Genomic DNA, 144,179 nt, shown 5'->3' with positions numbered 1-144,179 from the left:
TTTCTAAACATGCTGTAAAATAGGGCAAAAGAATGCAACTTTGAGCTTTCTAAACATGCTGTAAAGTAGGGCAAAATAAACTAACTCTGAACTATTATAACAAGGTTATTCTTGCCCTTAAAACAGTAACAAATAATCTATCCAAACTTACTAGTATACTAAGTTGTGCATGCTCATTAAGTGGCAAGGAAAACTAAACCGTACAGGGCTGTTCATATTCATGGAGGTAGCAAACAAAACAGAACTGCATACTAATAATTAAGGGCTGTTTATGCCCATTTGCACGGCCAAAATAGAAAGTAAACTTGCTGGAATTTATGGCAGCAGGTAGACCTACCCGGATTCAACATTTAAGAGCTAAAGGCGTCCTTAAAACACAACCACAGGCTGGAATTAGGGCTGTTCGGCTTAACAATGAATTCGAAACAGAAATTCTAGGCAAGAAATGCTCTAATCTACATGGTATAAAGAGCTAATAACAAAGGCAAAACTTGCTCCTACTTACCGGCATAAGGATATTAATAGCATAAGCAAGAAATGCTACAATCTACCCGCTTATAAGGGAACTAACAGCACAAGACAGCTACATATCAAACTCGATACAGCCAATCTTAACAGAAGTGAGCATATGATTCAATACAATAGCAAAATCGAGAATGACATCTCAACCAAGCAAGGAAGAAACCCTAGCATATTCTTCTACTCGGCACAACAAGATCCGGAAGCAAGGAAACGAAACCCGAAAATTCGGAGCAACTCCTACTGCAGGTGAGAAGCAACTCACCTTCGGTTCTTGGACTTACAACCGGAGAAGAGGAAGACTCTAGGGTTCCGGAGCGATGGAGATCTCGGCTTCTCCCTCGTGCTCACGGCACTCCTCCACGAATCTGTGAACAACTCCCGAAAAGAAATCCTCGCCGGCCGCCGGAAATGGAGCCCTAGGAGGTGCTGCGTTTTCGCCCGAGCAGGAGTCGGCGCCGTCGCGTGAGAAGAGAAGAGAAGAAAGTTAGGTCACGGGAGAAAATAAAACTCCCTTTATAACTAGGTTTTTCTATTACTAACTATACCTTAAATATAATCCGTTCTTTCCTTAATTAACAACAGCCGCTAGCACAGCTGGTTATCTGCGTTTCCGCCGAAACCCCAGGTCACCGGGTCGAGCTTCGGCTCAGCCATTTCTCTGCAACCTCTTTTTTAAATTAAGGTATTTCGGTATCAATTACAACTTAAATATATCTCGTTGTAGGTTTTATTAAGAAATTCGGTTGGTCTGTGAACTTCGCTAATCTCGAGGGTTTCGTTCAAAACTTGACTACATATTATCACAAAACTTTTCTCGCTTTGAAAATATCAAACAACTCCAAAATTGCGTATAAAACAAAAATAAACTAATTTATTTCTAAAAATCTATGTAAACATTAGCTAATATTTTGAATTATTCTTAGACTCATGATTGATATGTCATGTTACATCAATCAATGAGAAATAGGGAATATAAAGTAAGGTGCCTTAATTGCTTCAGGAAGCACATCAGTGGCATCAATGGTAGATGCCTCCAAGGATTTGTTTTCCTTAAAATTAGATGAATTGTTTAGTGAATTGAACTTATGAATAAACTAACGCACAAATGTAATTTGAACCAAGTATTGGTGGTTCTAGCGAACACGGAACCGAAGTGCTGAGATGCTGCGAAAAAATCAATCAAAAATAAAATCTGAACTCAACCCGACTCGTCGGACTTTAGAAAGATGGGCCCGGGCGTGAAATTAACTAGTGAACCTCGTGGAAGAAGCTCTTCAAGAAGAAGAAGGGCCAGGCAGAGAAATCGAGGAGGCCCAACCGAGCAGGTAAAGTTCTCACACATGCAGAAGAAGCACATCAAAGCCAATGAATCCGAAAGGGGAAGCCAGCAGCAAAGCAAAGAGAAGTAAGGGCCCAGAGGCCTTCTTCCTCTTGACTGACTGAATCTCGGACGACGACGACGAACTCACGACGCATCAAACGCGATGGCTCGAGACGAGCCGGGACCGACGCGAGGTCGAGCCCGCGTCCAGACGTACGGCAACGAGAGACGCCGAGTCAATTATTCAGTTAATAATTTAGTCGATTATTTAAGTTCGTTTAGCAGTCGACAAACTTAGGATTAAATCACTTCTAAGAAGTAATGGCTAAAAGCTAACAATTCCTGAATTCTTCCTCTCATGATCGATGAGTGGGAAATCGAAATTCAACCCAGTTCAAACTTGAGGAAGAAAAATCTAGTTTGAAAAATCAATAAAGATTTAAAATTTTGTAGCGCAAATTTGGACCTGGGACGCACCGAGAGAGCCATAATAGCGGGCCAGACAGATATAAGTAAATATAGATCTTATTTATCCTTAATAACAAACAAAGTAGTAAATCAGAGCATGGGTCCCCAAGTCCAAATCGATCAAATATCAATCAACTCGGCCCCGATCTCATTGATCCAAATTAACTTATAAATTCAAATTTAAATTAATAAATTAAAATTAAAAATTGAAATTAAAATTCGAAATTATAAAATTAAAAATCAAATTAAATTAAATTAATGATCAAATTAAAAATTTGAAATTAACTTATAAATTAAAAATTCAAAATTAAAAAATTAACTTATAAATTCAAAATTAACTTATAAATTCAAAATAAAATTAAAAATATATAAAGGATTCAAAAAATTCAAATTATAAAAATTCGACTATTGAAATTAACTTCGAACTTTCAATAAATATTGGAAATAAATCAACTAAAATTCATTTTAACTTTGAAATTATACTTAATAAATTCAAATTATAACAATCAATCATACTCAACTAAATCATTCATTCATTCAAATTTGAATTCAAAATTGAATTATAAGTTATATAATATTCGAACATAAATTAACTTAAATTCAAAAATATAAATTCAGAAATTGAAAATTAACTTATAAAATCAACTTCATACTTATAAATTTGAAAACAAAATTATTATATTGAAAATTAATGATTGAAATTAAATCTCACTTAAAAATTAAATTGAAAAAAATTAACTTAACTATAATAAAAATCATTCAACTAACTCATAGAAATGGATCAAACCTCATGTCACTAAAATTCCGAACTTAATTACAGACAGTATAAAATTAAAATTAAAACTATATTCTTAAAATACTTATAAATGTTGACTCCAAATCAAATATAAATCAAATATAGAGAAAATTAAGAACTCGGGCTAACCGGTATGACAGGTAATCGAACCTAAAAAGGATCAAATGGGTAAAAAAGTGATTAGTAATGATTAATCATAGATGGAGGATCGAAAAACAGAGACTTGAGGATAATACGGGGATTCGAACTAGATAAGCAAGCAAGGCACACATGTGGTCGACCGTGGCCACCGTAACATTCATGACTAAAGCCCAACACCCATGCTGTGAGAGTACTGTTAAATGGATGAACTTATACGTCTAGTAGTAGACGTATCAGGAGTGGCTATGAGTGGGCGGTTTAACGTTACCTCCTCGTGATGGAGAAGTTTTGTATTAAAGTACGATGGGGCTATTTAGAACACCACTAAACCGACACGAAGCGTAGTACCTTAATGAGTAAACTAAACGTGACTTCACCGTAACTTGAAGTTTATCGAAGAATCTTCTTGGGTTGAACTAAATCTAAATCTAATCTGAAGAGTTAAAACCGGACTACAGATCGACTCATAATTCATCTCACAACAATTATAGGGTTCCCTGATTGAAAATTTAGATCAGGTAAGATGAATAAGAAATTAAAACTAAAATTGACTTAAACTTAAATCAAGTTAATTCAACTAAATTAAACTAATCAAAATTAATTAACTTAAAATTATTTTTAAAACTTAATTTCAAAATTATTTAAAAAATCTTTTCAAAATTATTTAAAAATCTTTTCAAAATTATTTTCAAAATTATTTAAAAATCCTTACAAAATTACTTTCAAAATTATTTAAAATTATTTAAAAAATCTAAAATTATTTAAATCTAAAATTATTTTAAAAACTTTTAAAAATTATTTTCAAAATTATTTTAAAAACCTTTCAAAATTACTTTCAAAATAAAAAAAAACTAAAATTATTTTAAAATCTTTTCAAAATTACTTTCAAAATTATTTAAAAAATCTAAAATTATTTAAAAAATCTAAAATTATTTGTGGGTATTTATTTGTATCACATCTTGTCATGTAATTCGGGATTGTCCATAGTTCGCTTAGCCGGGCGATCGCCAGACTCGTTGAGAGATCGCAACATATGTGACTCGTCGACGTGTCGCCGATGACTTGGCATCACTGGATTATCACTGTGGGCTCACCAGAAACACATCACTATTGTCGCAGTAGGCAAACGGTGGTTTGCAACATTCTAGAACTGATAATAAACCCCAGGCAAAACGGCCAAAACTCTATCACTGTTGGACGGAAAGTAACTTATTACGGGTCGCCGCCGAACAGTAGGGTCCGCCTGACGCCATTTCGGTTGGTTTAATGCATTCGATTTAGACTCAATGCTCGGCATAATGGGTATGCCAGTAATTTTGACACATGTATTTTACAATAAGAATAAAGATTTAAATGAGAATAATGATTAAAGATTTCAAAGATGTGGGTGGAAAGTTGAGCAATCTGAGGTGAGGTGTTACTGACCACCGAGGCAATCCAGGGAGTCACTGCACTCATTGACTCTAGGGCCGACTCGTCTCTGGGTAACGAGGTTGACGGCGAACTTGTCAAGGTTCGAGACTTGGTTAGTTGACGTTGATTGAGTTATGCAAGTGCATCGATGTTGCGAGCAGTCGACAGGATCAATGTATCAGAGTTGAATACAAGCTGAGGTGCAACCTCGCATCGGGCGATGTACAATTGAGGCTTCTGAGGTGAAAGCAGTGACACCCGAGCAAGACTGAAAAGTCCCAAGTGGACCATGCATGAGAAAGTCGTGGGAGAAAGTCAAGTCCAGAGCAAGTATGCTTGGCAAGCTTGGCGTCCAAGCATGAAGTCCAGGCCGGGCAAGCTGGAAGACACATACCAGAGGGCGTGATCTCGAGGAAGCTTTACACTGCTCGGTGCCTGCTAGCCGTCCGACCGATGGGGCAGTGGAGAGAGCGAGAAGCGAGCTAGGAAAATCCTGAGAAATCTAAAGTGAGCAGGGGCCTGTGAGAGGAGTTCCCAGAGTAAGCATGAAAGCATTGAAGGATTGAGAGTCAGACAGTAAATGACGAGTCCCGGCCGTGATTGGGCCCTCGATTATGTTGAAGTGTGAAGCTGTAAGCGTAAAAACACGGATGGCCGTAGCTAGGTTTGGAGCTGAGGATCAATGAGACGTTGGATCCGACAAGACGACATCCGTGGAAGACCAAGGATCTATCAGAAGTGAAGATGGACATACTGCAGCTGAGGAGCGGGGCGAGGACCACCTCAATCAGCATGCAGAGATGACCGAGAATCAGTCAAAGAGTCAGTCAAGGTGACGGATGCGTTAGATGAGGAAAACAACAAGTGGGTCAAGTTGACGGGACGACGGGTGACGGATGCTGTTGGCAGAGCCGTCGGTCTCCGGATACGATCGGTGACCAGGATACCATGGTTGGATCGGTCACGGACGACGTCAAGTCATTATCGATAGCCTCTTGTTATATATCTGGATGCATCCCGACAACCCATCGAGTTATCTGCACCGTAAACCTCGAGGACAACTGATCGTGGCTCAAGAAGAGTGACCGTCTGGAGACCCGATCTACGGATCGGTCGCGGACCACTGCGCGCGGTGTGGTTATGGTTACTCGAGACGGGTGAAGCGAGCGACGCTGAGAATTCGACTAACGATTGCCGGTGATTCATCAGACAGTTCACTCAGTACCAGTACCATGTAGGCTAATCCGAACGAACCCTTCGTAGATTTCGACGGTCATGTTTCTCGGTGTGGTTTTCGTCAAGTAAATTAACAAACGACAGGAGGAGGGCTCTTTGCCATCACAGCAACCTAGATATATGTTTTCCGTCCTTCTCCCTTGCGGGTTATAAAGGCTCGCTGCTTCGTGCGGATCGAAAGGTTCCAGCTGTGCTCACGAGGTTACGAGCTCGCGCGCGTGTAGCCGATCAACGCCTGTCGCCGCGGTCGGTGTGAAGTGTGGTTTCTTCCCGCTCCACTACTACGCAGAGACGCTCGTCTCGAACCAACATCCTGCAAATCACATAATGAATAGATTTAACTAATCATATCTACAACAATTAACCCAACTTCAAGACCTAAACTAATAGGGAAAAACCCTAATCCCAATGACCATTAATTAACTCTAATTAATGATAATCCGAAAATCCTCAATCAACTGATTGTTTCATCTTCCAATAAAAATTCGTATATAGTAACACATTTATAACCCAACCTAGCATCAGGAATCACTTAATTCATTTCCAACCTTCTTAATTACAAATCCACTTCATATCAAAATCAAACTACAATAACCTACTTTGCTAACTCCATTTACCATTCTAAAATCCATTAGCTCATCATTCACTCCATTGTATCAACTACAAGCATAATGAACCACTAATATGATAACCCAAACACAATCTCAACTAATATAATCCATTTTTATCATCTCTACTAAACATCCAAAACCAATCTTACATAATTCATCTGCCTCACTTAATCCATAAATTCCAAACCTATACAATCTGATATCAGAATCTATAAGGAATCGTGTAATCCAATTTAAAACTTAGACTCAACAACCTTACCTCCAAATCCGGATGCCCCAACTGATGATTCGCTACTGAAGAATGTCGCTGCTGGAAAATGACAACCGATGCTAAGTAGAGCTGCTGTCACCCAATTCAAACTGAATTCAACACCTAGGTCTACAGATCTAACATCTGGAGTGGTAGAGTCTTACCTAATGCTTCCCGGATGAAGAATAACTGCTGGGAGTTGTAGCCGAGCTCCTCACAGTGAGCCACTGCCAAGAAACAACCCTCAGTTAACCTAATTTTTCCTCTTCTGACCTCAAATCTCAGATCTTCAAAGCTATCAACCAAAGAAAAACAATTAACATACCTAACCTAATAAGATAAACCCCCAAAATGGTATGCCACTCAGACCTCGCGGGGAGAGATGCCAGGATCTACCCAAGACGCCCAACCACCGAGGAAGTCCTGCCGATCACCACCGATCATCGCTGGATACCCAAATCCCAAGCCCCAAGCTGAAGTACTCAGCGGATGGGATTCGACCAGAAGTGGCTAGCGAAGCAACGGGTGCAGCAACGCCTCGAGGCGAAGTAATGCGTGTAAGGCGATCCCGGCGCCGTAGGCGGACGAAGAGTCGAGGAATAGCTGCGCGCCGACCGCGATCACGGACGTGCCTGTGAGGAGGAAAGGCGCATGCATAGGAAGCGGTCTGAAAAGGAAAAGCTATGCGCCATTGTGGTCATCGCGACAAGACTGCAATGAAGGCTGCAGCTCGTGGGAGAAGAAGGCCGGCGGGTGTGAGACGCGACTTATGCGAGAAGCCGCAAAGAATGAATAGGACCCTGAGACTTTGAGAGAAGGACTGGCGCTCATCACATGATTTATTCCTCATATAATTTAATTAGGTTCAGATCCTTCCACCCTCATCTCCCATCAATTAAATCAAATACGCTATCCCTTAAAATACCAATACCCCTTAAAATACGCTAAATTCCAAATAGGCTCGTTATTATACGCTAATAAAAATTACGAGTCCGAAATTCCTAAAATTCTAAAATTGTAAAAAACCTAAGATTTTTTAGTCACAAGTAAGAACACACTAACAAGCTAGCTATTTAGTACAGAACAGGTCGACGTCGCCCATGAGGGCCGCCAATGGGTCGACATAAGGCGATCAATATGACGGCGCCAAACGCCAAATGCTCTCCGGGCCCTCTGCTCATTTACGTTTGTTTTGGCAGCCGTACCTCGAGGGCCATCACGTCTGCGCCTTGAAACCACTGCCTTTGTCTGCGCACGTCGCTCCGTGCCTGGTGCGTCGAGAATTTTGCCGCGGCCCATTTCACCCAGCACTAAACTCCTAGATTCAAAAAATCCACCGCCAGACCAGTAGTGTTACTGCAGGAAAGCAAGCCGGTCAGTAGCGAATCAGGTCTTGACCTGAGGTTTTAAAATGAGACGAACCAAGTAGGAGCGAGTATAGGTTCATGGTGGTCTGCACCATGGGGATCGGCAGAGAGCTCCCGCCGAGGTCGTACGTAGGAGCCCGAGGTAGTACGTACCCCGGAGGTCTTATAAGGTTGACTGCGGAGATCCTCGTGCTAAAAATTAGCTTACTTACGCCCTTTGTTACTGGATTCGGTACGTACAGGAAGACAAAAAATCATAGAAGGAAACCATATTAAAGGGTCGCACGGTCGGTCGACGAGGTGGAAGGGAGTAACACGCCACTGGCGTTGCTATAGGCCCTAAGGGCCTCACGACTGTCCGTCCAAAGGTCCACACAGGCCGCATTCGTCGTTACATCTTCAAAATTATTTAACTTTCAAAATTACTTTCAAAATTATTTTAAAAATCTAAAATTATTTAAAAATCTTTTCAAAATCAATTTCAAAATTATTTAAAAATCTTTTCAAAATTACTTTCAAAATTATTTAAAATTATTTAAATCTAAAATTATTTAAAAATCTTTTCAAAATCAATTTCAAAATTATTTAAAATCTTTTCAAAATCAATTTCTAAAATTATTTTAAAACTCAATTTCAAAATTATTTTAAAACTCAACTTCAAAATTATTTTAAAACTAAACTTCAAAATTATTTTAAAACTCAACTTCAAAATTATTTTAAAACTCAATTTCAAAACTATTTTAAAACTCAACTTCAAAATTATTTTAAAACTCAATTTCAAAATTATTTTAAAACTCAACTTCAAAATTATTTTAAAACTCAATTTCAAAATTATTTTTCAAAATTATTTTAAAAACTTAAATTTCAAAATTAACTTTAAAACTATTTTTAAAATTATTCATCTTTAAAATTTATCTAATTATCTTTGTCAAAATTAACCTAAATCATATAAACTATGTGTTTATTTAAAACGAAAATAAATAAATAAAAAATAAAAATTTGGCTACTTTGCTCTCTCCCAACCGTAAAATTTAATAAGTATTGTTAAGTACCAATCTTTATTTCCAAAATTTTAACTCACTTTGAACTCTAACTTTGTAAATTCCTAAGTAAAGCACAGTCTTGCAAAATTCAACTTATTTAACTATTAAGTGCTTTCAAAATCTTGTTTATTCAAATATCTATTTTTGCTTATTTTTTTTTATATATGGAAAAGGGGAGAATAACAAATTACAAATTCAAAAAATTCAAAAAATTCAAAATACTTAAATTCAAATACTTCCTTAAACTTAAATAATATTAAAGGAGGAGCAACAGTTAAGGGGGAGCTATTACCTTAGCAAAATTGCTAAGCTCATGTTAAACATGTTGATTTATTGTCAGGATATTCGTTTATGATATCTGTTTATGCCATAATCAAAAGGGGAGATTGTTTATGGCATCCCACGATCGAACTCCTGGTTTTGATAATGGCAAAGGATTCAAAGTTAAGGTGCTCAGATCTAACAAGTCTGCTGAGCATTTCAGAAAATCCTAGTCAGCGGATAGGCAAAGGAAAACAGGGGTAACCCTAGGTCATGTGGTAACCATGAGAAAGTCTTGGCGATGGCTTGGGCAAAAAGTCCTAGGGGTGGTAACCTAGGTGGAAAGTCCCGTGTCGCGAATCAGTGTGAAAAGTCGGACTAGCCGGAAGCGGATGTCCAAAGAGAAAGCAGCGAGTGCGATGAAAGGTTGACAAGTCGATCTGGAAGGATCGTCGGCAACATGTAAATCTCGAAGTAGGGACGCCGCTCCCCCCGAAATGGAGAGCGTCGCCGACCTAGGTTTTCGGATAAATGAAGTCGAAACTGACGATCAGAGACCGCCGTATATTCTTATCATATTCATACTATGGTTTATGCCTTGTGTTGCAAGATATGTGTTTGGGACTAACACATCTCAGGTACAAAGAAATAAAGTTCTCCTGATGGTCCGAGGCGCCCATGGAGCTTGGAGGCGCCTAAAAGTCCCGCACCGGCTGCCAAACAGGTCAAGGCACCTCACCGGCTCGAGGCGCCGAAGGTGCCTCAAGACCCCTCAGGCGCCATGCAGATGACTCGTGGCCTCACCGGTGAAGTGCCACTCTTCATGAGGTCAGGCTTAAGTGGCGGATGCCTATAAGGGACTTTAGTAGCATTGAGAAATAACCACTTCCAAGCTTCCATTCTGCTCAAGTTACTATTACTAAGTCTGTGCAAACAATATTCCCATTCCCTTTTTCTTTTTCTTACTACCATCGGTGATTCATTTTAAATTGCAGCTACATTTGTAATTAGTTGTAATATTCATACGAGCTTATAGTTGTTACCCACGTAAATGATCAAGGATCGCGCCTTCGAGTAGGACCTAGGCTCCGAAGTAAACGAATGTGTTCTGTGTTTCTTTTCCTTTATTCTCATTCTCTACAACGCTACACCGACTGGATAATCGAACCTTATCTCTCTAGCTCTCGATCCAACACTCTCAAGCTTGAGGCGCCTTCAACCCTCGCCGCCCGCACCCGAATCAACGCTGAGCTTTTTGATAAAGTTTATCCACCCACCACGGAAGGACACTCGCTGAGGCACCTGGACCTCGAGATCAGATTTCAGAGGTTATTTAAAAGCCCTCGGAGCTAGGAATTCAATATCGATTATTCATTCAACTCAACAACTTCCTAACAATAGTTCTCGATGTTAGTGTGTAAAGGCTTCTCCGTTCAAAGAAAATTTTTCATTTTCTTATTGCCTGGATTGACAACCTCTCTTAACTGTAAATTCATTAAATTGCTCTCTTATTTCTTTATTGTTTTACCATTTTATTTACTATTGCACTAGTTGAGTTGAAAGCACGAGGAGGGTATAATTTTTGCATTGCACCCACTCTCCGCTCGCCTCCGCACCTTACTGGTAGAGTCACTATGACTAACCATCACAAGCAACGATCAAGACGATGGCGGAGCAAATATTCATCGTCCAAAGTTTGGCGAGATTCGCACATGGAAACGAAAATGGAGGTATTTTTAAAAATTGATATACTCTTAATAATGAAATATGGATACGAAAGACAAAGAAGAGCACTTGGAAAAAGAGGCAATGGCAATTTCCGCCAATGGAAAGGCCGAGTTCCACCCGCCGCTGGTCGCCAGAGGTAACCGATCGGAAACTACGACTAAAGATCTTTGGGAGGAATTCGAGCTCACGAAAGTACCTCCGGAAGCTGGAGCGCGATCCTCCGGACTCCTTGATGAACTCCACGAACCAAGGTGAGAAGGTAGCGCAACTCAAGCGAGGATTAAAGAGCCGATCACGAATTAAACAACCTTGAGAAGAAATAAAGAACCGGGACTCGATCCCAACGCCCTTCCCTAACTCAGTAGGGCCTCCTTAGTGGATACTACATCTCTAAGGACTCGAGGTAGTCTAGAATGTTGGAACCCCAAGGTTGTTTGTGTGATCAACAAGTTAAGTTAGGTCCTGGTTTCTAACCTTGTGTCTAATGTGCGGAGCTTAGGAACACGGTAGTCGAGTGGAAGACAGCGAGAAGGAGGGGGGACGAGGCACGAAGAGTCCGATGGCCAGAAGAGAAGTTAGCGACCGTGGAAGCCGTCGAGCGGAAGATTGCTCGGGAGCAGAAGAGACGGCCGGACACCAGTGTGGCACCGTGATGCGGCTAAGTCGTGGATGAGTACCGTTGCACAGAAGGGACAGGTCCGCAGGGACGAGAAGCCTGAGGGCATGGAAGAAGACTGAAGATGGGTTCGGGTGAGCCCTATTCGGATGTCGAGATCACCCAGCAAGCGAGCCGAGGGCGAAAGACCTTGACCAAAGGCAAGCTAAACGGAGAAGAGAGTGTACAAAAGTCAACTGGTTAACTTTGGCTTTCGAGCGTCTGGGGCTGCTGGCGGCGGCGAGTTACGGCGCCTGGTGACTTTTTCACAAGATCAAGCTTTGACTGATCCAACCGCTGGGGATAAATTTATCTTCTAGGCGCCTCGGAACCCAGCGCTGCCAAGGCTATAAATATAGCTGGTCCGTAAGCTTTCACCGCCTGTAAATTGTAACAACACTTGTGTGTTCCCACCGCTTGATTAGCTTCTTTCTTTTTTGCCTACATGCTGTAAACGAGGCTTCTGCTAAGGAGTTCTTAGTGCAACCATCTTCCTTGATTAACAACCTCCCCGAGTCAAATCCGGTGCCTCGCTTTTATGCTTTATTTTCCGCTTAATCTATTTTTCAAGTGTTAGTTTAATTGTTCGAGAAAGGGTTGTTTTATTCAGTATTCAACCCTTCTAGCCCGCCCAACGGTCCTACAAGTGGTATCGAGCCGAGGCGCTCAGAGGACTAACAGCAACTAACGAACGCGGACCATCAAGCATCCATCCGTCGAAATACAAAGGGGACTTCTCACGTGGAAAAACTGATGGGTATTTCTTACAACAGATATTGAACTATTTTAATAATGAAATTTGGCTTTGAAGCTCCAGAGGACAAGGAAATAGATAAATGGACAAAAGGAGCAGGTCGACGTGGCTGCAGCGAGTACCATCCGCTAAGCGCTTGCCTCAAGAAGTCAACAGATCGGTAAATACAACTCCGCAAAGAACTTTGGGAGAAGTTCTCGAGACAGGAGTACGATCAAGCCAAACTCGCTAGACGAGATCCGCTTGAATCGCTCACTAGCCCGCGACTTGGGAAGACGAACGCACATCTCATCACTCAGAATAAAAGAAATCATCAAACTCACGAATCTTGGAGAAAAGGTAAGTAATCACGCATTAAATTCATTTCCAAGAAATTCAAAATGGGCATCACTAGTAGATGCTTTTTACATTTCGAAGGACTTAGAAAAAATTTCATTAGAAGAATTTTTTTCAACATTTGAAGTGCATGAGACAAGATGTGCAGGAATGAAGGAGCCCAAGAACAACGTCGCCCTCAAAGCTTCGAGAGACGAACCTGAGTCGGAATCTTCTCTCGACGACGAGGAAATGGTAATGATGGTAAGAAGATTCAAGAAACTTTGTAAATCCAGATATACTAACCATCCACAGGGGAAGAAGAAAAGGACGATCCGCTGCTACCATTGCGATGAAGAAGGGCACGTCAAGGACAATTGCCCCAAGCTGAAGAGCAAGAACAAGGAAAAGGATAAGAAGCCTATCCAAAAGCGAAAAGCCCTAAAGGCGACGTGGGATGATATGTCGTCGAAGTCGGAAGTCGAGGCATTCTCCGAACTTGCTCTAATGGCAAGTCATCAAAACGACAACTACGAGTCAAGCTCTTCCGAAATGAGCATCGAGAGCATCGATGAAGGGGGAGCGTCGTCAGAAGAAAGCAGCAGTTCAGGGGGAGACACGGAAAACGAACTCAATAAGGTAAGTCAGGTACGTTCTCTTCCTCCCGATAAACTTTATAAATTTATTAAGTTATTAACTAAAGACTGCTGTAAATTAGAAAAAGAAATAAAAAATTTTAAAATAATTTTAGCTAAGTCTTGCCCTCTAGAAGAATTAGATAAATCAAAATTGGAAAATGAAAAATTGAAACTTGAAAATAATGACTTGAAAATTCAAGTAGATAATTTGAAAAACCATGCATGTTCATTTAAAACCAATGGTAGAAGATTTAATAATTTAAATTGGTACTTTAAATATCATCCTGGACAAATTAGGAACATTTCAAGAAAATATATTCCTAAAAATGTTTTAGTTAATCCAGTAGGTTGGAACCTATATTGGGTTCCTAAATCATGCTTAAACTGAATTTTAAAATTAAAATTAGCGCTTTAAGTGAGAAAATTAAACAAAGAATTTCTTTATGAGGCTTTGTCAAGGAAGTGGTTGTTGCTCCAATAACCAAGAAGGCCTCGTGCCTCGCCACGACCTGGAAGCCAAAATATTGAAATAAATGTTTAATTAACTTACTAATGAAGCATTAATACAAGAATTAATTAGTGCTTTAAAAAGGGTTATTCAAAACATTTTATTTCAATTTAGAAATTTACTTACTTAGAAATTTTTAATTGCCTAGTCATTTATGTGCTTAAACATTCTCAAAAATCATTCTTTCTTAAGTTAAAAGATTTTCTGAAATTAGAAATTTATGCTCAAATTACTTAGAAATTTTTTTAAGTTAGAAATATTTTTTTTTTAAAAAAAATATTAACTTAGATTGTTTCTCTTGGAACCCCATTTTTTTTTGTGATCAAAGGGGGAGAAGGGAAAGTATAAGTCTAGGGGGAGGTAGATAGATTTAATTTTTTGTCTATCTTTTTTACTGAGGTAGATAGAGTTATTTTTTTTCTATCTTTTTGTACTTAAATTGTAAATTAAGTTAAGTTACTTAATTTTATTTAAAGTCTATTTTACCCTATCTTAACTTGGGTTGATCACACCAAAAAGGGGGAGATTGTTGGAACCCTAAGGTTGTTTTGGTGTGATCAACAAGTTAAGTTAGGTCCTATGTGTTTCTAACCTTGTGTCTAAGTGTGCAGGAGCTTAGGAACACAGGTAGTCGAGCGGAAGACGCAGCTTAGAAAGGACGACAATCGAGGGACGAGGTGTCATGAAGAGTACACCGTGAGACGAGAAGGAAGTGCGGCCAGAGTTCCGAGGTACTGAAGCCGAGCGAAGATTGCTCCTGGGAGCAAGAGACGAAGCTAGCAAGGGAAGACACTGGTGCACACGAGGGACCAAGTCTCGGATGAGTACCCGGTGATAGAAGGGACACGCGAGGGAGGAGGTATGCTCGAGAACACCCAAGATGGGTTCGAGTGAGCCCTATTCGATGTGAGAGATCACCCAAGCAAGGGAGCCGAGTAAAGACTCGACCAAAGGCGATGAACCGGAGAAGAGAGCATGGACCAAAAGTCAACTGGTTGACTTTTGCCCGGCGCCGGAACTTGCCGGGGCGCCGAGCCCCCGGGGCGCTTGAGTGATTTTTCACAGGATCGAGCTTTGACTGATCCAACCGCTGGGGATAAATTTTATCCAGTTAACCCTTCCAGGCGCCCCGACCAAGGCTATAAATATAGCCTTGGTCTAGAAGCTTTTCATCAGTTCAGAAATTGTAACAACACTTGTGTGCTTCCACTGCTTTGATTAGCTTCTTTCTTTTTGTGCCTACACTGCTGTAAATGAGGCTTCTCCGCCTGAAGGAGTTCTTAGTGCAACCATCTTCCTTGGATTAACAACCTCCCCGGTTGTAACCAAGTCAAATCCGGTGCCTCGTTTTTATGCTTTATTTTCTGCTTAATCTATTTTTCAAGTGTTAGCTTAATTGTTCGAGAAAGGGTTGTGTTTTATTCAGGGCTATTCAACCTCCCCTTCTAGCCGGCCCAACGGTCCTACATAGAACAACTATTTTCTACTTTTGAACTTCACGAATCTCGAGTTGCATAGCCCAATGGAGTAGGAAAGACTAGTCAGAACATTGCCTTAAAGGCAAGAATAAACGGTTCTGACTCCGAAGCCTCGGTCGACGAATCCAAAGCGGCACTACTGGTAAGACGCTTCAATAAATTTTTTAAATCTAATAAATTTAGATCGCAGACAAAGAGACATTAGCAAAGAAAAAGGACGGTCTATTGCTACAACTGCAATAAAGAATGGCACATCAAAGATGACTGCCCAGACTTGAAGAAAAAGGGGAAAGAGAAGGAAAAGTCAAAGTACAAGAAACCAGAATCCTCCAAGCACAAGAATCTGAAGGTCACCTGGTCAGATTCGTCTTCTTCTGAATCAGACATCGAAGTCTTCTCCGGATTAGCGCTGGCAGCCAACCATCTTCCTGAAGATGACTCAAGTTCAGAGATGAGCATAGATGAAGGGAGAGGATCATCAGAAGAAGAAAGCGACGATGAAGGGGGAGAATCATCGAGTCAGGTAAGTAAGATACATAACCTAACCCCGACTCAGTCCTTTCAATTTATTAAATGTCTTTCTAGAGATTATTCAAATTAGAAAAAGAAAATGTTGAATTGAAATTAAACCTAGCAGCATGCCCACTAGAAATGTATGATAATCTAAAATTAGAAAATTAAAAATTAAAAGTTGAAATTAAGAAATTGAAAGATAATGATGCATGCCTAAATAGATTTCCAAAATCAAAAGTTAGAATATATGGAAAATTGAATTGGCACATTAGAAAACATCAGGGCCAACTTAGAAGAGTGCCCAAGAAGTATGTACCCTCTAAATTTTTGAATAACCCTGTAGGAAGGAACCTCTATTGGATTCCGAAATCTGTGCTAAATTAATTTATTTAATTAAAAGCTTACATTGAGAAAATTAAACTTTGAGTTTCTTTATGGAAGCTTTGTCTAAGGAAGTGGTTGTTGCTCCAATAACCAAGAAGACCTAGTGCCTCGCCACGACCTGAAAGCCGAAATATCGAAATAAAAATGTTTAATTAACTTTCTGATAAAAATATTAAAATTGGAATTTAATAATACCTTGAAAAGTTTTTAAACATTGCCTTAGAAATTATTTACAATTTGTTTTGGAAATTGTCTTCAAAATTATTTTTTGACTTAGAATTATTTTTAAAAATTCAAACAAATCATTTTAGTTAGAATTCTTTTATCACTTAGAAATTTTACTTAGATTTTTTTTAAATTTCATTTTACTTATAAATTTTTTACCCCGTTTTTTGCTGTGATCAAAGGGAGAGAGAGAAGTACAAGTTTAGGGGGAGAGAATTTTTTTTATTAAAAATATTTTTTAAAAAAATTCTGGTTAACTCTTAATTTAGTAGTTGCAATTTTATTTATTGCAAACTGATGCTTAACATGTTAATTTAGTGATTTTCTTCTAAAATTACTTTTCTGTCTATTTCTACCCTAACTTGAACTTGGGTTGATGCACATCAAAAAAGGGGAGATTGTTGGTCCCCGTGGGTGTTTTGATGTGATCAACCAAGTTGGTTAGATCCTGCTTTGTGTTTGATCCTTGTGTCTAAGTGTGCAGGAGCTTAGGAGTGCAGGAAGTCGAGCGGAAGACGCAGCTAGCGAGAAGGACAACACGGGAAGGGAACCGACGGGCTCGGTGCGTCCGAAGGACGAGACAGCTACGGAAGAGTACTCCGGTGGACGAGAAGAACGTACACGGCGTTCGAGGGACGAGAAGCCGGATGGAAGCCTGCTCGAGGAGAAGGCCAGAAATTGGGTTCAGATGAGCCCTATTTCGGTTGGCCGGAATCACCTAAGAGAACAAGACTTCGGAAGACGAAGCAAAGAAACAACCAAGCTGGAAAAGCTGCCAGCCATCTTGGAGGCACCTCCATCAGGCTTGGAGGCACCTACAGCTTGAGGGTGCCTTCAACCCCTGTTGAAGGCGTCTCGGACCCGGCAGAATTGAACGTTGAGCTTTTGGATAAAGTTTTATTCACCCACTCGATGGAGGCACCTTGGACCCCTGTTGGAGGCGCCCTGGACCCTCGAGATCAGATTTCCAGAGGCTATTTAAAGGCCCCTGGAGCTAGGAATTCAATATCGATTATTCATTCAACTCTGTAACAACTCCCTAACAATAGTTCTGAGCCGTTAGTGTGTAAAAGACTTCTCCGCTTTCAGCAAAGGAGATTTTTCTACTGCGCTCTTTTTACTGCCCTGGATTGACAACCCTCTTGGTTGTAACCAAGTTAAATTCCTGTCTTCTTATTTCTTTATTGCTTTATCATTTTATTTACTATTGTACTAGTTGAGTTGAAAGCACGAGGAGGGTATAATTTTTATTTGCAAGCAATTCACCCCCCCCCCCCTCTTGCCGGCCTTCGCTGCACCTACAGTAACCCTATGCGGAAAGTCTTTGTGGGTCGAGAGTTTTAGGCAAAAGTCCTAGGGGGTGGTAACCCTAGGTGGAAACTCCTGGTGTCGTGAACCAGGTGGAAGACTGGATGGGTCGGGGAGTGGGCATTCAGCAGAAAGTTTGGAAGTATCGAGCACTGAGCAAAAGTCCAGTCGATCTGGAGGATCGCACTGTCAACAGGTAACTCTCCTGAGAGGAGTAGGTAAGGACACATTCCCCGCAGAGGGAACAGTAGGCGTCGGGTCGACCTAGGGTTTCCGGTTAGAAATCCGAAATCAGACTCGGATAGTCCAGAGACTGTCAAACACCTTTTTCTATCATATTTATATGTGCTAACCTTGTCTTGCAGGGTATATGTATATTTTGTGGACTAACACATTATGCAGGGACAAAATAGCACACTTGGCCTCGGATGAACAGTGTCCGAGGCGCCTCCATGGAGCTTGGAGGCGCCTCAGGTGCAAGCCAGAAGAAGTCAACGCAGCAAGGCTTGAGGCGCCTTGGAATAGGCTGGAGGCACCTTGAACCAGGCCTTGGAGGCGCCTTGGACCAGGTGCGACCGGATCAGTGCTGATCCACGCGGCTGACTCGGCGGGTTTAAGGCGCCTTGGAGCTTAATGGAGGCGCCTTGAAGACCCTTTATAAGGATGTCTCGAGCAGCAGTCTAAGATATCTTCTTCCAAGCAATCTTTCTGCATCCAGCTGCTAACGAGACAGCCCGACAAAGCTACAACTCGACGCCGATAACCCAGAGCTTCAGATTCAGCATTTTAGTTGTCGGTATAAAATTTATTTACAACTTTTTCTGTACTTAGCTTGTAATAACTTTACGAAATATAGTTGTTGCCCACCGGAAATGATCAACGATCGCAGGCCTTAGAGTAGGAGTCGCCACAGGCTCCAAACCAAGTAACCAATTTGTATTAGCGTGTGGTTGTGTTTAATTTCCGCTGCATTTTACTCGATACGTTTTAAATCGAACAAAATAGCCACGAGCGCTATTCACCCCTGTGGGACCGTTGCGGTCGGCTAGAAGGGGGGGTTGAATAGCCCTGTAAAAATAAAACACAACCCTTCCCGACTTTTCAAACTATTACTTGCATATAAAATAGAAAAGCAATAAATCAAAACAGAAAAAGACGAGGCACCAGATGTTTACTTGGTTACAACTGGGGAGGTTGTTAATCCAAGAAAAATGATCGCACTACTATCTCCTTCAGGCGGAGAAGTCTCTTTTACAGCAATGTAGGCACAGAAAGAAAGAAGCTAATCTAAATAGTAGAAGCGCACAAGCGTTGTTACAATTTCTGAACTGATTGATTAGCTTCTGGACCAAGGCTATATTTATAGCCTTGGTCGGGGCGCCTGGAGGGTTCCAAGCACCCTGGGGGGATAAATTTTATCCCCCAACGTTCAGATCGAGTCAAAGCTCGATCTGGTCAAACTTCACGGTTCGAGCACCCAGAAGGGTTCCGGGCACCCCGGGCTGGTCTGGGCGCCCCGGACCCTAAAGTCAACAGTGTTGACTTTTCATCCAGGGACCACTGCTCCGGTTTAGTTCACCTCGGTCCGGGTCTTCTACTCCGGATCCGCTCGCTTGGGTGATCTCTGCCATCCGGAAAAGGGCTCACCCGAACCCAACTTCCGGTTTTCTCGAGCGGGCTTCCCTCCGGCTTCTCGTCCCTCAGAATCACCGCGTGTTTCCTTCTCATCCGCAGTCTTTGTCCCTTGGACGCACCGTGTGCCATCCTTTTCGCTCGCTGCGTGTCTTGCTCCTCGAGTAGTTTTCTGCTCCGGCTTTCGTCCCTCGGAACCCCCCGCACGCTTCCTTCTCGTCCGCCGGTGTACACTTCTGCAGCGCCTCGTCCCTCGGACGCACCTCATGTCGTCCTTCTCACTAGCAGCGTCTTCCACTCAACTACCTGTGCTCCTAAGCTCCTGCACACTTAAACACAAGGTTAGAAACACACAGGACCTAACTTAACTTGTTGATCACACCAAAATAACCTTGGGGTTCCAACAATCTCCCCCTTTTTTGTGAGATCTCGGAAAATTTAAATAGATAGGGTTATTTCAGAAATAGCCTTACAATATTTTTCCAGAATTTTTTGAAATTTTCTGGAAATTTATCGGAGCTCGTACGACGAGTTTTGAGGGGATTAATTCCGGGTACAGATAAGGCCTATTTGGGGTACCCATTTAAGTGAGGAAATGTTTTAATATATAAATCCATTTCCTTTATTTTCTTTCCCCAATCCCATCGCCGAACCCGAGCCCTCCTTCCCCGATCTCCCCTCTCTTCCCTACTCTCTGCTCTCTCGCGGACAAGCGACGCCGAAGGGAATGAAGCTTTGATCTCCGGCGATCTTCCTCTGCCGGCGTCAACACCCTAAGCTCAGGTCTGGCCCGTGTTTCTCCTCTCCAGGTCTTCTTCGGCTGAGGAGTTGTTATTCGGTGGATTTTGCACCGATTGTTGATGATCGGTGGCTAGGGCTTGGTGAGGAGCCGGATCTCGTATCGTCTCCGACTGGTAGGCTTACCCTCTCCTCCCCTCGTGTTGCTCACAGAGCAGTCCACACCTCCTTTCTTGCTGGAATTGGGCAACGACGCCATTGGGAGGTGATCCAGAGATTTAGGGCTTCGTCGGATCTGTCCAGTGACGGCGATGTGGTGAGGTAACACCCTTATCTTCACTGTGTTTGTTCAATCCCCTTCCCTGTTCTTGATCCTCGTTTTCTTGGCTACGGATTTAGGTCACGAGATTGAAGGGATTAAGGTAAGATGAATTAGATTGTTGTTGGATTAGGGATCTCCAATCTTGATCTCTGTTCTTGACTTGATCAATAATCTTCCAGATTGATTTCTTCTTGATCCGGAATGTAGAGTGGAATTCAACACATTGCTACTCTGTGGATTTTTTTTGGTGCGGCAGCAACCCATCCATCAGTGTTCCCTTGATCCAGAATCAAACAGCAGCTGGATTGAGGTATGGTGTAGCGAGGTTGATACATAATTAGTGTTATGTTGATGAATTAGGTATGTATTGAATTCGGAATGGATTGGATTGGTACATGATTAGTTAGGGTAATTGATCTTAGTTGTAGATCATGGTTCGAATTTGGATATTGTTAGATAATCACATGTTAGATGATTAGGTATGATCTGGATACCTATTGATAATTTATTATCATTAGGTTGTGTAGATTAATTAAGTTATATGGATTTAGGTTTAATTTGCTAATCTAATGGTTAATTAAGGATTAGGAAATTATTCCTAATTAACCGTTAGAAAGGTGGAGGGTTATAGGTTAGGGTTTGTCCCTAAATTTCTGTTTAGGATTTATTTAGCTATTTGTTTGTGTTTTAGCTAAATAAAGGTAAATGTATTTATTTACACAGGACTCTGATTCGAGACGAGCATCTCGACATTGGATTAGGACTGGATTGTACCTTCTATTTGAGGCGGGTACCCCTTTGACTTATCTTTTGATACTATCTTATGATATGTATAGTTTATATATAGTTACTAGTGATAGGTGGTAGATTTATTTCTTCCCTGGTCTTAGCTTAGTTGATACCTATCACATGCTTCTACTGTTAGATGCTTTACATTAGTCTGGTTTACTTTATCTCTTACCATGTGTATATGTGTTCGTGGTTATGATTACTTATAGTGCTTATCTACCCATGATTAGATGCTGGAGATATTTGTTATATATGGTTGGATTCATGTTATTTACATCTCTGTTATATATCTGCATTTACCTTTTTGGCACCTACGTATATGAAGGGGGATACGTTCAGGTATGACATTCTGTAGCCGCATGCACCATACCGCATGATTGCATGCTAGACGAGGGATTCGACTCCATTATTGTTGAGCCCGTCGGCCGGCTACATGAGGGCAGCAACAACGTGTCTGCATGGGTAGTGGCACAACACTCAGGGTGTATAAGGCAGGTTGCTCGGTGGTGCACCGTCGGGGTGCTCATGGGTAGCACGATACAGCGGGGTAGCACGTCGGGATCCCTCCCCGTCATCGCATACCGGGAGTTGAGAGCATCAAGCTCCCTCACTATGATTTGAGGTAGGAGGATAGGTGTACTCCGGTGCATCCCGTCCACTCGGTCACTCTTCAGGGGTAGTGACGGCAGAGTGCACGGTGTCACAACCCTACCCACGCGGTCTCACCATTGTGTGTGAGATACAGATGGCGTCAGGGGTGACAATGTCATATTGCATCGTATGCACATATTGCATTTATTGTGATTGTTGCATATTGATGATGCACTTGGGTGATCGCATATGGTTGACATGCATAGGATACATGCGTATTTGTTCCGACTATCTTTATCTCGGTATGTCCACGTATTCGCCAAGCCTCGCAGGAGTATGATTTTTTCATTATGCATTTCTTATTATTCTTGTAGAAACAGACATGCTTCAGTTACTCATTATGTTTTATTCAGCTATGCATACATGTTATATTGTTAGGAGACTGAATGTGGGTCCTATGGTTTAGGAGACGCTTTACCTAGGATATTACCGGTAGTTATATGTTGTATCTATTGGATTACATGTCGAGTTCTTTGAACTCACCCCGTTGTTACTATTTTTCGGTTGAGGTCGTCGGGAGATATTCCAGTCGTTAGCCCCATTATCGCGAGGATTTTCTTTGTCGGATTATATTTTGCTTTGCATCTTATATACTTGTATTGTGGGTTAGTATTGTGGACTTTACATTGAACATTCGGGTTTGCTACCTTTGTTTTCCGATATGGTATTTTTCCTTACTGTGGATTTGTTTTCTTAGTTGAGTGGAGTAGGTTGCTTACATATATCTTCGTGGTTCTATATCGCCTTCCTTATTAAACCAAGCGGATTGATCATATATTATATCTGTAGGAATGTTGATATAAACCGTGGGTTGCTTTACTATTTGTAGATTACTTAAGTCGCCGAGGTATAGAGATATATGTATCTGAGCTTCATATTGTCCCAGGAGATGTTCGAAATTTCTTCACTGGGACTACACGGGCGTGACATTTTTGTATCGAGTCGTTTATGATACCTACTTGTCTGTTTGATTTACGATACTTCGTGAGCATTCCTCGATATTTTCGGATTGTACGGATCTCCGTCGATTTTATCGTTTCGGAATTCGAGGTATTTTGACGAGGTTTTATTGGTTCTATTTGGGGCTAAGCAGCGATATCTCCAGACTGCCAATAGGTAATTTAGGTAATTTTCGCCTATACTTGTAGTGATATCGGGTAAAATTTTCTTTACGGATATGCCACCTACACGGGTACCGTGCAAGACCGAAGGCCAGAAGAGGTCGTAGATTCTCCCGAGAGTAGTCTTGAGAGAGGTCCATTAGGATTGAGCTCCGTCCGTGAGCACTCCTCGTCAGTGCAGGTACGGTGGCTGCCATCGGACCCGATAGTTCCGACTCGAGGTACCCTCGACTGCAACCAACCGATGGTACCCCTCTGCATATTCAAGACCTCCCCGCAGAGTCCGTAGTATACCCCTCTCTAGCCCTACCACTCGGCCTGCACCCGTGACTGCACCAAGCCTGATCACACTCGCGCACCTTCAAGCACCATGACCATTTATCGTCACTTCCATCCCATCCATCTAGCCTTACTTATGCCTACTCAGAGCCCCACCAAAGCATTCCATTCCAGTTATAACACCAAGCTGGTACCTCTTCCGCCTATCCTCAGTACCTCATAGGATCACCCGTGGCTCTCACCTAGTTCCGCCGATCCCTCGATAGTAGTCTGCAACGAGCAAGGATCCCAACTTTTAGCCGAGTCGATGAAGAGTCGATTCACATTATTCGCGGGGAGATCGATCCGAGCATAGCTGCCTTGGATTGAGACTATGGAGCGGACATTCTTTACATGGCTCGCCCGAGTGGGAGAAGGGCTGAGCTACTTACCACCGCGATGGGCGTAGATCCGTGGGACACACACCATCATAAAGTATCAGATATTACGGCGCGAGATTTAGGAGGCATTCGAGAGTCGATTTCCCGAGCATATCGATGACTCTTCGAGGCAGATTTTCTTAGTCTCGCGCGGAATAACCGCTCGATGGAGTATAATGAATTTAATCGGATTTTGTCCGAGTTAGTTGTCGATGCGATGATCTCGATGTCATTTATCCGAATGGACGGCATCTTCAAAGATTTCTAGCTTTAGTAATCCGCATCATACACCGAGACATGGATAGAGCTCTCATGATTGAGTCTACCATCGCCGAGAGTGAATGCAGATAAGAAAAGGAAGCGGTGATCGACGGACTTGGGGCCGAAAGCGAGCATTCGGACAAAGCCGTATCTCAGACGGGTACTTGGTCATCCGCCGATCCTGAATCGAGAAAGTCTTCTCAGACGCCCCTGCCTTCAAAGCAGAACCGAATCCCCACGGATGACTCACATCAACCCGCTAGGATCCCGAGATCACATCACCTCTGATGTATTACTGGACTCCTTGCTATTACTGCAACTGGCACATCACCGAGGGTGTTCAAGGCCCAGCATGTAGCGGAGTTTCGTGGCCGGAGGACCACTTGGTCACCGACTCACGAGGAGGGCCGAAGCCCAATCTTCGTGGTCATCAGCAGAGGACAAGACCCAGCAACCGCTATGGTAGTGGTCGGAGCGCTGGCATGGAGTCCTGTAGTTCTACCGGACCTCGATGTCGACGGAGCAAAGGACGCTTGCGCCTGCATTTCAAGCGTACATACGTACTGACCCGATTCGATTCAAATCATAAATTCGCATATAGTCCCATCTCCGACTCAAGATCCAATACCGATCGGTGTGGGAGCGTGCGTTATATATCACTTACCACCGTCCGAGTCTTTGGAGTACATGCTGATCACGAGAGGACGACAGCGACGGATCCGCTTTTCCATGATGCGATTTTACTTTATGCATTTTCTCGATATGCTAATTGATACAGGTAGTTCACATTCTTTTATATCTTGTGCATTTATGAGAGAGATTGGTAGACTACCTTCTTGTAGACCGTGACGACTGACCGTCTCCTTACCATCTGGTGATACCTTGGATGTCACTCAGGAGGTCAGAGGTTGCCCGTTAGATTTTGGTAGCATTATAGTCACGGTAGATTTGTTAGTATTGGAAATGGTCGAGTTCGATATTATCCTTGGCATGGATTGGTTGTCTGCATACCATGCCACAGTTGATTGCCAGAAGAGGGTGGTTACGTTTCAACCTCCGAACCAACCCTCTTGGGATTTCACTGGCATCAGAGACGATGGGATATCGACCATTTCTGCGATATAGGCGCAGAAACTGCTATCACATGGATGTCAGGGATTTCTATTATGGTCGGCCGAAAGCCCAATCTTAACATCGTCAGCAGAGTACAGCTCCCCCTGTAGAAGCTCCATATGGCATGCACGGACAGGAGCATTCTGGTGTCCTCATGGAGTCCCAAAGTTGATTCTAGGAACTGCTCCAACATCGAAAGCTCCGTATCGTATGACACCGAAAGAGTTGGACGAACTAAAGGTCCAACTCCGTGAGTTATTAGATAGGATTTATTCGCCTAGTGTATCTCCGTGGGGTCTCCAAGACTCTCGTCGAAGAAGGATGGTACTCGAGGTTGTGCATCGATTATAGACAGCAGTGACTATCATAAATAAGTACCCTTGCCACGGATTGAGGATTTATTTGATCACTCGAGATACATCGATGTATTCTAAGATTGATCATCGATCATCATCACCGAGAGTCGAGATTCGATATTCAGGAAGACATTCGATTCGCACTGGACACGGACATTACGAGTTTTTGGTAATGCCATTTGGGCTTACCAATGCTCCTGCCAGTATTTATGGATTTGATGAATCGATCTTTTTGGAGTATTTAGATCAGTTTGTGATTGTGTTTATCGATGACATATTGATCTATTCACGCCCGAGGAGGAACATGCGTGACCTTCGTGATAGTCCGAGACTCTTCGACGACATCATCTCAGCAAGTTCAAAGAAATGTGCATTTTGGCTATCCTCGCTGGTTTTCGGGACATGTGGTGTCTAGCCGAGGTATTTCAGAGATCCTCGTAAGATCGAGGCTATCACTAGCCGGGAGGACCAAGTCCAGAGATCCGTAGTTTCTGGGCTTTGGATATTACCGACGATCTGTTGAGGGTTTCTCCAGAGATTGGCCTATGTGACACGTCGACTAGGAAAGGCGTGAAGTTCACGTGGTCGAGGCTTACGAGACCAGCTTCGAGGAGTGAAGCGGAGATTAGTATCGGCCGGTCTTGGTTTTACCTTCGGTGATGACGGATTTATACTTTATGCAGACGCATCTCTTGAGGGCTTGGGCGCTGTCTTGATGCAGCATGGTAGGGTAGTCTCCTATGCTTCTCGTCGGTTGAAGGAGCATGAGAAGAATTACCCGAGACATGATTTAGAGCTAGCCGCTATTATCTTTGCTTTGAAGATTTGGCGACATCATCTTTATGGTATTACTTTTGAGATTCTTACTGATCATAAGAGTCTCAAATATATTTTCACCGAAGGAACTCAATCTCCGACGGAGGAGATGGATGGAGTTCTGAAGGATTATGATTGTACTATTAGCTACCATCCGGGTAAAGTCGATGTGGTTGCCGATGCACTTAGCAGGAAGTCCATAGGGACTTTAGCTTGTCACCGAGTTTTAGTCACGGACTTGATTCGTGGATTCTCCGAGAGTTGGGCCTTGAGGAGCGTGGACGGAGCGGTATTCTTGTTACCATGGTTGCTTAGTAGTCGCCGATCGTGATGAGGATTGAGAGGCCGTGCCGAGATCAGGATTCTGATTCTCATTAGCGACAGATAGCTTGAATTGACCGAGTTTACACGAGATGATGAGGGGATTGTTTATTTCCGAGGTAGATTATGTGTACCTCAGTCTCACCCGGTCAGGGAGGAGTTACTTCAGGAGGCTCATCGATCTAGATTTGCTATCCACCCAGGTGGGACCCGTATGTATCGGGATTTGAGGCGTTCCTATTGGTGGAACGGTATGAAGAAGGACATCGCGGAGTTTGTTACTAGATGTCTTATCTGTCAGCAGGTGAAGGCTGAACACCAGAGACCTGCTGGTTTACTTCAGAAGATCCCTATTCCAGAGTGGAAGTGGGAGCATATTACTATGGATTTCGTGGTTGGTTTGCCTAGGACTCGTCGAGGCCATGATGCGATTTGGGTAATCGTTGACCGATTAACCAAATCCGCACACTTTTTAGCGATCCGGAAGACTGATTCTCTGGATCGATTAGCTGAGTTATACTGTCGAGAGATTATCAGATTGCACGGAGTTCCGTTGAGTATTATATCAGATAGAGACCCACGATTCACGTCCCGATTCTGGCAGAGTCTGCAGCAGGCCTTGGGCACACAGCTTCGTTTCAATGCGATTCCATCCGCAGATAGATGGGCGGTCGAGTGGACTATTCAGACATTGGAGGACTTGCTGAGGTCTTGTGTCATGGACTTGGAGGCGCTGGGAGGACCACCGCCATTAGTGGAGTTCGCCTACAACAACCTATCATTCGGCTATCCAAATGGCACCGCTTGAGGCGTTGTATGGTAGGCCTTGTCTGACACCCATCCTCCGGGAAGAGGTTGGGGAGGCCTAGCCGATAGGACCTCGAGAGCTCGCAGGATGCAGAGTTAGTTCGCACTATCGACGGAGGATGTCGAGGCGAGGACCGTCGGGAAGAGTTATGTCGATCGAGAGACGAGACCTCGGAGTTCTCCATTGGTGATCACGTATTTCTTAGAGTTTCACCCACGAAAGGGGTGAAGAGATTTGGTCTCGAGGTAAGCTAGCTCCCCGATATATTGGATCATTCCAGATTTTGGAGAGGTTGGAGCGGTAGCTTACTGTCTAGCGCTACCACCCTCGCTAGCCGGCATTCACGATGTATTCCACGATCTATGTTGAGGAGATCCAATCCAGTACATGTTCTGTCAGATATATCTTTTCCTATTCACCGATGTTACTTACGAGGAGGTTCCTTGCAGATTCTCGACCGTAGAGAGCGTCATGGAACAAGACCGTCTGTCTGTTAAAGTCTGATGGCAAGATCATTCGACGAGGAGGCTACGTGGGAGCCGGAGGATACGATCCGAGCTCGATACCTCATCTTTTACTTGAGGTATGTGGGTTAGAGTTCCTTTCAACATTTATACTGTTTGGTTATATTTTAGTGTTTCTGTTAGTTATAGCGAAATTTGGGGACCAAATTTTTATTAGTAGGAGGATGTGTGATCTCGGAAGATTTAAGTAGCTAGGGTTATTTCAGAAATAGCCTTACAATATTTTTCCAGAATTTTTTGAAATTTTCTGGGAATTTATCGGAGCTCGTACGACGAGTTTTGAGGGGATTAATTCCGGGTACAGATAAGGCCTATTTGGGATACCCATTTAAGTGAGGAAATGTTTTAATATATAAATCCATTTCCTTTATTTTCTTTCCCCAATCCCATCGCCGAACCCGAGCCCTCCTTCCCCGATCTCCCCTCTCTTCCCTACTCTCTGCTCTCTCGCGGACAAGCGACGCCGAAGGGAATGAAGCTTTGATCTCCGGCGATCTTCCTCTGCCGGCGTCAACACCCTAAGCTCAGGTCTGGCCCGTGTTTCTCCTCTCCAGGTCTTCTTCGGCTGAGGAGTTGTTATTCGGTGGATTTTGCACCGATTGTTGACGATCGGTGGCTAGGGCTTGGTGAGGAGCCGGATCTCGTATCGTCTCCGACTGGTAGGCTTACCCTCTCCTCCCCTCGTGTTGCTCACAGAGCAGTCCACACCTCCTTTCTTGCTGGAATTGGGCAACGACGCCATTGGGAGGTGATCCAGAGATTTAGGGCTTCGTCGGATCTGTCCAGTGACGGCGGTGTGGTGAGGTAACACCCTTATCTTCACTGTGTTTGTTCAATCCCCTTCCCTGTTCTTGATCCTCATTTTCTTGGCTACGGATTTAGGTCACGAGATTGAAGGGATTAAGGTAAGATGAATTAGATTGTTGTTGGATTAGGGATCTCCAATCTTGATCTCTGTTCTTGACTTGATCAATAATCTTCCAGATTGATTTCTTCTTGATCCGGAATGTAGAGTGGAATTCAACACATTGCTACTCTGTGGATTTTTTTTGGTGCGGCAGCAACCCATCCATCAGTGTTCCCTTGATCCAGAATCAAACAGCAGCTGGATTGAGGTATGGTGTAGCGAGGTTGATACATAATTAGTGTTATGTTGATGAATTAGGTATGTATTGAATTCGGAATGGATTGGATTGGTACATGATTAGTTAGGGTAATTGATCTTAGTTGTAGATCATGGTTCGAATTTGGATATTGTTAGATAATCACATGTTAGATGATTAGGTATGATCTGGATACCTATTGATAATTTATTATCATTAGGTTGTGTAGATTAATTAGGTTATATGGATTTAGGTTTAATTTGCTAATCTAATGGTTAATTAAGGATTAGGAAATTATTCCTAATTAACCGTTAGAAAGGTGGAGGGTTATAGGTTAGGGTTTGTCCCTAAATTTCTGTTTAGGATTTATTTAGCTATTTGTTTGTGTTTTAGCTAAATAAAGGTAAATGTATTTATTTACACAGGACTCTGATTCGAGACGAGCATCTCGACATTGGATTAGGACTGGATTGTACCTTCTATTTGAGGCGGGTACCCTTTTGACTTATCTTTTGATACTGTCTTATGATATGTATAGTTTATATATAGTTACTAGTGATAGGTGGTAGATTTATTTCTTCCCTGGTCTTAGCTTAGTTGATACCTATCACATGCTTCTACTGTTAGATGCTTTACATTAGTCTGGTTTACTTTATCTCTTGCCATGTGTATATGTGTTCGTGGTTATGATTACTTATAGTGCTTATCTACCCATGATTAGATGCTGGAGATATTTGTTATATATGGTTGGATTCATGTTATTTACATCTCTGTTATATATCTGCATTTACCTTTTTGGCACCTACGTATATGAAGGGGGATACGTTCAGGTATGACATTCTGTAGCCGCATGCACCATACCGCATGATTGCATGCTAGACGATGGACGACTCCATTATTGTTGAGCTCGTCGGCCGGCTACATGAGGGCCTGCACACAACGTGTCTACTGCATGGGTAGTGGCACAGCACTCAGGGTGTGTATGGCAGGTTGCTCGGTGGTGCACCGCCGGGGTGCTCATGGGTAGCACGATACAGCGGGGTTGCAGCCGGGATCCCTCCCCGTCATCGCGTACCGGGAGTTGAGAGCATTGCGCTCCCTCACTATGTTTGAGGTAGGAGGATAGGTGTACTCCGACAGCATCCCGTCCACTCGGTCACTCTTCAGGGGTAGTGACGGCAGAGTGCACGGTGTCACAGCCCTACCCACGCGGTCTCACCATTGTGTGTGAGATGACTGGTCGGGGTGACCATGTCATATTGCATCATATGCATGATTGTATTTATTGTGATTGTTGCATATTAGATGATGCACTTGGTGATTGCATATGGTTGACATGCATACAGGATACATGCTATTTGTTCGACTATCTTTATCTGTGTATGTCCACAGTCATTTGCACAAGCCTCGCAGGTGAGTACTGTTTATTTCAGTTATGCATTTCTTATTATTCTTGCTGTAAACTGTATTACATGCTTCGTTACTCATTACAGTTTATTCAGCTATGCATACATGTTATATTGTTAGAGATATGATCAGAGAGGTCCTATGAGTTTACTCATTCCTTAGATATTCTTCGTAGTTATATATGTTGTATATATCTATTGATTACCTTGAGTTCTTTGAACTCACCCTGTTATTATCGTGTTGAGGTCGTCGAGATATTCCGATAGCCAGCCCCATTATCGCGAGTTTTTTTTGTCTTGATTATATTTTGCTTTTGCATCTTATATATATATCTTGTGGTAGTATTATTTTACATTGAACGGTTGCTACCTTTGTTTTCCTATTTTTACTGGATTTGTTTTCTTCTGATGTAGTGGAGTAGGTATATATCTTCGAGGTTCTATATCGTCTTTCCTTATTAAACTGCGTGGATTGATCATATATTATATCTGTGTAGGAATGTTGATATAAACTGCGTGGGTTGCTTTACTATTTGTCTGTATTATTCCGGCCGTGTGTGGCCGAGGTATAGAGATATATGTATACTGAGCTTCATATTGTCCGCCGTACAGGAGAGATGCAGTCGAAATTTCTTCGGACAGGGACTACCTGGTGCGTGACATTTTTGGTGTGAGCAACTCAAGTTAAGCTAGGGTAAAAATAGACATGAAATAAACTTAACTAAATTTACAATTAAGTACAAAAATAAAACAAGTTAAATTTTGGTCTACCTCCCCCTAGACTTATACTAATCCTTCTCCCCCTTTGATCACAAAAAAATGGGGTTTGAAAAAAATCTAAGGGTTAAAGATTTAGAAAATTTTGAGATTCTTACAAATTTGCAATAATTTTCACATAAACAGTCTTAAAAAAAATTAAGTAAAATTTTAAGAAAATTTTCTAAGTGAAATTACAAGAAAATTTAAAAAAGCTTAAGCAGAAATTTTCAATTTCAGAACCGCTTTTAACTTAAAAAAAATCTTCTGAAAATTTTTCTAAGTATGAATTTAAGTCTTTGCAAAAATTATTTTTAAAAAATCCTAACTTAAGATTTTTCTAAGTAAAAATTTTCACATAAAAGTATTTTTCTAAGTAAAATTTTCTAAGTAAAAATTTCACATAAAAGTATTTTTCTAAGCATAAAAATATTTTGAAAAAAAATGTTTGAAAAACTTTTAAAAGCATTAATTAATTCTAATTTTAATGCTTTGACAGAAAGTTAATTAAATATTTATTTCAATATTTTGGCTTCTAGGTCGTGGCGAGGCACTAGACCTTCTTGGTTATTGGAGTAACAACCACTTCCTTAGACAAAGCCTCATTGAGAAATTCATTGTTTAATTTTCTCACTGAAAGCGCTAATTTTTTATTAATATTTAGACTAAGCAAGATTTAAGAACCCAATAAAGGTTCCAGTCTACTGGATTGATTAAAAATTTCTTAGGGACATATTTTCTCGAGATATTCTTAATTTGTCCCTAGTGATATCTATAATACCAATTCAAATTTTTAAATTTTCTAAAATTAGATGAGCATGCATGGTTTTTCAAATTATCTATTTGAATTTTCATATCTTTATTTTCTAATTTCAATTTCTCATTTTCTAATTTTGATTTGTCTAATTCTTCTAAGGGACAGGACTTAGCTAAAATTACTTTTAAATTTTTATTTTCATTTTCTAATTTGCAGCAATCTTTTGTTAAAAGTTTAATGAACTTAAACATTTTGTTGGGAGGAAGAGATCGTACCTGACTTACTTTGTCAATCTCGTTGTCTGTTTCTCCTCCTGAACTGCTGCTTGCTTCCGACGTGGCTCCCCCTTCATCAATGCTCTCGATGCTCATTTCGGAAGAGCTTGACTCACAGTTGTTGTCTTGATGACTTACCATTAGAGCAAGTCCGGAGAATGTCTCGACTTCCGACTCCGACGACGTATTGTCCCACGTCGTCTTTAGGGCCTTTCGCTTTTGGATAGACTTCTTACCCTTCTCCTTGTCTTTGTTCTTCAGCTGGGGCAGTTGTCCTTGACATGCCCTTCTTCGTCGTAGTGGTAGTAGCGGATCGTCCTTTTCTTCTTCCCCTGCGGATGGTTAGTAGATCTAGATTTACAAAGTTTCTTGAATCTTCTTACCATCATTATCATTTCCTCGTCGTCGAGAGAAGATTCTGACTTTGGTTCGTCTCTCGAAGCTTTGAGGGCGACGTTGTTCTTAGGCTCCTTCATTCCTGCATATCTTAACTGTAACACCCCACCCTCCTCGCTACTGGACTGTGAGGGCGGAGCGCTACTGGACTACTAACTTTACTTAATTAGAGTTGTTCACATGTAAAGATCAATACATAAACTCTAAAAAAACTCAAAACATACAATTAACTAGCAGCGGAAGACTAAATGACTCATCTAATACATTCTTAATAAATGACAATCTTAATAAATTCTTATGCTAGGTCCCAAAGCTTCTATAGTCCAGGCATCACACATCCATCCGCACCTCCTTGTCGCCTTCCTTTGCTATAATTTTTCCTTTCCTTTATCTGCAGTAAGAGGAAAATGCATCTATAAGCAAAATTGCTAAGTAAGCGCTATCTAACTCACAAAACTCGAATATGCATGTGAATATACTAAAATCTAAAAGCTGAATGCTCAAAAGGAAAACTACTCATGATCATCTACAAGCAAAAGAAACATACTGAAATGTTAAACGTGTAAAACAAATCTATACAATCATGCTAGCATAATCTTGCTGAATTTTAAACACTTTTCTTTTATTTCATTTGTTTAAAACTTATACTTTAATACTTCAAAATAATAATCAACTTCTCTTGGGCCCAGGCGTAGTACCATCTTATGGAATTGGACACCTGGATTTGTTTAACGACAACCTCGGAAGTCGGGTACTAGCCTCTTAAATAAAGTAAAATACTTGTTATCTTTTATTACTTCTAATATATAATGCCTCGGCATTTTCTTTAAGCACCTTGTGTGCCAAAATCCCTAAAGTCTTGACTTTGGAATCTACTTAAGGTCTTGGCTTTTCTCTTTCTTTTCTTTATCTTTCTTACACTTGTTAATACTTCTAATAAAAGAATGCTTCTTTAAAAACTGAAATGTTTCTAACTTTGAAATGCATAAACAAAAATCTGCATACTATGCTAATCAAAATTCTGCATACTATACTAATCAAGATTCTGCATTCTATGCTACACTATTTCTGCATACTATGCAAACATAAATTCTGCACTATAATACTTAACCAAATTGCACTATAATCTTTTTCTTTAAAAACTGCACTATAAGTTCCACCAAAAATCTGCACTACAAGTTCCACAAAAAATCTGCACTATAAATTCCACAAAAAAAATCTGCACTACAAGTTCCATCAAAAATCTGCACTATAAACTTTAAAGAAGTCTATACCATAAGCTCTTAAGAAATATGCACTACAAGCTCTAAAGAAATCTGCATTTTAAGCTCTAAGAAATCTGCACTATGAGCCTACATAAAGATCTGCACTATAAGCTTAATTAAAAATCTGCACTATAGGTTTAATTAAAATCTGCACTATAAGCCTACATAAAAATCTGCACTATAAGCTTAATTAAAATCTGCACTATAGGCTTAATTAAAAATCTGCACTATAAGCTTAATTAAAACTTGCACTATAGGCATAATTAAAAATCTACACTATAAGCTTAATTAAAATCTGCACTATAAGCCTACATAAAAATCTGCACTATAAGCTTAATTAAAATATGTACTATAGGCTTAATTAAAAATATGCACTATAAGCGCTTCTTATGCTTCGAATTCAAGAAGAACAAAGGTCCGAAACTACTCCTACTGCAGGTGAGAAGCACTTACTTTGTTTCTTGGACTCACAACCGAACAAAAAGGGCTTCTAGGACCTTGGCCGGCCGCCGGAGATGATGCCCTAACTCCCTTTCATTTTCTGCCCGAGCTCCGCCATCGTACGCAGAAGAGAAGGAGAGAATGGTTTAAGTCACGGGAAAACAGAGCATCAACTTATCCCTTATTATAACTTAATATTTCTGTTAACTCCTTAAATAAATTCGCTATCTTTTCTAAACAAACAAATCCAACATCAACTTATCCCTTTTATAATCCAATATTTCGTTAATTATCTTAAATAAATTCGCTACTTTTTCTAAACAAACAAATCCAACATCAACTTATCCCTTTTATAATCCAATATTCTGTTAACTATCTTAAATATATTCGCTACCTTTTCTAAACAGAAAAATCTGTTTGCACACCTGGTCAGTCGGGTTTTGACCGAGTCAAAGGTTATGGGTTCAATTCTCGGCTTGGACATTTTTTTGTCGAAACTTCCTTCGTTTTGTAAAAATACCAAACGACCTCCAAAAATTACATAAAAATACTCTAAAAATTTCTAAAAATCCCTAGAATATTTCTATAGCATTTTTAAATATTTTTAAATTACTTTTAGGACTCTAATTGACGAAATTTGGGGCGTTACAATTCTCCCTACCTTATAAAAAGTTCGTCCTCGAACTTAGAATAATTCTGGATATCTCTGTCTCATACTGTCCTCACGCTCCTAAGTAACTTCCTCGTGCTTCTGGTTCTAAATGACTTTCACTAATGGTACTCTTTGTTCCTTAGTCTCTTAACTTCTCGGTCCTCTATTATTCATATCGCATCGTAACCATTAGGGGTCTTTGGAAGGCTTGATATCTTCTCTATCCTTTCTAAACATACTTATGTATATGAATATAAGAGAGACAAAACTTCTATCTTACTAAAGCGCATTTAAGCAATTACTCCATACTGTAAATAATAAAGAAAGCATAAAAGGAAAACTTAAATACTTTCTTACTTGAAGACGGCAAGGTTGGTGCTGATGTGTGATGCTGGAGAATAGGAACTGCTCTGATACCAACTGTAACACCCCACCCTCCTCGCTACTGGACTGTGAGGGCGGAGCGCTACTGGACTACTAACTTTACTTAATTAGAGTTGTTCACATGTAAAGATCAATACATAAACTCTAAAAAAACTCAAAACATACAATTAACTAACACCGGAAGACTAAATGACTCATCTAATACATTCTTAATAAATGGCAATCTTAATAAATTCTTATGCTAGGTCCCAAAGCTTCTATAGTCCAGGCATCACACATCCATCCGCACCTCCTTGTCGCCTTCCTTTGCTATAACTTTTCCTTTCCTTTATCTGCAATAAGAGGAAAATGCATCTATAAGTAAAATTGCTAAGTAAGCGCTATCTAACTCACAAAACTCGAATATGCATGTGAATATACTAAAATCTAAAAGTTGAATGCTAAAAAGGAAAACTACTCATGCTCATCTACAAGCAAAAGAAACATACTGAAATGTTAAACGTGTAAAACAAATCTATACAATCATGCTAGCATAATCTTGCTGAATTTTAAACACTTTCTAAATCTTATTTCACTTGTTTAAAAACTTATACTTTAATACTTCAAAATAATAATCAACTTCTCTTGGGCTCAGGCGTAGTACCATCTTATGCGCGTTCCCTAATAGGTTGGGGTAGCGAGCCACCAATCCTAAAAGAGCAGACCTCGGTCTACCAGGGCCAAGACCTCGGAATTGGACACCTGGATTTGTTTAAAGTAAAATACTTGTTATCTTTTATTATTTCTAATATATAATGCCTCGGCATTTTCTTTAAGCACCTTGTGTACCAAAATCCCTAAAGTCTTGACTTTGGGATCTACTTAAGGTCTTGGTCTTTCTCTTTCTTTTCTTTATCTTTCTTACACTTGTTAATACTTCTAATAAAAGAATGCTTCTTTAAAAACTGAAATGTTTCTAACTTTGAAATGCATAAACAAAAATCTGCATACTATGCTAATCAAAATTCTGCATACTATACTAATCAAGATTCTGCATTCTATGCTACACTATTTCTGCATACTATGCAAACATAAATTCTGCACTATAATACTTAACCAAATTGCACTATAATCTTTTTCTTTAAAAACTGCACTATAAGTTCCACCAAAAAACTGCACTACAACTTCCACCAAAAATCTGCACTATAAATTCCACACAAAAAATCTGCACTACAAGTTCCACCAAAAATCTACACTATAAACTTTAAAGAAGTCTGTACCATAAACTCTTAAGAAATCTGCTCTAAAGAAATCTGTATTTTAAGCTCTAAGAAATCTGCACTACAAGCTCTAAAGAAATCTACTCTAAAGAAATCTGCATTTTTAAGCTCTAAGAAATCTGCACTATGAGCCTACATAAAGATCTGCACTATAAGCTTAATTAAAAATCTGCACTATAGGTTTAATTAAAAATCTGCACTACAAGCTTAATTAAAATCTGCACTATAAGCCTACATAAAAATCTGCACTATAGGCTTAATTAAAAATCTGCACTATAAGCTTAATTAAAACCTGCACTATAGGCATAATTAAAAATCTGCACTATAAGCTTAATTAAAATCTGCACTATAAGCCTACATAAAAATCTGCACTATAAGCTTAATTAAAATCTGTACTATAGGCTTAATTAAAAATATGCACTATAAGCGCTTCTTATGCTTCGAATTCAAGAAGAACAAAGGTCCGAAACTACTCCTACTGCAGGTGAGAAGCACTTACTTTGCTTCTTGGACTCACAACCGAACAAAAAGGGTTTCTAGCAAATCCAACATCAACTTATCCCTTTTATAATATTCTGTTAACTATCTTAAATAAATTCGCTACATTTTCTAAACAAACAAATCCAAGATCAACTTATCCCTTTTATAATCCAATATTCTGTTAACTATCATAAATAAATTCACTACCTTTTCTAAACAGAAAAATTTGTTTGCACACCTGGTCAGCTGGGTTTTGACCGAGTCAAAGGTCATGGGTTCAATTCTCGACTTAGACATTTTTTTGTCGAAACTTCCTTCGTTTTGTAAAAATACCAAACGACCTCCAAAAATTACATAAAAATACTCTAAAAATTTCTAAAAATCCCTAGAATATTTCTATAGCATTTTTAAATATTTTTAAATTACTTTTTGGACTCTAATTTAGGAAATTTGGGGTGTTACATTAACTCATGCACTTCAAATGTTGAAAAGAATTCTTCTAACAAAATTTTTTCTAAATATTTAGAAATGTAAAAGGCATCTACTAATGATGCCCATTTGGTATTTCTAGGAAAGGAATTCAGTGCATACCTGAGCGAATCTCAGTTACTTATCTTTTCTCCGAGATTCGAAAGTACGGTAATGATTTCTTTTATTCTCGAATGCAGATGCGCGACTGTCTCGTCTTCCCCAAGTCGCAGGCTGGTGAGCTGATTGCGAAGCAGATCTTGAGGAACTTCTCCCAAAGTTCCTTTGCCGAGTCGTAGTTCCCAATTCTGTTGACTTCTTGAGGCGGAAGAACACTTAGCAGATGGTATTCTGCTTTGCCGTTCGCCACGAAGTTGACCTGCTCCTTTTTCGTCCAATTGTTTTTCTCCTTACCTTCCGGGGCTGTAAAACCAAATTCCATTGTAAGCATTAATTCAAAATCGGTGGCAAAGAATACCTACATCAGCTTTTTTCAAGTGGCGAAATCCCCTTCGAATTTCAGTGGGTGGATGCTTGGTCCGACCATTTCGTTGTTTCGTTTGGCGGTTAGTCCTCCTGAAGCGCCTCGGCTCTGATACCACTTGTGGGACCGTTACGGTCGGCTAGAAGGGGGGTTGAATAGCCCTGTAAAAATAAAACACAACCCTTCCCGACTTTTCAAACTAACACTTGCATATAAAATAGAAAAATAATAAATCAAAATAGAAAAAGATGAGGCACCAGATGTTTACTTGGTTACAACCGGGGAAGTTGTTAATCTAAGGAAAATGATCGCACAACTATCTCCTTAAGGCGGAGAAGCCTCTTTTATAGTAATGTAGGCACAGAAAGAAAGAAGCTAATCTAAATAGCGGAAGCGCACAAGCGTTGTTACAATTTCTGAACTGATTGATTAACTTCTGGACCAAGGCTATATTTATAGCCTTGGTCGGGGTGCTTAGAGGGTTCCGGGCGCCCTGGGGGGATAAATTTTATCCCTCAACGTTCAGATCGAGTCAAAGCTCGATCTGGTCAAACTTCACGATCCGGGCGCCTAGAAGGGTTCCGGGCGCCCCGGGCTGGTCCGGGCGCCCTGGACCCTAAAGTCAACCAGTGCTGACTTTTTCATCCGGGGACCACTGCTCCGGTTCAGTTCACCTCGGTCCGGGTCTTCTACTCCGGATCCGCTCGCTTGGGTGATCTCTTCCATCCGGAAAAGGGCTCATCCGAATCGCTGCGTGTTTCCTTCTCGTCCGCCGGCGTACTCATCCACAGTCTTCGTCCCTCGGACGCACCGCGTGTCGTCCTTCTCGCTCGCTGCGTCTCTTGCTCCTCGAGCAGTCTTCCACTCTGGCTTTCGTCCCTCGGAACCTCCCGCACGCTTCCTTCTCGTCCGCCGGTGTACTATTCAGCAACGCCTCATCCCTCGGACGCACCTCGTGTCGTCTTTCTCGCTAGCTGCGTCTTCCACTCGACTACCTGTGCTCCTAAGCTCCTGCACACTTAGACACAAGGTTAGAAACACACAGGACCTAACTTAACTTGTTGATGACACCCAAACAACCTTGGGGTTCCAACAACCCCCCCCCTCTAGCGCTTCTCGATCCAACAATTGGTATCAGAGCGAGGTTGCTCTGAATTAGTACAACTACCGTTCAAGCATTTTTTTCGTCGCTTTTTCATTCGTTTAGGATAAAAACTTTCATTTTTCCCTCCAAAATTAATTTCGAAAAACTCATTGTCATCTTTTCACCATTGGTCTATATTAGCGAAATATCGTGTTTTCAAAAATTTCTGGTAATATTTTTTTAATAATATATTATTATTATTATTATTTATTTATTTTGAAAATCTTGAATTGTTATTTTTATCCTTTTCTCACACTACTAATCTAGGATCAAGTCCTGGGATAAGTTTTTGTAGGATCGAAAAGAATTTATATATCTCCACAATGACATGATATTGTCTACTTTGGGCATAAGCCCTCATGGTTTTGCTCTTGGACTCTACCTAAAAGGCCTCATGCCAAATGGAGATATCTTTCTCTTATAAACCCATGATCTTTCCCATGTGTTTTCAATGTGGGACTATGTTTGCAACATTGCAACTCCAACAATCCCCCCCCCCCCTCAAACAAAGGACCACAGGCTTCCCACGTTCGATCCTCGACCCACCAGGTCTTCCAACCCCTCGGTCCACCCGACCTACTAAGACTTCCTTGCCTAGTCGCAACTAGGACTTCCTGCATGGTGTTTGGTCCTCTTGATCCGAACATAGGAGCCCCCCACTTTCTTTGTTTGAGGTCAATATTGTACCCACATGGCTCAATCAGATCATAGCTCTTGTGCACAGTCGGCGGTTAAACCTTCTGGCAGTCCAGGCTCTGATACCAATTGTAGGATCGAAAAGAATTTAGATATCTCCACAATGAAATGATATTGTCCACTTTGGGCCTAGACCCTCATGATTTTGCTCTTGGGCTCTACCCAAAAGACCTCATGCCAAATGGAGATATCTTTCTCTTATAAACCCATGATCTTTTCCATGTGTTTTCAATGTGGGACTATGTTTGCAACATTCCAACTCCAACATTTTTTTTTTGTGTGTTCCTTGTGCAAGTTTTTATGGCTCTTCAAGAATGATACAGTACAACCTGCCCCCCGCTCTTCTTCGGCGAAGACTTCGGCTATTGGAAAGGTCGAATGGAGTCATACCTGCAAACCGAGTTCGAAGTCTGGATGATCACCAAGACCGGGCTCGAACTACCAACTGACGGCGTCGGAAAATCGGTACCTTACAAGAACTGGGACGCGAACATAATTAAAAAGGTGGAGGCAAATGCCAAAGCAACGTATACAATTCAGTGCGGTCTGACCAATGAGGAGCTGAATCGTGTCGGATTCTTCTCAAGTGCAAAAGAGCTATGGGAGAATCTGATTGAGCTACATGAAGGTATTTCCGATACGAACGTAAGTAAGTGCAATTTAATAGACGACTCATTAGAATTAAATGAGCAGACTGATACTACTTCGGCCGAGGAAGGTGTTACGTTATTTGCAGGAACAAGCAAGACGAAGAAAGCACTGAAGGCAACATGGTCCGAGTCACCAAACAAGTCTGAGTCCGATGAAGAAGAACTGACGAGCTTCCTCGCTTTACCAATACTAGCAACTGTAACAGAAACTGAGCCCGAGTACGAGTCAGAAACCGAGAGCGAATCCAGGACCGAGTTCGAGTGAAGCCACGGATCCGTATCCGTTTCCGAAGGGCCCAAATTCACTGTAAGCTCTTTCATTTCTGAAGTAGATAATTCAAAAACTTTAGTTTCTTATTTACTAAAGAAATTGGCCAAATCTAATGTCCAGGTCAAGTCACTTCTAAAGGAGGGGTAACAACCCTTAAAGAAGTGACTAACTCGAGTCCCTTAACTGAGTCAGTTCAAATTGGAAGTTCAACTCAAGTCCAACAACTTGAGGAAGAAAATTCCAATTTGAAAACTCAAGTTAAAGAACTCAATGACACGTTGGAATGGTTCACCTTGGGTTCCAAGAATCTGGATCTGATTCTTGGAAAACAGCGAGCCGTTTACAACAAATCCAGACTTGGATTTAAAACTAAAAGAAAATACAAATCATATTTATCATTAGTAAATAGAAATAATAGAAAGGTAGCCCAAGCATGGGTACCTAAGTCCAACTTGGTCAATCAAGTTGGACTTGGTCAAATTGGGTCCCCAAGGATCAAGTCTATTACTTTGATAGACCTTATCGAGGTTATGATCCAAGGGGAGCAAATAGAAAAACTATTTTTAAAATTGTTTGATGCCTGTTTTACTTGTCTTTTATTATACATGCTTAGATTAGGATAGCTTAAGGACCTAGGCGTAATTTACACTTGCTAGTTAAATCTAGGAGTTTCAAAAAGAAAATTAAATATATAATTTCTTTGAGTGGTTTTGTCTAGGAAGGGGTGGATGATCTCATACCCAAGAAGGTCTAGTGCCTCGCCACGACCTGAGAACCAATCATTGAAATGTGTATTTAATTAACTAATTGGAAAACCTAAGTTTAACTCAAATGTAAATTAATCCTTAGAAATAATTTAAATTAAAGATAATCATCTAACAAAATTACTTAAGATTACCTGATTGATAACTCAGAATAGGGTGAGATGGATCTAGGCTGAACATAGTATCAAATAAATTTCAAATTAAGAAATTCAATTTAATCAAATAACCAAAATTAATTCAATTTAATCAGATAAATAAAGTTAATCATTTATTTAAAAAACATTTTAAAATCTTTTAAAACTTATTTTAAAACTCATTTTAAAACTCTTTTAAAAAACATTTAAAAAATATTTTAAAACTCAATTTAATACTAATTTTAAAAAATCATTTTAAAACTCATTTAAAAATCATTTTAAAAATATTTAAAAACTCATTTTAAAAATCTTTCAAAACTTATTTTAAAAATTATTTTTAAACTCTTTAAAAAAAACATTTTAAAAATCTTTTCAAACTCATTTTAAAACTTATTTGAAAAAATCAATTTAAAATTCTTTTAAAAATCATTTAAAAATCTTTTCAAACTCATTTTAAAACTTATTTTAAAAAATCATTTAAAAATCTTTTAAAACTCATTTTAAAATGCATTTAAAAACATTTTAAAATCTTGTAAAACTTATTTTAAAACTCATTTTAAAACTATTTTAAAAAACATTTTAAAATCTTTTAAAACTCATTTCAAAACTTATTTTAAAACTCATTTTAAAACTCTTTTAAAAAACATTTTAAAAATCTTTTAAAACTTATTTTAAAAAAAACATTTTAAAACTCTTTTAAAAAATCATTTTAAAAATCTTTTAAAACTCATTTAAAAAATCTTTTAAAACTCATTTCAAAAATCATTTTAAAACTCTTATAAAAAACATTTTAAAAATCTTTTAAAACTCATTTTAAAACTTATTTTAAAAATAATTTTAAAACCCTTTTAAAAAACAATTTAAAAATATTTTAAAACTCATTTTAAAACTTATTTTCAATATCATTTTAAAACTCTTTTAAAAAACATTTTAAAAATCTTTTAAAACTCATTTTAAAACTTATTTTAAATATCATTTTAAAACTCTTTAAAAAAACATTTTAAAAATCTTTTTAAACTCATTTTAAAACTTATTTTAAAAAATCATTTTAAAACTCTTTTAAAAAATCTTTTGAAACTCATTTTAAAACTTATTTTAAAAATCATTTCAAAACTCTTTTAAAAAATCATTTTAAAAAATCATTTTAAAAATATTTTAAAACTCATTTAAAAACTCTTTTAAAAAACATTTTAAAATCTTTCAAAACTCATTTATAACTATTTTAAAAAACATTTTAAAAATCTTTTAAAACTCATTTTTAAACTTATTTTAAAAATAATTTAAAAACTCTTTTAAAAAAACATTTGAAAAATCTTTTAAAACTCATTTTAAAACTTATTTTAAAAAATCATTTTAAAACTCTTTTAAAAATCATTTTAAAAATATTTTAAAAATCATTTTAAAAATATTTTAAAACTCATTTTAAAACTTATTTTAAAAATCATTTCAAAACTCTTTTAAAAAATCATTCTAAAAATATTTTAAAACTCATTTTAAAACTCTTTTAAAAAACATTTTAAAATCTTTTAAAATTCATTTATAAAACTTTTAAAAAACATTTTAAAAATCTTTTAAAACTCATTTTAAAACATATTTTAAAAATCATTTTAAAACTCTTTTAAAAAAACATTTTAAAAATCTTTAGAAACTCATTTTAAAACTTGTTTTAGAAATCATTTTAAAACTCTTTTAAAAAACATTTTAAAAATATTTTTAAACTTATTTTTAAAATCATTTTAAAACTCTTTTAAAAAATATTTTAAAACTTATTTTAAAAAATCAATTTAAAACTCTTTTAAAAAACATTTTAAAAATCTTTTAAAACTCATTTTAAAATTTATTTTAAAAAATCATCTTAAAACTCTTTTAAAAAATCATTTTAAAAAATCTTTTAAAACTCATTTTAAAATTTATTTTAAAAATCATTTAAAACTCTTTTTTAAAATCATTTTAAAAATCTCTTAAAACCCATTTTAAAAAACTTTTAAAACTCATTTTAAAACTTTTTAAAAAAACATTTTAAAATCTTTTAAAACTCATTTTAAAACTTATTTTAAAACTCATTTTAAAACTCTTTTAAAAATATTTTAAAACTCATTTTAAAACTTATTTTAAAAAAACATTTTAAAAGTCTTTTAAAAAATCATTTTGAAAATATTTTAAAACTCATTTTAAATATCTTTTAAAACTCATTTTAAAACTTATTTTAAAAATCATTTTAAAACTCTTTTAAAAAAAAATTAAAAAATGTTTTTATACTTATTTTAAAACTTATTTTAAAAATCATTCAAAAACTCTTTCAAAAAATATTTTAAAAATATTTTAAAACTCATTTTAAAAATTCATTTTAAAACTCTTTTAAAAAATATTTTAAAAATCTTTTAAAACTCATTTTAAAAATATTTTAAAACTTATTTTAAAAATCATTTTAAAACTCTTTTAAAAAACATTTTAAGAATCTTTTAAAATTCATTTTAAAACTTATTTTAAAAAATCATTTTAAAACTCTTTTAAAAATCATTTTAAAAATCTTTTAAAACTCATTTTGAAAATCTTTTAAAACTCATTTAAAAAATCTTTTAAAACTCATTTTAAAACTTATTTTAAAAATCTTTTTAAACTCTTTTAAAAATCATTTTAAAAATATTTTAAAACTCATTTTAAAAATCATTTTAAAAATATTTTAAAACTCATTTTAAACCTTATTTTAAAAAATCTTTTAAAAATTCATTTTAAAACTTATTTTAAAAATCAATTTAAAAATCATTTGGAAAAAATCATTTTAAACATTATTTGAAAAATTATTTAAAAAACATTTTAAAAATTATTTTAGAAAAAAATCATTTTAAAAATTAGCTGAAAAATATTTTTAAAATCCTTTAATATCCTTTTAAAAACCATACTTAATTATTTTTTTAATTAAATTTCAAAATCATACTTAATCATAATCAAGATTTAAAATTTTAATTTTTTGATTATTAAATTTTTAAAAATTCATTTGACCTTCAAAAATTCTTAATTAACTTTCAATATATCTATTTTTTGAGCTAAAATATAAAATTATAATTCAATATCTTTAAATATTAACTCCATAAACTTAATATGCTTGATAATCCAGATGAAAAATTAGAAAAATATAAAATGCCTTTTATGTTTTTATAAGTTACATGCTTGGACTCTAGGACCCTAGGACTTTTATTTTGCATTAATTAAGGGGGAGTGAGTAGAGTGAAGCTAAGTTTTTTTTTAAGTAAACAAAAAAAAAAGGTATATTTTTTAAAAGTTAAACCCTTTGAAAGAAGCAAATCCAATTGTTTCTATCTAGACAAATAAGTTTTTTTAAAAAAATTAAAAATTACTAAGTATTTTTACATTTCTAGTTCAACTAAGCTAAATTTAGCCAAGATTTTTTTAACTTACTTTCAAAACTTAACAAAAATTGTCTAATTTTTTGTTGAAAAACTAAGGGTGTGTTTGGTACGCGCGTTTTCCATTTTCATTTTCTGGAAAATACGCGTTTTCTAGAAAACATAAAATGACTTTTTGTCATTTTCTGTTTTTCTAGAAAACGCTAGCTATTTTTATAAAAAATAAGTACAAAAAAAGCAAAGCAAATATCATTTTTCAGAAAATATGCGTTTTCCAGAAAATGAAAATGGAAAACGCGCGTACCAAATGCACCCTAAGTATTTGCTAAGTGTTTTTTTTTAAACTTTGTTTTTCAAAACAAACAATATTGTCAAAAACTTTTTAAATTTAGCTAAGCCTTTTTCAAATTCTGCTAAATATTTTCAAAAGTCTGCTAAATATTTTAAAGCTTTTCAATATTTTTTTCCAAAGACTTTTCAAAATTAAGTTAAGTATTTTTTTCAACTTTAGCTACGGTTTGTAATAATGTTTTCAAAACTATTTCAACTTTTGCTAAAGCTTTTCTATTAGATTTTTAAAATATAGCCAAGTATTTTAAAAAATTTTCAAATTTTGCTAAGTGTTTTCACAAAATCTTTTTAAAATCAACCTAAGTTTTTTTTACCAAAAAGCTTTTCAAGTTTAGCTAAAATTTTAAAGTTTAACTAAGTGTTCTAATATCATGAAATTAGCTAAGTTACTTTTCCAAGTCAAAATAATTTTATCTTAGCTAGTTTTAAAAGACAAATTTATGTTTTCAAAATTTATGACTTCACTTAGCTAAAATATGTTACAAGGAGATTTCAAAAGCTAAGTGTTTACTTAACCCTCTATTTTTCTAAAATTTTATAAAAACTATTTCTGAAAAGGTAAGTTTTCACAAAACAAACTAAGGCCTGTACAAACTACTCTCTTGTTTATTTTGATATATGGTAAAGGGGGAGAGTGTAAGAAAATTTAAAGAATTAAAGAAAATTTAAAAAAAATCAAAAATTATAATTCTTTTAATTTTAAAAGGTGAGCTTTTATTAAGGGGGAGTATTTATACTTAAGTTTTTTCACTAAGGGGGAGCTCTACACTTAATTTAGCTCTGCACTTAATTATCATTATGCTTGTATTTTCATGCTTATCTTTTTATGCCATTATTTTCTTAACTTTGAATTTTTGTTGTCATAATAAAAAAGGGGGAGATTGTTGGTGCGGGAAGCATCCGACGATCGAACCTAAGTTTTGATAATGACAAATGATTCAAAGTTAAGGTTATATTGTGATCTAACAGTTTGAATGAGCTTGCAGGAAAGTTCTAAGTGTACTTAGGCAAAAGTCCTAACTGAGGTTAAGCAGGTAGAAAACCCTAGGGAGTGGTAACCCTATGCAGAAAGTCTTGGTGGGTCGAAGGCTTCAGGCAAAAGTCTTAGGGGGTGGTAACCCTAGGTGGAAAGTCATGGTGTTGTGAACAAGGTGGAAGACTGGATGGGTCGGGGAGCGGGCATCCAGCAGAAAGTCCGGAAGCATTGAGCATTGAGCAAAAGTCCAGTCGATCTGGAGGATTGCACTGGCAACAGGTAACTCTCCTGAGAGGAGTAGGTGAGGACGCGTTCCCCGCAGAGGGAACAGTAGGCGTCGGGTCGACCTAGGGTTTCCGGTTGGAAATCCGAAGTCAGACCTGGACAGTCTAGAGACTGTCAAACACCTTTTTCTATCATATTTATGTGTGCTAACCTTGTCTTGCAGGGTATATGTGTATTTTGTGGACTAACACATTGTACAAGGACAAAATAGCACACTTGGCCTCGGATGAACAATGTCCGAGGCGCCTCAGGTGTAAGCCAGAAGAAGTCAGCACAGCAAGGCTTGAGGCGCCATGGAATAGGCTGGAGGCGCCTTGAACCAGGTCTTGGAGGCGCCTTGGACCAGCCTTGGAGGCGTCTTTAAGTGGATGAGGTGCGACCGGATCAGTGTTGATCCACGCGGCTGACTCGGCGGGTTAAAGGCGCCTTGGAGCTTAATGGAGGCGCCTTGAAGACCCTTTATAAAGATGTCTCGAGCAGCAGTCTAAGATATCTTCTTCCAACCAATCTTTTTGCATCCAGCTGCTAACGAGACAGTCCGACAAAGCTATAACTCGACGCCAACAACCCGGAGCTTTAGATTTAGCATTTTAGTTGTCGGTATAAAATTTATTTACAGCTTTTTCTGTACTTAGCTTATAATAACTTTACGAAATATAGTTGTTGCCCACCGGAAACGATCAACGATCGCGGGCCTTGGAGTAGGAGTTGCCACAGGCTCCGAACTAAGTAACCAACTTGTGTTAGCGTGTGGTTGTGTTTAATTTCCGCTGTGTTTTACTCGATACGTTTTAAATCGAACGAAATAGCCACGAGCACTATTCCCCCCTAACGCTTCTCAATTCAACACTAATTGTAACGACCCAAATTTCCTCATTTTGAGTCCCAAAAATAATTCAAAAATATTTAGAAATGCTATAGAAAAATTTTAGAGATTTTTAGAAATTTTTAGAGTATTTTTATGCTATTTTTGGAGTTCGTTGGGTATTTTTACCAAACGGAAGAAGAAAAAAAAAAGAAAAATAATATACGTTGAAGTCGGGTTTTGAACCCAAGATCATAGACCCGAACCCGAGTCTTAATGAACCAGCCCAACAAACTGAGCTACACGATTTTTGTTAACCTTATATGGAGCGAAATTTATATATGCAGTAGTTGGAACGTTTAAAATAAATTGGAATAAAAGTGCGTGGCTGAGGGATCGAAGCCGAGACCTTTGACCCGAGCAAAACCCGCTTGACCAGCTGGTATGGCAGCCGATGTTAATTAAGGAAAGGGATGAATAATACTTAAGCAGTAGTTAGATAATAAAATACCTAAGTTAAGAGAGGACTTAAGTTTCTCCCGTGACCTAAAACTCCCGAACCCCTCTCCTCCTCTCTCGCGAACGGCGACGGCGACGGCGACTCCACGGTTCGGGCGGAGAAGGCGACGGAGCTAGGCCTTTTTCCGGCGGGTCCTCAACTGTGTGCGACCACCATCGTCGAGGAGGATCTGTAGGTGCAAGAAGAAGCCGAAAACTTGAGTTTTCTCCGAAGCCTAGCAGCTCCTCTTCCCGGTTTTGAGTCCAAGGATAGGTAAGTTGCTTACTCACCTGCAATAGGATAGTTACGGATTCCTATTCCTTTTGTTTCCGAATTTTTTTTCTGTGAGGATGGTTGGTTTAGGGGTGCTGCCGTGAGTTTCCAAGGGATTGAACCTTGAAGTTCTACCGTGGGTTGAGGTTTTGGATTAGATTTCTTTTGGGTATTTAATAGACCACGAAATACCTGCCTTGGTGTTAGGATAGATTTTTCTTCCTTGCAATTCTGACGAATCAATGAATCAGTTTATATAGTTTTTGCTTTAAGTCTTGAGCAGGTTTAATTGGGTCTATTTTGGGCTATGTAAGGGATTCATGAAAGCTTTTCTGCTAATTAAATTGCTAACATATATAGATATTAATAGTGGTTGTATATTACTTGATGGTTTCTGGTTTTCATGGAGGAAAGGAACACGAAAGAGGAATAGTTGGGTGATTAGAGGTAGAATCGAAGGTGCCCTTGGTTTTGAGTTAGTTATGATCTGGTGGGCAAATCTAAAAGGGTATAACATGAATTCAAATTGGTTCTGTTTTAAGTGTTGGCTTTAGATGTTGATTATTTCCTTTTGGACAGATAGCAAGTTACTGTTTTGTTTTGAGATGCACTGGATTTGAACAAGTTCTATATAGGTTTCGAATTAGTTGTTAGAGATAAGAGTAGTTTCAAGATTTTACCCTCTTCTTTACATTACTGCTGAAACATGCTTGAGGATTCTATTGCTCTATATAAGTATGAGATTTCAGTTTCAGATTTAGTTTCTTATGCTTCCTTAATTAGTTAGAACAACCCATTCCTCTTGTGCTATATGATGAACAAGAACAGCCCATTAATCCTATACTAGTTTTAGAGCTTGCATGCAGATTTGATGCAGTTTAAGGATATGCTGCTTTGTGTTCCTTGCATTGTTTAAATAACAGAGATTTAGAACTGAAAAAGAAAAAGGTTGTAAGTATAACAAGTTTTTAAGCATATAGTGATTTCTGTAATAACCTTGAAAGCATGAATTGAGATAGATATCATATTGATTGATTTATGGGAAGAAAATGCATAGATTTAAGGGATTGTTAGATTCTGAAAAGATGATCAAATGTTGATGACGTAAATTAAGGATGGAAACTTTACCTTCGGATTTAGCCATAAAGAATTTCGGAAGTGCTAGAGTTTCAAGTTCTAACAAGTTTAGACCTTTTTAGTGTTATTTAATGGGCAAGGACAACCCTTTGTTAAAGTATAAGTATTAGTTCTAGCTATGAAATGGGCACAAACAACCCCACTTTGGAGTTTCTGTTTAGATGTTTTATTACGGTTTTAAGAAGCATGATCAGCCTTGTTTTTTTTAGCATGGCAAATTTAGTTTCCGTGCATTGATAAGCATGAACAGCCGTAGCTATTAGCATTGCAGTTGTAGGTTTTTCGCTACTTTAACAAGCATGAACAGCTACTCTTTAAGTGTATAATGCATAATTTTAGTATGCAGATTTTTCTAAGCTAGTATGCAGATTTTTCTAAGCTTTGTATGCAGAATTTGATTAAGCATCGTAGGACAAAATTTTGTTAAGCATAGTAGTGCAGATTTGCTTAAAGTGTTTAGTTTCTTTAGCAGTGCAGATTTGCTAACAGATAGTTATGGAAAGCGTTGTAGTACAAGACTTTAGATTTTCCTTAAATATGCATGATTGTGTGTTACCTAGTTAGTTTCACTCATAGATGCATATGGAAAATACCCTATCAATATTTTGAGTTTAAGAAAAGTGTAAGAAAGATAAAGAAAATAAAGAAAAAAGGCCAAGGCCTTAAGTAGATCCCAAAGTCAAGACTTTAGGGATTTTGGCACACAAGGTGCTTATTAAAATGCCAAGACATTTAAAGAAGAAGTAATTAAGATTATAAGTATTTTACTTTTAAGAAGAGGCTAGTACCCGACTTCCGAGGTTGTCGTTAAACAAATCCAGGTGTCCAATTCTGAGGTCTTGACCTTGGTAGACCGAGGTCTGCTCTTTTAGGATTGGTGGCTCGCTACCCCAACCTATTAGGGAACGCGCATAAGATGGTACTATGCCTGGGCCCAAGAAGAAGTTGATTATTATTTTAAAGTATTATAAGTATAAGTTTTTGAACAAGTAAAACGAGTTTTACATAAACCTAAAGTATTAAAGATTAAGTTTAGAACAAATGAAATAAGTTTCATATAGTTCTAAAAATCAGTAAGTTTAGTTCTTTATTCTACCATGTTTATCTAGTAGATGAGTAGTTTTTCATATTTACCTATTAGATGAGTAGCATGATTAGCTATTAGAATTACATGAGTAGATTCCTTAGCTTTTCTTTGCTATTAGTTTGACATGAGCAGTTATGTTTATGCTTTATTTCTTTTTAGAGCATATAGTTTCTAGTTCTTTTCGTATACATGCACATTCGTGATTTTGTGAGTTAGATAGCGCTTACTAAGCAAATTTTGCTTATAGATTGCACTTCCTCTTACTGCAGATACAGGAAAGGAAAAGATATAGAAAGGAAGACGACAAGGAGGTGTTCGAAGGATGTGTGATGCCAGGACTATGGAAGCCTTGGGACTAGGAAAGAAGTTTTATTTTAGTTTCCATTGTCTTTTGCTATGTAAGGAGTATTTGAGATAGTATTTGTTATTTTGATATGATTAGGACATAGTAAAAGAATTGTAATCTTGTGTGATGATTTCTGGTGTTCTTTTCTTTATTTTGGATTTATTATACTGCGTGGTTGATTGATATGTGTTCTAGCCGTTTGTGGCTGAGTATATATTGCATGTATTGTTGAATATGGTCACTGGTACAAGGGAGACTCTGCCAAAATTTTTCGGTAGGGTTTCCATGTGATTTTTAATCATACCGGTTAAGTAGAGTTAGTAGTTAGGTAACGGTCATCCTTAGAGTGTAGTAGTAGTAAGAAGGGTGGTCGTTACACTAATTACTAACACTTTCACCCTTCTTTATTTCTCTCCTGGTCCTCTTCCTATTTGAGACCAATGCTAGCCAATTAGGTATATCTTTAGAAATGACCCTAAGGTTATAGCGACTTCTGTTACGTGATCTTCTCATCATATTGGTTGAAACAAGGTCAGGATGAGGATCTTCTGTAGGGTGGTTAGTTAGATAAGAAAAACCTTCCATTTCCAATATGACAACTAATTTTTGATTAACTTTAACTAAACTTTTATTCTCGAGGGTAAGTTTTTGGATTTGTTTTTTTCCAGCTTCTTCCTTTGATTCTATATGAAATTGTGCAACCAATGTCTAACGTCGTTGTGGTATAGACTCATATTCAATAAGGAATGGGTCCCAAGTAAATGGACTTCCACGAGGTAGGGAGAATATAAATAATAATTTATAAAATCAATAACATTATATAATTAATTAAAAACCTTTACCTATATAACATGCATTTAGCATGGGTGGAAATACACATAATGGTTACTTAGGTAGATAAAACTCTTGTTAACTTAGCCTTTACTTAATTTTTATAAGAATAAGTATACCTCTACTTACTTATCCTTGATATTATCATGTTGCTTGTTGGTTGAATAGAAACATGCTAAAAAAACCAAGCCTATGTCATAATTCAACAATAATATAATATCACATGTTTGTAAAATAAATTAACTAAATAAATAGAACTTATTGCAAGTATACCAACAAATCCTTCCAGATAAGGCAGTGAGAGGATAGGGCTAGGAGTCTTGGATGTAAAAACATCCTAAAATATTAAGAGTTAAGGAGCCATATAATTATATATTGCCTCAACCCAATTATAACTTCCTAACTTATATATACTAGAAGCAAAAATATATATATAAAATATAAAATTTATAAAATAGTAAAACATTCGTATTTGAATTTGCTCGGAGACAATTTGTCCTCAATAGATTTTCCAATCTAAATTGATTTAGTTCTTTCCTTATAAAAAAATCTTTAAAATAATGCATCAAAAGCAACATTGAAATCTATCTAGACTTGTCTACCTCTATCTAGGATTTCAAGCAATAATGCTATATCTTTAGTTATGAAGGACACAACCACATTGGAGAATTTAAATATCTTTATTTTTATATCCCAATTCTCAAATATGTTCGCTAGTAATCCCTTAAAATATTAAATTTCTAATATAGTGAGGAATGATGCAAATGGGCTACTCATGATACTAATGTATTTTTCATGGAGAATAACTCCGGAATGACCCTTTACTCCCTTTGCCTTTGCCTTTGTAGAAGTTTCAAAACAAAATTCTATAAAATATTTTAACATACTCATCTAATGTAACTTTTCATCCAAAGTTGATAATTGGATCTCAGTTGCAAAATTAGATATAATTCTTTTAATTTCCTACTGTATAACAATAAAACAATCAAGCTTTGTAAAATTCAATCAAATATCTTTTGTAAAACTAAGCTAAACTAAATTGACTCACTAGAACAATTAAGGAATTACAATGAATGAAAATAAATAAATAATATATAATATATAAAAATTTAAATTTGGAGATAAGCTAAACTAAGTTGATGAACAAAGCAAAATAACACGATGAGATCTATACACACGTATGAGGTATGTTAGAGATGATATAACCTATTTAGATTAAGATATTCTTATCACATTGTAGTTAATAGAAATCATACATAGAAGAAAACTAAATACGCTATTTAGATTAATTATGTTTTAGGTAATTCATCTAGATAGTATTAACATAGTTAAATAATATATCACAATTGAATATGCATATGTAAGATGATTCTATAAATCTAACCAATGGTAAACAATTAAAATGATGTGTTTTTATAAATAAAGCTAGATGAAATAGCTAAATAACGACGCTCAAGACAAATTCGATCGGATATTATCCGTACAACTGAGTCAATGAACTAAGTAAAACTATATTAAACTCAATTACAATGAGGGTATTAAAATAAATAAAAATTTTTAAAACATATAGTGAAAAAAACTTATAATAAAAAAAATATTACCGATTGAGATGAAGTTGAATGCTTCGACATTGTAACTAAATTACAAACACAGCAATCAATGAAGGATAAGAACTAAACTGTCAAATTATCGGAGAACAAAGACGCCGGTAGAGGAGAAGAATCCGATGAAGATCCTGATGGAGGTGAAGAAGTCGGTGATGCAAGAGCTTTAGCTAGAAGACCATGCTTCAGAAGGAAATATAGGGACTAGTTATGGTTTTGCGATTTTGATGATGAAGAGGTTTTGCAATTTGGTCAGGAGTTTTTTTTACGAGAAAATGAGAAAGTTATTCAGTTCAAGATGACTCAGAGGATTAATTTTCTCCCTTGGTTCAAATGAGAACTAATGTGATATGGACAACCATGAAGGAAAATGTGGAGAGTAAAATTGATCCCCTTGGATGGGTCTAGTGGTTAGTACATAAGATATTGCCACTATAAGGTTTGAGATTCGAATCTCGATAAAGTTAAGATAAATATTTCCTTTATGTGTTAGTCACTATTCCAAAGTCTACTAGTCGCCCGTAATTTACCTCATACGTGTTGGCACGAGCCTATTTACTTTTTGCCATGTAAGAAACATACGTGAATTGGATATTTGACAAAGTTAGCTGCGTGATGTGGTTTGGTAAAAAAAATTTATTTTTTATGTTTCGTTTGAATGAAGATAAATAAATTTTATTAAATAAAATATTTAATTTATTAAAAAAAAAGAGGGAAATAAAAATAAAATCTTCGAATATTGCGAATAGATAAATTCGAGTCCGGGTCTCCAAATTCCAAAACCCTTGGTAAGCCTCTTTCGTCCTCTCCGCTCCTGCTGCTCGATGGAAGGCGGCAGCCGGAGCCCGTGTCCTTTAGACATGGACTTCTCCACGCAAATCGCCGCTCTTCTTTCACCGCCATCCGCTGAATCCGTCAAGGTTGGATTTCTCTCTATTTAAATTGGATAGTTGTCGCCGCATAGTAGCCTTATTCTTCGTTCTCTTTCTCCTGAAAAGTTGATGCTTCAAAATTAGATTTTTACGAACCATAAGATCGCTTGGATGGATGGATTTTCTTTCTTATAGGAAATTGGATTTTTACGTAGCTCGCCTGTTGTTTCGTTATTGTATCATGTTTTGGTTACACTGTGGTCCTTATCGTACAAGATTTCTCTGTGCATGTAAATATGCCACTTTGCTCACATTCTCAGTTTAGATGGAGAATCCTAATCGTCTAGTTCAACGTGTAATGCTTGCAAAGGATAACGAGGAAAGGAGGAAAAAAGAGGCTGCTTAGTGACGTATGAGTTACTGATGCAATGCGTCTCTTTTGCTAAATTCTTCTTTATTTGATGTTGCACACCTGATTGCTCGATATGTTTATGATATATTATAAGGTATTTAGCTACAATATACCTGAAGTTTAAGGGCTGTTTCCTCAAATCAATCCAAAAACTTCACCTACTTCCAATTGATACCTAAACTCTCAAACCATTTCGATATTATCCAAATTTAACATAGTATCTTAAATTTTAATAATTTTTCTTTGGCTGGATATTGATTAAAACTATTTCTCTGAGAAAAATCGAACATTGTTATTCATTAATGACTTATTTGGATCAAGAAAACATTATAAGAGAGAACAAAATGAAGTGTTATTCTATGATTACATATTATTTGATCCTAAAAAGAGTTAAACCAGATAAAAATATATCATATAAATTGAATAAATTGAAATAGTTTTGTCAATTTTGGGGAAGGGAAATATTGTATTGCTTCATGTTGTAAAAGGATCATTTTATGTATATATATATATGATTCAATGCAAAATTCCTAGACCTAAAATACATTGCGGGATTGAACCCACTACATCAAACCTTATTATCTAATACCCTTAATACTCCTGTTTGAGATGGCAATAGATACTATTTATGTCAACTTATTAGAAGAACTGGAAACATAGACTAAGACTTAAATATAATAAAATAAAAATATAAGTATTTGAACATAGTTGAACAAAACTTGAGGAATGTAGCAAACATCCAATGATTCCTTGAACCTCAGATTAACAAAGTTCCTAAAATATTTAATGGTGTATACATCCGATAATCGCTCAAACTTAGATTAGCTAACACATCTATAAAAGAGAATATAAAAAGGATGAAATGAAACTTGGATGATGAAAGATCTCAGGAACAAGTCTTGTAAGTGAGCTTCTTCTTAAAGAGGTGCAAGCAACAACATGCAATAGGCTGAGGGAATAGGATATCATTTGAGGGTCTCAGAGGAAAGATAGGTAGCACAAATTGAGCCTTTGTTTGACATAACAAAATGTGAACAGGACATTTTATCTATTCAAGTCTCTACTAAATATGGATAACATAATTTGACCTTTCTCTAAATCTAGCAAAATAAGAATAAGACATTTTCTTTTACTCATGCATATTACCCTTCGTTTGTCTTATGCACCTGCAAGTGAGAAATCATGAGGAGGAAAGGAGCAAGAAAAAGGATATATGCACAAAAAATTTGGACATCAGGAAGAAGTAAAACAAATCTGATGGTAAAGAAGTCGAAGAGTAGACTGTTGGTCTTTTATGAAGGAGAGTAAGAAGATACGAGGATTGTGTAATAGAGTTCTTATAGCTAAGTTCTATGTCGGTGATATTTGTGATCGTGAGATGTCAACAGAGGACAAACAATTGTGACGATAGAACCCACAATACTGCTAGAAATAAAGCTGGAGAATGCTACAATAATAGAGTCTTTTCCAATTATTGGCATCAAAGATGGTGATTTGCTGTCAATAGTTTTGCATTCAAGGGCAAATTTGCATACAAAAAAGATGATCATCCTTGAAAACTATGGCATAAGAAGCTATGGTACTTGGAGGATTCACTGACACTACAACTGAAATATGGCAGTGGATGTGGAGTGTGTCGAGCAAGCAAGCGGTGGGAAGGTCAATGATTCTTTTGATGCTCACTACAAACTCCAAGTGTGAAGCCTCCATCACTTTGTAGATGGTTGTGACTGCTAACACAATGGCGGGCCATATTTTTCAAGATGTCTAGGATGTATGCCCAGAAGAGGTCGATGGTGATGTTCAATTTATCTAGGAAAACCACTGAGGCAGTGAAGATGGCAATGTGGAAAGTTGCCAAAACTAGGCTTTCCATTGAACAAGAGTTTACATAGGCAGACTCACCATTACTTGGTTCATGGAGAAGATAACAATAGAGATAGGGGAGGAGAGAAATGATCAAAGGATGAGGGGGGAGGTTGGATGTGGACTCCCCCAAGTGCCCAAGTGGAATACTTTCCAAAATCCTAGATCCCAAGAGGTACCTATTATGCAATTTAGAATTTGGGAAAAGTAAATGTCATACTATTTAATGTTGTAAAGGGATAATTGCATGTATATATATACATATATTTACAAGACTCTTTGTAGAAACCCAAGATAAAAAATCCAACATAGAACTAAGCCCACTACACCAATACCCCTCTTAACAATCTTAGCAAGTGTAAAAAGTTCAGCTATCAATTTGAAGTGGAAGTTTTAAATAGTTTGTTCTTAAAATATATAAAAGTTCAGTAATTTTAGTTAGTTATTAAACATAAAAAATCATATATAATGTAGATAATATGATGATAATTTGGGTAGAAATTATGGATAATATATATATTTTTTTCTTTTATGGTGAGCAAAATAATTATATCTTATATTCTCTGCTATTTTATCATCTTTTGAATATTTGGAGCAAATTTATATTTCAGCATGTAAGTCACCTTTATTCTGTTTCAGGATTACTATGATGAGCTTATTGCAATAAGAAAATGCCCTGGTCTGAAGATTAACTTCAACAATGATAGTGGCAAAGGTATGATTGCCCAATTTGTATGTGCAACATTCTTATTAACCATTTTCCTACACATGCTAGTTGGAGCTGTCTAAATGTTGATGATTTAGTTCTGCAATTTGTTTTAAACATGTAAAGCTTCCTTGTGTGATATATCCATCTTATTGACATTACTTCTTGTTATTTGTATTGGTAATATCATTGGCTGGTACATGGTACTTCATTCAGTCGATATAACTCTGGGATGCATCAGTACTTGGGAAATTTCATTATGGCCATTATCTACTTGGTCTTTCAATTTCTTCCCTGACCTTTAGGGGAGCATCCAAGAGATTTTGCATTTTCAACTTTTCAAGCCCCCTTTTATCTCTGCAACATGATGTAGAAGGCTTCACAAACTAATGTAATCTATATAAACTTTGTCCCCACTTATTTTTATTTAAATTTGGGTTTCAAATCAAGATATCACAATACAAAATGGCCTTTGCTAAGAGCTTCTTGATGTACCTTTCACTGTTTTTTTGACAAATGGTAGATGAGACCATATATACCTGTTATTTACTCCTCTTGTATATTATTTATATTGCAGACCTTCACTGTTTTTTGACAAATGAAATTGGGTACCATCTATACCAGATATTCTACAGCTCTTGTATCTTAATCTTTAACCAGAACAAATTGAGCCATGTCCAGATCCCAAACCGATTCAGTCAAGCCAGATTCATCTGGCTACAGTAGTTGCAATGTAGGATAAATTCTTGCGCAGATATGCGTTCGTGGCTCTTGATTAGGACAGTACCTGTTCTAGTTTTAGATTGTTGAAACAAGGGTAAGAGGCATCTTGATGAAACTAATAGTTTTAGATTGTCAAAGGGTATGATTCCCTTTGACAATCAGGCACCTTTCAGTCTTGAACTTATTCACCGATGTCTTTGCATATACGTCATTGGGCCCTCCGTAGGATTTGATTAGACAGTATTTCAAACCAAAGCAAGAAGGCTAACAATGGTCAATTTCTTGTAATTCATAAGTTTCTAAATTTGTTCCATCCACGTTCTCAATTAAACTTGGGGCTTGTTTCAAACTTAAACTCTTATTTGCACTTGAGATTTCCAATATGTAATTAGTTCCCAACTCCCCCCAACCACCACCATGACACCACAACACAGACATTCAAAACTATCATTTATCCTCCACCTTCCGCTCACACTTTGAAATCTTTGTCAACATATTGCTAATAGAGGTAACAATCTTGTGCACTGCATATGACCATAATATACAACTGGTTGATTTGCAAATAAACTTGTTGGTGGATATCTTTCATCAAAATATTTTTTTAGCAAAAAAATATGCATATGTGCCTTTAGCTATGAAAATAGTTGCAGGGGCCTCAGGTGTTAATAAAGTTTCTGAAATAGGAAGAAACTCTAGGCTAGTTGGTCCATCTACGAGTGAAGATCTGGAAGAAGAGGATATTAATTTTGAGAAGAAAGTGAGAAAGCAAGGAGGAATTGAAGTGTTTTCTCCTCTTAAAAAGGATGATTGTTGCTTATCACTATTCACTTATCAACTTATTTTATTGGTGTTGGGTGTTTTCATGTGCGTTTTAAAAATTTGTTTCGAAAACAAGCAACGGAAGCGTAATAATTTACTAAATTATTACAACACACGTATCACACATATACATGATACACACATGCGCAAATATAGCCGTAGAACAAAATTTCATAAAGAAATTATTCTTGCCGAGTGACGTGTAGGGGAAACGACATCAACTAGCAATCCTCATGAGAATTGCCTCTATTTATATCCACGCCGAGATATCTTTGAGACGGCTTTGCCAAGTCACAAGTTTTCGTCTCGGATTTGGTACTAGCCAAACAAAGAGACGACTTAATCCGAGAGAGGAGACCCAACTTGGTTTGGTGCCCGGTGTCAAAAGCAACCCTGACGACACCAAACGGAGAGGTTGAGCGGTACAACAATCCGTGGCTGCTGTCCGGCAACTGGACAGCCGCTGTCCAGCAGCTGCTGCTCATGTCCAGAGGCTGGGAGGCCGGTGGCAAGGTGGAAGCAATCGGCGGTAAGAGGACAACAACACAAAGTTGCTGTCCAGCCAGACGGTACCGCAGCTTCCTTGCTGCTGTCTGGCGGCAGGAGGACCGGCTAGAGGCTTGTTGTGCTGGAGGTCCGACAGTAGGTTCGGCCGGCAACAGGGACGTCAGCAACAGGGCTAGGCAATGGCGGCAAGGGTGGGCGACACCCTTTGGCGGCGGCGGCAAGGAGAGGGAGAGAAGAGAAGCCTAATCCCTATTAGGTTTTTCTCCAATAAATAATTAATTAATCTCTTCTCCTCGTAGAGGGGTATATATATACATCTTCGCAATGATTTGGAGAGCAAGTCATCTGCCAAACGCAAAACCCAATAGCAACCCGATTCATTATCATTGAGCTTGGTTTAAAACCAAACCAAGTTGCTTCAAAACCAAACTACTCTTGGTTCATTATTAAACCAAACCAATTTTGATTCATAGCTAAACCTAAAGGATTCAACCTTGTCTACAAGAAGCGTGACCCACCATCGCTTCCGTTCCAATAAATATTTTCCATATTTGCATCTCGTCTCGTCCTACTAGACTTAGTTTCTCTCAATCTGAGAATCCAATTCTCAAAACTTGTTTCAAGTCTTTCAAATATACTCGTGGTGCGTGTGACTCAATAGGTTTCCGATTTATGTTGGTCGTTCATAATTAACAATTAATTATGGATCGATCATGAGTGACACCGAATAGTATATCATGATCTCCAATCAATCAGAAAATCATAGTTGATCCCAGAACAATTCTGAACCCTTCAACAGCTACGATCATCGGTGTGCCTATTCCTTTGCACTCATCTATACCTATTTGGTTCAGAACATGATTATATGTCAATCCCACTAGGTTGATTATTCACACCCAGCCCAAGTAGTAGTTCCTTCTCCTGTGGATTAAAATTACTCAAACACGTGTCTAAGAAGACCATCTTCTTGACGTGTAATGCTTTGGCCAAGGACTTACAAATAATAATCCTAACAAGAGGCTATTAGGTATACGTCTCCTTTTAGGAGTGGTGAATCCTCTGTGGGCTATTCAAATACCTTCAGTCATATCATCTTATACCCAATCATTCCACACTTACACCTCATGTTTGCTAAAATGTCAAGGTACAAGTTTCCATGACCAAGATGACTTGAATACCTCAAGTCTAAGGAAACTTGTACTCGAGCTACAATGAGATCTTCATCGACATGTAGAGAACCACATGAATTCTCAAAGGAAACTTTTACTCGAGTGCAATGAGATCTTCATTTACATGTAGAGAACCACATGAAGTCTCATAGCAGGTTACTTCTAATGAATTAGTTACCCTTAGCTAGCATCCATATATTAACTCTCAAGATCCTAATATTTCCCGTTAGTGAGGATCACCTGCTTAGATAAAGAGCATAACATAGGCTAGTTTTACAGAATTGATGATGTCTAATCTCATCAATTCATCGACTAGAGAATATTTCAATACGTACATAATTACACATGGAGAGATACCCACTGATTGTGATCCAATCACAATTTTTCTCATGTTATACATTGTATTGTGGACTTTATTAATTGAATTTAAGATCAATATTATATACATATAGAATGCACACTCAAATAGGGAATTTTATTTATCTAATTAATAATACAATATCTAAGGCGATTGCCTTAAGATATCTCTCAAATATAACAATTACAAACTTAACTGTATAACACTAGTCATCTTTTTCATTGTTAGCTATTTTAGTGTGATGACTCTAATTATAAATTTTGCTATGTGCTTCCTTGCAATGTGGATTCATCATTGAAAATGTTTTATTGTAATTTTTGTTCTATTAGTTGCAATGAAAAAAAATATATATATGTATTATTGTTGTTATGCATTTAACTATTTTTAGTATTTGTTCTTGCAATATCATAATATAAATTTACAATTGTTAATTAAATGTATAGTTCTATTTTAATAATATTTTATTATTGGCTTCTTAGTCACGCTTATGATTGTTTTCGGGTAGTAGATGGTTTAGAATTGCTTTATAGTACCTTGTTTGGGACAAAACTTATGATACAATCATGGTTTGAGGTATTGGGCCATGTTGGTTGGCACAGACGGAATTTGCAATTCTATGGTGGAACCGATTGACACACCATCAAATTTGGTATAAGCAAAAACAAAGAGGGAGAGAAGGGAAGAGAGGGGAGAAAGAGAGGAAGATTAAATATAAATTTTGATTAAATTTTTTTAAGAAATAACTAGAGTTCATTGTGACATTTTGATTAAATAAAAAATTATTTAAGAAAATAATTTATTTATTTTAATTTCATAATTTTTAATTCATTTCATTGGAATATTATTCGACCCCACCTAGTGGGAAAAGACTTGGTTGTTGTTGTTGTTGTTCATTGGAATATTATTGAAGATATATTATAATTATAATTGAATTAGATGTGCATTGCATGAATCAAATTATTTTTTAAAAAACTATCTAGATCAATTTGAAGTTAATTTTTTTTTCAAACTCAAAGTTGATTTATAATCCATATAACCGATCCCATCTAGTGGGATAAGACTTGGTAGTTAGTGTATCTTTATTTTTTCTTGAGCGGAATTAATCATTTTAAGCTTGGCTTTGACTCTGAAATTTTATCATAATTAAGATAAATGACAATTTTTTTGTCCATATTTTCTACCATTTCTATCGTGGCTATTGACTCCCATGGCATTTCCCGACCATTTCAATCTTGCGAAGGAGTCTAATGTATTAGTGTTTTTGAGTTGCAGCTGTTTTTTCTGTCAAAGAATTTGAGGAAGGAGAACTTGTTCTAAAGGATCCAGTACTTGTGGCAGCTCAACACACTACAAATAAGGTTTTAATCATTATCACATTCTTATATGTCCATTTTACTTGATAATTGTTATTTTTTCATTTGCAGGTTGATTGCCTTGTATGTAGTCATTGCTTTCGGTTTATTGGTTCTGTGGAACTTCAAATTGGTAGGAAACTCATTCTGCAAGATTTGGGGCTAACTGATGATAATGAAAAAGTTTGCACAATGGCATCACACAATGTGGGAACAGATTCCCTTTTCGATAGAAAAGATGATACAAGCACAAGTACTTACCAAAATTTGAAGAAAAATTACATATCTGGAGAAGTGCTAGAATCACTAGTCGGGGGCAAGCTATCTTTGCCTTTCTCAAGTATATTTTCTTTACCTTCAGTTTTTGATTGTCCTGGCGGGTGCAAAGAGGAGCACTATTGCAGGTTAGAAATAAAATTGTGTTTTTTCCATGGCACTGAAACATTTTGGTTAATTGATGAAAATTTCAGACAAAGCAAGTAATGTAATCATCAAAAAATTTCAGCCATCCATTCAAGTACGATGATGAATAACTGATAGGGTAAAATGGCTGTTAAAGGGTCATGTTAAGATGATGAAGGCATTCCTGTATCTATTTTTACTTATTTACTATCTTGCTTTGCTAAATCAGATTATACTCTAACCCTTCTTACTGAATGGTTTGCTTCTTTTAGCAAATCATGTGCAGATTCAGATTGGGAATTCGTTCATTCTATACTCTGCACTGGGAGGAACAAAGAATCATCGCAAAGGGATGCAATGCTCAAGTTCATAGAACATGCAAACAGTAAGTTAACTATGGTTTGAAATTTCGCACTATGTTGGATAATTGGTTTAAACGTATCGTTCTAACAAATTACCAAAATTCAATAAATTACCAACATATATTATTCAATCAATGTCACATCATGCAGACATTTGACACCTTTCAACATACTACAATACTTGTTAAGATGAATTAAAATATTATTTGCATTATTATTGTTTTGTAATTTGTGTTTATATAGCACAATATCAAAACTAAGGTTTAAAATCTCGACCCTTGCTGAGGTTTTGGTCGTGTATTGGAATGATACGGTTTCAGTACCATATCGTGTCGTGCCGGTATGGTTTCGATATATTTTAAATATAAAATATATAAACTAAAAATAAAAATTAATGTAAATATTTTAAAAATAAAAATAAAATTTTTAAAATATATATTTAAGTAATGAGATATTTTTATTAGTGTTTAATTAAGGTTATTTTAATTATCCCAACTATAACTAGGAGTTGATTGAAATTCTTAACATAATTTTTTTTAATTAAAAGCTAAGTTGACTATTTTGCCCTCCGAACCGTGTTTCCGTCCGTGAGCGTGAGGCTTGCGCGTGGCTCTATGGCGGCTGCGAGATCCCCGGAAGGCCATCGCGAGGCCTCCGCGAGATCCTCGTGAGACCTCCGCAGTGGTTGCAAGGCACGCGCAATGCCTCTATAGCTGCGGTACCTCGGGCTTGCCGGTGCCTATTTTGGTTAGCGGGTGGAACGGAAAATTTCGCTGGTACTAGAGAACACGGCACGATATTTTAAACCTTGATCAAAACTATACCATTTTAGATGGAAATATCCATGTTTTTTTCTTTTCTTCATCTCCTTTTTTACACCTCTAATTTGTGATATACAGTATACATCATAATACAGAAATTTTCTTTGTTTGCTATATGTGAAACTTGAGCCTTGAAGTTTACTACATAAAAATTCATTGCTTGTTGCCTCATCATATTAAGATGGTTATTAACTAGTTTTCTTTGTTTATTTGAACATATATTGAAACTGACATTATGTTGATTTCCCCCTTTTCAATTCTGTCACTTGTCAATCTTGAGAGATGCATGCACTGTCAATCCAGTTTACATTTGATTCTTATTACAAGCACCCTTTACTAGTTTAGTATATGTTGTTAATAGGATAAAAGTTTTGAGAAATACCTTTTGAATAACCATTCAAGCTTTTTGGGATCAGTGGCTATCTAATCTCATTTAACATAGGTTCATGTCATGAGATTAGGCTAGTCAATCCAGCCCTCCTGTGCAGATTGTAACCATGTTATGTGATTAGGCTAGTCAATCTAGCCCTCCTGTGCACATTGTGGTTAAATTTGGTGAGACCTTTCCGTCTGTTTGTGTCATTTAATATAATTTTCTTCTTGTCGATCTTACAATGCAGTTAGTGTCTCTTATTCTGATTTAGCCTTATTCTCTTTATTAGGTACAAATGACATTTTCATTCTTGCTGCAAAGGTATCATATTTTTGTTTATTCTCCATTTGTCTAATCTTTAATTAGCATACTTGTAAATGTCATATGAAGTTCTAACAAAATTATCAATTTCTCGTGGGCTTTACTTTCATGTTGCTTCATTTTATTCACCTTACTAAAAATTTGTTTACTTTGTGGCTTTGACCTCCTACTCAATTTTGAAGAGTAAACTTGGCTAGGCAGCCTTAGCTCATAGTACACGGCCTATGATCTTTCAAGTGGATCACCCCTTGGAATTCCACTAGAATTTTCTCCTCAGATATCTTTCAGATGAGATCTCATCTAGTGGGATAAGACTTGATTGTTGTTGTATATCTTTTAGAAGAGAGAAACCTCTTACAAATCTGAGCTTACAATAATGACAACAAAAGAATACAATTTGTTAAACAAATAACAAGAACAATACAATAAATGTTTACATAGTGAAGTTTTACTTCCTCTTGTTGCTGCTTGCTTCCTTTTGCTCCAGATTGCTCAAGATGACTTTGGAATACTGCTGCATTCACTCAAGAACTACAAGCTTTCTCTAAGCCCTTGCCAAAATCCCAAGCCTTTCCTCTTTTTCTGCTTGTTTTCCGGAATCTGTTGATCGGTTGACTTGTAAATTTACTTTCGGATTGCTAAAAATGTCCTTGGCTGATCGTTGTTGTGTAACTTTTTGATCAACGACTTTTGCTGCTTTCCACGTGTAGCATTAGTCGATTCATATCCCTTATTAGTCGGCTGGTTATGCATCAGTCCACTCCATTCCACTAGGCTCCACTAACCAATTAACTAAGACAAACATTCTGTTCGTTGGCAAAACTTGATTTTATTGCCTAGTGGACTCAATCATTAATCAATTGAATACTTTTTAATTCCAGCTACTTCAAGGCTTAAAGTTTATTGTGCTAAGATTCCCCATGTCTTCGGGATTTTCTTGTCCACCTAATACAAGTCAACCTTGACTTACAAGGATTGCTAGCCCCTCTTGGACTTCATCCATTGCTTAGTCTTTAGTGGACCTCGACCTATTGAGACTTCTTTCTTTACTCAGCCTTATGCCAAACTTGACTTCTCATAACTTCCACTTGAATAGAGGTTATTCTTCTGAGACTACAACCTTGCTTCGCATCCAATCAACCTTGCCTTGTTTCTGTCACTTGCTAAATATGAAAACTTCCCATTTATTTCAATAACCTTGCCTCCTTTTATATACAAATTATATACTCCTATTTAAGGAATTGAAATCACATAATATCTCCTAATCAATTACAACTATTATCAAATCAAATCTTCCTAATTATACAATATTAAATCAAATCTGTAATAAATCTGTGCAATAAATTTGTAACAAATCTGCAATAATTTGCCAAGATTGGTTCTCCACACTCCCCCTCAATCTAGGCGGTAGATGCTTTCCAACCCAAGGATCGTGTTCATCTCACTTAGATTAAGTCCGAACAAAGCCTTGGTAAGGATGCCAATTGCTTGATGCTTTGATGGAATGTAGTTGCGGGTGGTTTACTTATCTTCAATTTTCTATAAAATGTTGATCAATCTCTACTTGTTTGGTACGATCAAGGTGGATAGGATTCTTGGCAATTACGATAGCTGACTGGTTGTCGCATAAGATTTGAGTAGGGCATGATGTCTCAACTTTGAAATCGTTTAGCAACCACTTTAGCCATATCCCCGCACAAATACCCGAGGCTAGTGCTCTAAACTCAACTTCTGCACTACTTCTAGCGACCACAATTTGCTTCTTGTTTCGCCATGTTACTAGGTTTCCCTAGATGAAAGAGCAATATCCTGATGTATACCTTCTATCATTTGGAGACTCTGCCCAATCAACATTAGTATATCCCTCTAAAGATCTGTTACTTGATTTCTGAACATAAGACCTTTTCTGGATCTTTCTTCGGTATCTCAATATACGATGCATTGCCTCCATGTGATCCATAGATGGATTACTTAGAAAGTGACTCACCGTCTCACTGAAAAACTTATGTTCAGACGTGTGTGAGTTAGGTAGATCAGCTTACCCACTAACTGTTGGTATTGTCCCTTGTCAGCCGCTTATTCATCAGTTCTAGGCATAATCCTAGTATTGGGATCCATGGGAGTTTCAGTCGGCTTGCACCCACTCAATTCTAGTTTCACACAACAGATCAAGTACTTATTTGTGATGGGAAACAAATATACGTTTCATATTTGCCACTTCCATTCCCAAAAAATACTTTTAAGTGCCCAAGTCTTTGATCTCGAATTCTTTGGACATGAGAGACTTGAGTGTTCTAATTTCGTCATCATGATTTTGCCAAAGGACAATGTCATCAATATACACAATTTAAAAATGTGATTTTCCTATCTGGGAAGTACTTAGTGAACAAAGTGTGATCTACTTGTGACTGAAAGTATCCATCATTCTTTAAAACTTTTGTGAATATGTGAAGTCAAACTATGCTCTCAGTGACTGTTTTAGCCCATACAATGCTTTTTTGAGTTTGCATACTTTTCCTTTTGTATCACATGTCTCAAAGTTAGCTGGGATGTCCATATATACTTCTTTAGTCAAGTCTCCATTAAGACATTTTTAACATCGAGATACAGTGACCACTCCAAGTTGGCAGCAATGGACTGTATAACAGGAACTGTGTTGAGTTTAGCCATTGGCACAAAGGTTTCTTGATAATCAATTCCATATGATTGAGTATACCCTTTCCCCACTAGGCGTGCTTTGTACCGGTCTATGCTCTCATTTGCATTTTGTTTAACTGAGAACAACCACCTACACTCTACAGTTTGCTTTTCCGGTAGTAGCTTTGTTATCACTCACGTGCCATTCTTTTCTAGTGCATTATATTCCTCGAGAGTCGCCCTCTTCCATTTAGGAATTTTAAGAGCTTCATCCACAGACTTAGGAATGTTGGTTCCGTCTAAAGAGGTCACAAATGCATGAAATGATGGCGATAGCTTCGCGTAGGAAATGTAACTGTGAAGAGGGTCTTGAATACACGATCTTACTTTCCTATGTGCAATTGGTAGATTTAATGTAAAATCCAATCGTGGACTAGAATATGTTGTCACCTTTGTGATCCATGTTCAACTTGGCTTGGGGAATTCTCTTGGCAGTGTTGAGAATTGAGATAGTATTGACACTTTATGTTTCCTTCTTTCATACACCTGAAGAGTAGGAAAATGAGGAGGGTGACTATTAAGATTTGGAGCTGGTGGTCACCAAATTTTGGGGAAGGCTGAACGAAAGACTTAAATGATGATGGCCGAAGAAGGGATGTCCACTCCCAATACTGCTGATATTGTTCTCCCCTTGAATTGTAGTATTAGAGTAGTAAGGGATAGTCTTAAAGAACGTAATATCCATTGTGTTGTAGAACTTTTTGGTCACTGGTGAATAACATTTGTATCCTTTTTTATTAGAGGAATAATCAAGGAAGATACATTTATGAGCCTGAGCATTAAAGTTGCTCGGTATTGAGAGTGAATATGCACAAAAGCGATACAACCAAATAGTTTGAGAGGAAGGTCGGAGATAAGGAAATATTAGGGAAACAATTTTTGTAGTGTCTGTAATGGAGTGTCGTGTTTGAGAACCTGAGACGACAGACAATTTATAAGGTATATAGCAGTGAGGATTGCTTCTCTCCAAAATGTGGTTGGGGCATTACCTTGAAATAGTAGGGATCGGGCTATATCAAGAATGTGGCCATTTTTCTGTTTGGCCACATCATTTTGTTACGGTGTGTCAACATAAGAGATTTGTTGGACAATTTCATGAGATTTGAGATATGAGCCAAGATCAGAATTGAAAATTTTTTTTGCCATTGTTGGTCTTGAGTATTTGAATATCACTTCTGTATTGGTTTTTACCATGACATGGAAGTTTTGGAAGATGTGCTAGGCTTTTGATTTGTCTTTCATTAGGAATGTCCAACATAATCTATTGTGATCATTAACTGATAGTAGGAACCACCTTGAGCCCGTGAGGTTCGGGGTGTAAAATGGTCCTCAGATGTCACTATGGATGAGAGAAAAAGGATGTGTAGGCTCGTATTGTTGTTTTGCAATTTGACAAACTTCACAAAACAAACTTGGATTTTTATTAATAAAGAGTGAGGGAAACAAGTACCTTAAATATGAAAAATTGGGATGACCAAGTCGAAAGTGCCACATCATAATATCAGGTTTTTTATTGGACTGACTACTATCAGTAGGACTTAACTGACATTTGTGACTAACTAAATGACTTGAAGATAGATAGCATTAAGCATTAAGGAAGTAAAGGCCTTTACGAAACTCAGCACGGCCAATCGTCATCCCGGTGCAAGTCATGAAACACACAAGAGTTAGAAAAGAATATAGTCTCACAATTGAGATCTTTATTTAATCTACTAACAGATACTATTACAATTAAGGTCAGGTGTTGTCAATCTGCAAGTGCACGTAATGTTGTCAAGTAATAAAATATTGATCCACATGTACTGTAGATTAAGCAACTTTGCAAAGTAAATTATCTAGACGATCGAATTATTTGAAAGTTTGAGAACTAGAGGTTAAGAAAAGAGAGAGAGAAAAGAAGAGTGCAAGAGATCAAGTGAGTCGGGAAGGTTGGTTGGGAAAATGATTTTAGGATTTCGATTTCATTGTAATGCTAGTTGATGTACTATGAATTGTTCATTTCCTATCCTATATGTTTATGCTCTTGTAGGGATCCTAACTAAATATCGATATAACCTCATGATAGTTACATCAGAGTATTCACACCATTGAGTTTTAATGCCACTAAGTAGAAGAGGTAAGAAAGAAAGTCCGGTTAAAGGGATATCCCTTGTCACATGAGGACCCTCGGTTATACAGTCTAGATTACAGAGATTATTTTCTAACATTGAAGTGGTGCAAATCCATTAAGTTCTAGTTAGACAACCTCTTGTAGAGAATTGATCTCCGTTTCAAGACAATGCTGTAGAAGGTCCGGTTAAAGGGATATCCTCTGTCACTAAGACTAGAGTATCCCATCTACGTGGAGAACAATCTTTACATCCATTCAATTAAACGATACATATAAACAATCAATCACCACACACACATTCAATCAAATAAATCGAATAACAATAAGGCATAAACATGTAACTAGGAAATTGGCAAATTCATAGAGTTTAATATCACATTATAATTACTCACTATATCCTAGAATTCGAAGATCTACTCCATAAACAAAGAAATAGGACCCGAAGACATGATTGAAAGCAAGTTACAACTCAAATCTATAAGAAAGGAGAAGAAAGCTTAGCAGAGTAGAGTTCGGAGTCTTTGAGAACCAATCCTTGCTTTAGAGATCGACGGATGATGGATTTGACCATGGATTGTCAAGAAAACGCCGGAATATACTCTGGATCTGATCTCTTGGGTCTCCCCAAAGGGAAAACTCTCCTCCCCTTCAAAAGTGGAGAAAATCCCATTTTATAGGCGGGGGCACGACCCCCGCCTGTTCACCACATGACCGTGCCTCAAGGCATGGCTTGGACGTGTGAGGCACGGGTTGAAGTGGCACGACCATGCCTTTCAAGCACGACCTGGTTGTGGGGGGGTCCTAGAAATGAGGCATGAATTGTCTGTGTAAAGTACTGGAGATGAGGCACCGGCCGTGTCAAAAAACATGACCCCAACATTTGGCCTTGCTGGAGTGAGACACGGTCATGCCATGTGAATTCCTAGACAAGCTCTAGCTAGCTCCTGGGAGACGACCGTGTCTTTTGGAGACACAACCATGTCAGCTTGAAGAACACGGCCGTGCCAAGGGGCATAGCTATGTTTGCTGATTTCCCTCCAAAGCTGCTCTAATATTCGTTTTGTACTTCGTTCTCATTCCAAATCACATCCTGTTAATGAAATCATGCAAAAAACAGATCTTTGAACAAAAAGAATAATTATGCTGATACATGATGAAATAGAGTGTGATAATGTAAATCACGCTCAAGAAATACATGTGGATGTGCGTCAAACAATACATAAAAGTATATATAATCTGCGCATATCATTAGGAACAAATAACACAAAATATAGAGTTAGTGTGCTTGAGTGATGAACGATTTCTGTCCCAACTACTTTAGCACATGTCCCATTTGCTATACGCACGATTGGGGTTTTGTCACATAGTGAAAAAGTGGAGAAAAGTGATCTATCACCTTCATGTGCTTTGAAGCACCAAAATCCACAATCCAAGGGAAGTAGGTGGATGTGTGCATTGCTAATGGAGGCGATATGCTTGCAATGAGCTGTCGGAGAATATCAAGTTGTTCCTTAGAGCAAAGAACTGAGTTGTCACATTGTGTTGTGGGTGTGACTACAACATTTCCATTTACTTCGCGCTCCCAAGAGGGCTTCCAATCCGTCGGTTTCTCATGAAGCTTCCAACACATGTCTTTGGTGTGTCCTTGCTTTCAACGGTAGTCACACCATGGGTGTCCCTTCTTCAACCGATTGTCATTTGTGTTGTGAGCGGGATTCCGAGCAGCTTGCTTCCATTGACTTGAGAGGCTGAATTTTAGGGATTGGCTGTGCCAATATTACCCGCATACGATTTTCTTTCCTTCGGACTTATGAAAATGCCTCCTAAAGATTTGGCAGTGGTTTTGTGTTGAGGATTCTGCCCCATCAAAAATTTAAACACTCTCTTGGTCTTCACAAATCTCTTGAAATACGTTTGGTCTTCAGAACACTTCCCATTATGGTTTTCAAAGAGATCTATATGTTGACAATAGCGATTGAGAGTTGTGAAATAGGTAGTTACTGAATGATTACCTTGCTTGAAGTCTTGGAGAGTGCTTTCAACATGAAATAATTCAGTAATGTTGTCTTGGCTTGAGAAAGTATCATGAACTACCTCCCATATATCTTGGGTAGTTAGAAAATTTTCACCGATTTCTGCATTCATAGAATTGATTAGCCATGACATAACAATGTTATTTTTGGCCCTCCAAACTCGATACTCCGGACTGCCTATTTTTGGTTCTAGAATACCTATGAGATAATCATCATTTTCTCGTCTGTTGATGAACAACATTACTGATTGTGATCGAAGATACAGCTTGTGAATGGTAATTGAGCCGGAAATAGTTTCTAGTTGAATTCGGAAGTGCGGCATCATGAGATGATTTGGAGCTGTGGAAGAGTTCGCCGGTATCTGCTCGAAGTCCGACATGATTGGCTGTAGACATAGGTGGAAGAGATGTTCTGGCCGAAAGTTGTCGCCCTTGAAGATCAAAATCCCCGATGGCCAATGAAGACTGAAACCCTAGAGGCGTTTGGACAACAAGAGGATACTTTGCTCTGATACCATGTGGTTTTTCTCCATAAAACTTCCTATTTATTTTAATAACCTTGCCTCCTTTTATACAAATTACATACTCCTATTTAAGGAATTGAAATCACATAATATCTTCTAATCAATTACAGCTATTATCAAATCAAATCTTCCTAATTATACAATATCAAATCAAATCTGTAATAATCAAATTTGTAATAAATCTGTGCAATAAATATGTTACAAATCTGCAATAATCTGCTTAGATTGGTTCTCCACACATAGAATCCTCCTTTACATGTTTGGATTTTCATTGCCAACACATGTTAAATTTGTTTCTTACCAACACTTGTTGCTTTGGACTTTCACGACTATCAACACCTGTTGAACTTTCACCATTTACAACTATTTGTTGGACTTTTCCATTGCCAAACGTCTAGTCGACTTTAACACATTTGAACTTCATCCAATGTCAAATATCTAGTCAATCGTCAACTTTGACCTTTTTGACATATCCAACCAACAAACATATTGCTCACAGTCTCTTAAGATTGTTCTCATACCTTTTAAGTTTTTAAACTTGTTAAGCCTTCGATCCCTCAGAAGCACTAAGTTTCTTGAGCTTGCTTCATATCATCCTTCTCCTCATCTTCAATTTTACATTGTTGCAGGTTACCCTAGAGTCCACCTTGTCAGACCTTTAGTACCTTAATGCACCAAGTTTGTCATCCTTCTCCTCGCCTCCAAGTTCACCTTATTACAGATCATCCTAGAGTTCACCTTGTCAAGCCTTCAATACCTTAGATGCAACAAGCTTTGTGAATTTGCTCCATGTTGTCCTTATTACCTCTGAGTTCATGTCATACTGAGCTTCCGACCTATTTAACCAACAACTACTCAATGGTCCTTGTTCTAGAGTCCACTTCACCAGGCCTTTAGTACCTTGGATGCACTAAGTTCTTCGAGCTTGTTTCATATCATCCTTCTTCTCGTCTCTGAGTTCGCTTTGTACCAAACTTTTGAGCCATCGAGCACAAACCAAATCTAATTCGACCTTGTCGAGTCAAATTGCTCTGCGAGTTGGATGTGCACTATGCCTGTCCCTTTATACCTGATCTATACATCAGGAACACAACTAAAAGCTAACTTAATCTTTTGTTGAACACAAAATAAAGGTGATCAAGCCTGGCCACTTGGTAGCATCCTTTCCTCAACATTATGGATATGGAATATCCTGATTTCAATGTAAATGGTTGCACTATCTTTAACTGGAAACTTATTCCAGATTTACAAGGGGTGATACGAACGAAATAGTTTTAGGAATGTTTGATGGGTGATGAATGTTACTTAATCTGACATAACTTGGTTACTAATAAACAATTTGACTGTGAAGCTGTGAAAAATTCCTCAAGCTGGAAAATATATGCATGTCTTACAACGAGCATTATCATTAAGCAGTACTATTCTCAACTATTTCCAGTCAGTTGCATGGATCTTATCTCTCTATTGACATTTCTTATATAGATTAAGTTTACTAAAGTTTTCTTATGTCTCCTCTACCACACATCTTGAACTTTAATTAATTTAAGTCGGGTGTTTTGTAAAGAGTAATGAGTGAAAATTCTTAGTAAGGATTTACGCTTTAATTCGTACTCTATGTCTTCTTTGTTTGTTTGGAAGTGAAATCCTCTTAAGAATAAGAGGTGTTGTTCAGATGAAGACATTGAATGCCTTGTATTTCTAGCTGATCAGACATAAGATGGTTCATTGTTGTCTATGAAATGCAGTGTTGTAAATGACAGTAGGTGATGGTGGGGCGGTTAGTGACCGCCTACTATCTCGGCAATATTTTAAATAGTCATTATTTTTATATTTACTTTTAATAAAATATATTAATTAAAAATAAAAAAATAAAAAATTATATATATATATATATATATATATATATATATATATATATATAATTATATTAGACTTTAATTAAGTCTATTTAAATTATCCCAATCATAGTTAGGAGTTGATTAAAATGATTAACCTAAAGTTTAATTAAACCGTGTACCCTGTTTCAGTTGGGCGACAATCGCCAGGACCGCACGACACGCTCGAACCCGTCACCGGGCTCGGACATCCCATCCAGACTCATCGTCGACTCAAGCGACGCGTCCAGACACGTTGCGGTGGTGAAATGACGGCGGTGGCGGTTCCAAGCGCCGTGGTGGCGGAAGGAGATGAGTTACCTCCAAAAGCACCGCCTTTGCATGAGGCAGTGTGGTTGATGATTTCCTCTTGCCTAGGCGGTGCCTAGGCGGCCACGGCCACTATTCAGATCATTGATGAAATGGCATGCACTGTTTATACGTTATTAGTTTATTTTCCAAAGGAGAATCTGAGAAGGGGAGCCTTAGTACAACGGTAAAGTTGCTACCGTGTGACCTGCAAGTCACAAGTTTGAGTCTTGAAAACTATCTCTTGCAAAGCAGCAATAGACCCTTTTCCGAGATCCCGCATTAGCGGAAGCTTCTTACAACGGGTTGCCTTTTATTCTAAAGGAGATTCTGAGGCATCTACCTCCTAAGATGCATATTTCATTCTTCCCGTTTTGTACTTAGTTCTAATATGTTATTGAACAATATATGTTCTAGTTTTCTGCATCCTTCATGGCAATCTAATATAGGCCTTGATACAATTTCATTTTGAGCAAACTTAGATGGATTATCTTGTCAGGTGATCTTATACGTGATTCTGAGATTCAGGAAACTGAACCATATATGTTAACTAGCTTTTACAACCTTCATGGCAAGCTAATATAGGCCTTGATATGGTTTCAAATCTGAAATGATATCTTTATTTGTTCATTTTTAGCAAATTTGAGATGGCTTATCTTATCAGGTGATCTCATTCGTGATTCTGAGATTCAAGAAACTAAAACAACTATGTTTAAAAAAGAATGAAAAGTGCACTAAACTAGTGGGAATTGACTTCCCTTTGTTATTGGAAGCTTGGAAGCCAGTTTCAATGGGCTTCAAGAAAAGGTGATTTAACTAGTTCTACTCATCTTTTATGCATTAACTTCTTGGAGCAATGAATCTTTTTTATGTATCATTTATCTACTGCAATAATTTTTATTAAAAACGAGGCAATCTATTCATAAGCCATTGACAAATGTGAGGTCTTCAGCAATTCAAACCAACATTAGAGCAATGCATGTGCAAAACTTATTATGAATGGTCAATTGATGGTTCAGACCATTTAAATTTTCTGTCTTGATTTTCCCATCACAATTACATGTTAAATGTTTTTGTTTGGATAATATGAAGTTGCCATTTGTTGGCTCTTTCAATCTTGTATATAATACCATGTAATTTGAAAACTTCAAGTTATTACTCTAGATTCTTCTAAGTCAGTAGCTTTCATTATCAGTTGCATACTGGTGTTAGGAAATTTATTGCTTGGTAGAGACTGGCAAAATTAGTTGGTGCAGCACCAAAATCAGAAGTTTGGGAGGAAATCAATGAGAAAAAGATAACTATCTCACACTAAGAAAACAAATTCACATAAAGATTGAAAACTGGAGTAGCTTCATAATACAATGAGACTACATTTTTAGTCTCATGTTGATTAAACTAGGAAAGAAATAGCACTGAGAAACACATTGGAACTACTACCAAACCTTCAACACCTAAAATAAACAAATTACCAAAACTGATTACAAATTCAAAACTTGCATTCAAAATTGATTTTATAGTTTCATCATTTCCTCCGTTAAGAAGAACTTGACTTGGATGAGTTGTCGTTGTCTTTTGTTAAATTGCTGTTTTCAAGTATAGGAATAATCTCTGCTAAAAAATTTCTTGAATGTCTTTTTTCTTTGGGCCTCCTTTCCAAAATTGGTCCAACTTATTCTTCCTTTTGTGTTTTGGTCTACTCAAATTTCACCAAACAAATGAACATATCCTTCAATTTGGAAAGTAGTGTGTAAATAAGTTGGAAAGTCAAATGAACAAATATCATAATAATTTTTCCCACAATATGACTAAATAAATTTTATATGTAGTATATAGACGCTTCAAAAGTGGATGCCATAAGAAAATTTAATGAATGTAGCAATCAGTATCTAATAATTAGTACTCATTAGATTTAATTGATTTACAAACTTTAAAATTGATGTCTTGCAATCTTAGTTCTTGTTTGTGTTGTTCAATTTTCTCTTTAAGGGTATGTTTCCTACACAGGAAGAAAAATAGCAAGGAAATAAGATGACAAAGATTTTCCTAGTGGTACTTTTTCTCTAGTTTATTTTTTGGAAATAAGGGAGGAAAGAAAAAGGCAGTGGAAATATTTCCCCATATCTCCTTTATTTTATTCGATTTTAGCAAGAAACTCACTTTTGCATGCAATGAAATTCAAATCCAATCTCAAAAAGATATTTTTTTCTTTATCGAATCCATTTTTTTGTATATGTTTTCAATACATAAAATTTAGGTTATCCTCGTAATAGTCAGATGAAAAATATTTCATATTATTCTCCATATGGATTTTTTTCTCTCCCTAAGGTGTAGGTAGAGAATTCTTTTGAAATGTTTTGAGGACTTTCCATGGTTGAATTACGAGGAGGATTTTTTAATAGAACTATTTTATGTGAACTATAATATTATTTGGTTTAGTTAAGGAAGATCGTTTTGTATGTAATGTGGCGGGGCATATTTTTTCCATCAATTTCTTTTCTTGTAATGCCAATATGTGATTAGCTCTTGTATATATTGGTCTGATTTGGATATTTCGCCAATATATTTTATTGGATCAATCATTTGTGAAATTGACAAATTGTACTCGTTTCATAGAGGACATCTCATGCTATTCAAAGTAGATTTATATTTCGCCAATACGTGCATAGTTATTTAAGGTGTGAGGCGTCCAAAAATGTATAGGTGCTATGGGAGCTGAGGCGCACGGCGCAAGCATAGAGAATTTTTGCCAAAATATTTCATTGTCAAAATTATAGTCCATAAAATATTAAACAATAATATAAATTTAAAATTCATTAGCAAATATATATGTTGTACGCATAATTCAAATTTTTTAAAAAAATCCTCAATATTTAAATCATCAAAATCTTCCTCATCATATCATTATCACCAGATTTGTATGGCTGAATCTTCATTGATTTCCTCAAGATTGATTTCTTCCTCCTTTTCATCAATAAGTTGACTTGTCGAAGATTTTCTCGTAGTTTCTTTTGATGTAGTTGCCCTTACTTCTTTTGAGGAAAATGAAATTCTCTTCATCAGTGTTATTATTCAATCTTTCATCAACCATTCATTGTTATCTTTTATCTCATCCAAAGAAATAGGATTGACACCATGACACATATCATATCGACGCCTCAAAGCCCTATTATACTTAATAAAAACTAAATCATTTAGTCTTTTATGCTTCAACTTGATTCTTATTTTGGAATGAAGCTTCACACAAAACAAAAAACTATTTAAATTTTATTTTTATAATAAAATTATTTAATATTTACTTAAATATTTATACTTACATGTTCAAAAAAAAACTTCAGTTTCATTCACAAGTAGAGAAATAAGTGTTGCATGCATGCTACGTAATTAATTAAAAGGGTAATTAAAGGTATGGATTGAGCTTTAAAAAGTTTTTTTTGGACATGATTTGCATATGTATGTCTCGCTTCAATGAGATGAGAAAATTTGCACCTCAAGCACACTTATCGCCTCTCGTGCATGCTTAAGAGCACACAGATGCAAGAGACTCGCCTGGCTGTGCCTAGGCACAACTAGGCGAGCACCTTTAATAATTATGAATTCCTGTAATTGTTAACCAATCAAGAAATGCAATGCCTAGAGATTTATTCTTCTGTCAAAAACAAAGTCTCTTTCCTAATACCTTTAGGCATATAAAGATTGTTGTTTTCAAGAATGTGACTGAAGTTTTTCGGACATGAAATAATGTAATTGTGAATTTGTGCACATGTTATTTCTGGTTTGGAAGTGCATGCAAAATTAATATCTATTAGAAGCATTACCTTCCAAAAGGTTGTGAGATCTATGCCTCCTATCTATCATGTACCTTGTGGTAGTTCTGCTGTATGATGATTAAAAACGGACTAATGGGGAAGTAAAAGATGCATATGATTTTTTTATGTACGATGATTAAACCAAATAAGAAATTATGATCGGATTATGTGTTTTATGAGTTTATGCTGATATATGAAAAATTGTGAGAAAAAATAAATATAAGAAATTTATATTTACCCTAATTAAGTAAAAAGAGTACAGAGGAAATGTGATTTTATTGGGATTATATGAATTGATTCTAATGCTGAAGTTGCCACGAGATTCTCATTAATGATGCTTAGTGTTGTCTTTGCAATTCTCCAACAAATCTTATATTGGATTAAGTATGCTCATTGAACTAGATCAAATCTTGGATTTGATCTCAAATCCACAACCCTTTTCCTTTTATTTACCTTTTTTCACTCTTTTTTTTTCTCGGGAAATACATTATTATGCCCCTCTTGTTTCCAATTTTTTCTACTAATGTCCTAAAACGTTGTCGTTCCCATTTATATCCCTCCTCTTTTATTTTTGTTCCAGATAATATCCCTACCATTAATTGAAATACATTATTATGTCCCTCTTGTTTTCGATTTTTCCCACTTATGTCTCTAAAACGTTTTCATTCCCATTTATATCCCTCATATTTTGTTTTTGTTCCATATAATATCCCTACCTTTAATTGCTCCGTGAATATCAGATGAAAGTTACATGTGATGTGCACATGACTCTATTCTTCCTTGTCACATGTTTCTGTTCCTCTTCTCCCCTATCACGGCACGTCCTCGTCGTCGTTGCTGGAATCACATTTCATGATAAGAAATTCCTTGGCAAGTGGAAAAACTGTGCCACCGGCTTCTATCTCTCGCCGACGATCTGCTCACCGGCGGTTCTGCGGGCGACTTCTTCTTCTGCACGTTCCACACGTTGTTGACGCAGACCTTGTCCACCATGTTTAGGAAGTCCCTCACAGTGATGAACAACCACAACAAGTGGGCTCCATTCGTCCTGGAGGTTCTAAGGTGGTAGTATTCCTTGATGCCCCTCACCAGCTTCATCGCCCACCCCTGCTCTTCTCTCGTCTTGACGAATGCCTGCATCTCCCTCATGAACCCGTCGCTACTGGATGAGTTCAGGTCTACACAAGGGAGTTGGGGTCGACAATGACGACCTTCTTGACGCTGGCGAACTCGTCGCTGATCCCCTCGACGACTGGAAGGCCCAACTTGATGTAATCTTTCTCCCTCTCCTCCCTCGTGTTGATGCCGCCCCAACTGGTCATGTGGTCTAGGGTGGTCGACTCGTGGCTATGGTTGTGGTTCACCACTAGGCGCTTGCCCTCTGACCGGATGACCTCCTCCACTACGAAGTGCAAGTGTCGTGCTCCTATCAATGCTCTTCACGTTGGAGATCTTGCAAAGGACAGAGAGGTTGAAGGCCTAGGCATTGTTGTGATGGAGCTGGTGAGGGGCGTAACAAAATACTATCACCCTAGAATCTCTAGGATGAATGGAGCCCACCTGTTGCAGTTGTTCATAACCATGAGAGACTTCTTGAACATGGTGGATAAGGCTTGCGTCGACAGCGTGTGAAACCTGCAAAAGAAGAACAAATCGCTCGCAGAATCGTCAGCGGGCAGATAGTCGACGAGAGACAAGAAACTGGTCGCGTAGTTTCCCCACTTGCCGCCGAATTTCTTGTCGTGAAATGTTAGGTCGAATTCGAGCAGTGACAACGAGGACGCGCTGTGACGAAGAGGAATAGAAACACGTGACAGGGAAGAATAGAGTCACGTGCACATCACATGTCATTTTGTCTGATATTGACGGAGCAATTAACGGTAGAGATATCTGGAACAAAAATAAAAGATGAGGGATATAAATGGGAACAAAAACGTTTTAGGGACATAAGTGGAAAAAACCGGAAACAAGAGGGACATAATAATGTATCTCAATTAATGATAGGGATATTATCTGGAACAAAAATAGAGAAGGAGAGATAGAAATGGGAACAAAAACATTTTAGGGATATAAGTGGGAAATACCAGAACTCTTTTTGTCTTCTTCCCAAGGGCTACAATAATCCCTTTTTCTTAAAACAGATTGCTTTCATCTTTTTCATTTTCTTAACAAAGGGACAAAGCAGTAAATAGTTTTGGTAAAATCTCAAATCTGATCAACTTTATGGATGGTGTTGGGAGTCACCATGGTTGCAAACTTCAAGTGAGGCCGCGACTGCGAAGTGGTTACGATGTCAATGATCAGCAACCTGAGAACCAGTGCAACAAATTGGGCTGGATCATGCAATGAAGGAGCTGAAGAGGGCGTACAATGCTAGTGTCACAATGGTGACTTCTCCTGGGCATAGTCAGTGGATGTAGGGTAGTGTGTAGGCAGCGATACTGCTCATGAAAGCAGATTGGTCAGATGGATCTAGAAGATAAGACCACATCTGAGGTTGGTGTTGCCTAGTCAGGTGGTGTCAAATGCAAAATGTAAGTGAATTGTGAGCGGCGGGGAGTTGCCAGAGAAGGTGTGGTTCTTGCTGCTGTTGTGAAAGGCAAATGTAGGGCTGCCTTCTGATAGCAAGCAACACTAGCGAGAACTAGTGTTTTGCTGTGCTTGCTAGGTTTAGGAGAGCAAGTTCTACTTGTAGTCTTAGAGATGGGTACTCTTGTAGACAACGTGAGGCTCTCATGCAGGAGCCAATAGTTGTCATGATTGTCAGCAGCACAGGTGTGACCTAGGCATGCAGCACATGTGTTAGGCGAGCAACCCGCTTGCATGGGATCTGATGTTGAATGGACCAGGGTGAGAGGAAAGCAGATAGGTTGAAGTTGTTGGTGGCAGAGGAAAGGAATGTTTTCCTTGTGAATTGCTATATAGAGATGGAGGGGAGGTGGCGTGTGATATTTTGTGGAGAGAAGTGGTGGAACACAATGGATGGTGATGATGTTGGATTGATGAAGTTGTGGGGAGGGTGGTGGTGCATTAACCAAAGATGGAAGATGGACTATTTGAATACAATGACTCTTATACCAATTGTTGCAACTTAAAATTGAACTCTCAAATAACATAAGGTTGGCACGCATTTAACGAACAAAAAACAAATTCACAAAAGTAAAATATTTCACAATCAAAAGCTTAATAATAACACTCCTATAGATTCAATATCAACTAAATTAGAAAAAAAAAATACCATTAGTTGGGAAACACAATAAATGCAGTGTACTTTACCAAATCAAAGAACTCCCACCAAAATAAAACATAACCATTAAGCTACTACCAAATTATAAAATATTCCTACTAAACAAAAAATCAAACCTTTGCCACCTAAAATTGAACAACTATCAGAATCAATATGAAACTGATTTCTTGTTTGCATCATTAGTCATTTTAGGTAAACAGCAAATGATTCCTCTTTCAGTATTGGAAGTTACTGGGCATGTTAATTTTCCGACTAACATTTCCATTTAGTCATGTCTTTGTTCTTACTTTCATTGACATTGACCACAAGATGCTCAAGCTTCAACAATCCACCGTGGACAAAGTTCTCGGTTACCTGATATGGATTGTTCTTTTGAAAAAATGATTTGGATGTCATGATCTATGCATATTTTATCCTATACTATTAATTGTCTGCAAGTATTCAGCACGTTGAATCTAAGTCTTGACACAAATGATTCTAAATTCTTTTGTACATGATCAATGGGGCGCTGGTTAACTTGGAATGCTATGTCAGTGAAAGTGTGGTCATGAGTACGTAGGTTAGTGGAGTACAAATACCTATTGCTGTCTCAAGGAGACTTATCATACCTTTAATCTCTGTGATAGTTCTTTGTTTATTTACAGTATAGAAATCTGTTAACCTAGAAATATCTGTGATACTGATTACTGAGTGTCAGTAACTTTTTTTTGCAGGTGGTGGGACTGTATTGCTTTGCCAGATGATGTCGATGCATCTGATGAACAATCGTTTAGAATGCAAATAAGAGATCTTGCTTATACTGTAAGCATACTACTATTATAATAATTTTATGAGCTACCTTTTCTACTAAATTAAATTTGAATTGCCAGAGAGTTGCTGCTATTGAAGGTCTATCAATTGTAGGACAGATTATTTGTTAATTGGATGATATAATAAAGTTGAAGGGGAGCCTTGACGCAACGGTAAAGTTGTTGCCATGTGACCAAAAGGTCACGGGTTCGAATCCTGGAAACAACTTCTTGCAAAAAGCAGGGTAAGGCTGCGTACAATGGATCCTTTCCCGGGACCCCGCATGGCGGGAGCTTCGTGCACCGGGTTGCCCTTTTGGATGATATAATAAAGTTAATTAGGTGCCTATCCTTTTTTTTTTGTACTAGCAAGATTCTAAGATAAATTTCATGTTGTACTGGAAAGCGAAAAAACTGGAGGTAGTTTCTGATTAAATTGCTTTGCCAGTTCTGTTGATCTGATTATCAATAGAATATGATTGCTTATATTGTTTGCCAAGTATTTAGTTCTTAGCTGTCAGGCAGTTTCAACGAGCTAAACTGTTAATGATCATCATCCATACATGTGCAAGTAGAGATGGAGCTCTTCGTAACTCTTAAAATAAATCTTAAACGATGTCTTTTTTTGCAGTCTCTACTACTTCTCAAGAAATCAATTTTTGAGGATGAATGTGCTCCTTGTATCCTTGGAAATTTGTAAAGCTGGTTGGTTAAAATGATTGGTTCCTTTTAATGCTGATACTTCTTGATTAACTTTTTTTGATAATTTTGGTAAGTTTCTATTCATTTAATTGTTCTTTGTTCTAGTTTTTACTATCCTTGACCAGACCAAGTATTTTCGCTTGAGATATATGGGCATATTATTGGCATGTTTGAGCTGAATAATCTGTGAGTAACGACATCTTCAGATACTTTGGTTTCAATAATTGTTACTTTTCTTGTTCAAGGATACATAATCCGTTTTAATAGTTATTCCATATTGGCAGTATATTGCTTTTGTCTACATCTTTTATCAATTTCTTTGCAAAATGTTTCCAGTATGGCTTCATTATAAATGGACCTTAATTTCTGAAATACAGTGATCTAGTTGTGGCTTCACCAATTGAGGATTATTTCATCTACATTGATGAACTTCCTTCTCCAGACAAGGTAAACAAATGCAGGTGTCTCTTTTGCATAAATCAAGGCTCAATCCTTCTAACTAAGAGAGAAATTTTTGCAGGAAGAAGCTGAGAAACTAACACGACCATTCCTTGAGTCTCTAGGTGATGAATATTCTGTTTGTTGTCAAGGTATGGTGGGATGAATTCCAGTTTTTTGCTTTTGGCAAAGATTTTTTTCTCTCAATATTTGTATCTTGTTTTCCTTCGATCAGGCACTGGATTCTACCCTATACAAAGCTGTATGAATCATTCTTGCCTCCCCAACGCCAAAGCATTCAAAAGAGATGAGGTATGTTGGAGTTCTAATTACTCTAGAGGTAAATTGAAGCCGCAATATTCATGATTTTTATATGTTCACTTCTCAGTAAAAGACAATATGTCTCTATCTGCTGGTATTACTGATAGATTGTATGCTGCACATAATCACAAAGACACTCAGGACTTGTGTACACTTAGAAATTTGGACATTCAGAACTTAGAATTCAGGTCAAAAAGTTCATGTTTGTTTGCTTGATTATAGGATATTTCTTTAATCGAACCAGTCACTCGACTAAGATTTATATTTGAACAGTCTCTAAGTGCAATTGATCTTTATTAATCTCTCCACGCAGTTGAGCCAAGATAATGAGAAATTTTAACTTGTCTCTTGATTGCTGCATGTTAGATAATAGCTTGGAAATGATGGTCATGGTGTTGTCTTATTCCACTCCATGACATTTTGAATTTGATTCTAGCTAAAGGAGTGATGCAAAACTACAGTCTAACTCTGTACTAGTTTTCTTTTTGTAACATCGTGACATTGCCTTCCAAATGTCATTGTGCCATTTAATTGAAACTAGCAAAGATTTTCACTTCAATTGCAGGATAAAGATGGCCAAGCTGTCATAATTGCAGTGCGCCCAATACTCGAAGGAGAGGAGGTATTGCATTACAAAAGATATGATACCGAAAATTTTATCATCTTTACATACTAATCTTTCTTATGCTATTTCTGATAGTTTTTTACATTCAACTCACTATACTCTTTCTTCCATCGTTTTTTTGCTATTTCTGATGTGCATTGTTAAAACCCTAATGTATGGATCAATTTATGTAGATTACTATTTCATATATCGACGAGGATCTCCCTTACGAAGAAAGACAAGCTCTCCTTGCAGATTATGGTTTTAAATGCATGTGTCCAAGATGTGTGGAAGAGATGCCAAACAATCAACTCGAAGAGGAGATTGTTTCGACAACTTAAGGAGGGCATTGTAGATTATATCAGATAGTCTAGTTATTTTAGACCTTTTATAAGCTAAATGAATTAATCACTCAAGTTATAAATGTTTGAGCACGATGTCCTGATATAAATTTAGAAATTTCTTATTGGGATTGTAAATTCTTAGATGGTGTTTGAAATTTAGGCCATGTGATATAGCTTAGAAGTGAAAACCCTGAATGATCCTGCCAAAGATGACAAGTGAAGAAATTGAGAACAAGATCAGATAAATTGCCCCATTCTTGGAAAACTACTTTCTGGAAACTTGATGGAAGAAGCAACAAGCTGCAAGAGGCTCTCAATATGCTCGATCAAACTGATGTTGATGTCAGAGCGGTGGCTGTGGTTCGCGACAAGACGGAGAGTTTGAATTCTGGTGGACAATCGGTGAAGGTGGAAGAGAAGAGAAAGGCATAATGATCTTGAAGAAATAGTGATTTTGTAGATCATGAGAGAAAATTATGGATTTTGTCACAAAATTTATGGAAGTTTAGAAATATGTGTTCAATTATGATGTCCAGAAAATGAACGATGCGCTCATGATACAAAATTTCAGATGACTACAATTATGAAATTAATGCCTCCAGTTGAGTTAGCAAACTGTCATGCTTCCAAAATTATTGTGATGATTAAGGACAATTATTGAAGGAAAAAACACACACACAACTTGATCACATGGTGCTGGTGGCGTGTGCCATGCTTGTGGACATTATAAATTAGAAATATTTGCCATCATTATTATTAATATTATTATTTACTTAATTATTCTACCAAACATGGTATATAAATGAAATAAGGAAGATATGAATGATTAAGTTTTTCAATAGATAATGAATCTAAGGTTTGAGTTTTAGTTACGATATATTGTAGGGATTTTTTTTCTAATGAGAAGGAACTGATCATTTGGATGAACCTTCATTAATATTTTTTGATTTATCATGATAATCGATAAATTTTTTTTATAAAATTAATGGATTAATATATATATATTAAAAATAACATACAAGGAAGATCAAGTGAATTGGCCGCCCAAGCCACTACACTATAAAAGAGAAGAAAATGTGATTTGTGATTTATTTGTAAATAATTTAATTTAGCATTCCAAACAATGAAATAATGGCTAATGAATTACTTAGGTGGCGTTTGGTTTATGAGTTTGAGAATGAGGGAATGGATTCATTCCCAAACCTTGTGTTTGGTTAATGGGAATGGAATCAAGATTTTGGAATGAAACCCAAAAATTTGGTTATGGATGAAACTCACCCCTTCCCTTGGGTTTTGATGGAATAGGATTGTGAATTAAGTTTTAGACAAAAATACTCTTAGTATATTTGTTCATTTTTTTTTAATTTCACACACTCTCTCATCATATTTTCTCTCTCCTTATTTTATCATCACATTTTCTCTCTCAAGATACTTTCTCTCTCCTCATTCTCTCTCTATATTCTCTCCCATCATATACTCTCTCTCCTTATTCTCTCTCTCTTCATTCTCTTTTATCACACTTTCTCTCCCATTATACATTTTCTACTTATTTTTTCATCATATTTTCTCTCTCAGCATACTTTCTCTCTCCTCAATCTCTCTCAGCATATTCTCTCCCCTCATTTTCTCTCATCACACTTTCTCTCTCTTTATTCTCTCTCATCACACACTCTCTCTTTATTTTCTCTAATCATACTTTTTCTCTAAGCACACTTTCTCTCTCATCATATTTTCTCTCTCCCAGTCTCGCATTTTCTCTCATCACACTTTCTCTCTCTTCATTTTTCCCATCATTCTTTCTCTCTCAACCCACTTTCTCTCTCCTCACTTTTTCATTTTCTCTCATAATACTTTCTCGCTCTTCATTTTTTCCATCACTCTTTCTCTCTCAGCATATTTTCTCTCTCCTCAATCTCTCATCATACTTTCTCTCTCAACCCACTTTCTCTCTCATCATACTTTCTCTCTCCCCTCACTCTTTCATTTTCTCTCATAATACTTTCTCTCTCTTCATTTTTTCCCATCACACTTTCTCTCTCATCACACTTTCTCTCTCATCACACTTTTTCTCTTCTTAATCTCTCCTATCATGCACTCTCTCCTCACTTTCTCTGATCATACTTTCTCTCTCTTCATTTTTTCCCAACACATTTTCTCTCTCGTCACACTTTCTCTCTCATCATTTTCTCTCACATTCAACTTTCTCTCCCATCTAATTTTTTTCTCTTATTTTCTTATAAGGGTAAAAAAGGAAATTTAGGTTCATTCCGATTGAAAATATTTAACTAACCAAACATCATTTTTAAGAATGATACCCAAACTCATACCCATTTTCATTCCATAATACTATGATACTCATTCCCATTCCGATTCATAGAAAAGAACCAAACGATTGTTCATAGATATTTTTTTTTTCAAAATAAAAAATATATTAATATTTGGGCCAAGCTACCATATAGAGAAAGTGAAGTTGTGGACCACACATCCACATGGTCAACAATAATGACCAGTCACAACCTTCGTTCCTCACCGTCCACCGACCTTTGCGAGCCAAGTTGACACTTGTCCTTGTCCGGGTCATTGTCACACTTTTAAAAGAGGCCATTTTCGCATATTTATAATTTAGTAAGCACTGCACAATGCAAAGATAATTATTTATGGGCTGTTTTTTAAATTAACACATACTTAAAATAGACTCGAGTGCATGACGTATTCTAATCGACTATCCCATGTCAGAATTTAATAAGAGTCTAAATTGACAAGTGCGTAGATAAGAATTGGTAGTGGTGATAAAATTCTTACTATGGATTAGTGCATGGATTATTTAAAAAATAAAAAATAAATAAATATATGATATGCATAGCCTATTCAAGCCCTAGAAAATGATTGAGTTGACTATTATAAAATAAATACTACTATAATAGATAAGAGTCAAATTTTGATAAAATTAAGAAAAATATTTTTTTTATTGACTAATTATAATTTCTCGATTTACTTCTTCATGTAAATTTTATCTTTTAGACTTTTTAGTCAGTTTAATCAAAATACTTGATTCATTACAATAAATAAATTCGAGTCCAATTCGAATCTATTCATCTAATTTAAATTCATAATATCTTATTTAATTATTCATGAATGAATAGGTTCAAATTACGACATAAATAATTTAAGTCAAATTCGAATTTAAATTATAATTTATTTATGCTCAAACCAGATTTAAATAATTCAAATTAAACTCAATTTTAAACCATTTTAAATTATAATTTAATTATGTTAATTTTCATAGTATTCAAAACTTTGAATAAGGAACGACGAGATGATCAAAAGTGCGATGGTTGAATCTTGACGATCCACCATCGCATTTATTGGATGCCTAACGTGCTTGAAATCGTAATGTGCTGGCGGTTGGACTGTGGGCCGACTTATTTCTTGAATTTACTTCAATGTGGAATTGAACGTTCTATATTAGTAGGGTTGTAAGCATCTAGTATAATAATAATAATAAATAAAAGTACATTCAATAATGATTTTTTAAAAGTATTTAAATAAATAAAATTTCAATTTTTTATTTATTTATAGTCTTTGAAACTTTGTAATTTTTTTTAAAAACTTAAATTAAATATTTTTTTATATATGAGTTTATAAGTTTAAATTTGATGCCTCGAAAACCTAATTCTTTTAACTATTTTAATTATTTTTTATTTGATGGAGTCCTTGTTTATAAAATGTAATATATTTAGTTGGGTGTAATGTAATCGAATTTGTAATGTAATCAAATTTGTAATATATAATATAATGTAATCTTGATTACATTAGTATGTTTTATGTTTGGTAATATAATGTATGTAATCTTTGATTACAAGGATGATTACATTCTTTTGTTTGGTATCCATTATTTTTTATAAGAAATGTAATTCATATTATTATAAAATGACAAAAATATCTTGCGACTTTTACAAACGACCGCTGCACTTCTGTCGGAGCTTGCGGTGATCGGCGCCGACCGGTGACGGCAACGGCTAGCGACCTGTGGCGACGGTCGGCGACGACCGGCGACCGACGACGGCGGCGGCGGCCGACGACCGGCGGCGGCGGCCGACGACCGGCGGCGACGGTCGACGACCGGCACAGCGGCCGCTGGCGGCGGTCAGCGAACGGCGGCGTTGGCAGCCGACGACCGGTGGCAGCGGCGGGGCAATGACCGATGACCGATGGCGGAGGGGGGCGGTGGGCGGGTGATGGTTGACTAGCGGTATATTCGACATTCATATTTTGATTAAACAGTGACCTCGTAATGTAATCAGATTACATAGTATTTACTTTGTAATCCAGATTACAAAACTTCACCATCTTTTGTAATCGAGATTACATTACATTATATTACAGGTTTAAAATTAAAACAAACAAAATAATTAATCTTTAATGTAATCATGAGTACATTACAAGGCTTATGGTTCTAATACAAATTTAGATTTTATAAATTAGGAATTTTAAAATACAAATCTCAAATATATAAAAAATTAAGATACTTAACTTTATAGGATATTTAAACTTTTTATTAACATACTTAACTTTATAGGATATTTAAACTTTTTATAAGGAGAGGGAAATCACGTTCAACGAAGGTTAACATACGTTCAAATCACTCAATCATGATATGAAAAAATAGTTATAATAAATAAAAATATATGGCTTTTTGAGTTTAGTAATTAAAATGGTTATTGAAGATTCGGCAAGTATACTGCCAATAGACACGGTAATATCATATATTTAAATGGTTGTAGTTAAAATAAAATTATAGGGACCTATCTCACGACAACAACTAAAAATAATATACTATATTTTTTTTTTTAAAAAAAATATTCTTTCGTTTAATGTTAGTCAACCGACTAAGAACCATTCCTCCAGCCTTGCCGTCAAATTAGGCTTAGAATCTAAAAAAATAAATTATTATAAAATAAGAAAAATTGAAATATATTTTAATAATTTTGATCTTATAATAATAGTGAAATAAAAGTATTTTTAGATAAATAAAATATATATATATATATATATATATATTTCTTTTAAAAGTCGTTTTTTTTTCCTAATGCACTGTGGTTGACAGCAAATATGGTGGAGGCAGTTTGTCGTACTGTCGCAACGTATTGCCATGGCTGGATTGGTGGAAGCTATAAATGGAAGCCATTGAGCAGAGGAAAGAAACGTATCGACACTGCAAACCAACGACGCCTTTCCTTCCTTGTTCCATTTTCTCTTTCTTTCTCTCTCTCTTCGCCGTCCCCATTTTCCACACAAGGCCGGCCTTTTCCCTCTCCGATCCCCCATCCACCCAGATCCACTGACGGACGGATTTCATATGGGATCGCTCGGATCTCTCGGCTGATCGGTTTTGTTGCGGCGATTTGGCTCTCTTTTGTGGGCGCGGCGAGGAATCGCTCGGATCCTGAGGCGACCATCGGGTTCCCCGGTGATTACGTATGAACTGGTTCGTGAACCTGCGGTTGAATTCGAATTCCAATCACTTCGTCACCTGCCTGTTGATTTTTGTTCTCCATTACTCCCCCCAATTGGCCCCATCCATCCTGAATTCGAGGAGTCGTCGGAGCTTCAATTGCCGGTCTCGTAGTTATGGAGCATCGATTTGAGGGCAACCGTGACAAAAAAGGTGATTCCTTTGGTTCAAAAGACTTGGCTCTAATATTTCTTACTTTTAAGTGCTTTCTTTATTGGACGAATAACTCGCAAAATCCGAGATTCCGATCTGGATCGGCCGAAATCGGCATCTGCGTATATTTTTTATTCTAGGCCATTAGATGAATGTTTTGCAAAATCGACCAATTTCTATCCGGATCGGCCTGGAACGGCAGATGCTAATTGCTGAGAAATAGGGCATCTGCCATAACATCTCTAGAAAATAATCAGAGTTGGCCAGCGATTGGAAATCAGCCACAAGAAGTGGGAACTCAGCATGAAATCGGTGAATATTCTCGGATTACGCGTTTATCCAGCTGATATAGCAGGGGGAATAACTTTAGACTCCAATAGAGGAGTAGAGATGAGTTGTGTGTCGGAGGTGAAAGGAGGAGGATTGATGCAGTCGGCGATGGTCTCCGTTCATCGCCACAAGTATCTGTATCATGTAGTCATTCCTTCTGTCTGCAATCTTAAGCAGATTTTTCATTCCTTCACTGTATCAAAATCTCTGCTAGCTTCAGTAAAGATGAACTGCAGTGGAATCTGTATGGGATACACGTAGAACTTCCTGTTCTCTCCTTCTAGCTAAGGTGTTATCTAATTTCGGCTAACTCATCTTTATATGATACTTTGGAGAGAGAGGCCAGCGAAAAGTTTGACTACTTGATACTTAATCATTAATGCATATGACTTCACATTTATGTGCATACATGACCAAATGTTATTTGATTGTATACACATAAAAAAATTATATTTTTAGTAATTACCAATTAACATCAGACAATATCAAAATTTTCTACTGCTTGCAAATTGTAAACATAGAAGCTTTTATGTTTATAACTAAATTAAAATCATCAGTAATGATATACTGTTGCATATAGTTCAATGGAGGGATGGTATTTGTTTGCATGACCCCAAGTAGTTAGGCCTAATTTGGCTTGTTGATGTTGGTTAGTATAAAATCACTGTATATTCTAGTTTGCATTTTACTGCTTCACATCAACATATATATATCTATATATATATTGACTTAAATTTTCTTGCAGCATCATTCTATCAGAAGACTGAAGGAAGACAATCCCGCTCTCCTTCTGCCATTGTCATTGGTGGTGGATTTGCAGGGATTGCAGCTGCTCATGCACTGAAAAATGCAGCTTTTCAGGTGTTATGTCGATATAAATTAACAGTTTTTTAAGTTGCCTTTACATATTAGATTCTAAGTTCTGATATGAATGCAGTGTGTGAAGTGGCTGGGTAAATTTGTATCACATGGAAGTTTATTTTTTATTCCTCAGGTTGTGCTTTTAGAATCTCGGGATAGAATTGGTGGTCGAGTTCACACTGACTACTCATTTGGTTTTCCTGTTGACATGGGAGCAGCCTGGTATGCTTCTTTTTTGTGTTTTTGTTTTCATTCCTTCTGAAGAGGATTGTGGCCAGCCTTCAAAATGTCAGCAACTAGAAGTTTTAATTTGGACACTTCAGGTTGCATGGTGTCTGCAACGAGAATCCATTGGCATCTTGGATTGGAAGACTTGGTCTACCAATTTATCGAACTTCTGGTGACAATTCTGTCTTGTATGATCATGACTTGGAGAGGTAATGGTTAACTGAATAACTAACAGATATCACTGATCATGGAGACTATAATCTTATGGAGACAAATTTACTTCTATTTTTCAGCTATGCACTCTTTGATGGTGATGGACATCAAGTGCCTCAAGATCTAGTGGAAAAAGTTGGTAAGGTGTTTGAAACCATTCTGGAAGAGGCAAGTTCTTTATTAACCTTATATCTGCAGTGCTGATAACTTGGAAATATTTCTCTTGTGAACTGACTGTTCAACGTTTACAGGCTAACAAACTCAGGTATGAAACAAATGAAGACATGTCTATAGCACAGGCTATTAAGCTAGTCATGGAGAGGCATTCATATTTAAGGTTAGGCTAACTATTTCGATTTTTGTAACTCTATTAAGTACTTGTTTTCTCTTCTTCTTCTTCTTCTTCTTCTTCTTAATCTTGAATTATCACCTTGCAGGCAAGAAGGGCTTGCAAATAATGTACTGCAGTGGTACCTGTGCCGAATGGAAGGTTGGTTTGCTACTGATGCTGACAACATCTCACTAAAGAACTGGGACCAGGTGAAATCAAATGAATATACATTTAGAATGTTGTACATGACTTGTAGAGTTTGCAATATTTTATGTAATTAATGTTATTATAAATTGTTCAGAAGTTCATCTGCAAGTTTAATAGAAAGCTTCTATTTTGTTTATATTTGATAATTCTGAATAATTCATAAAATGTAGGAAGTTTTGCTCCCTGGTGGTCACGGTCTGATGGTCCGCGGTTACCGTCCTATCATTAACACACTTGCAAAAGGCCTTGATATTCGACTTAGACATCGGTATGCTCTTCATTGACAATATTATATTGATTTCAAAAGTTCCATTACTTCTGGCTGCTTGCATCTTTACATCTGATTTTATTTCTTTAGTTTATTGGTGACTTATCATATTTAAAACTTTTTTTCCTTCCAGAGTAACAAAAATTGTATGGGGAACAAAGGGAGTAAAAGTCACTGTAAACCATGACAAAACATTTCATGCTGATGCTGCTATTGTAACTGTTCCCTTGGTGTTCTCAAGGCCAAAATCATCAACTTTGAACCAAGGCTTCCAGATTGGAAAGAAGAAGCAATAGACGGAATTGGAGTTCGGACCGAGAACAAAATTGTTCTGCATTTTGACAAGGTTTTCTGGCCAAATGTGGAGTTTCTTGGAGTTGTCTCATCTAGTGCATATGGTTGCAGCTATTTTCTTAATCTTCACAAGGCGACTGGCAATCCTGTTCTTGTCTACATGCCTGCAGGTCGTCTTGCTTATGACATTGAGAAAATGTCTGATAAAGATGCTGCTAAATTTGCTTTTAGTCAGCTAAAAAGAATCCTCTCGGATGCAACTGAACCGGTATGCTTTCTCTCTATATCCTTTGTTGCATTATTTTTATTGCTACTTTCTAGTTGATTATATGTTAGTGCTTCAAGATATGAAACTTCAATGTTTGGTTGAGCAGCTTCGATTTTGTATATGGTTTACGCATTTGCTTTCCTGGATTTTACCAGCAATGCTTTAAGGAAAAACAATTTTAGTTTTTTTTGTTTAATCAATGGAATTATCATGTATCAATTTCAAGCAGTGACATTGCAATTTGGAAGGGAATATCTTAAGAAATTTACAGCCTCCTTTTGTTAAAAGCAAGTACAAACTCTTGTGAGAATGACTCTACTGATTGGTTTCTTATACTTGAATTTCAGATTCAATATCTCGTGTCACACTGGGGGGTGGATGAAAACTCACTTGGCTCGTATAGCTATGACGCAGTTGGCAAACCTCGTGAATATTTCGAGAGATTGCGCATCCCTGTGGACAACCTCTTCTTTGCTGGAGAAGCTACATGCAACAAGTATACAGGCACTGTGCATGGTGCTTTCTCCACCGGGTTGACGGCGGCTGAAGAGTGTCGGATAAGAGTCTTAGAAAAATATGGAGACCCAGACAGCCTAGAGATGTTCCACCCAGCCATGGGGGAAGTAGCTGCATCAATCTCTGTCCCGTTGCTCATCTCCCGCATGTAACATGCCTATCACCTAATTTCTAATGTTAGCAGAGGTAGTTCTCTAACCATTCCATTCATTGCCTGAAAATATCCTAGGAAAGTTTAAGTTTTCCTTGGAACTTTTCGAGCATTTGGTGTGGCTTATGGGCTACAATGTGACACGAGTTCGGTATTAAATTAATAAATGACAAGGAGTGCAAACCTCCTTGTTGAAAACCTTATCATATGTACTCTCGATGCTAAATAAGAAACCTGTGTGTTGCTTAAATACTTTTGCAGCTGTTGAATTTGAGGTATGTGAATCCTCTTGCTCTATATGATTTCGAATGTGGCTGAAGAATGATCTAATCCAACAGAACAATTGGATTTGACCTTGTTGTCCTGACAGATATGTCAAATTCTTTTTACATATATATCTCATGGATCTTTACTTTTATTTGCTAAGACAAGTCACTCACTAATCTCAGACTAGCTATGATAATTCATCATTAATTACTAGTTCTACCAATTACAAACTTATAAGATATCAGTCTAGAATAATCCATGTAAAAATAGTTCACTTAATTTATGGCCTTACAAAAATTGATGTAGGACATCAATACTTATAGTTGTCCTTCTGTCTATCTTTAGCAACACTCTTGTTTGTATATGATCCGATCCGATATCAAGGGACGGGTTGACCAAGGAAAGTCAAGTTGCTGGTGAGGACTTTGATTGACTTTTTGCTAAATCAATTTATTTTGTAAGCTTTTGGCGCGTCGCCTTATATGGCAAGGTCAGCCTTTTGCGAGGTTGGCTTTTGGCGGGGTTGGTTGTTATCTGCTCTCATAACTAACGGGTTTTTCTCTTAGGGCTTCCACATTGGTATTAGTTATTAGCTGTTATAACAGTTATTGATGTTAAAACTAACGTGTGACGGTGTTAATGCTAAAGTGGCTTTGAATGTGTTCAAGTAATTGAACACGTTTAGGGCTGTAAACAAGTCGAGCCGAGCCGAGTTTTGGGGTGTTCAAGCTTGTTTGATAAGATAACCGAGCCGAGCCGAGCCGAGCTTAAAATGAACCAAGCTTTTGAAATGAGTGTTCAAGCTTGGCTTGGTTTATTTTTTATGAGCTTGAGCTTGTTTGAAGCTTGGCTTGAGCTTGGTTCGTTTAGATGTTATCAAGCTCTCAATGCAAGCTTGGCTTGAGCTTGGTTCGAGCTTGGCTTGAGCTTGGTTTGAGCTTGGTTCGTTTAGATGTTATCAAGTTCTCAATTCAAGCTTGGGTTGAGCTTGGCTTGAGCTTGGTTTGAGCTTGGTTCGTTTAGATGTTATCAAGCTCTCAATTCAAGCTTGTTTGATTGTTTGAAACTTTAATTGTTTGATTGGTTATTAAGATTGATAATTTAAATTTATTTATTTATTTTATTTTATTGTTTATTTAGCATATTGAAAAGAATTTTATTAATAAATATTGTTCGTGAACATTGTTCACGAACGTTGTTCACGAACATTGTTCACGAACGTTAACGAACTGAACACATATGTGTTCAAGCTTGTTTGTTTAGCTTAACGAGTTGTTCAAGCTTGTTTGTTTAATTAATCTAATGCATATTGAACGAACATAAACAAGCTCTTACCAAGCCGAACACCAAGCTTGTTCACGAATGCTTAGTTCATTTACAGCCCTAAACACGTTCAAAACTTTTGTTTATATAAAAATAATAATATAATAAGATTTTGTTTATAAAAAAATCTCACCCGGGTGGGTGCGCATGCACCAGGTGAGTTTATTAAGAAAATTTTAAAATTTAAATTGTGTAAATAATATTTTATGTAATAAATATATTTAAACATAATATTATTATTTATTTTAAATAATAATTATTTAAATTAGGTAAATAAAATAAAATTATATTTATTTAATGTAAAATAAGAATAAAAATGAATGAGGGGAGGATTCACAAATAATGAGTGTTAAAATTAAAATGAATATGAAAGAATGAATATGTTAATATAATGTGTACGGGACATGTGAACTTCATGTTTTTTGATGAGGCAGTGGATGTTATAATATCCACTAATATGGATGCTCTTATAACATCATTACCATTGATGATGCAACGGATGTGTTTTCTATAACTTGTGTTACCCGACGCCTCTCTTATAATTGACACCCTTCCGACTGTGTTCCCTTGATCGAGTTGATTTGACGTGACCTGACTAGTCAAACTATTTTAGACCACACTCAGGTTGAGTTCTACCTTGACTTTTATCCTACTATGTTGACCAAGTCTTATGCCTCTTACATCAGTATGTTTAATTGGATTTGTATAGTATCATTCTAAGTGTAGATTTAATTGTAATTATAACTGGCCATGTACATATATGTGTATAATATAATATATGAATATGTATAAATTAGGATTCTAAATTTATACATCAAGATCTATATAATAGTACAACATAAGGACAACATTTGAAAACCCCAACAGCAAACTAGAAAACTTTTTTATTTTTATTGCTTGGAAGTGTTTCAACAAATGAAATATTTTTTTAATTGATATCATATCTAAAACTTAAGTCTAAAGTCTAAGTAAAGTACTTTATTATTAGAATTTTTTAAAAAATGTAAAAAAAAATAAAACAAAACAAATAAAATGACTAGATTTCTTTAATTCAAATTTAAAAAATGAAATCGATAAAAAAAAGTGTCGGGTGATAAAAAAGATAAATCTTAAAATTATTTTTAGTATGAAAAAAAATAATATTAAGTTAATTTTATTTTAGGCTTTATCAAAATTAATTATTAAAGTATTTATATTCTTAATTAAATAGAAAGATCACTACAAGAAAAAAGCTAAACAACAACGCTTTTTTGGCGTTGTCGTATGTACTTAAAAAGTGATGTTGTAGATGGTGTTGTAGAAAGTCATATCAAAGACAACGCTTTAAAAGCGTTGTGGTTGGTCACAAAGACAACGCTTTTTAAGCGTTGTCTTTTCGTTCTTAAAAAGCGTTGTTATAAATGCTGTTGTAAAAATGCACATATCAAAGACAACGCTTTAAAAGCGTTGTGGTTGGTCACAAAGACAACGCTTTTTAAGCGTTGTCTATTCGTTCTTAAAAAGCGTTGTTAAAGATGCTGTTGTAAAAATGCACATATCAAAGACAACGCTTTAAAAGCGTTGTGGTTGGTCTCAAAGACATTGTTTTTTAAGCGTTGTCTTTTATTACTTAAAAACGTTGTCTTTTTAAATTTATAAAAAATAGTGTTTTCTTAAAATAGCAAAAATTATAAAAATACTCAAAATTTACATATAATTGAATATCCACAACCACAATCATTTTTATAATAAGACTATTTAACAAATAAATAAAACTTTATATTATACAAACAAAATGTATACATATTGATCCACAAATTAAATTTGTATCATACAAGTAATCCTTAACTTCATGATAATAATTTTTCAAACACACAAGTTTTACAAAACCTCATCATTGACTAACCGCTGTTGTTGGTGTCCATCGCATGGAATTGCTTCTTTAAGTCCAGCAATCTCTTCTTCTGAAAGGCTTTCAGCTATCACTCTTAGAGTCATCTTCTTCAACTTGTCATCAGCACACCTGGGGTTGTAGGCAATCAAGAAATTTTGTATGAAAACTTTCATACATGTAAATCTCGTACTAAATAATATGTCAATGTTATATATACATGTAATTCATACCGTAAGTGTGTTTATATAGTAATGACAAGTTTTCTTTAGGGCCAACTTCTACTCAAGCTCTTTAAACACTGCATCAAAATAATAAAATTGGCATTAGTTCTATGCTAAATGAAAATCATATTTAGAGGAAAAAGCGGGAGTCTTGTAGATGGATATATTAACCAAGCATATTAATGTTTGACCTGTCTTTACAAGTTCTAAGCATATATATTAACCAAGCATATAACCTAAGAGGAATAAGTTACAAAATGCTACTTGATGTTTGACCTGTCTTTATTGGATTTTGCGGCCCCGGTCTTCTTGTAGCCAGGCACAATGTAATACTTGATGTTGACTCTACCTTTGCAGTTGTTTCGGCTTGAGGAGTGGCAAAGAATGGTGGAGTAGAGGATGGATTTCAGGTATTCATCCGTGCCATCGAGGAAATGACTCCAGTAGGTGACTAGCATGTTGACCAGGGCATGCTTGGAGAAGATGACTTGTTTCAGAAGCTTTTTAGATCAAAGATACGAAGTGCATTGTTATAAAACTAGATGCACGAACACTTGCTTATACGGTTCTTGAAATAAAATACATTCGTAACCATCACTAGCCCAAGCTCAATAAGGAAAATTCACGGTAAATGTGCATAGTATACCTCAGATACTGCAGATGATAGGGAAGGCCAGAAGACAGTTTGACGCAAATATTGAGATTGCCCAAGCCAATCCATGGTACTAATCCTGACAGCTCCTCCAAATCGCACTGACTTGATTGTGTCCACCCATCCTTGTTCATCAGCTTGGAACCTTTGAAATGAAAGCTGCATTGGGTACATGGAAAAAACAACAAAAAGGGAGGATAAATGATAGCCACCAACCTAATTGTTCACAAATATCTGTATAAGTTATTAAGGGTGTTCATAGAAGTTGATCCTTTAGCCGTGTCTGTTAGATGGTCAAATCTAGGCGCCAACTCAAAAATGTTGGCGTCCAAGTGTTAGTGTTCAACTACTTCTGATTTTCTTCATCTTTGAATTGTTAAATACATAGGGTATTTATAGGAATACTCAAGATGTATCTAAATAAATACATGAACCAATATTAAATGACATACATTCATCATCCGAAGAGTCATTCATGAATCCTCCAATATTCATGCTCCAGATGACCATACATTAGATTATAAGTCCAATTAATTTGATTGCAAGGTTGTAAACAGTCCTTGAGGGCTATTGATAGTGATTCCAGTACGTACTGGAAAATAATGGAACAAACCTATGAAACGACTATCAAGGGATTCACTTCAACTTTCCTAAACCAAAGAAGAAACAGATGGATTACAAAAGAAAACAATTTGCACCATCAAACTGAAACTTATAATAAGCCTTAATAAATTAATGAAAAAAGAATTGTTTAGAAGTTCACTGAGAAACATATGAAAATACAACAAATGCAACTGCAAAAAAAAAATAAAAAACTAGTATCCAATTAACTTTTTTTATACTTTCAGATCAAAAGGTCAAATTTATATACTTTGGTTCATGTTCAAGCAAGAGGATAACAATCTCATCGACAGTTAGTATTTCCTTTTAATATAGAACACTAAAAAGAAGGAATATCAATGATGAAACAAACCTGAAAATGCGAGCTACTGAGGCAGCGAGCAATCTGCTTGAACAAGGTAATCATGCAGCGTTGGAACTCTGTCGTGAGCATCAAAGACCAAATATTACCAAATATTAAGATCACTGACAAACCAAATAATACCTTATTTTTAACAGCTATCTAGAGGATCTGGCTTTTTGACTTGAAGCTGGTTCAAAGAAGACAAATCAAATATACAAATACTAAGATGAAAGCATAATGAAGTAGTTAACTTTTTCTACTTTACCTGATTATAAGATCTACAGCTTCTTGCTCAGTATTTTGCTGCACGAGTAATTATTAGAAAAACAAACCCAATAGTGGAACAAAAGCTAGATAAAGAAACTAGATAATTTACACTGACAGAACTTTACAGAATAACATATAATACAGTGCTTTGTACTTGCATATTAATCCAGAAAACATCCTTTCACCTAAGTGACAATTTTTCCAAAACATCATCATTCACTAAAAATTTTCACAAGTTTTTAAACTTCAGTGACAACTTTTCTTTGGGGTCAACTGCTCAAGGTCGATCTGGTAACTATGCACTGCATCAAAAAAATTGGCATTAACTATGATTCCACCAAAAAAACCACCATTCCATGAACTTAAATCTAAATAGAATTATGGCAACTATCATTCCATACCTATTCATAAATATGATCTTGTATGCACTCCGCCAACTCGGACCGAACCTCATCAATTTGTTCACGAGAGTACCCTATTTTTGTGAACTGTGAGCATACACAATTTATGTTAATGGAAAAATAATCAACACTGATCACTTTGCAATTTTAAATAGTTTATGTCAAATAATTTGAGATAAGCTAAATAATGTTACTATTGATTGCAGCGAATCTCTCTCAATAGTCTCAACTTCTTCAATAATTTCTCTCATAAATCGCATCACAAAAAAACCACATTGTTTCGCATCCGGTTGTTGAGAAGCCTATATATAGTAATTAGAGTCAAATTGTTAATGAAAATTATACACATTACAATATATGTTAAACAAAAGTACACATACCTTAACTACTTCCCACTTAACATTTTTCCTACCTTTCCTTCCCTTGGTTGAATTAAACAATTTTAAGGCCCTTCATACGTTAAGAATATTTGTTAAATAAGATTTTTATTATAATAAATATTTACTAAAAGAAATCTGAACTCACATTTCCATTACGTATTTTGAATCATCATCGCGAATGCGGCAACTTAGGGAATCCAGCAGGTAAATAGCATCCTTGTAAGGTTCAATAACACTAAGATTCCAATGGAAACTAGGCAAATACATAGGATTAGATCATAAAATTGAATAAATTATCGAAAGGAAGCAATTGAAAGTGATGTTTTACTTCTTGCTTACCCGACATTACATGGCACTAACACTAGTTGATCTGTTGATGCACTTGTTAGCTTATCTGCTAAAAGAGTTGCCCTTTGATTCAGGGTTTCAAGCTTAACTGATTTGTCTTGTGCCGTTTTTGCCAGATATGGGAGTTTGTGAGGATTCATAAATCTGAATTTCTTTGTCTTGGTATCTTTCACCATCTTTTTATACAGACACCTATCATTGCAAAGAAAAAAAAATTTAGATACTAAATAATAAAATTTAGATACAAAACACTCATAATAAGTTGGAAAAAATAATGATCACTCATAACACTAAGTTATGGCTGATGATAGTAACATCCATACATGAGAACTTACTATGAATCTTGCATATTAAACATACCAGAAATGTATACATGCAAATTCTTTTATTTCTTGAGGACAAGCACATTTAAGATACTTAAAAATATACAAGAAAAAAGATATGAGCAAAGTACTTCCTGTCTAGAAGAACAAATGGCAGAAGGCAAACATTAAGGGCCGGTTGAAAATGAATGAGCTATATTTATGTAAAGTGTACCACATCAATTGATATTAGTAAACCTCTCAATAGAAATGATGAACTATTAACTTAATGAGAATAACATGGTATGAGAAAATTACTAGAAGTTGAATTTTTCAAGAGTAAACTTGTTCACACAACAATATTAGTAAACTTCTTGCAGTTCAAATTAGGGATTTTCTGTCTTGCTAGATATTAGAATTTCCCAGCAAACATAAAGCAATGCAGTAATTTCCCAGCATAAGTAAAGCAATGCAGTTGCAACTGAGAAAATAATATTTAGATACTAAATAATAAAATTTAGATACAAAACAATCATGTGGATTAAAAAATAATGATCACTCATAATAAGTTGGTGAAATTGTAACAATAAACCATAATAAGTTGCTAAAATTGGGAAGCAAACATGTGATGAAAAAGTTGCTGAAATTGCTTAAATAAACTTACTTACCATATGTAGGCAACGATCAAATTTCCTGAAATTGACTCCAAATGATACAAAGAATTGATGTCCTCAAGGTCAAGAAAAAGTTCACAATCTTCATCAAACACTTCATTATCTAAGCACATTGATATACATTTTCCTCCATCTAGAGCATGCTTACTATAACAATATAACATATGTAATGCTCTTGGGACACTTGTTGACAAAGTAGGTTTTGATTTTTTTCGTTCAAACTTCTTCCTTCTAGGCTTCTAATAATTTCAAATATAAACAAGTTAGATAGCTAGGTTGAATAATAATAAAGTGGCAATATAATTAGAAATATAATAATAAAGTGACAATATAATTAGAAATATAATATCTCATATACCTCATCTTGCTTCACAATCTGCTGTTCAGGCCAAGCCACAACAATTCCTATGGCATCACCAATTACTTCACATTCACTTGGAATTGGATATGGCAAAGGAGCGGATTTGTCCACTGCTTGATCAATGGAGACTCGAATGCAATTCTTGGGAAATGGAATACCATGAAGCATTTTTTCCATGCCATTGAAACAAACAATTGTACCATATGCAGTAATATTTGAGCAAGATTCCAATGTCAATGCAACTGATTGACCCTAAAATATTAAAAAAAACATGTTGATTATATTTAGTTTATAATGCTATAATAATAATGAATATCACTATAACTTGTATTTTACCAGTAAAACTTCGTCTTTACCCACAATCTCTACGTCATCTTCTTCAATATTCTTCTGATGAAACTTCACCGAGCAACTGCCTTTGTCATCAATTGAATTGTCCCATGCACCCCTTTTATGCATTAATGCTTCAAGTTTTTGGATGCGTACATCTTGTTCTAAAATTTGCATCTTCGCCTCCTTCAGCTCCCTTTTATGCTCAACGATTATATCTAGGGTAACATCATATTTCTTCCTTGTTCTACCAACATTGAAATAGATTGTTGGGTTGATATGACCTCCGATACCCCGGACACGCCCAGAATATTCCTGAGTTTCAAGTGCCTTGGTAAGAATATCCTCTTTTGCTCCTTCGCATTGCAGCTTACCCTCCCTCTTTTGCTGTATATATTCATCCTGTAATGCAACATTAAAAAGAATTATCAGTACTTTACCAAGGATAATTACCAAGGATATGCAATATTGGTTTAAAAAATACTGATGTCCAGGTCGGTTCTTCCCGTGATAGCTCAAGTCAAGTGCTTAGTAAGTCATATTGAACAAATATGAAGTTGACTTTGAAATATTTTTTCCTTTTTTGGCATTCAATCATATATTTACTTCTGCACAGTTCTAAAAAAGGCACATATTTGATTGAGCAATTGACTACAAGTTTAATAAAATGACAAAATTTTAATAAATTTTCACTACACAAACCCATAAAGAGAGGACCACCACATAATTGAAGCTAATTGTCTGGAGTTGCAGGAAAGAATAATCAAAAGTAAAGTTGTTCCCAACCTCTCAAGTTCCGATTCATGAATCTTATGCTTTAATTCAAACTAAAACAGCACAAAGAGAATGCTCAAGGAGACAAGGAGCTTTATTTGTCACCAATCAAGTGGGAAAACATAATAGAAGCTTCAGAGCAGTGGTCTGGGGAACAACTTTACTGGCCCTTGGGTTACTGAAGCTTACAAATTGCTTACTGCCAAGAACGTTTCAAACCTGGTTGATTTATCTGCATCTGTTCTATAGAAACTCTAGCTATCACCTCTAAGTTCTCAATGCATTCACCATTAATTGATTGCAGCAAAAGGAAACCACTGCATGTAATAGACTTTTCGACTTGATCTCTTCTCCAAGTAAGAACATTTCAAACCTAGATACCTAGTAAATCCACATCTGTTCTATATAAACCCGTCACCTCTAAGCTCTCAATGCATTCATTCACCATTTACTTCCTCAATACATGCTCTAGTACTGAGAATTCAAGCTATGCAAGGAATGGTCATTAAACTCCTCATTGCACTGCTTGCCTTGGCTTCCTCACGCAAAGGGTATGCATGCATGCAACTTTACTCTCGAAAACTAGAAGATATATTGAAGTCATTATCAGAAGAACATGAAAATTTACTTACAATCTTGTGTACTGTGTCCACCAAATCTTCACCTTCAAACTCTCCTCCTTTGTTGGCGCGTCCTTTCTTCCACATAATAGCTCTATTGATGTCATTATCATCACATAATTCAGTCCCCTACAACAAAGAAAAATCAAATAACAAATGTGAAATAATTTAATGTGAATCAATTAGAGGGTTCTTAGAGGAAATATATTTTAAAAATACTTACAATTTCTTCAGCAAAGCGTGCATACCCTTTGCGTGAGAGTCGATGAGGATATCTATTTTTTTTCCTTCGCTCTTTTTGTTGATCACTGAGTTTCTAGTTATTTCAAACATGCGACATATCAAATTTGAATAATACATAATGAATTATGATCGAATAGTTTCAAAAGAAAAAATTTAGAATCTTACAATGAAATCTTCAGAAATGCGACTAATGACAAACGCACGCCAATCTTCTCTTGTAATTTCAAAGCCAACAGGTGGCTCATTCAACTCCTCAGGTTTGTCACGCCTGCTTAAAATAAATTTTTGGGTGAGATGGGTCTTGTATTGCCTCCACTTACTGTTTGCAGACCTCAAACATCCCTTTTTCCACTTTGAGTCAACATTATAAATCAACTGTACATCAAATAAGTGGAAAACATTAATAAGATTAATTAAGACAAACATAAAATATATCTATCATTAGTAGTGAAATATTATAATTGTTAAAACATGCTAACTTGCTTACATTGACTGATTCCCATATTAATTCTTTGACAGCAATTGGGACTTGCTTCCATGTCTTGTATTTAATATTAACCTTTTGCCGAGCCAAGACACCAATGTAACTTTGCATGGCTACAGCAGCTGGTCCTATCGGTTGTCCAAAATTATTGAATGACACCTCATTTCTAATACCTTGCATTCTTTGCTTTGTAATCTTATCCAACTGTGTGCGACCTCTAGAAGTTCTTGAGGAGATAGTGTCTTTGGAATCCAACACTTTATCACCCTCGCAACTCTCTTCACGGGCAACTGTAATGACTTCTTTACCCTTGTCCAACTTTGCAAGTTGCCCTATTCTCTTACTCTTTCTAGTAGAATCCATTGATCTGTAACAACTTAGACTGATCAACATAAGTTTAGTTAGAAACATGCATAAACTCACAGCAAGATGATATATTTACACCAACAAATTCACAACAGTATGAAAAAAAATAAAAGATAAAAGCAGAAAATTGCAGCAACATCACAACATATCTGATTCGAATTAAAGTGAGGAATATAACATATTAATATTGTCCACAAATTCATCCTCATAGGTAAATTGTTTACACACTTATATTCAAAAGCAAAAATTCAGCAATTAAATATTGTCAATCCAACTTCCATCACAGTCTTCACGAATACATGGTGGTTCATTATCATCTTCTCCGTCAATATCCATTGATGGTAACCCCCTACTAAAACATTGATAGTGGATAGCAGTGTCCTCTAACTCTTCGCCCTTTAGGTATTCAAAGTAGTCTCTGTTTGGTGTTGCAAGTACAACACTCCATAAAGGATCTTCGGGATCTTCAATGTAAAATACTTGCTTTGCTTGGCTTGCCAGGATAAAAGCGTCAGATTTGAATCCAAGTCTATTGAGGTTTACCAATGTGAAACCAAGATCATCTACTTTAATGTCGTTATTATGCTCCACCCAATTACATTTAAACATTGGAAGTTGAAATTTATGGTAATCAACTACCCATATTTCTTCTATAACTCCATAAAAAACCATATCCGACACAATAGGATTTTTATCCTTTGCACTTGCAACTTGCATTGTCTTTGCAACTAAGTCGACTCGGAGTTTTGAACAACTCGTATAGCATCACGCTCTTTTGTAGCATAAGTAACCCCATCAATCAAATAGCTAGAGTATTTTAGTACTTGCTTGTTAGGCCCGTGAGCTATCCACATCAATCTTTCCGAAACTTGATGAGTGGAATGGTCAACTACATCAACAACCTAAATTTTTATGCAATAAATTTTAATTATGCATAAATATGAAAATGAATGTATGCCAATATGTAATACTAAAGAAACTTACACGATCACGCAACCAAGTAATAAACGTTCGATTATGCTCATCTTGTAACCACTTCTTGGACTTAGCCTTACGAGGAAATCTTGCATTCAAATACGTCATGTGTTCCCTAATCAAATTATTTGGTATAAATAAACCAACAGAATGTAAGCAAACCACATTAAAATATTAATAAGTTAGATACATTACTCGATATAGAGATCAATCTCAACATCATTTGCCAATACATAACGATGTGCTTGCGTCAACTCATCGTGAGTAGTGGAGTAGACTACTGCACCTGATAAAGGCTTAGTAAGTTCTATTTGTCGATGACTTGATGGGATCCCAATTGTGTGCACACTAGACAGATAGTCTGAGCAAAATTCAACAGCCTCTTCAGCAATATAAGATTCAGCCATACACCCTTCAGGTCGATTGCGATTTCGCACATAACCTTTCAAAATCTTCATGTATATTTCAAATGGATACATATACCTATACCAAACCGGTCCACACAGTTTCACCTCCCGCACAAGATGAACACTTAAATGAATCATTATATCAAAAAATGAAGGGGGAAATACTTTTTAAGTAGACACAATATTGTCACAATCTCTCTTTGCATATCATCCATCCTTGAAACATCTATCACTTTATTACATAACACATTGAAGAAGAAACACAAGCGAGTGATAGTGTCTCTAACATGTTTGGGCAAAACACCACGTATCGCCACAGGAAGCAATTGTTGCATTAAAGCGTGGTAGTCGTGTGACTTAAGGCCAATAAGTTTTAAGTCCTTCAACGACACGAGGTTTTTAACATTAGATGAGTAACATGATGGAAGTTGTATTCCAAACAAAGAATTCAAAATTTTCCTTTTCTCATCCTTACTAAGTGTATAACAGGCTGTTGGCAAAAATGTTTTCTTCTCCCCCATCCTTGGTGCCAAATCTGTCCTGACATTCATTTCCAAAAGGTCTAATCTCGCTGCTACTCCATCCTTTGTTTTTCCTGGAATATCAAGTAACGTTCCGATAAGACTTTCACAAATATTCTTTTCAATGTGCATCACATCAAGAACATGTCGAATGTATAGATGTTTCCAATACTGAAGTTCAAAGAAAATTGATTTTTTTTCCAGCATGATTTTACATCATCATTCGACTGAGACTTTCTACTCATTTTTCCCCAATGACAATTAATTCTTTCAACTCTTTCAAAAACTTCATCGCCACTTAATGGTTTTGGAGCAGGGTTAAATTCTTGGTTCCCATTAAATGCCTTCCGTTGCCTTCGATAAGGATGAGTTGCAGGTAGAAACCTTCTATGACCTGTATAAGACATTTTCCTACTATGCTTCAACCTTGTTGAATAGGTATCTTCACCACAAATAGGACATGCATGATATCCTTTCACAATGCATCCTGACATGTTCCCATATGCAGGAAAATCATTGATCGTCCATAATAAGATAGCCCTAAGCATAAAAGTTTCTTGGCGATATGCATCATATGCTTCGACACCTATATCCCATAAGCATTTTAAGTCATCAATTAGAGGTGCTAAGTAAACATCAATATCATTTCCCGGCTGTTTGGGACCAGAAATTAACAATGTGAGCATCATAAATTTTCTCTTCATACACAACCATGGAGGAAGATTATAAGTAATCATTAAAACTGGCCAACAACTATATGCAGAACTCATTAAACCATGAGGATTCATCCCATCAGCTGATATAGCCAATCTGAGATTTCTTGCCTCAATACCAAAATCTGGCCATTTGCAATCAACTATTTTCCAAGAAGGTGTATCAGCTGGATGGCGTAAATATCCATCACAAAGTCTTTTTTCGGCATGCCAAGTCAACTCCTTAGATATCTCTTTATTCTGAAACATTCTTTGAAATCTTGGAATAGAGGGGAAGTATCACAAAACCTTGGCAGGAATTCCTTCATTTATCATATTTTTTTTTCCCAACTTCCACCTTGACATCCCGCAAGTAGGGCAATTAGTTAAATCATCATACTGCTTCCGGTATAAGATACAATCATTAGGACAAGCGTGAATTTTTACATAATCCATCCCTAATGCAGATAAGCTTTTCTTTGCATCATACAGAGATAAAGGCAATTTATTGTTATCTGGAAGTATTTCTCCTAACAAACTGAGTAGGTCAGTGAAACTTTTATCACTCCAACTATATTTGGCCTTCAAGTTGAATAATTTCACAATTGCAGATAACCTTGTAAATTTAGTGCATCCCGGATATAAAGGTGTCTCGGCATCTTCAAGAAGCTTATTGAATTGGGTTGGATTCTCAGCATAACTATCATATGCATCATGAACCATATTTATTGGTTCCTCACGAACATATTCATTTGGCCCTACTTGGTCACTTTCATTTTGTGAAATCCCTATCGTAGATCTTTTGCCGTGCCATATCCATGTATGATATGTCATATCTATACCGTTACAATACAGATGTGCCCTGATAGTTTGTATATTTTTCTTCTTTAGATTGCCACATTTTGCACATGGGCAAGATATTCCCATATTCGGATCATTAGTGTTTTCCATTGCAAATTGCAAGAAAGACTCAACTCCATTCTCATATTCACGTGATAGTCTATCCTTTGACATCCAATCTTTGTCCATTATTTATAACTAATCAATCAACAATGAGCTAATACCTAAAAATATTAACACAAACAATAGTGTGAAACTATAACAAAATATTTAAACAATTAATCAAAATTGTATTTCTACCTGAAAATTTTTGACCATACAGGTTTCTCATCAAAATGCAATCCCAATAGCAAATTTCTCACTTGGGGAGATAACCTAGTTATCTATATTATCCATATGTACATGTTTGTTAGAGTCTACGTATAGGTAGTTAGGTACTTTTGCCTTGGTATAAATTGTAGAGTCATATAATATTGGAGCATTCACCAAAACATATTCTCTATTGAAACATGTTAACCTTTAGTTGAAAAATGAAACCATTCCAGGAAAATGCTTGAATTATAACTTATAATAAGCAACTTTGTTTCTTTAGCACTTGAGAATCTGCAACTTCCTCAAAGGGACATCAACATAAGCAACTCAATGCAATAGTGCATGATGTATTAAATCATACTTAAGCCATTAAGCTCTTAGAAGGCAAGTGACATAAATATAACAATAGTAGTTGATATAAATTCAACAAACTGAGTAGGCACAAGTCACTGCCCAGAATTAAGATGAGATAATGCAGAACACAAGTTTTAGATACAATAAAAATGAGAGATATTCTCTGCGCATTAAGGGTACACAATAAAAATAATAGTAGAATAACACTAGAGATTGATTAATTTCAAGCTGCACATTATACCTGACGACAAAGAAAGGCTGGAATGTGAATAATATCTGTAACTTGGCCAACAGCTTCACACTGAATTTGAGAAAAAAGGATAGCATGTTATATGCTTCATGCTATTTTTAAGGATTAATACCTACTGCCAAAGTCTATAGCTAAACGTTTAAAAATTCCAGATTAAATCATGAGAAAATACAATCAGGGGAGGGGGAAAATTGATGCAGTATGAATCCGGCAAAATGGCTAGTTCGGAAAATAATCAAAAATAAACAAAATCTTATTCTAGAGGGATGGAAGAAATTTTACCTTTCTTTCTTCCGTTCCTCCTACTCTCGAATCTGCTCTGCGAGGAAGGAACTAAGATCGAAGGGTTCAGAGGAGTTGAGGAGCCGTGAGAAGATTAGGAAGGGTAAGCTGACTTTGATTGAGGAGATGGGGAAATGCGAGATTAGGGATCTCGACTTGGAGGAGTTGGGCCGGCGTGAGGAGTTTTGCGTGAGGAGTTTGGGTCGAGATTAGGGTTCAGAGGAGATCACGCGGCAAGGAGAGGAGAAGGCGCTCGTGGAGAGGAGAAGGAGAGGAGAAGGCACTCGTGGAGAGGAGAAGGAGAGGAGAAGACACTCGTGGAGAGGAGTGGAGAGGAGAACTCGTGGAGAGGAGTGGTGAGGAGAAGGCGCGCGCGCGTTGAGGGTTTAGAGTTTAGCAAAGCGAGGGCTGCGAATTTATTTTAAGTGAGTTTAGGGGAAACATACACAACACTTTAAAAAACGTTTTTTAAAAAAATGTTGTCTTTGACCATAAACAACAACACTAAAGACAACACTTCATTAAAAACCGTTGTCTTTAGTAAAAAGTAAATACCATAGACAACGCTTTTCACTAAAAGCGTTGTAAAACAAAGAACGACAACATTTTTATTAAAAAGCGTTGTCTATTGGGTGTTGTTGAATGCAAAAATTCTTGTATATCGATAATAATCTTGAATTGCGGGTGATAATTTGATAAATCGTTTTCAATTTTTTTTAAAGCAACTTTTGTAGGAAAAGTGCCTAGAACTTTGATTCTGTTCGACTTTAATTATTTTATTTAAAAATACCTTTTTTTTTAATAAATAACCCAACATTCTTTAAACTTGTCTCCAAAATTAACATTCATGTAAAATTATATATATTTGATATAAGAAATTAAAATTACACTTTCTATAAACTTCTGAGGTCAATTAATGGGCCATGTGTTAAAGTAAAACCTAGTTATATGGGCTTGGTGCAAATTGATCAATTTGTATTGAAAAAATAATTGAAGGATTGTTCATTAAGCTTAGATAATTAAGGAGTTTTATTTTTCATAATAATATAATCATCACAGTTAGAATTTTTCTTTAAAGCTAAATTTAATAATAATAATAATAATAATGATAATGATAATTCTCCAACCCCTGTCTCCACTTAGGTAATCATGAAGGTGAAGAGGAAACACACTCTTGATAGCACAAATGTTCATACTAAAAACCTAAGAAAAACCTCAATCCAATTTTTGAACGGTGGTCATCATCATCATCATCATCTTTTTCAGCTACCTTTTATCTTTTTAATTATGCTCATTAGAATATCACAGTCTTCTTATTAATTAGCAGTGTTAATGCCTGTGATGACTCTTTATACAGTAGTTGCCCTTTAAAGTTCTTTTGCAGGATTTGGTTGCCTGATTATTTGTCTGTGACTTTTGTTCTTTTTTCCCCTGCCACAAACCAAGTGTCCTTGCCATGACCCTAAAGTGGCCAAGGCGAAACCTTGGTGTCGCAGAGTTCCTTTTGGACTCTCACTTTCTGCAAGAACTGATCAACCTCTCTAGCGCACATGCAAGCATGCATGCATGCATGCATGCGTTGCTAGCTCACCCTCTCATTTTGATTGCCCAAGGACAGGGAAAGGACCAATCCTTCAAAAATGTGAATTAGGTACGTGAGGTTAGGTGCTAGGTTCCATCCATGCCTACTGTGTAGGTTATCATTGTGGCCATGGCCTCAAAGAAAGCTGAATAAATAAATGGATCAAGTGCCCTGCAAATGACCTCCCTTCAGAAACATGTTCCAGTAGTTATTTAGTTGGTGCTAAACTGGTACATAAAGCACTGCTGAGACTGTCTCATGTCGTCGTGCTGTTTTGAAGTCATCGCCACCATCATCTGTGGGACTACACACACAGACAGAGACTTCGATGTGCGTGAGGATCGATTTGCCATTGACACTATCACGACACCTCATATCAAGTCCAGTTTCCGAGTGGGCAGACTTTGGAACTGACCGGACACTAATGACTGCATGCATGAGGTTACCTTGCTACTTTCATTGGCTTCGTATCAATTCACCCTTTGCACCAAACTGTGTTCACCTTTAATTTATTCGCTTGTCGTTTTTCAGTGACATCAAATTTTACTGATCTAGTAATTAATCTTTATCATATTGAGATTGCAAACAGTAGAGAGGTGTTTGACAAGTGATGAAGTCGTGAAATTAAGAGTGTTGAACTCTTAGTTTATGTGGAGAAGTCACTTAGGAGTCGACAAAAGTTCAACAATCCTTGACAGACAATAATAAAGTAAACTCTGTTCTACCTCATCCTCTCGGACTCTAAAATAATCCTTGACACGATCGATCTTAGTCCAATGGACTGATTCATCTTTGATACCTAATGCTGACAACCATGAAGTGATGGGAATCTATCTACATGCAACTCCTTCTTCTTCTTGATATATAGGTTGCTGTACCATCAGGTAGGATTCTCCCTTCATAAGATTGTGTCGACAAGTGTGGCAGAAACCAACTAACATTTGCTTATCTTCCCCAATCAGTCCCTTCATCCGAACTTAAAATCTGATCAGGAAGAATTAAACCAGCAAGAGAGAAGCACATCACAGGAGCTGGCAGCTTCAAATGCTTAATTAAACCAAGGCACATGGCTAGGATCCCCAACAGTTATAGTAGTAATATATCACACTTTTTTGATTGAGACCAGAAGAGTCTAACTCAAATGATACATCAACTAGCCAGTTAACATGCATATTCCATCACTCTCATTATAAAGTGCCTTTCTTTCTATGTAACTTCTTAATTAGCTCGACTACTGATTGAATGCAACAACACACGTTTGAAGAATTCAATCCTGTTGATGTCACAGATGCCAGCACCCTTTAATTCACCCTTTAGCTAGCTAGGGAGCTTCATGTGAGAAGATGCATGATTAGCTAGACTAATTGTATGAGGATATATATCAGTGTCCAAGATGGAAGGTAACTCTGATCCAAACAAGCCAAAGGCTGGTCTGGACATTGCTGGCAGCCAACGCCTACAGCAGACTTGATGGTGCACCTACCAAATCCAAGTTTAGGTTTGGAGCTACTCGAGTGTGCGGCTTCCTTAACCATCCCAAAGTTTTGTCATAATAATCTTGATCGAATATTAATTAATAACTTGTGAAGGATCTCATGTAAATTTTATAGCCGATCGACCTCAGTTAGTTAGTGAGATAATTAAATACTTAGTTGTTGACCTTTAATAGAATTTTGGTTTGGGGTTCTAATTAATTATTAGAATTAAGTTAGCAATTAGCTCGTTAATTAAAATTATAGGTATCTTAACGCACACATTCGCATATCCATTAAAAGTCTAGGACAAGAATCTAACACTTAGGGTTTGGATGTGAAGTTGGTGATGCATATATTGCACATTAATTAGCTTGAAAGTGATCAATAATTTCCCGTGCTTGCACCGACACAATTATATGGAACGGACTCAAGTATTTTAAAGTAGGTACATGATCACATCGCCATTGTTATCAAATATATATATATATAAACTAAGTTCTTAGTAAGAACTTTACTGTCCCCAGGCTATATTGTTGTGATAGGATATTTAAATTGTCATCTTAGTATTTATGGTTCGAACCTTAACTATGATGTATTTATAGAAATTTTTTCTCCAAATGAAGGGTACAATTAAAGGATGTTGGATTTCTGAACTGACCGTTATATATACTTCTCGATTTATCCTAGTGATTAGTAGAAAATTTATGTGAAACTAAATCGATCACTTGGAATAATTATGAAATTAATTAAAATTATATCTTTTAAGTAACAACTTTTACTACAATAGATGGGTGACTATTTCGAAAAGCCCTTTAAGAGTTGAATTGCCTAGTGAAACACTCTTCTCTCTTTCGCGCACACACGTGTTCACTCCTGAATTTCTTTCCTTAGCGCAGGGTTGATTTTATTATCGGATGGGTCACGCCAAGTCCCGGTACGGATCGAGCCATCCTTGGCTAGGGTGGGCTCCAGCCCACCACCTTTTAAAAAAACCTTAATAGTTTTGATTTTTTTTAGTTAGCCCCTCACAAACCTATTAATTGGTCATTCCCACAAATTTTAAAATGTCAAATTAAAAACAAAATATCAAATTAGAATCATAAATTTTATAAAAGTCATTATATTTATAAGTTAATAAATATATTAATTCTAACTTGTTTAATTTTTTTACCCTAAATTTTGTCAGTAGCACCATCTCATTTCCTCTTTACAATAGTATTATCTCTTTTCCCCTCACTAGCAAACAAGAAATTCATTACTAAAAGATTATTATTTTTATTTCTTATTCAACAATATAAAATTTCATCGTCAACAAAGAGTCAACGAGTGTCAACTGCTCGAGAGGTGGTCGGCGAGGTGCTAATTAGGCCGATACTACCTCGCTAGGCAACTAGGAACCACTTCGTGTGCTAGCGCTCGCGAAGCGACGGCACGCGAGGTGGACACTAGTGAGGCGACGAGCTACTATTTCGCGTATGGTCACTTCGTGAGCAGATGCACACGAGGCGGCCACTGACTTATTAGAAAATGAATGACATGAATTTAGATATACAAATATAGATTCTCGTACTTTTATTTAACATATATTAATATGATATTAAATTTTTTTTTCATCCTTTATAAAATCTATACAAGATGGACAATTTCTCAATTTTGCATGTTTTCTCATAATTCTTGATACTTTACTCTCGAGGTTCTTGATTTATATACTCTTGGTTTAAGTCTATTCATTGAATTTTATATTTTCTAACTTTAGTGTTATAAAATATGTTGTTAGCAAATTCTATGACCATCTATATTCAAACTAGAGTTGATTGAAAATAATAATAATAATATAATAATTAATAAATTTAATTTTTTAGAGGAATATGGTTTTAATAGTATTTTTTTTATATTTTTGAATATATTGAATATTAAATATTTATATTTCATATTTTTGAAAAATTAATATTTAGATATTTTTTATTTTATTTATATATTTAAATTAATTAATTTATTATATTAATTATAGTAAAAAATCAACCCTCATATAATTTTAAATTCTGATTATGCCCCTGATGCTAACCACCTGTCTATTGACACGGGTTGACTAGCAAGAATTTAAATTTTAACGGATGTGATTTGAGAGATTGTTAGGGAAAGAAGGAGCCTGAGTACGCTACCCATGTTGATGGACTAATTCAATGTAAATAAATGGCATGTAATTACCTTATTTGTATCCGTATTTTTCTCATTTGGTATGAATATGAATGAATGAGGGATTTTTTTTTTTTAAACTATTAGGGAGGTCATTTTGATAGTTCTGAAAAAGAATGGACATTTTTGAAAGAGATAGGTTGGGGAAGGGGCAAGCTGGAATTTGGTTCCTTCTTATAATTATAATCAGATTTTACGAGCGATGGTGTTTTCTGCTTCCGCCCTCCCTTTCCGGTTTTCCCCAAACAAGTTTATTCTGCATGTTTATCTTGCCCAAAGAACGATGACTTCATTCCACTAAAATCGAAATCGAAATCGAAATCGAAATCGAAATCCAAATCCAAAAAACTAGTGACCACAGAAATCTGAGAAAGCGAGAAAGAGAAAGGAGATGGTTTGTACAGAGTGATTGCCAGTGTAATACTCTTATAGCGACAAGGAGAGATAGGGAGTTATCAAGCAAGCGAGAGAGAGACGGGGTGTATACTTCCCCCCCTATTTTTCCCTCTCCGAACCACCTTGTCGAACTCATTTTCCAGAACTCAGTCGAAGCAATACCAACCCTTGCGTACCCCACCCGGACGCCTCTGCGTGACTTGGTCGTGGAGATCTTGGCTTGCTGCAGCTACAGGATGAGTTCTTGCAGCTGGAGAGCTCAGGCTAGGGTTTCCGGAGCTCTTTGTTCGAGTTCGTGGCGGCCGAGCTGGTTGCGGCTGAGATAGGGTCCGCGGTCCACGATTTTAGTCGAAAGGCGGCTCCTTTTTTGTGTTGCGTTCGGGCAGGTGTGTGAAAAGGAGTCACTTTGCGGAGATTCAGTGCTTATTTGGTCGCCGTGGCCTTTTTCTTCTCAAATGCGTGGGGCATAGTTGGCCTCTTGATGATTTTCAGCCTTTGTGAGGGGTTTTGTGAAGCTGCTGCTTCTTTGAAGCTTGGAATCAATTGAGTTTGGGTGTTTCGCAGAAAAAAAAAGTATATTATTATTGGGATTCAGCTTGGTTGCTTTGGTTGAGGTAACTGGTATTTTTATTTGGTTCTTTGCTCTTTTTCTTCTTTTACTTCCCTTTTTGAAGTTTGTCAGCCTTTTGGCTTTTAGTTTCAGCATCAGGTGAAGGAACTTTGTAGCGGTTGAGGCGAAGACTGAGCATATGGTTTGGCATATGAAATGAATAAGCTTCAGGACGCTTCAGGAACTTGAACCTTTTGAATATGCGCCTTTGTCTCTTCTTCAAAGCGGATTCCTTGGATTTAACTTCAGAATTTCCTGATAAAAAGGTTTGAGCCTGTAACCCTAGTACCAGTATATTGAAGCTTTCTAACACATGGAATTAGAAGTTCAGCTTTCTTGATGAGGAATCAGCTACTGGTGAAGACATACGTTTATATTTCAAGTTCTGTGCCTAAATGGAGCATGAGAGTCAATTTGAGCTTGCTTTGACTTCGGTTCTGTAGATTACAAAGTACATAATTTTTACTAAGAGAAAAAACAATAGTGGGTTCCTTCTAGTAGAACCAGGCCCAGTGCAACCAATTCTCTGTGGCAAGTCGGAAGATTATTTTGTTGCATCAAGTGTTTGTCTCATGAAGTTCATTTTTGTGATGTGAAAAGATCAACTCTGATAGCAGTTTTGTAGTCTCTTACTGCATTTGAGTTTCTTCTCAACTGCCAGAGATGAGGCTGTCATCTTCAAATCTCACTGATCAGCCACTAGAAGGTAGCTCTTTATGTGAAAATCAAGTCTTTTGCATTTTTATTATTAATTTTATATATTATATATTGCGGATTTAGATCCATGCCATGAACTATTTATTTTTTCTCTTTATTGTTAGTAGTTTTTTTTTCCTTTGGAGCCGTTTTTTAGCCTGTAACTTATACCTTGAAGAAAGGACTCTTTCCTTGTCAACTTCTTTTCATTCTAGTTCTCAAAGAGTAATCGGTCAATGTTTTTGTTTGTTGCAAATGCCTATCCTCTTAAGCATTACTAATGAAAAGTTATAACAAATATATTACATTTTATTCTTAGTTTTACTTGTCTCTGGAAATACTTTTATTGGTTGTTTTTCTTTTCTTTCAATTGCTCTTTCCCTAAAATGTTTCTTTCTCCTTTGCTTGTTACATTTTTTTGTTGAACTACATTCCAATACTGGAAGAAATTCCTTATATTTATATTGCAACTTCTGGTTATGAAAACACAGTGATTTAACATGACAGCCTTATTGGAAGTTAAACAGGAAAAGAAATGGCTTTTTCTGTTTCTGTTTTAAGTTTCTCTTTGATTACTTTGTGCCTACTTGTTGATGACATAAAACTTAACATGCAGAATACCTTCCTCGAGTTATAGTCTAGATATCTGCAGTCAAGCTTATGTTATACGTATAGGCATAACAGCGGTATCTAAGGTAAAAATGCTATAGAAGAGTCATCATCTGGTAGTAATTATCTAACCAATTCATATATTTGCTTTGTTATTAAGGTCAGCAGTAATCATCTATTAACTTGCCCTACATTTTAGTCATCTCCAGCAGATAAAGAAACCATGCACATTAACTTTTTGAACAAACATCTCCATGTTGTTAGTGTCAGTATTCTCTTATAGTCTACTAATCTGTTTCAATTCCGATTCTTGCTGTTTGTGGATTTTCATGTGCAGAAGAATCACAGTGTCTGAATTCAGAGTTATGGCATGCATGTGCTGGACCTCTAGTGTCATTACCAGCTGTAGGAAGTCGGGTGGTATACTTCCCACAAGGTCACAGTGAACAGGTTGGTTGGTTGAGTCAGATTTATATCAAAGTTCTTCAACAAATATTTTGGAACATGTCATATTCTCTCAGGCATGTTGTTTAATCATTTCAGCTTTGTCCTCAGGTAGCAGCATCAACCAACAAGGAAATTGATTCTCAGATTCCCAACTACCCGAACTTACCTCCTCAGTTGATCTGTCAGCTGCATAATGTTACTATGCATGTAGGTTTTGTAGTATTCTGAAAATTTACATACTTAGTATCTATCGTGGATGCAACTATAAAAGATATGCATTCTCATTTCTATAGGCGGATGTGGAGACTGATGAAGTTTATGCTCAGATGACACTACAACCATTGAGCTCGGTAATGAACTTTATGATCAGGCGTTCTCCTTTTAATTTTATGAGAATTGTATTTTTAGTTTGTCTACTCCTCATTTGTTCTAATATACAGCAAGAACAAAAAGATCCATATCTCCCTACAGAATTGGGTGTCCCTAGCAAACAACCAACCAATTATTTCTGTAAGGCATTAACTGCCAGTGACACCAGTACACATGGTGGATTTTCTGTTCCTCGTCGAGCAGCAGAAAAAGTATTTCCTCCTCTGGTAAGTATTTGATGTACTATGCTGATTAGCTGCCAGTTTTCTGAATTCCTATTCTGACAATATCTGCCTATTTGCCAATGAAATTTAAAGGATTATTCACAGCAACCTCCTGCTCAAGAATTGGTTGCTAGGGATCTTCATGGAAATGAATGGAAATTCCGTCACATTTTTCGTGGTGAGTTTGTGTTCAATCAACTTAAAATCTTTGTGAATGTTTTATGTCATGTTCTTCTTGACACATAAGATTATTCATGTGGAGATTGTAGATAGTATCCAGCAATTGGCATACATTCTGTTTTTTTTCCCCTCAGACACGTTTCAATACCTGCAAACTTTGTTTTTGTTTTTCATCATTTGACCACCAATGAATGGTATCTTGCTTCCTACCTGTTCCTTGTTCGAGACCATAATTTATTTTAGTTGGATTTCATATTGTGTTACTTTTGTGGTTTTGTTTGGCTTGATACTTATGTTCAAAAGTTTTTCCCATCCGTTGCTAGGTTTTGTGGTGTTACATACAGATTTATCAATATTCATATGCAGGTCAGCCAAAGAGGCATCTTCTTACCACAGGATGGAGTGTATTTGTGAGTGCAAAAAGACTTGTTGCAGGAGATTCTGTTCTTTTTATCTGGTATGACCATACTTTCGCTAGTTAAAAGTTTTGAGCATATCTATTACCTGCTCAAATTAATGAGTTTATTCTGATTTAGGAATGACAACAATCAGTTGCTTTTGGGTATTCGGCATGCTAATCGACCTCAAACAGTTATGCCCTCATCTGTACTGTCTAGCGATAGCATGCACATTGGCCTTCTTGCTGCCGCTGCTCATGCTGCTGCTACCAATAGCCGATTCACCATCTTCTATAACCCAAGGTAAATGGAGTTCATTCTGAAAAATTATGTTTTTATTTTTATTTTTATTTTTATTTAAAATAGAAAATAATATGTGCTCTCAGGGCAAGTCCTTCAGAATTTGTTATTCCTTTAGCTAAGTATGTTAAAGCTGTCTTTCACACCCGTGTTTCTATGGGTATGCGTTTCCGGATGCTGTTTGAAACTGAGGAGTCTAGTGTTCGAAGGTGAGTTCCTCTTTGTTCCTTGATACTTCTGTCTTGCATGCTCATTAGTATATTTTTAGTTGTCAGTTTCTTTTAATTTTATGTAATCCTTCTTACATAGTACATAACTTTGAACTGCCTCTTTTGGCTTTGCATATGATTCATGAAATGATTTGGTGTGGATCTTCAGATACATGGGCACAATTACAGGAATCAATGATCTTGACTCTGTCCGGTGGCCAAACTCACATTGGCGATCTGTCAAGGTGAGTATTTGCAAATATCTTGCTTTGGCTTTGTGGTTTGAGAGCGTATGCAATTATTTTGTCATCCTTGCAGAAGTGTAGTGGCAATAAAAACATTGCAAGGTTTTATTTTTTTTAAATTTGTTATTTTCTGGTGCAGGTTGGTTGGGATGAATCAACAGCGGGAGAAAAGCAGCCTAGAGTTTCACTTTGGGAGATTGAGCCCCTAACAACCTTTCCTATGTACCCATCTTCCTTTCCTCTTCGGTTTAAGCGCCCATGGCCCACTGGACTTCCCTTCTTCCCTGGTATGCTTTAATGATGCTAATTGGGATGTTAAAAATCTCATCACCAAGATCACTAACTGCTAGACCCATAATCTCCATCACCTAGTTATATTCCTACTAATTCTTTTGTACATAACAATTTATATAGGTGGAAGAGATGATGATATCGGTATAAATTCGCCTCTGATGTGGCTTAGAGGAGATGTTGGAAATCCCACATTTCAGTCACTGAATTTCCAGGGTGTTGGCGTTTCACCTTGGGTTCAACCCAGATTTGATTCTTCATTGGTTGGTCTACAACCTGAGATCTACCAGGCAATGGCCGCAGGAGCCCTTCAAGAAATGCCGACCACGATTCAAGCCAAGCACGATTCTCCAGCCATGATTCAGTTCCAGCAACCTCAGAACACAACTAGCCGACCCAATCCCCTATTACCACTAGCTCAGGTCCTACATCTGCAACCTCAAACACAGCAATCATATCTTCAAACCATCCAAGGAAGTGAACTGCAAACTCAGACTCAGTCTCAACTTCTTCAGCATCCTTTGCAACAAAGAAATTCATTTGCTGAGCAACAAGAGCAGCAACAAGTTCCACAGCATCAGCAGAATCAGAATCTGCAATTGCAGACACCACAGAATCAACAAATTCAGCAACAGAAGGCTATGTCTGGTTATCAAAACCTTTCTAATTTATCAGCAAATCTTCCTAATCATTGCTCTAGTTCTCAATCACCATCAACCACACCGTCCATGGTTTCCCCATCTTCCAAGCTGAAGGATTTCCCCGATTCTAATTGTAATTCTGTTTCTGTATCTGCTGCTTCTCCCTTACATAATATTTTGCATCAGTTTACAAGAGAAGAAGCATCGCAGCTTAATTCGCCAAGGTATGCTCAAGTAGTTAATTCCAGTCCATGGTCATCAAAGAGAATTGCAGTTGAATCTATACTCCCTTTAGGAGCTCAAAGTGTGCTTTCACAGACAGAACAGCTAGGTGCAGCACAACCTACTGCATCTTTACAATGTGTTACATTACCATCATTTCCCGGAAGGCAATGCTCAATGAATGATGTTGGTAACATGGACAACCAAATCCAGCATTTGTTTGGTGTCAGTGTCAACTCATCACTCTTGGAACCAAATGGCATTTCAAGCCTCAGCAATGGTGAGAATGAGACTGATTCAATGAGCATGTCTTACTCCGCATGCAATTTATTGAGTTCCTCTGGAAATGATTTCTCTTTCCATCAACCTATGGGCACTTCAAATGTTTTAGATGAATCTGGATTTTTGAGGACCACTGAGAATATGGATCAAACAAATACACAGAGTGGAACATTTGTTAAGGTGGATCTATCTTCTGTATTTTGAATTTATCTTGTATTTCTCTTATATGAAATTTATTTTAGTGCATGAAAAATTGGAACTACAAAGCACAGCTTTTTGCGTGTGTGCTGCTTGGTTTTAGCATGCATTCACTATAATGTGAACGATCACAGGTTTCAAAATCAGGGTCATATGGGAGATCATTGGACATTACCAGATTTAGCAGCTACCATGAATTGCGAAGTGAGCTTGGGCATCTGTTTGGCCTAGAAGGCCAATTGGAAGACCCTTTGAGATCAGGCTGGCAGCTTGTATTTGTTGACAAGGAGAATGATTTTCTTCTTGTCGGCGATGATCCTTGGCAGTAAGTTCTTTTAGCTAACATTGTAATAGGATAATTCTCTTTCAAGCATCCTTTAACATATTATACATTGACTCCTTAGTTTTCCTCGCACCATGCACTGGCATTTAATTTTCTTTGCCTTTGAACATTTACTGCCACTTATAGTGATTACTTTTTACTGTTATCTTCTAAAATGTTTTTATATTTTTTAAGAATTTGAGAGTCCTAAGCAGTTGTAGATTCTTGTTTACTTGGTAAGTTCATATTCTTTTAAAATGTGTTGTTCCAGGGAGTTTGTAAACAATGTCTCGTGCATAAAGATCCTTTCACTTGAAGAAGTGCAACATATGAGCAAACAAGGTGTAGATCTGGCGAATTCAGCTCCCATGACTAGGCTTCAAAGTAACAACTGTGATGGCTTTGTCAGTCGGCAGGATGCAAGAAACATTGGCACCAGGATCACATCAGTGGGGACCTTCAAATACTGAAGGCACCATCCTCTCTTCCCATTATCTAGATACCTCCCTGGCCATTATTTTTGTTGCATTTAGGAGATGTGACTGAGTGTTTGTCTACTTGATTTGTGTACCTTTAATGATTGTAACCTAAATGATATGTGCTCAGAACCTTGATACACATGCCAAAACTCTACTTTCTTAAGACTCATTAAGCTAATGCAGGCTATCCCATTATTTTGTTTTGTCATACATGATTCCTAGAACTTGTTGGTCAATGCATGCTGTCTCTAAATTTTATCATATTATTCTGTACCTGGTGTCAAAGTATGGCACACACCAGTACTTCACATCCGATTACTCAGGTAACCACAACACCTGCATCTGTATTTTGTTTTTGCCTACTGTAGAATTGTCTGAACTTTTCACTTCTCAGACATGGAAGTTACAAATTCATTCAAGTATGGAATAAGTCTTTGGAGCAGAGACATGGTGTCAGCTTCTGCAACAGCTGGAGTCTGTCACATTCCAGTGTGGAGGACCACAGCCAGAAAAGTCAGAGACCACACCCCATGTAAGTTGGTCCCTCTCCAAGCGTGAATTGCACTCATGGCCTAGTGGGAAAGAGACTCTTCCTTTTTCAGGTCAGAAACTAGTTTTTCTCTCACACCAACCCATGTATGATCTATCCTCCCCACCATTATTTTTTCTCACACATCCCTCTCACTGTCCTTTTCATGGAGATAATACATTCTTTAATTTTCAGTATTTCTGCCTTGCTGCAGGATTGATTAATGTTTGGTTGAGGTTGAGGTTGAGTTGAGATGACACAATGCCACTGGGACTTAAAAGTGGGAGCATGTGGCCTCCATTAACTCCCACTTACTAAAGGTATGGACATCTTCCTCCTTGGCATCTTCTTTCTTCCATCACTATTATGGTCATTCTCCCATCCCTTTCAGATCTACATTGGCCCCACTGGCCTCAGAACTGGGCATGTGCCCTTTGACTACTTTGTTGGAAAAGTATCTTCTAGCTTCATCTGACGTGACAGTAATAATCACCCATTAGAATGGTTTATTATCCAGCGTTTGCAAGCAGTAACAGTGTTGCTGGATGATTGAATTCTGTAGCCATACTTAGTTTAATCTGATAAAAATGATGGCATTTTTTATCGATTAAATGATGACATTTTTTAAATTTGTTTTACTAAATGATGGCAACTTTTTTTTTTTTTTGCATGGAAGAAACATTATCTTAACTTCCTGTGTGCATGGACAAGCAATTAATTGTAACATCACGTCTGAAGATATGCTATCCTGATAATTTTGTTTGCCGAATCAAACAAGATTTGAAGCATCGAACAAATTAAACACATCCAGGTATATATGAACTTTCAGGACATTAAACAAATCCTGTAAATTGTCTGTAGAAAAAAGTCTTTTCATTTGTTTATTTGATTGATTGATTTTTTTTTTCCCCCTACAAAAAAGGAGATTCTGTAAAGAAAATGGAAGAAAACTACGTCCGTTTGACGGGATAATCATCCTTTCGGGTCATATTGCAGGATGAACCACTTGGAAGTTGAAAGATAATCCTTTGGAGATATGCTCACTTGTTTTTTTTTGTAAACACAAACAAAAAGTATTGAAGGTTCGGATAGATGTGAAGGTAACAAAGGAAGATTATGACATGGAGCACGAACATTGTGGCAGCTCTGATTGCAACGGAAGATCTATGAATTTCCCACAACAGAAGTCTGGGATATTTGGCCAAAAGATATATCTCACCAGAGTCAGTTCAATTTTACAATTGAATCAACAACTGTATATATTCTCAAGCAAATGATGGGGCATTCTATGTGAGAATTCTATTCAAAGATGGTATCCATTCGGCAACAAATCCATCAAATGAAGCCTTCATTTGACACAACCAACAATAAATCCATCTTCAACAATGCAAATTACTTCGATTACGTATGGCTTTAGTCCTTCCATTGAATTTGTTCGAGTTTCAATTTTGCATGCGGATAAATTAGTCATCATTTAATTAGATTAAAATGTCATAATTTTATTTGATTAAAATAAATGTAGGAAGGTAATTATTAGGATTAGAGTTTTTTTTTTTTGTGAGATTTGGATTGAATTATAGATGAATAAAAAAAAAAGTAGATTTAAGTCTTTGACCTTTATTTTCTTTCGGTGCATTATTTATATGGTATCAGAGCCTAACCTTCGGTCATGAATTTCAAAGCTGATATGATCTATGGAGACTTAAAATCGTCTGGATTAGCCATCGGTGACGGCGCATCATCCTTGGAATTGATCAAATTTAAATATTTTCTTGTCTGATTCCCTTTAAATAAAAAATTACCTTAATGAGTTCTGTGCTTGGTAATTGATGTTACTTTACATAATTATTATATTTATTTTATGAAACATATCTTAAAGTTTATATATTTTATATAGATGAGCTTATTGAAGAATCTATTATAATGCAATTATATTGATATATTGATTTCTTTCTTTTTCCTTCTTTATGAGGTCATGCCTAAGCCAGTTGATGGTCAAATTTACCGGTGAGGTGTTGTTGATATTTACTATCTGTGGAGATCAGATCATGTAATTTTGTGAAGCCTTTCCAAAATGCTTGAGATGAAGAACACGCCTAGAGGAGTAGGTTAGAATGATGGCTAGAGGTTTTTCGGCGCAACCACTTCGATGTTCAAGTAAGACTTTGGAGAGGTAGAAATGTCATAGAAATTATGGTTTGGTGTGTTATATGCATGTACCTTTGCTCATGGGGGTCGGTTATTTTTTATAGGATCAGAACTCTTTACCACATTCTCCCCGTGCCCTCTAGTTTCTCACGATCGTGGTCACGTTCATCAAAATAAATGAGATTATGATCCATTTATATTGGGGTAAATAACTGCGTCTTTTGATTTTCTCACGATAACAGTTGTATTATCCATGTCTTCACAGAATAATGGTTTGTTGTTTTAATTCTTGGAGATGGGAGTCGGTAGCTAGGAGTCAGGAGTTTGAAATCGGTAGCCTAGAGACAAGAGTGGTAACATGGAGATGGGAGTTGAGAGTCAGGAGTCGGTAGGCTGAAACCTAGAGTAGGGAGTCGGTAGTCTAAAGATGGAGTCGGTAGCTTGGAGTCGGGAGCTAGGAGTTAGGAGTCGGTAGCCTAGAGAGGGAAGTCAGGAGTCGGTAGCATGATTTCCCTAACTTTAACTATCATCATAATAATTTTTGATTTTTTAGTCATTCGTTGATTACTCCTTGATTACCCCTTATCATTATGAACACACTTAGGGTGTGTTTGGTTCAAATTATCATGTATAACCTTGGTTATGTGATTATCAGGTAATCACATAACTAAGGTTATAGGAGAATAAAACATAATCTTAACCTTGTTTGATTTAACTAGGTAATGATATAATCTAACTTGACATTTACTATATTACCGCTATTTAATTATATGATTATTATTATTATTATTTTGTTTTGCCATTTGTATATGTATTTATTATCAATGTTATACATTTAGATCGATTAGATTTCGTTCAAAATCTTTTATTTTTTAATATTAAGCATTTATATAAAATCTAAGATAATAAGGAAAAATATTAACTCTCACTATGATATTATATCATTCAAAATAAAATCTGAAAATATATTAAAAAACATTAAGTATTTATTTTTTGCAAGGCCAAAGTAAGTCCGGTGAAAAACTTATCCCCCGGCTTTGGCCTCGCTGGCACCGTCGTCCACGGCGAGCCCACCACCTTTATTGCCGTCGTCGTCGCTTCCTCGGCGGAGTTGTCCTTGGCTTCGGCTTCTTCCACGGCGGCTGCACGATGGAATGCGGAGAACCACTTGGTCCTCATGTACTCGTGCCGCCTCCACGACCGTTCTTCTTCAGGCTCTGTTAGGCTGCCTCTGAGGCGACGACCATGATCTGCTGGAGTCGGTGGGGCTGGCCGACGAACACCTGCGGCAGCAGCTGGATGATGGCGCGATACGTCTTGCTGGGCCGCGCCACCTCGAACTCCGACTGGAAGCCCGCGTCCACTAGGAGGCGGTCGACGCCGACCACCGTGTCGACATACTCGTGCTCCCCCGCCGGAAAAGAAGGATTTTTATCCCATCGGGACTTGCAAATGGCCGCATCGTAGCCGAGTGATCGAACTTCGGCGGCCAACACCCCTGTGCAATTTCCCTTGATCTCTGAGTTCCTCGCTTTGTCGAGGATTCTTGATGCATCCGCCAAGAGATTTCTCTCCGCCATGCTCTCGCAGAACACCAAACCCTAATCGAATCATCAAACGACGCTCGAAGCTCAAAACTGGGGAGGCATGGACGTAGTCGACCATCAAGGAGGTCCAGGAAAAGACGTTTCGCTAGGGTATTTCGTCGAACAATCTGCGTGCATCACCGACGCCCTCGCATCGGGCGTACCAGCGGACGAGATTGTTGAAGGCGGAGACGGTAAGGGAGCCGACCTTGAGGAAAGCCGCATGTGATTCGAAGGGTAATTTTGAGAAAAAATATTGATAACCCCGGAATAGTAGAAAACCTAAGATTTCCAAGGTTTTGTGATTCCTGGTTCTATTCCCTAATTGCTGATGTGGCAGGAATGTTACATCACCAGGAATCACCAATTACTTAAATCAAATAAGATTATTGTTGATAACTAATTAAGGTTATATAACCCCGAACCAAACATGTCCTTAATTCATTCATATGATGGACATTATTATGCTTTTAATTTATAGGCAGAAAGGACCAATATCTCTATACAACTTCTGTTTTTGCTATGCATCTATCATGTATCAGTCATAATGATTATTATTATTTATATCTGTTATAAATAATAATAATAATAATAATAATAATTTGTAATTGGATTTGATAAGTAACTTCAGTTGCATGAAATTAGTCTCTTAATAAGGCAAATAATGATAATTATTTAATATTTTTCTACATTGCCTAAAAATTAGATAAACAAAAATTTAAAATATAAGCACGATGTTGGCAGTAAGCATGAATCATCCTATTAAGTTTTGATAAATAATAAATAAATTAAAATGAGATGTTTGAATGTTATAATTCAGTTACCCAGCATGTAAGATTAAAAGACTTGAAAAGAATTAAACACCATATCGAAATTCAGTCGGGTCAAGAGGATTAAACGATTGGCATAAAGTCCAATTGAATTAGAAGGGATTAGACAGTTGACAGGAAGTCCAATCGGATTAGAGATGATCAGACGATTAGCTGAAGTCCAGATGAGACATCTAGCAGGAAGATCTGGTAGGTTAAGAAATCAAGATCAACTAAGTCCACAAATGGCAAATAAAAGTAAGCAATTGAAGGAGAGAACTAATGAGAACACGCTCCCAATTGAGGGAACAGTAGATGTTAGTCCAACCTAGGATTTCAACGAAACTCGAAGTCAAGACCGGATAGGTCAAATACTCTATTACTCTTCTCTTCATATTATTGCTTGTTGTGATAACTTTGTGATGCAGGAAAATAACTTGCTGAAAAAGGAGGCTCTAGGCGCCCAGACACAGTCTGGGCGCTTGGAGTTGGTCCAGGGCCCAGGATGGGGCCGAATAGGGTCATCGGCAGAGCTTAGGTGGCACACGGTGATTGGCCAGGATACATCATAGTCCGGGAGCCTGGATGGGTCCAGGCGCCTAGAGAAGAATAAGTTTTTGAAGATAAAGTTTCACCGAGGTGCAACCACGTTAGCATTCCAAGTGCTTGGGAGTGGTCCGGGCACACAAAGGAGGATAACTCAGCGAAGTCTCAGGCTGCGTTGGAGGCACCCAGGGAGGTGCCCAGACGCCCAGAGATGACCTATAAAAAGGACTTCGACCAGCATCTCCAGAACATCATTCACTACAACTTTTGTTCTTGCGCGCTGCTCCGCGAAGGCTCTAACAATACTAAAAGGCTACTCCGACAACCTATGATCAAACTTCCACTTCTTATTATTGTCGGTATACTTTTACATACCCTCGCATTGTAGTTAAACTCTGTAATCTCTTCGATCTTATAGTGATTGCCCAATAAATCACTTATTGAGTGTGGACATTGGAATAGGAATCGCCGAATATTCCGAACCAAATAAAAAGACTTGTGTTAGTGATTATTCTTTTTTCATTCGTTTATTTTCCACTACTTATTCTTGTGATTTTAAAAAAAATGACGAACTCTATTCAACCCCCCTCTAGCATCTTTTTGATCCTACATGATACATTATAACTTTAAGCATAAAAAAACTCATCATTTTAAAACATCATAATCACCCTAGTATAATAGAACACTAAATGCATGTTATAGTGGTTGTACATTATATAACATACTTCCTTCTATATTTCATAAACATCCGCATCCTATCATACTAGGCCTATAAATGAATATATAATTTCATAATGATCCATAATAATATTTCTAGACAATTTATATTATAACATAGTAATATGCATATCATAACTAGAAACTATATATCAAAAACACTTCATAATGTCAACTTAATAAATCATTTTAAGAAGAACTAAGACTTATTCAATGTACATGCTCCTTAAATATTTTTAGTTGTAAACTTTTAGTTAATGGATCTATAATCATGACATCCATTCTAATATAATCAATATACACTCTTTGTTTTTGAACTTCTTGTTTAACAATAAAATATTTTAATTCTATCTGTTTGACACATGTTGAGTATTTATCATTTTTTTTAGAAGAATATTGTTGTAAAATTATCACAATAAATTTTCAACGGCTTGGAAATAATGTTGACAATTCCAAGTTCTGAAATAAAATTTTGCAACCATAATGCATGGATTGCGGCTTGAAAACATACCACAAACACTACTTCTCTTGTAGATAAGGCAATGACAGATCGTTTAGTACTTTTCCATGATATTACTCCTCAAAGAAGAAACAAATAACCAAAAGTGGACTTCTATTGTCGACACATCCGACAAAATCTGAATGCGAGTAACCAACCACTTCCATGTGGTTAGTTTTTTTGTACATTAGCATGTAATTTTTGATGCCTTGAAAATACCTTAGAACTTTCTTAGCAGCTTTCCAATGATCAATTCTAGGATTAGATTGATATCCGTCGAGCATTCCAACCTCAAAACTAATATTCGATCTTATACAAATTTGTACATACATTAGACTTCCTATAATAGAAGCATATGGAATTAAATCTATTTGTTTTCATTCTATATCATTCTTTGGACATTGCAGAACACTAAATTTATCCCTTTTCTGAATTGGATAAATTCTAGTAGAATATTTTTTCATATTGAATCTCTCTAGAATTCTTTCAATATAAGCTTTTTGAGACAATCCCAAAAGTCCTTATGATCTATCATGAAATATTTCAATTCCGATCACACAGGATGCTTCGACCATATTTTTTTATTTCAAAATTATTAGAGAGAAAGTCTTTTGTCTTATGCAACATGTCTGATCCGGTGGTAAGGACGGGGGATCATTCGTTGGCGGGAGGTCAATGACACATGGAGGTCAATGGTCAAGAGGGTCGCCCAGAGGTCGTGCCGAGCGGAGTGGCGGGGACGACCGAGCATCTGGACGGACATGAAGCTCGTGCCGGACATCTGGCCAAGGGTCTCCCGGACCGGACGAAAGACAGCCCGACCAGGGGTCGGGTTTCCGATGCTCAAGGTAAAAGGGTCTATGGGCCGGGCGGACAGGCCGCTCGGCCGAGCCGCAGGACAATAAGGCGCAATTCCATCCGAGCACATGAGCAGGGCTTCCCGGAGGCCATGAGCGCTAAGCGGCTGGTCCGCTCGACCCGGGAACAAGTAAGAGCGCTAGGAGACAAAAAGGACAACTGGTAACTTCGTCCTCGAGACGCCTGCCGCCGACAAACAGCATGGTCGTGCGGGCGCGTGAGTATCGTCGGTGGAAGCTTCCACGCCGCGTCACGTCCGGATATGCTCGGACAATTGCGGAATAACGCGACATGCTTTTCCGACGACACGACCTCGAGGTATGTTTGGGGAAGCGTGCATGCATCGAGGCGTGCCCGCGCCTCCCGGGTCCTATATAAGGACCCCGGACTCATGAGAGTATGCGATTCTCATCACTGAGCCACGACGTTGCGCTTGTTCTTCTTCTTCTTCACGTGCGACGAGGCGGGGAGGGTCGTCGTCGGGAAACCCCTCCCGGCTCGACTTCTTTGCAGGTCCGCCGGAGATCTTCATCATCAATCGAAGACAGCGGAGAGCACCACACCCCCATCGTCCATCGACTCAGCGCTCGGACATGATCAAATTGGCGCCGTCTGTGGGAACGCACCTGAATCCGAGCAAAGATGATGGAAGAAGCTGGACGCCAACTCACGGTGACACTCTCTCCTGAAGAACTAGACGCGCTCATCCAAGCACGGGCGGCCAAAATAGTCGAGCAACAGCAAAAGGCTCAAGCCGATCGGATAGCGCAACAGGCAACGTCGGCATCAGGTGGTTGGGCGACACTAGACGACCGACCGGAGCAGCTCTCAATATGGGGGCAGAACAAAGGTCCGACCGGCACTCAGGTGGAAGCTCCACCCACCCCGATACCGTTCCATCGGGCTTTATTCCAAACTCCGTCAGAAGTCGCGCAAGCCAACCTCGACCGGGGCTCTTCGTCTGACGAGGCGCCCATCCGTGACGCAAGGAAGGGTAAGGCACCCCGGACAGATTCGTCCCCCGAGCGGATCAATCGGCAGTTCTCCGAGGCCATCCTACGCGACCCACTACCAAGGCATTACGCGCCCTCGGCGATCGAGGAATACAATGGGACCATTGACCCGGACGACCATCTGGGTAAGTTCGACAACACCGTCACTTTACATCAATATACAGGTGGGGTAAAGTGCCGAGTATTCCTCACCACCCTTTTTGGGTCGGCGCAACGGTGGTTCCGGAGGCTGCCGGACGGATCAATAACAAGCTTCAAAGAGTTCCGCACGACCTTTCTCCACCACTTCGCAAGCAGCAGACGTTATCAGAAAACTAGCGTCAGTCTATTCGCCATCAAGCAAGGATCGAGGGAGTCGCTCCGAGCTTACATCCAACGCTTCAACCAGGTGGCCATGGACATCCCGACGATCACCTCGGAAACTATGATGAACGCGTTCACACAGGGGCTTGTGGACGGTGAGTTCTTCCGATCGCTTATCCGAAAGCCGCCTCGTAGCTACGACCACATGCTGAACAAAGCCAACGAGTACATCAATGTGGAGGAAGCTCAGATGGCAAGGAAAAAAGTACCCTCCGAGCTACCATCCCCAGCTCATTGGAAGCCACCCACTGCTCACCAACCACCGAGAGGACCACGGGCAGAAGCAGCCCGTCCTCATCAGCACACAAGGCCGCACGTCGTCCAACAGGTGGCAGCCGATCGACCCAAGCCCAAGGGGAAGGTATGGACTCCCATGTTTTGCTCGCTCCATCAGTCAGCAACTCACAACACCCGCGACTGTCGGAGCCTCCCCCCAATCACTCATCCTATGCCAAGGAGCTATCGCCGTCGATCACCTTCGCCGAATCGACGACATCAACACCAAAGTCCCTCCCGGCGTACAGAAAGAAGATCTCCCGAACGGCAACATAACCAGCAGCACAGGGTCATTCCTCGGGCATCGTATGAAAGACCCCGACAATCCGCTCGGGAGGAGGAGAATAGAGGCAATGCGTAGAGGGGTGAAATCAACATCATCGCTCGAGGGCCGACCGGAGGTGACTCCAACAGAGCACGAAAAGTGCATGCAAGGCAGCTCACGATCCATGCAGTTGGCTGCAGTCAGGAGCGTGCGAACGGGCCCGAGATCAGCTTTGGGCCTAAGGACCTCGAAGGAGTCGAAGTCCCGCATGATGACACCCTCATCATCCGAGCGGTAATATCTAACTATACTATTCACCGCATCTTTAATGATACAGACAGCTCGGTCAACATAATCTTCCGGAAGGCCTTCGACCAATTGCAAATCGACCGAGCCGAGTTGCTGCCGATGACAATCCCCCTCTATGGGTTCACCGGTAACGAAATTTTGCCAGTCGGACAGGTCCGGTTGGCTATCTCACTGGGGAGGAGCCACTCAGAAGAACGCGGACCACCAACTTCATCGTGGTCGACGCTCCCTCCGCGTACAATGTTATCTTGGGGCGACCGGCTCTCAACGAGTTCCGAGCGGTCGTCTCCACCTTCTGCCAGAAGATCAAGTTTCCGGTGGAAGACCAAGTCGGGGAGGTCTGAGGAGATCAGCTTGCCACTCGGCGATGCTATGTAGAGATGGTCCGAGCCGAGGCTAAATCCGCTCGGAAAGTGCCACGAGTTGAGGTAAACGCTATAACCGAAAAGCCACCTTCTCTAGTTTATGAAGAAAAGGAGGAGGTACAGATCCACCATGCTCGACCGGAGGCCACGACTTTCATAGCATCCGACCTGGAAGCAAGCTAGAAAGAGAAGCTGGTCAGATGCCTCCAGAAAAATTGTGACGTTTTCGCTTGGTCGACCCATGAGTTGCCAGGAGTCTCGCCGATCATAGCGTAGCACGAGCTTCACGTCCGACCGTATGCTCGGCCGGTAAAGCAAAGGAAGAGGGACTTCAGTGTTGAACAGAATATCATCATCCGAGCGGAGGTGGAGAAGCTCTTGGAGGCCGACCACATAAGGGAGGTACAGTTCCCGAGCTGGCTAGCAAATGTGGTGCTGGTCTCCAAACCAGGCAACAAATGGAGAGTTTGCATTGACTTCCGGGATTTGAACAAGGCCTACCCGAAGGATTTCTACCCTCTGCCCCAGATCAATCAACTAGTAGACTCCACAACCGGGTGCGAGCTGATATGCATGTTGGATGCTTATCAGGGCTACCATCAAGTGTCGCTCGCCCGAGAAGACCAAGAAAAGGTCAGTTTCGTCACTGCAGACGACACTTACTGTTACAAGGTAATGTCGTTCGGGCTGAAGAACGCAGGAGCTACCTACCAGCGGCTGATGGACAAGGTATTCCGGGAACAAATCGGGCGCAACTTGGAAGTATACGTAGATGATATACTTATCAAATCCTTCCGAGTGGCAGACCTTTATGCAGATTTGGAGGAAACTTTCCAGACACTGAGGAGATACGGGGTCAAGCTGACCCCCAGAAGTGCTTGTTCGGAGCAAAAGGCGAGCGTTTTCTAGGCTATATTGTGACCGAGCGGGGCATAGAGGCGAATCCCAGGAAGGTGAAAGCATTGCAAGATATGCCGCCTCCTAGAAATCTTCGAGAAGTACAACACCTCACCGGTCAGATAACGGCGCTATCGCGATTTATCTCCCGAATGGCCAACCGAAGCCTCCCTTTCTTCAAGATTCTGTGCAAAGCTACCAAGTTTCAATGGGACGAAGAATGCGATCGGCGTTCGAGGAGCTGAAGACTTATCTCAATTCTTTGCCCGTGTTGGCCAAACCGGCTGTAGGAGAGCCGCTCCGTATTTACTTGTCTTCGACCGAGCATGCTGTGGGCTCGGCATTAGTGAGGCTGAACAGCGAAGAGCAGCCTGTGTACTTCTTAAGCCACATTCTAAAGGATGCTGAATCTCGCTACACTGATCTTGAGAAATTGGCTTTTGCTTTGATCCTCGCAGTGTGGAGATTGCACCCTTATTTCTTGGCGCATACAATCATCATGATGACGAATAGCCCGGTGGGAAGGGTGTCCTGAATCCAGAAGTGTCCGGGCGGCTCATCAAGTGGACAACAGAGCTGAGTGAATTTGACATTCAGTATCAACCCCGCTCGACGATTAAGGTGCAATCCTTGGCAGATTTTGTGACCGAGGTGCAAAATCCTGAGTCCGAAGCTATGTGGAAAGTATTTGTGGACGGATCGTCCACTCGGCTCAGAAGCGGAATTGGTATCTTGTTACTTTCCCCTCAAGAAGAGCGGATGCACCTGTCCGTCCGGCTGGACTACCGAACAACCAATAATGAAGCAGAGTATGAGGCCCTCATAGCTGGCCTGCAGGCCGCGCGGCACGTGGGAGCCAGCCGGGTGACGCTATTTTCAGACTCCCAGTTGGCTGCTCCGCAGCTCTCAGGGTCCTTCGAGATAAACAATGCGAGACTCAGGCTCTACGCGGAGGCCTTTGAAAAGCTCAAGACCAACTTCGTCGAAGTTGTCATACAGAAAATCTCCCGAGCCGAGAACCAGTCCGAAGAAAATCTCCCGAGCCGAGAACCAGCCCGGAGGAGTCTCTGTCCGAAGAAATTTCGACAACATCTCCCCAGTACGGCGGACAATCTGAAACTTTCTACATCCCATATACCTCAGCCACATGCGGCTGGAATAATAACAGAAATAAAACAAACATATACATAATCATCACACGCAGTTAATATAAATTTCAGCCTCTGGCTGACATCACCACACAGTAAATATAAATATAAGCAAACAAAGCAGTAATACCATGACTCGAAATCAACCCTACTCCACTACACTCGTAAAATTCAAATCCGATTTACTCACCTCTTCTGCCGTCCAGGCAGGCATGTAGTAAAACATATCGAAATAAAATCCATCAACACATAAAATTCACACCAGATCCATAGTATCAAAAACAGAATAAGTCTGAACATAGACTAAATAAGAAGAAAACCAAAAGATTACTAAGCCCTCGTGGTCAGCAGGGGACTAGCGACTGGAACTCTCTCCTGACAGCATCAACTTGAAAAATAACAACAATGGAGGCGGGGTGAGTCCAACACTCAGCAGGTACAACTGATATACAAAGTAAGGAAATAACACCTAGCACTAATCATGCGTACAGTCTCCTGATAAAAATAAAGGTAAATGCAAACCGAAGTAAACAGGAGAGAAACTGTACTAACCAGGACCTGGGTATAAGGACAAACAGTCTGAAAGGTATAGAAGACTTGTATGCATGTCAAACATAGGTATCCAAACAATATGCAACATATAAATGCAGCAAACACAAACACAAGCAATAAATGCATCATGCATACGATGCCAATGTCATGGTCACCCCTGACGCCAGTCAGCCAACTCACAACAAAAGTGGGACCGAGTGGGTAGGGCTGTGACGACCGTGCACTCTGCATCACTACTCCTGATGAGTGACCGAGTGGACGGGATGCTGTCGGAGTACACACATACTCCTACCCCAAATCATAAATGGGGGAGCGCAATGCTCTCATCTCCCGGTACACTATGACGGGGAGGGATCTCTAACGTGCTACACGCTGCGTCACACTACCCCTGAGCGGACCAACGGAGCACCGGAAGAGCAAACTGACGTGCTACCACGCTGCGTCACGCTACCCATGAGCGTCACAACGGAGCACCGAACAGTGATGAACTGGCAATGTGCTCGACAATAATGGAGCAATCTATCACACAGCATGTAATCATGCGAATGGTGCATGACACTAAGCATAGTAATATACCGAACAAATCTACATACACATATGATGTGCACCATAGTAAATAAATCAAATCAAAGTACACTGATCAGATAAGGTATCAATTCTAGGTCCTGAACATGGTGAGGTATGGTTATATCACTACTCCTATGAGCATGTGTAATCAGGTACATAACAACACGAAATGCAAAACAATTAATCAATCAAGCAGGTAACAGGTAATCGGGTAGTTATTAACCGAAACAAATGAGGAACATAATTAATGCAACTTGTTAATTTCACTACTATGCATATCAAAGACAATAAGTCAAAAGTACCCGCCTCCGATAAAATGGTCCAAATCTGACTCCTAGATACTCGTCTCGCGTCAAAGTCCTGTGTCAAACAAATAAATCTTTTTATTTAACTACACTCATATAAATAACTAAATAAAAATCTCCTACACTAGATTAGGGCAAACTCCTAATCACATGACCATCATCCTGTACACAAGAATTAATCTACACATGATCATCTATCTAAAAATAATCAAATCAAAACAATGATCTATAGCATGTATCAAATGCTCTACACCTTACCTTACTTCTCAGCCGTTCTTGCTGCCAGTAAACCTGACCGAAGCGAGGTAAATGGTGTTACCCTCTAAATCAAATACCCTACATCAATAATCCACACTTAACTAACTTAAAATTTATCACTACACAGATGCTCACCTTAAAGTATAGCAGTCAATCTGCAACTCACCACCGCAACTCATAGATTAAAATCTCACTTCTCACCCTCCTCAACTGATACACAGTCTAGAATGCGACTGCTGGACCAAGAAACAACCCACAGCAACCACTTCTCTTCAGGATTTCAGTATACTGTTCTGATCAAAGGTAATGGCAAGAGTGGAGACCCTGGACCAGATTTGGGATTCAACCATATTATTCCAACAACAACTTAAATTCAAGAAAATATTTTACTCATCTTACCTCAATTCGCAACAAGGACGTTGCTGCGGGAGAAAGGTAGCCGCTGGAAGGTGGCTGTCGGACCCAAGAACAACCCACAAGAAACCCTAATTCCTAAACCCACTGAACAGCACAACGTGGAAGCAACCTCCGCTCGGGAATAAGTGGCGGCGTTGGCAGGCACAGAGGGGAGGAGGGATCGGGAAGCAAAGGATAGCACTGCTCGGGTCAAGAGACGGCAGCGGCGCAGGAGAGACGATCGTCTGCCGACGTTAGGGCAGAGAGGGACGGCGGTCGGCTCTGTGAGTTGCGGCCGGCGATGGATCTAGGGCACAACGTCGGCGAAGCAAACTCGGTGGCGGTGCTAGGTCCAGAGACGTCGGCGCTCAGTGGATGGCACAGAGGAGGAAAGGATCAAGCGGGTGGCTCGACCGGCAGTGGCTCGCGCTCGCCGGCGCTTGGGCAGGGACGGAGGTGAAGAGAAGGGCGGCGTCGGCGGAGATGCTAGGGCTGAGAGGAGAAATCACCGAGTGGAGGGAAAGGTTAGGGCACGCGGGAGGAATAAGAGAAAAAGAAAAAGAATAAGAAAATAAAAAGGAAAAGAAAATAAAACTTTTCCTCATTAAAACAGGGTAGCCTAAACAGGCTTTTCCGGGCCCCGTTTTTATCCCCGTCAACTCGTCCGTACGAGCTCCGAAAAATTCCAGAAAATTCCCTCCATAATATTTGCCTATTTTCCGATATTTTACATTCTCCCCCACTAATAAAAATTTGGTCCCCAAATTTTGTTATCTACCATCAGCAAGTACTAACAACAGATATAGAGTATAAATGCTGAACGATAAATAAATCACATACCTCAAGTGAAAAGATGGGGATATCGAGCTCGGATAGTATCCTCGAGTTCCCAAGTAGCCTCCTCATCCGAATGATGCTGCCATCCGACTTTAAGCAGCCGGACAGCCTTGTTCCGCAACTAACGCTCTTTCCGATCCAGAATCCATACTGGAACCTCCTCATAAGTAATGTCAGGCTGAACTGGGACTGAGACATCTGTCAGCACATGTATCGGATCGGGCACGTATCTCCTTAGCATAGATACGTGGAATACGGCGTGAACGCCTGCCAAGGACGGCGATAGTGCCAACCAGTAAGCTACTGCTCCAATCCTTTCCGAGATCTGGAAATGTCCAATGTATCACGGAGTTGGCTTACCTCTGAGGTTAAATCTCTTCACCCCTTTTGTGGGTGAAACTCGCAGAAATACATGGTCGCAAATGGAGAACTCTAAGAGTCTCCAACTCGGGTCAGCACAACTCTTCTGGCAGTCTTATACCTTTGACATCCTCCGTCTGGTAGTGTGGACTACTCTGCCTCACGCTGAGCTCTATGAGGTCTCAACAACTGGGCCTTCGGATTCTCGTCCTGATTGACGACTGAGCAACTATGGTAACAAGAATACCCTGCTCGGTCTGTCGCTGCTCCTCAAGATCTAACTCGGAGAAACCTTGAATCAAGTCTGTGACCACAACTCGATGACTTCTGGCTAAGTGCATCGGCAACCACATTAGCTTTTCCCGGGTGATAGCTAATGGTACAATCAAAATTCTTCAGGAACTCCCTCCATCTCCTCTGTCGAAGATTAAGTTCCTTCTGAATGAACGGATATTTGAGACTCTGATGGTCAGTGCGAATCTCAATGTAGTATTATACAAGTATTACCGCCAAATCTTCAGGGCAAAAATAATAGCGGTCAACTCCATATCATGAGCTGGGTATTTCTTCTCATGCTCCTTCCACTATCGAGAAGCATATGAGAATACTCTACCGTGCTGCATCAGAACAACACCCATACCTTGTAGAAACGCGTCAGTGTAGAGGACAAATCCGTCCTCTCCAGAAGGTAAAAACTAAAAATCGAAGCCGACACTAGTCTCCGCTTCAGCTCCTAGAAGATGATCTTGAAATCCTCAGTCCAAGTAAACTTCACGCCTTCCATGGTCAGGCGTGTAAATAGCATGGCAATCCATGAGAAACCCTCAACGTATCTCCGGAAATATCGAGCCAAACAAAAGAAGTTGCGAGCCTCCTCTATAGACTCTGTCTACTCCCAACGGTAACAACCTCGATCCCGTGTGAAACCATGGTATACTCCTATTGGTGATCGTGTGTCCCAAAAATCTCACAGAAGAACAAACCCAAAACGCACTACTGAACTTCACATATAGATGTTCCCATCGAAAACATCTCTAGACTATGCAAAAGATGATGTGCGTGACTCACCGCGGATCCGATATAGATCACAACATCGTCTACAAAGATAATGGAAACCGATCCAAACATCTTCGACATACCAGGATCATCGAGTCCCTGAGAACATCTAAGGCACTGTAAGCCTATATGGCAAAAACAAAGACATATAATGTTTGTATCACAGACATTCCTATCCATAAGATCTCAGATAATAAATCGAAAATATGGTCATCAACAACATAAATCACCAAGAATAAATCCTCCAGTGTGAGAGCAACGCTCAATCACAGGAAATACCACATATGTGGGAGCAACTCTCTACCACAAGAAATCCTTAATATGTGGGAGCAACACTCCACCACAAATAATCTGAAATATGTATCTGCAATAAATATAGGAGCAATGCTCCGCTACCATCAATCCGTAATATGTGGGAGCAACACCCCACCACAAAACAATATATAAGTGCCCCAAAGCACCTAACTATCCAGCTAAAGACTGCACGAGATCTCTCTACCACAAATCACTGTGGTTAGCCTAGGGTATAACAACCTAGTAAGCTAATCAAATCCATCATCAACTCTATCAGCATTCCAGTGGGTCATCCACTGATAGGAGAATTAGTTGACGGGTTAATCCAACAAATGACATAATGCAGACACTCCACATCCTGCATTCAACATAAGTAGAATCATCATGCTGCTACCAATAATACACCTGGCACACGTGCTCACACAACATATGTATGGTCGACATAATCCTCCAATTAGTACACACCAAACACACACACAACTCAGGTATATTCAGTTTGATACTTCCAACAATACATACCGAACACGTGTGCAAAATCAAAGTAGATAAAATCAACAATACACCTCAAACAACACTCACATGACATATATACACCTATGCCAAGAGAATAACCAACATATATTTCCAATAAAGCATACTAAACCCAGGTGCACTCACAAATCAAACATAATAAAAAAGATACCTTAGATACCACACCAAACACATATGTACATATCACGACTCATATTAAATCGACAAGATACCTCCATCAAAACACCACAGATGTACTTATACCACAACTCGGATTTAATCGACAAGATATCTTCAATAATACATTCAGATACATACATCGAACTACATAACCATGATCCACAAGGAACCTACAAACCATATCAGAACATGGATACATATACTACTCGCAAATGGGCAGTCTACCATAGGACTCCTACAACACATAACAATCATAATATACATGCAATATAGACATGCAAAATCAGCATCCAGCTCAATCAAAGAGACCAACCTTATGCTACCAACACTCATGGTTTACGGGTATATCTAAACAAAATTCATGCATATGTATCAAGCATGAATACATCAATCAAAAGCAACCCAAAATAAAGCATCCTAATCATCCAGTAACAACCCTGCTCTAGGTTCAAAGGAACTAATATCGAACAAGAAAGATATACACACTATGGTATAACATGTTGGAGGATCTTGCGGCTGGCTTGAAGGGGGGTTGGATAGACGGCGCTCCCAAATCACTCGCTTTCTACGTATTTGTTAGTTGCACAGCGGAATACAAATAATACAAACACAAATACGAAAGCTAAATACAAATACAAAGAACAAGAAAGAGCAAGCAAACCAACACGCGCCGATTTACGTGGTTCGGAGATAAAGCTCCTACTCCACGGCGTGTCCGTAAGGTGGACGATCCCTATCCGTCGGTGGATTACTCCCCGGAAGACCTCCGGCTAGCTTAAACCTCCTTGTGGGTGGAGAAACCTCACCACAAACTCACCAAGACCTCTCGGACACAAGGGAAACTCTTAAGCACTTGTAGACTACTAATTAGACCTTAACCAAGTCTAATTTCGTCACCTTGGCCGGCCATACCAAGCTCCTTCTTATAGAGCTTGGAACAAATCAGAACCTGATTTCGGCCTTCGATCGGTCCTTGCACACTCTATCCAACCACATGCAGTCGACTGCTACAATGCTACAGTACTGATACATCAACGCTATAGTAACGCTACAATGCTGCTACAGTAACACTACAGTAAAATCCTAAAACTAGGATTTTACTCCGAGTACAATCTCTCATGCACTCGTACCCTCACCCTTATGACTCATTTGACGCTTTCTTTGCAGCTTTGACCTCTTGCCTTCAAGCCTACTTCCTTTGGCTCTCGTCCCTCGGATGCATCCAAGCCCGCGGCTTGTCCCCAATGCCATCCTTCGCGTATGCCTCGAAGTCGCTTCCCTCGGCCCTTGTCCTCGCTGCCTTGTCCACGGTCCCTCGGATGCTCCATCCTTCACCGGACCCGAAGCCGTCAACCTGAGTCACATGTGTCACCTGCAGTCCTGCACAACTCAAGTACACATATCAAATAATGAGGGTAATCCTAACTTAAACCCTTTGCCCAAACACCAAAACACATGGTCCCGCGGACCATTGGGATTGCTCCAACATAACATTGCAAGTCAATGTCGTACACTACCAAGACTATATCTAATGGGGGAAATTTTATCATTTTAAATCCAAATGTACTCTCCCAGTATACACTAGTAACGATTGTATCCCATAAGTGTTAAGCAATTAGCTCTACACTTCCTTACATCAGTGGGGTCACATATCCCAACGCACTTCTGAGTCATCCAACCGGGTATATACAGTTCATGGTCAAAGTCTTCATGGAATAGGATACATCGATCCTCTATAAACTATCCAAGTCGACAATGGTATATGGCTTAATCAGTCCTTTCCACGTCAGTACAAAACATGTATTCAAATGTGCTTTAGACACATAACTAAGCACAAATAACCTAAAGGTTCGAACCTCTAAAAATATAGTATGGAAATCCTCTACTGATCAACCAACAAAACTAAATCATTCATCTACTAACTAATCAAGAATACCTTAATCCTCCACAAGCAACTAAGGTATATCAAACCACAACTACCCAACTCGACAAACGTAAATCAGTCTTCTACTGACCTATCTAATAAGAGTAAATCAATATTTACTGATAAAAATTAACTAAGATAAAATGGTATACTACATTGTTAAATAACTAAATCAGTTCATGGGTCACTTCAACACTAATTACATCAACTCAAACTAGAGAATGTCAACCCACATAATACCATGTGTATAAATGTGTACGACCCAAAATAATAAAAAAAAAATCAGAATTCAAGATCATCAAGACACCCTCATTTTTTTTCCAAAAATATCAGCCCACATAATATCAGATGAATAAGTCTCTACTCCCCATGAGGGCAAATTAGCATTAAAAATATCAAATCATTATTTATCCACATAGTCCAATATCAGAGGAAGCAAATATCAACTTTATCATCCTGTTAACTAATCACAACTAACCAGATTTATTAAAATCTCATAAGCACACTCAACCGTAAACTCTCTAGTGTTAGGACCAAAAGTAGCTAGAGGGGGGGGGGGTGAATAGCTCGTCGCGTTCGCTCGTTGCTCGGCGTTGCTCGGCGTTGCTCGTTTCTTCAAGAATATGCAGCAGAAAATACAGAAACAAATACAATAACGCTAACACGGTTGGTTTACTTGGTATCCACCTCACAAGAGGTGACTAGTCCAAGGATCCACACCATGCACGCACCCTCCACTATGAAAACACTCCTTTTCGATAACTACCGAGGGCGGAGAAGCCCTACAAGACTCTCAGTACAAGAAGAAAGGAAAGGGAAACAAAATACAAGCGCAAAGCTTACAATGAGTACAGAAAACCCTAACCCTAGCTTCTCTTCTTGCCTTTGATCCGCCTCTTGACTTGGAAAGCTTCCAAGATCCTTCAAGAACTGGCGATCTGATCTTTGAGAGTCGTGGAGGATGCGGCCGAGTGCTGGTGAATCGAGAAGCGGTGCGAGCCATCACCGCTGCGCAGCTATAAATGGCGCGGCGCGGATCCCGATCGATTCAATATTCCAACCGATCGGAGGCTTTGGATCGATCCACGGATCGATCCGAGGCGCTCTTCCGAAATAGCTGCCGATCGATCCACGGATCGATCCGGGATCGAACAGGGGTTTCCAGCTGTTATCAGGCCTCCGATCGATCCACGGATCGATCCGAGGCTCTGCAGCGGATAGTCGGATCGATCCAATCGATCGTCTGATCGAGCTGAATCGATCGATCGTCCCGGCGACGTTGATTTTGTCCAAAACCAAGTCCCAAACCTCCCAAACCAACATCCGGTCAACCTTGACCTGTTGGTATGTCATGCCTAGCATCTAGTCACTCCCTTGACTGCTAGGACTCCTACCAAGTGTCAATCCTCGACCCACTTGGACTTTTCTTTGTGCCGTATCCGGTCAATCCTTCGACCTACTTGGACTTTTCTTTCATGCCAAGTATCCGATCAATCCTTTGACCTACTTGGACTTCAACACCGGATGTCCGATCATCCTTGATCCATCTGGATTTTCCCTTGCCCGGCTTCACTCTCACTTTCACCTAGCTTCACTCACTAGGGTTTTCCATCCGCCTAGCTTCACTCACTAGGACTTTCACCGGCTTCACTCACGATTTCCATCGCCTAGCTTCACTCACTAGGACTTTCACCGCTTCACTCACCAGGATTTCCATCGCCTAGCTTCACTCACTAGGACTTTCACCTCACGAGATTTCCATCGCCTAGCTTCACTCACTAGGACTTTCATTTTGCCTAACATCCCAGTTAGGACTTCCCAGATGCATCCAACAACCTTGACCTACTTGACTCTTCTTAATCAATATCTTATTGTCAAACATCTAAACCCAAACCAAGACTCAGCTTGGTTACCGGTCAACCTTGACCCGAGGGATATTGCACCAACAATCTCCCCTTTGATGTTTGACAATACCACAATAACACTTACAATCCCATATGTAAGTTAGGCTAATCCCATAGCCTCCTTCTTCATGCCACTAGGTAATGAAAGCATAAATTAAGCTCTTCATTCTCCCCCTAAGAGGGCAAACTCCCTCTAGGTAATGAAAGCCTAACTTACTCCCTTTCATGAGTCCTTTCATTCTCCCCCTATGACCTTCCCATAACCATACATTCTCCCCCTATTGGCACACATCAACCCATCGTTGGACACACATCAACCTATGCTCCAATTCTGGGCACACTTCAACAAATCCATTTGTTGAAGACTCTCCCCCTGAAGAGTTGCTCATCGTTGTTCACAACATCACTCGTTGTGATCAATACGATAATGAAGGTCCCATACCCTTCATTTATCCTTAACTTCTCCCTCAATGTAGACAAATACCCAACCTTGAGCATTTTCAATCACTTGAGTTTCCACTTGAAATAATGAGGATATCCACTCCCCATTTCTCCCCATTTCAAGTTTAAATGCTCAACCTTGAGCAAGTTCACAACAGAAGGTTAACCACCTTCCAAGGTTCATGAAAAAATAATTCTCATGTCTTTAAAGAGTCCCTCCCCCTAAAGACATGGTGGTAACTTCTGTCATTGCACCAACAATGACTTGGAATCCCTAAAACATTAGGAAACCCAAATTTAGAAGTTTTGAGGTTCAAATATTCAAAATTTGAAACAACCTCAACCTAAACTTCTACTTAGTCTTCGTTAACCAATCCATCCTTGTTTTCAACATGAAAACACCCTTTGTATGTATACAAATGTATTTAAGGGGTTTGGAATGGTTACCTAGACTAAAATAGGTTCAAAGATGCTGAAATCAGGCCTTCCCAGCCAAAACCAGCAACTTGGATCGATTGAAGTTGGGTTCCAATCGATTGAACCTTTCTGAATCGATCCATGGATCGATTCAGAACTCCAATCGATCCATGGATCGATCGGAGCTCTGATAGTTGCTGAAATTCCATTTCAGTCAACTTCAGAACCCTGATTTCCAGTCAACTTCAGAAACCCCTAGAAAATTCTACAAAAATTCAAAAATTATGAAATTTCGTGTAGACATTATTTAGGGCATACTTAATCATGGAAAAATAGCTTTCTATGAAAATACATCATATTTTCAAAG

At 37.8% G+C, this 144,179-nt stretch overlaps 3 protein-coding genes, 2 long non-coding RNA genes and 1 pseudogene across 7 annotated transcripts; 5 read left to right on the top strand and 1 right to left on the bottom strand.

Annotated features, from left to right (window-relative positions):
* Positions 1 to 20,221: 20,221 nt before the first annotated feature.
* On the top strand, positions 20,222 to 20,982 carry LOC122030877. Its single transcript, XR_006125642.1, has 3 exons — positions 20,222 to 20,626; positions 20,705 to 20,727; positions 20,807 to 20,982. It is a non-coding gene; the product is annotated as an uncharacterized LOC122030877 (long non-coding RNA).
* Positions 20,983 to 28,484: 7,502 nt separating this feature from the next.
* On the top strand, positions 28,485 to 29,245 carry LOC122030817. Its single transcript, XR_006125620.1, has 3 exons — positions 28,485 to 28,889; positions 28,968 to 28,990; positions 29,070 to 29,245. It is a non-coding gene; the product is annotated as an uncharacterized LOC122030817 (long non-coding RNA).
* Positions 29,246 to 54,201: 24,956 nt separating this feature from the next.
* LOC122031749 (histone-lysine N-methyltransferase ATXR2-like) lies at positions 54,202 to 84,429 on the top strand. 2 transcript variants are annotated; one of them, XR_006125847.1, is made up of 15 exons: positions 54,202 to 54,352; positions 57,222 to 57,297; positions 62,137 to 62,222; positions 62,289 to 62,620; positions 62,891 to 63,003; positions 64,464 to 64,495; positions 74,706 to 74,848; positions 81,811 to 81,898; positions 82,517 to 82,565; positions 82,719 to 82,773; positions 82,965 to 83,034; positions 83,108 to 83,177; positions 83,261 to 83,337; positions 83,893 to 83,968; positions 84,145 to 84,203. XR_006125847.1 is itself a non-coding variant. In XM_042590870.1 (15 exons), the coding sequence occupies exons 1-15, from the start codon at positions 54,257 to 54,259 to the stop codon at positions 84,289 to 84,291; spliced, it is 1,491 nt and encodes a 496-aa protein (XP_042446804.1). In that variant the 5' UTR covers positions 54,202 to 54,256; the 3' UTR covers positions 84,292 to 84,429. The 2 variants fall into 2 exon arrangements, 1 of the variants encoding a protein (XP_042446804.1); XM_042590870.1 differs by having other exon boundaries at positions 83,912 to 83,968; positions 84,145 to 84,429.
* Positions 84,430 to 89,483: 5,054 nt separating this feature from the next.
* On the top strand, positions 89,484 to 93,879 carry LOC122032190 (annotated as a pseudogene).
* Positions 93,880 to 114,577: 20,698 nt separating this feature from the next.
* Positions 114,578 to 121,691, top strand: LOC122032610 (auxin response factor 17-like). 2 transcript variants are annotated; one of them, XM_042591920.1, is made up of 16 exons: positions 114,578 to 115,375; positions 115,459 to 116,077; positions 116,684 to 116,762; positions 117,014 to 117,126; positions 117,232 to 117,330; positions 117,417 to 117,473; positions 117,564 to 117,719; positions 117,810 to 117,894; positions 118,263 to 118,353; positions 118,433 to 118,597; positions 118,681 to 118,803; positions 118,973 to 119,048; positions 119,188 to 119,335; positions 119,463 to 120,664; positions 120,817 to 121,007; positions 121,276 to 121,691. In XM_042591920.1, exons 5-16 carry the CDS (start codon positions 117,325 to 117,327, stop codon positions 121,472 to 121,474), a joined length of 2,499 nt encoding a protein of 832 aa, XP_042447854.1. In that variant the 5' UTR covers positions 114,578 to 115,375; positions 115,459 to 116,077; positions 116,684 to 116,762; positions 117,014 to 117,126; positions 117,232 to 117,324; the 3' UTR covers positions 121,475 to 121,691. The 2 variants fall into 2 exon arrangements, with proteins under 2 accessions (XP_042447854.1, XP_042447853.1); XM_042591919.1 differs by lacking the exon at positions 116,684 to 116,762.
* Positions 121,692 to 125,380: 3,689 nt separating this feature from the next.
* Positions 125,381 to 125,740, bottom strand: LOC122031436. Its single transcript, XM_042590553.1, has one exon. It carries the CDS (start codon positions 125,738 to 125,740, stop codon positions 125,381 to 125,383), a length of 360 nt encoding a protein of 119 aa, XP_042446487.1.
* Positions 125,741 to 144,179: the final 18,439 nt, after the last annotated feature.

This window comes from Zingiber officinale, chromosome 11A, assembly GCF_018446385.1.
Source record: "Zingiber officinale cultivar Zhangliang chromosome 11A, Zo_v1.1, whole genome shotgun sequence".
NCBI classification, from domain to species: Eukaryota; Viridiplantae; Streptophyta; class Magnoliopsida; order Zingiberales; family Zingiberaceae; genus Zingiber; species Zingiber officinale.
Note: the sequence above shows the minus strand (reverse complement) of the source record. Positions and strands in the feature narration are given on the sequence as shown.

Excerpts from the sequence above, each read along its gene's own strand:
- LOC122031749 (XM_042590870.1), top strand. The coding sequence starts at position 54,257 with ATGGAAGGCGGCAGCCGGAGCCCGTGTCCTTTAGACATGGACTTCTCC. Across the intron at positions 63,004-64,463 it reads GTTCATAGAACATGCAAACA|GTACAAATGACATTTTCATT; the intron begins GTAAGTTAACTA and ends TCTCTTTATTAG. Across the intron at positions 64,496-74,705 it reads TTTTCATTCTTGCTGCAAAG|GTGATCTCATTCGTGATTCT; the intron begins GTATCATATTTT and ends TTATCTTATCAG.
- LOC122032610 (XM_042591919.1), top strand. The coding sequence starts at position 116,035 with ATGAGGCTGTCATCTTCAAATCTCACTGATCAGCCACTAGAAG. Across the intron at positions 119,336-119,462 it reads TGGACTTCCCTTCTTCCCTG|GTGGAAGAGATGATGATATC; the intron begins GTATGCTTTAAT and ends CAATTTATATAG. Across the intron at positions 121,008-121,275 it reads GTCGGCGATGATCCTTGGCA|GGAGTTTGTAAACAATGTCT; the intron begins GTAAGTTCTTTT and ends GTGTTGTTCCAG.
- LOC122031436 (XM_042590553.1), bottom strand. The coding sequence starts at position 125,740 with ATGGCGGAGAGAAATCTCTTGGCGGATGCATCAAGAATCCTCGACAAA.